The 116,203-nt window shown below is 38.8% G+C and overlaps 4 protein-coding genes across 6 annotated transcripts; 3 read left to right on the forward strand and 1 right to left on the reverse strand.

The window, feature by feature from the left end:
- The first annotated feature begins 1,734 nt into the window (after nucleotides 1-1,734).
- LOC141901800 (uncharacterized) lies at nucleotides 1,735-5,184 on the forward strand. Its single transcript, XM_074789278.1, has one exon. It carries the CDS (start codon nucleotides 1,825-1,827, stop codon nucleotides 3,619-3,621), a length of 1,797 nt encoding a protein of 598 aa, XP_074645379.1. The 5' UTR covers nucleotides 1,735-1,824; the 3' UTR covers nucleotides 3,622-5,184.
- An 11,212-nt stretch (nucleotides 5,185-16,396) lies between these two features.
- On the reverse strand, nucleotides 16,397-75,938 carry LOC141902395 (beta-hexosaminidase subunit alpha-like). Its single transcript, XM_074790099.1, has 17 exons — nucleotides 75,687-75,938; nucleotides 74,714-74,933; nucleotides 73,339-73,507; nucleotides 59,650-59,688; nucleotides 52,885-53,373; nucleotides 49,281-49,393; nucleotides 45,091-45,201; nucleotides 41,518-41,619; nucleotides 29,939-30,044; nucleotides 28,452-28,656; nucleotides 26,788-26,871; nucleotides 25,799-25,889; nucleotides 25,115-25,280; nucleotides 23,641-23,731; nucleotides 22,793-22,897; nucleotides 22,244-22,424; nucleotides 16,397-21,459 (listed from the first exon to the last, which is right to left on the reverse strand). The coding sequence occupies exons 3-17, from the start codon at nucleotides 73,421-73,423 to the stop codon at nucleotides 21,214-21,216; spliced, it is 2,214 nt and encodes a 737-aa protein (XP_074646200.1). The 5' UTR covers nucleotides 73,424-73,507; nucleotides 74,714-74,933; nucleotides 75,687-75,938; the 3' UTR covers nucleotides 16,397-21,213.
- Nucleotides 75,939-76,655: 717 nt separating this feature from the next.
- On the forward strand, nucleotides 76,656-93,878 carry LOC141902396 (sodium-coupled monocarboxylate transporter 1-like). Its single transcript, XM_074790100.1, has 14 exons — nucleotides 76,656-77,058; nucleotides 78,097-78,162; nucleotides 78,269-78,320; nucleotides 78,415-78,482; nucleotides 79,506-79,660; nucleotides 82,935-83,075; nucleotides 84,141-84,270; nucleotides 84,742-84,830; nucleotides 85,556-85,683; nucleotides 86,196-86,353; nucleotides 87,686-87,882; nucleotides 88,893-88,996; nucleotides 89,780-89,883; nucleotides 90,935-93,878. Exons 1-14 carry the CDS (start codon nucleotides 76,714-76,716, stop codon nucleotides 91,094-91,096), a joined length of 1,899 nt encoding a protein of 632 aa, XP_074646201.1. The 5' UTR covers nucleotides 76,656-76,713; the 3' UTR covers nucleotides 91,097-93,878.
- A 14,491-nt stretch (nucleotides 93,879-108,369) lies between these two features.
- Nucleotides 108,370-115,371, forward strand: LOC141902014 (MAM and LDL-receptor class A domain-containing protein 1-like). 3 transcript variants are annotated; one of them, XM_074789640.1, is made up of 17 exons: nucleotides 108,370-108,488; nucleotides 108,819-108,879; nucleotides 109,383-109,514; nucleotides 109,752-109,990; nucleotides 110,087-110,180; nucleotides 110,342-110,476; nucleotides 111,526-111,761; nucleotides 111,849-111,939; nucleotides 112,108-112,239; nucleotides 112,399-112,634; nucleotides 112,707-112,809; nucleotides 112,996-113,127; nucleotides 113,506-113,741; nucleotides 113,830-113,971; nucleotides 114,136-114,267; nucleotides 114,400-114,635; nucleotides 114,731-115,371. In XM_074789640.1, the coding sequence occupies exons 1-17, from the start codon at nucleotides 108,471-108,473 to the stop codon at nucleotides 114,848-114,850; spliced, it is 2,475 nt and encodes an 824-aa protein (XP_074645741.1). In that variant the 5' UTR covers nucleotides 108,370-108,470; the 3' UTR covers nucleotides 114,851-115,371. The 3 variants fall into 3 exon arrangements, with proteins under 3 accessions (XP_074645741.1, XP_074645742.1, XP_074645743.1); XM_074789641.1 differs by lacking the exon at nucleotides 108,819-108,879 and having other exon boundaries at nucleotides 108,389-108,488; XM_074789642.1 differs by lacking the exons at nucleotides 108,819-108,879; nucleotides 109,383-109,514 and having other exon boundaries at nucleotides 108,415-108,488.
- The last annotated feature ends 832 nt before the right edge of the window (nucleotides 115,372-116,203 follow it).

Consider the following 116,203-nt stretch of genomic DNA (forward strand, 5'->3'; position numbering starts at 1 on the left):
GTGAGTTGTATATGTGTGTATAGTAGTTATTCAAGAGGTGATGGTGTTTACCATACATTCCATATTTATTACACATCACACACGCCTGTGTGCGCGAATCAGACAGCACCAGACATCATTCAGTACTAAACGTATATATTTCATTGCTTCCTTCATTTGTTCGTTGGTTTCTTTTAGTGAGGAGACGTGCTGGCGATATATTGGAGCGTTTTCTAGTTTTAGTTTCGCACTAGATAGACTCAGGTACGCGGCGCGCGGGGACAAATTTCAGGCCAGTAAAGTTTCTGTGATCGAATGTGCATGGGTATTGATTAGGCCTATCTGATATCTGAACCACTATTCAGTTTTATTGGAACGGAATAGGGCCAACGTAATTTTTACCCTATAGAGTTTACTAATATTTATCTTGAGTTGAACCTCGGGTTTAAGTTTAAACTTGTCTATAAAATAGATCATAGGGTTATGGTTGGTAATACGTGTCCAAGCTGAGAGAATTTTAAGCTGAGGACAAAAATATCACGATTGGAAATAGGAAGAAAGGAACGTCAAAATACTTTTAGGCATCAAAATTGAACATGATGATATTTTGGCCTGTTTTTGGCCGCAAATTTTACAGATCATTCTAAATATGCTTCTAAAGAAGTTTAACGTGACATCCCTGTCGGTATGTGATCTGTTTTGCCTCCGATACACTAGATAATTTTTGATGAATTTCGGGCATCACAGTTGAGAAATCTGAGCTTTCACTCTCATCTCAGGTTTGGTATTGACAACTACATATTAAAGCCATTAACGGCTCAAATGGAAACTTAATCAACTTGTTCTTTCCTGTAGGCCCTATACTCCCTATTTTATTTTATTATTGTTTTACCTGATGAGGGTCTCTACAGAAAGTCGAAAATGTCGTGTAATTTGTTTTTAGTTCCTGAGTGAAAAATCTCATCTTAAATCCTTGAAATTTGTATAGCAGGTTTTGAATTTATACTTTGAACCATTTTGTGTATCATCAATTAAAGCGTTGAAAATCAGAATATAGTTGAGAAATAATTATGAATTATCTGTCCATATGTATTCCTTGATATTGTTATAAAATCAATATTTAGTTTTTATCTTAAGTTCTATACTTTAGTTTGATGGCAGATTTTTATCTTTTTTCCCCAAGGGGGGTGGGGTGGGGTGATATTTAGTGGGGGATTATTACCTACTCTTAGACTAGTATACCAATGGTGATTTATAAGCCCTGTGAGGGCCTGGGTGGTGTTTAACTGTACTGTTTGTTTGTGTAGAATGATAATTATAACCATATGTCACAATTATGAATTAATATACATGCATAAAACTAATTAGTGTTTGTGGTATTGGCAGGTTGTCTTATATCCACTTTTCTTTTGAATTGCGTTTTTGTTTTGTATTCGTTCAGAGTCTGAATCCAAATTTGCAATCGAAAGAAAACTTTCAGGTCTCGCTGACACTCAATTATGCCTAATATCTTAATCAAACATTTGCTCAAATCATGTTTACGTGAATTATTAACTTCCCCCCAGCCGGCAGTAAACAGGCATTGCTAAATGCCACGATGAATGAATAAAAACAATTTGTGTAGAATCGTAAAAGTTAAGCCGGTGTGCGCTCAAAATCTTCATAGGTTCAACTGATTACGGCAGTATTCGAGCTTGTAGAATCTTCGTTAATTTATGTCGAATTCTATCGTTTACTTCAGATCTGTAACGAGAAGAACCGCACGAATTCGATAAAAAAAAGAACCTCACTATTTTCAACCATTCTCAACAGTAGAGCCCGCACACACGCGCACGCACACACAAGATGGCAGACGACCCAGCGCATAAAGCTATGTTGTATTTTCTGGAGGTTTTGATGAACAACAGCGGGCCTCTATCGATCAGCCAGTTAGCCGGTCGATTCGGAGGTCGCGCGTTCAGCGCCGACATGCGTACGGCGTCGGGCGGCAACGAAGTCGGACTTCGTAAATTTCTGCTCCGATATCCGTCGCTTTTCACCGTCAATGGCAATCTCGTTTCGTTGAATGAAAGCGGCACGGCGCCCCCGACGTCGACTCCTCCAGCGTCAACTACGAATCAAACGACCGTTTCGCGCCATTCGACTGATTTATCCATCGAAACCGAGGCCGTGTTGTTCTTCCAGGGAAAACTCGCGAAGAAGGAAGAAAAGTGGGTGCAAATAAAAAGTCTCGCCGGGCACCTTTCGCAGGCTAACGCCGATATCCGCCAGTGCGTCGGGCCGCAGAACGAGTTCAAAAAGTTTCTACTTCGCCACCTGCACGTTTTCGAAGTGCAGGGAGAATTGGTGAGTTTACGCGACAGTTTTTCGAGCGCGTCGCGAAAATTCGACAAAACGGCGGCCGCCGGCGCGCCGAAGTCGCCGGCGGCGCGTCCGCGGAATCTGAAGTTCGTGACGCGGTCGCACAGTTCTCCGTTGAATCCGATCAAAACGCCGACCGGTACGCCGGCCATACCAGTCATCGCGCAAACCCCAACGCCGACCACCGGCAAACCGGCGCCGATGACGATGACGGCGAACGAATACAAGGCCGTCATGTTTCTGAAGAACATCGTCGAAACGCGCGGCGCTATCAAGCTACACAATTTGACCGGGCATTTTAGCCAGGCGCCGGATGGCGTGCGAAACACAATCGGCTGGACGAAAATGGAACTGGAAGAGTTCGTCTTGAAAAACCAGAACATATTCAGCATCGACGAAGACGAATTGGTCACCGTGAAAAAGGCGCCGAAGATGCACGTGATCATCACCGGCAGTCGGCCGCAACGGCAGTCAGTTCAAACATTGACCGCGCGCAAGGGTAAAGTGTTCCACGTCGCGAAACTCTGGGGTATCATCGACCTCGGCAAACACGAGCACGTCTTCTTCGACAAGTCGATCTACCCGAAAGAGATCGACGACTTCCAGAAGGAATTCGCTGTCGGCGAGATATTGAACTTCAACGCGGTGCTCGCGCCGAAAGAGAGCCGCGCGAAGTGGCGCGCGACGCAGGTATGGCGCGACGGCGAGACGGCGGCGTCGATGATCGACTTTACGGCGGCGCACGGTCTGGACGGAATAACGAGCCCGACGACGAGCATCGAGGAGGAGCTGCGACAACTTCTGCCGAACGACTACGACAAATTCGACGCCGAATTCCTGCAGCAGCTGAAGGATGACCCGTTCACCGACGCGGCGCCGAGCGGCACCGGATCGGTGCCCGTCTGGAACCGGAAGCTCGGCGCCGGGAAATACGGCCAGACGCCGACGACGCCGACGATCACGATGGTGCCCGAGAATTACTTCATGTACGCCTCGTCGATGGAGGATGTTCACAACATTCTCTCCGATTACGTCGCGTTGCCCGACCCGAGCGACGCCGGCGTCAGTCCGACGAAAGGTCGTCCGACTTTTATGCTCAACGAGAACGGTAACGCGTCGGACGAAGACGCCGAGGACGACGGTAACGTATGCAACGGTGACAGCGCTAGTAGAAAAATGATCAGCGTAGCTTGTCAAACGATGTCGACTGGAGAGATCTTAGCTACTCAGTTTTATCACGAAGGTTTGTTGAAGGAAACGGCCGGTATGTCGGTAGTTTAAATCAGTCTAGCAAATTCGGTAAACCTTGTTCAACTGAAAGAATATTGAATTTTTGTCTAAAATGGCTTAGACTTTAATGATACCAATAATATCATACTATCAAAAAATGAATAAGCACATCCGAACTATATTCCCTGTGCTATGTAAATGTCAATTATTATGATTATTTAAGTCATGTCTAAAGTCATTTTATTTCTATAGCCTATTTGATGTCATCATTTTGAATCCTTAGACAAGAACCATTTTTGTACGTAAGTGACAATCAAGGTTTGGAATCGGTTATTCGTCTCTGGTTCCGCAAGGTTTACCGTGGCAAGCTTTTTTTTAGGAAAGATAAGGTGGATACATATTAGATTATATTCGTTATATGATTAACTTCAGAAAAGTGGTTACGGATGAAACATTAACGTACTAGGCTTTTTACCAATGTGAAATACGAAAAAAGTGTTAACTGCTCCGCGCATGAGAATAGGGCAGATAGAAAAGATTCCATTCACATCTGGATCGGTTTATTAGAAATTTCTCTCGCTCAACGCCGTTTGAAATACTGCGTTGTTCATTGCCTGCCGAAAAATGAAAGAATCTCAAAAATTACTTCGGCAAAAATTGTAGAAAAGTCTATCCCAAAAAGTGATAAAACCGATTCATAAAGCTGATAATCGAGGAGCTAAGATCATTTTCAGACGCGTTACAAGGTCTAAAACATACATACATACATACATAAACTACTGCTGCTTTTTTAGATACGTACTTCGTGAGTACTGAAAATAGTTTTCCTCGCCTGCCAGGGTACGTCTGTTCTGGTATGCGGGAGATTTTTTCGCGTATGCCACGCGGCGTGTGAAGTGATAATGAAGCATCTTGGAAATTTCGTCATTACGTAACGCTTTATTTTTTTCATGTATAGAAATACGTCTTTCGAAGTAAAGAATAATTTCAACTGATTGAACGATCTTGCCCGAGTGGATAACTTCGTCGGGGTAAGGTTATTCAATTCCCATTCTTCTTCTCAAGAGAATGAGAGAGTTGGGTTTTTCGAAGTCAATTTTATTTTCATGCGTATAATAGGCAGTCGACGAAAGAACAGGAATTGTCTGTTCCATTTACAGGTCCCCGTCGGCGGGCCCAGGGTAGTCGGTCCTCTCATAGGGTGGAGACTAGTCGATCGGACATTCATTCAGTCAGTCCGGCTGACTGGTCAGTCAAGTCCCCTAAAGTCGGTCCGGACTAGTCTGGTCGCTCCTCGGGTTTAGGTCTGTTGCAATGGAAAGCCTAACTAATGTTTAGCATCGGTTTCACCCATATATTCCCGATTCGATCTGACTATTTAATAATTTATTTATGGTAATGAACAATCTTTCGATTGATAATCAGAAGATCACTCTCGCGCTCGGAAAAATCGATATTCAAAATTTCATTCTCATTTCACGACTAAGTTAACCGGTAATATAATGTATATACGGAAAAACTAGGATATAATTTTTACGATGACGAATTAACTTATTATCAATAGCCTACTAATTAACCGAAAATTATTGTTTATCCAACTAAATTCTCCCTATTCCGTAGATTTTATCGTTACTACTAATATTCATTAGTTAGCTTAACCTATATTTGAAAATATATTATTACTAACAAGGATTATTATTCAGTTAATACATCACTGCCTATACAGCTTTTGAGTGATATAAGTTATATAAAGGTATACGCGTGGATTATGTTTGTTTATTTTTCGCGGCGGACTGGCTGCTGTTGAACTTGATGCTACGCATTTAGTCTGGCGAAATACTTGGGACGGAATAACGCATGCTATTCCTCCGCTGCCAGGGGCTGTTTCTACGTATGCGCAGCGAAATATGGTTCGTCCGAACCGGGTCGGTCGAGTTCCGGTTCGCCTGACCAGTTTCCGCCATACGAGAGAAGCGCCCCCGTGTGTTAGATTTGGGTTGTACAAGGTCGCTTCTCATGACTGCATGAGAAGCAATGTATCTCCGTGAAACCAGGGATTGGATTCATTCTAGAAAAAACCTATTCGTCTTTTTTATATATATATCAATTAGAGGATCGTTGGCTTCGATACCAAATATGTTTTGATTCATGAAAATTTAACGAATTCAAACACTGGAATTGTGAAGTTACGAAGCTTACATTCAATGGGGACCCCGCGAGCTGTACTAGTTATCCCGCTAGATGGCGTGCTTATCGATAGGATAATTCGATACACATTTGGTGCATTGTCAATGAACTTTCGGCTAGATTTTTAGCCTCCCGCATAAATCATTAGGCAAATCACGTCTCTTGATGAATTCAGATTGATGTGAAGGGTTCATGTTTAGTGCAATTCTCGAAGAATTAGAAAAATTATCAATCGTTTTTAATTGAACCTGGAAAGATATCTGGCATAATTGTCCCAAAGTCTGAACTTGGTGGATCTTCACTTGCCATGAGCGGAATCCTTGATTGCCACACAGTCGAATGTAGGGTCCTCATTGTAAGGTTTGTAGCTATAAGGTTAGTTTTAATTCCAACCTGGTGGAGATTTTTTCAAAACGCTTCGAATCTCGATTAGCCGAGATTTGGCTGTTTAATTTTATCGGTTCAAATACTCTCTACAGCAATTCGAGAATATATATATATATATATATATATATATATATATATATATATATATATATATATATATATATATATATATATATATATATATATATATATATATATATATATATAGATATGTCGCATGCTATAGAAATACATCTGCCGTACTCGTGGAGTTGTCTGTGAAGATAGAATATAAGTCATCGCAAATACATCTGAAATTCACCCAATTGAACAGTTTTTCCGAGTCGACAAATTTCCTCGAGTAAGGCTGAGTCGTCTGTGATTCCAAATTCAATCTTTGTTTTTCCTCAGCCTGCGAGGTTCAGTTATCGAGTAAATTTAGGTACTAGATTTCAATGTTATTTTCTGTTTATGGTAGGCTTTTTAGCTGTTTTAGCAGATCGAATAAGGCATTATTCGTTCAAGCAAATCATGATCATAATGAATGAACTATTTTTTTTCCCATCTGTGAATGATATATAATTTTCTGATGACTCATTCATATCCATATGTTTCATTTTGGTTTCGAATCCATAATTGCCTCTACACTGTATAGCCTGCCTGTATAAGTTAAACTCACATGTGCATATTGTATGATTCTCTTGCTGTAGAGAAATATTAGGGGTTCGGAGATCTGTTAGCGTCTCGTGAAACCTTGAGGGCTGTCTGACCCCCTCAATCAGGTCTGCCCAATTAGGGTTCAGGCTCGGTTGTAGTAGCCTGACCCCCTGGAGGGTTGTTTGACCATCTCCTGGGGTGAGTGCAGACTGACCAATTGAAGGGCTTTTGATACCAGGGCAGGATATTAGATCATCCACTCTGGGTATTTTCCCAGGTGCGGATCTAAGATCGGCCGTTTTAAGGTCTTTTTGTTTTGATTCTAGCAGCTCGACCTTCGAGAGGCCGGTTGATCTTCTTCAACCCTAGGAGATACGACCCTTAATTCCTGTCAGTATTAGACCCCTCAAGGGCTGATTGTCACGAGCCTAGCAGATCCAGCCCTGGGGTGTTTCACCCACAGTCAAATGACAATCATTGTGCAAAAGTTCGGCAGGATTTATCCACATCAATCCTAAAGGCTGGCGTAGATCGGCTTCGTGACCGCCAACGACTCATATCGTGACCTACGCACCCTTGGGACTGCCAGCGATCATGCCAGGCTGTCATTGCTATCGTGTCTCTCCCAGTTGAAACTGACATAGGCAGCTTTAGTGACTGACAGACTTGTGGCACGCCATCGCGGACGATGGCATGGCAGTCGACCTCTAGAACCCATTTGCGACCAGTTGCGATCATGTCACATCACGAAAGCAGTCTCAAGTGATGTACGCCTAGTTTACATTAAATGAGAATTCAGGGGTGAATTAATGTGGCATGAACTGCTGTGCTGCGTATAATTTGCTGATACAAAAATGCTGGCTATAAAGCAGGATTCAGGTCGGTGCCCTTCGACACGACCGGACCAGGAGCGACTGAGGTTCACATTGCCAGTCTCGCGAAGTCCCGTTGCTTCTGGCTCGGCCGCCGTCAGTAGGGCTGCCCTGAGATTAAGATCGGTGGTTTTTTAACTAAAAACACGTGGAGTTTTCGTTCGACTCGAAAGAGTTCTCCCTGATATAAACACAGTACCGGTATCCGTACTCGCTTATATCGCTAAAAGAAAAACAACTCTCAGGAATGTTCTTCAAATCAAAATTCACAGTACCGTCAACATCTGATAGACTGTAGAGCTCGTTTAATTCGGATTTTTCAAAGCGGATTTTCACAAAAATCGGATGAAATATTTGGTCCATTTAACCCGGAACCATGTAAACTATAATTCATAATTCGGATGTTAATCAATTCGTAGAAATCTGGATAGTCGCCAGCCATCCAAATTAGATTTTCAAATGTCTTTTCGACTAGAGGACTTTGATTGAAAATTGCCGGTTGCGGTATATATGGATGAAATGTTCGGGGTAGTTTTTGTTCTAGCGTGAAATTTTATGCATACTGTGTTTGTCTGTGAGGATGACAAATGTACATCTATTGTGATAGTTGAATGAATTTCAGCGTTTCGTAGGTGGATTGAGTCACGAACGCTCCCGCGTTTTCTATGTGCATGTCCGTGTTAACTGTTCAGGCTCCTGTTCTGTAGTTGTGAGTTGGTAGAATTTTCAACGAATGATGATCGGAAGATTGGAGGTACGTCTAACTGACAATTGTGGAACTGGGTCCAGTGCTTTTATATGTGGTTAAATCATGAAAATAACCGATATGATATGAAATATTAGTGTCTTCCACGCGACTGCAATTCTTTGAACTTATGAATACGATTTTCAACTCACGTTAACCCATTTACGCTCCTAAACAGAACAAATTATCGGTTTTGAGATTGACCCATTTACACCAGAATCGAAGTGAACAGCAATTTTTTTGATGGTTCAGGAGAATTAAAATATCGCGCAGTGGTTTTCGAGAAGAGTTGCATTTAATACCACACACAACCCGAATCATGTTCAGTTATCCAGAAACATAAAAACCGTAACTCCCGGAGTCTTGACTCGAAAATGGAACTTAGTCCAGTGGAAGATTCTAATGTTTGTCCATCCGGTTTTATTCATGATTAAGTAGAAAGAGCTTCCTGTATTGCAGTGAATTAATCGAGCGTTTTTTAAAACGTCGCTTCTATCGCGGTACTAAAACAAAACGCGCGCGCGAGCGTCGCCGATTTATATAATTCGCATTCATTTCGACTTGAAACGGGTATAGTAGATTCTTTACCGAATTCTAGTCAAACGCCTCCCGTATTATTTCGGAGACATCGCGTTTAAATGGTACCGTAACTACCGGGCTTAGTTTAATGCTTACTACAAATAGAGGGCACGTCGAGAACAACCATGGCTGATTTTTGTTTTGTACGAGATGTCTCCGTCTAGTCACACGATGGGAGACGTTGAAATACTCAAAATCGTGACGGAAAAAACGACGGAAATTATTTGTAAAAAAAAACCCTGTTTCCCGGTTGATTGGAATACAATTATTCGTTATTCAAGGTTTGGTAGATTATCTTGATGGCATGATCCCAAATCAGTTGTACTTGCGTTTGCACTTGCAATCAAGATAGATATTGTATTTACTGACTACCCAGAATTGAAAACCCAGCACATCCTTAATACTCAGCAATTAAGCGATATCTCAACCTATAATTACTTTGCTAGGAAAACAAGTGTCAAAAGGAATTGGTAACTTGCGTTTGAAAATTGAACCCCAGATTTTGCAAAAATTGAACATTGGAATATTTTAATGCGATGCCAATAAAACGTTATATATTACATGTACTCATAATATCTGGAACTGAGTTTGAAAAAATCTGCAACTGTGGAAATTCTAGTTAGCTATATTCCTTTCATGTCATACGTATTTCTGTGAGTTCTGGCAGTATGGTATATCCATTTTCAAGTGTTAATATTCGAGTTTTGCTGTCAAGTACTTACCAGGTAGTTTCTACTGATGACGAATAACTGATACAGTGAACTACGCATAAGTCTGAGGATTTGGGACTGGATGATTTACTCCGACTGTGAGAAGGTCGAATTTTCAAGCTCTCGAATGTAAAATGAGGCTTAAAGAAGGAACAGCGTTCAGTCTTTATACCATGTATCGACTCGTCATTTAAGCAATTTCTTGTTAGCACGATGTAGCCTGCATTTCTCGATGGATTTCCATGAAATTTGGTTTGAGAGTTCAGACAGTTTTATCTATTCCAGACATGAATCAACAATTCTTAGGAAGTCAATTAACATTCAATCCTTTTCAGTGCTGAATATTTATACCAAAAAGTGCTGGAGATATTTTGGAAATTTTTGAAAATTCCACCCGTGTGTTGAATAATGGGCATACAGTGTATCATTAGTTACCGGTACTAATGTTCAACTGTGGTTGACAGGTGCTGCCATCTTTCAATAGGTAAAAACTAATCACGTACATCGCGATGCTGTGTACTAACAAGTCCATCACCAATTTAGATACAATGCACTGCGGTACAGACACACTGAAAGGGTTGAGCTGTTTTTCACTGTATTCTATAAAGTATGCAAATATTGTTGCGCTTCCCTTTCACTGATGGCTTACTCCAGATAGACCTACATTGTGTGGTCACATTCTAAGTGCATCCTCAATCGTTCAAACCATCGAAATACTATGCATAGGTGGGTTTCCGACTTAAAAATCTGATTTTGGGCCCAGACGTTTTATGTTAAAACGGAGAAAGATAAACAACACCCGATATTTTCCGACTTATGCGTGGTTTACTGTATATTGTAATGTATATCACTGGGTTCGGGTTCAAACTGAGAAGCAACTGTTAACGATCGTTCGGTCCAGAACGCCTCGACCTAGTCGAATCGTTCTGTCAGACCATTTGATCTTGAATTTCATTCGTGTAAATTTTGTATAAAAAAAAAGAAAAAGTAATTTTCTCTTGGGGTAAAAAGAAATATATTCGATGTTACAACAAATCATGATTATCGATGTTGATGAAAATCTTGAAATATTCCCAGGTTGTCCGGCTATCATAGTTTAATCCACATATTTATTATTGACAAACGGTTGTTTGGTTGTAATCTAATATTAGTTATTATACTTCTGCTTTGAAACAGCCAGTAAAATTTAGTGAATCGGATAGTGAAAAAGAAAATTTTAGTAGAATCTGGATTATTATTGCTGTTTGAAATTAGGTTGGATGTTTTGAAATTATTGATGAAATTTTTTTGGCGCCTTTTCAATATTTGAAAAAATGTCATTGACATGCAGTGTTTTTGAGGCGGAAATTCTATGAATGTTAACGATAATTATCTTGCCAACAAAAATTGTGGCCTTTAGGTTTTTATTTTGCTATCACTGCTGACATTTTGGTAATTGCAGTTAAACCCGCTTAATTTAGATTGGTTTAATTCGGACTTTATCTAATCAGTACTGTCCATCTATACATCAAATGTATAGATGTATCAAAATATGATGTTTAATTCAGATTTCTCATAAACCGGATGAATTTAGATCCGAATGATCCAAATTGAACGGGTTTTACTGTTAGTGGTTTTATTTAAGCCTGACTCAAATGTCGCATCGGATCCGACCCGATCGTCGCGTCGTAAGGAATCGGCAACCAGTTGCCGATTTTTCAGTCGGGAAATTTTTGCGACATAAGTCTACTTAAGATCGTTAAAATCGATTGCAGACCGTCTTTAGCAGATCGGACATGTTCTATTTCTTACAATGATCGGATCTTATGTGACCCGAGTGTACTTACGACAGATCTTCAGCTTGTAGCCAATTAACGGCGATGTACATATCACACTTAGGCATTCTGTTCAAAATGATCGTGGATTTAAGATGACCTAAGTGTAGCTAAGATCTGACAAATGAGTACTCGTGTGATGAACCATGACTGTTCTTAGACTGAATCGCAGACGATCGGATCGGATTTTAGTGCGACCTGAGTTAGGATTCGAACCGTCGATAATCGTGAAATTGGATTCAGCTTGAAATTCGATCCACACATCTGTGTGGAACTGGATTGTGTTTGCTGTGTGAGATGTGCGAGTGGATGAACGGTGCTGGCACCGGTTTTACATAAAAAACAAATAACTGCTGTATAAAAACTATAGCAATTTCATAAAAACAAAAAGGTTTTTCCATACAGAATTCTGACAGATAATTGATTATTTTATGGCGATTTGTTCAAAATGGAAAATTTCTATCGGTTGCAATTAATTTGAAACAAATACTTCCAGATATCCAAAACTAGACTCGATTTAGTAAATAGAGATTTGCAAACTAGAAAACAAATTTTGGATGATATGAGAAAGAAGCTGAATTTAGAGCAATTTTGACTTATAGCCCTGGGGTCCGTTGCATAGTCCTGGCTTAGACTTAATACCAGTCTAAGACCAACTTAGTTCTAAAGCTAATCTAACAACTTAAGACCAGTCTTATGTTTTAAGACCACTTTTGGACTTAAGTCACAACTGTGCAACTGGCCCCTGGGGTTGATTTGACTGATTCCCCATGTAACTACCTTGCAAGTTTTATGGTAAACTGCGACTGATAATAGTTGAATTAACCCTTATGGGTTAGGCCCTATGGTTCAAACTGTCCTAGGATACTTTTGATCAGTCGTTTTAAAGGAATAGATTATCCGTCGAATTCTGATTGGAGTTTTGAAAAAAATCTCACATAAAAATAACTGTCCAATTCACGTTATGTATGTTGTGTACTCTGTGTTTCATGAGAAAAGACTATAATGATAGATATTGAGACCGATTCAACAAAATCCAGGAGTTGATACAATATACGTATATCGGCAAGCTTATTTGCTTCTGAAGCCAGTTGTATTGTTCGATTTGGTTTCGTGGCCAACGTGATGAGTGATAGACCAGGGCAAAATATTCCGCAGCTGCGTGCCGATATCGTCTTTACAATTTTGACACTGGTCTTGAGTTATTAGAACGGCTTAAGAACCAAAATGGACTCAGTTCTTAAGATAAGATCAGCCGCATTTGGGTTCACGCCATGACTGTGCAGTTAGGAATTTAGGAAAAAAGTGAACCAATCATTCAAATATTCTTTCCATGAAACTCTGCCTGTCTGTCCTGGCATTAGTAAGAAAAATGATATTCGTGATTTCTCTCTTTGATTCGATGATGTCTAGGTATTTTTAGTAGTAGTAGAGTCTTGCTCTTTCGGTATTGCTTTGTCGTTTGTGTTGGCTTGAATTCTATTTTGTTACTGAACACGTGCGATGAGAGTTCATTATGGAAAAAATCGCTCAATTTCGTTCATATCAAACTTAAAAGTTAAAATCGATTTTAGCCTCGAAACATAACTTTTTGCGCATTTTGGTCAGTGATCTTTACAGGAGGTGATGATATAAGACTTATAATGGGGAGCTGCAGCGCCGAGTTTTCCCACCAGGTGGCGAGTGACGAAGACTCGGACATTCATTGTCATCGATACATTATCACATGACCTGTGTCCTGTCCTTTTGCATGGAGGATAAGGCGTTTGACTCACAACCGAGAGGTTGTCGGTTCGAATCCTAGTGAGACTATGTTATACAGGTAGGACACATATCAGTGCCAGTCGACTCACTGATTTAACAACAAAAGTCCGTACCTGGCAAAAATCTTCAACATGATGAATTTGGCCAGTAATAGGTAGAACTAGAACTAGACCTACCAGAAATATTTTAAATTCATTCTTCTACTCATAACTAACAATAATTATGATCTATTTAAGAGAAAAGTTCATTCGGTTATCATTGAAATGTTGAAGACCGAGTAACTACTAGCAACCCTGGTGGAAGGGGTGTTGCAGATTCCCCATTCAAATCCACCTCCAAATCTTGCAGCATCGCGTTTATAATTGCTTGCTTCTTCGGACAATTTTGTCGAGTGCAATGTTGTAAATAGTTTTTCTTTCGCGTGTCGTTGTTTTATTTTCTTAGCTTTCATACTTTTTCGCGACGGTATGAACGTTATTTTTTCGCATAACCAAATATATACTTGCTCATGACCGGGGTTTAAATTACTTTCACCGATTTCGACCGGCACTTTTTTCGCGATATTCTTTTCGAAATTTTCAGGGTAAACGAAATACGGTAGATTCCTCAGTCCATTCGGTCACGTTGGGGACTGTATCCTACCCTTAGGGCTTGAATGTTGATTAAGACGAAGTCTGAGTCCCACGATCAAAAAGTCAATAAGTTTGAATATCAATAGTTAAGAATTTGTTTAAAAATCCAAATTTTCAGTTCAAAAATTCGGTTTTTTAGATAATTTATTTTAATCTAACAATAACTTATCGGTTTTTTTATTGTGGTACTTAGAAATGATTTTTCATTCGCAACAAACACTTTGCGAAGATCTACACGTTATCTCGATTAACCCTTTCAGTGCTGACTAATCAATACTCGAAAGTGCTTGAGATAATTTGAAAATTTTTAAAAATACACTGCGCTGCGGTGTATTGTTAGTTACTAGTATTTCACTTTGTTTGACTGGTGCTGCCACCTTCCAATAGAGATAACAAATTACTAATAATAACATTACACCGCAATACAGTGTATAAGCAAAGTCCATCGCTGATTTATACACCGCAGTGCGGTGTAGACGCACTGATAGGGTTAAGTTAAATCAGTTCATTTTGAATGATTTCAGCTCTTTTTATTGAGCCAAATTCAACTCGCGACTGAGGGGTTTGTTTATTACCGGATTGTGATGAGGGGGTCTACCGTTCGATTTAGCAACACGTCTCTTATTTTCAAACCGGAAAGAAAACGTTTCTGGTTATGAAAAGATTTTCATAATTTTTTTGTAATAAAAAAAAAGTTAAATAAATTTGTTGATGCAGGAGGTTTTTTCAATTCCTGTGAGTTGTTATGGCCCTGGTTACATGTAGCAAGCATATTTAACCCCACCCTACATTTCTACTTTACCTACAACAAAAATACGATATATACATTATATTATACTATTTTTACCTATTATTACCGAAACTGTGATTATCGAAAATTTACAAAAAAAAATAGTTGGAGGGTTCTTTTTATTCACTGAAATCTCTCGTAGAAAATTAGTTTGATTTTTCAAGGTATTAGTATAGATGGCTACAAATGCATATATTGATTAGCATTGATAGAAATAGCTTTTGAAAAATACGTGTACATTAGAGTTTATGCATTATTTCGCTATCACGATGTTGAATTTATTCCAAATTTGGAGAATTCAATATTGAAAAGTGAGCTTTCGTCACAAGTGACATCATTGCGCAATGACGTCTGCTAAAAATCGTTCTGTCTGTGCATTACATTTTTCATTAGAAATCTGACCCGTTTTTGAACTCATTGGTTAAGAAATACAGTCCAATTTGTCAATTAGTCAAACCACTCGAAAATGGACAAATCAGAAAGTCAGATGACGCTCATTGGCTAGGTGGTTTTAGTGTGCTTAGCCAACCCAGACTTCTTGGGTTGAGCCAACTACCTTCTTAATTTTCAAATGAAAAACTAACAGATAGAATTTTGAACAGGGACAACTGCCAAGAGCACACCTTTTACAGTGCTAGATCTACTGATACGCAGTGTTTTAAGGGAGCACGACTAGTGCATAATCGTAGTGTATTTTGTATTTATTGGCTCATATTGTAGAGATTTGGTCTCTAGAAGGTAAATGTTCAAATGGTTCAATAAATCTTATTTAAGTATAGCGTTGGAGCTTGGTTAAATACTGACCGTTTTTTCCAGCTAAATTCAACTTGTTTATTTGAATTCACTTTTGTATCGAATAAACCACTGTCATTATGGCTCCCAATAAATGGTATATATTATCAATAAATATATATATATACATAATATAGTTGCTTTTTTCAAGTCTATCTATTTATTGCGGTCACCTTCATCTGTCCATCCAGCAAATTTCCTTGGACCTCCCTACTTCACTTTATTGGACAGGTGAGTAGCATGACTGATTATCTGGGCATTTCATTTGCCTTAATTAAGCCACGATCACATGGAGACGATTTGGCCTGGATCAGGCCCGAGCCAAATTTGGCCTGTTGGTAATTAGAGAGCGCGTACACATGCACTGACTTGATATTTAACAAAGTGAAGTGAGTCATTACTGGAACCAGATCACGATCATTTGACCCATGCTAAAATTTGGCTTGGCCTGGTCAATGTATCTGGACGGGCCAAACTGGCACAGCCCCATTTTGACATCAGTGTGACCAGCTGTTCCGGGCCAAAAACACTTGTATGATCGTGGCTTTAAAATGAGTGGATCTGTTTGAAACAGCTCTCGAAAATAAAACGATGTGTCTTGAAGGCAAATTCGCCCGCAGTCCTAAGCTTCCTGTGGAGTAGTTCTTCAATACAAAGAGAAAAGGATTTTATTCAAACTGGGATTTTATTCAAATTCTGCGAATTCACTTTTACAAAAGCGGACCTTTTTCAGATTTTGGCCGGTTCGCCTTAACCTCCCACGCTATGGGCCTGTTGGGGTGCTCCGAATGACGAGATAATGTGTCCTAAGTTTGACTAAAAAGAAAAAAACAAACACTTGAACTCAAATATTTCATTTGTTTATTGTATACTATTTTCATTAAATTCGTACAACGTAGTTCTTTAAAACCAAATAAATATTCATTTAAAACTAGCCAAGAATTTACATCACAATATACATATATATATATTCTCATTATAATTATTACCATGTATGTATGTACAGAAACCTATTAACAGCCAAATTATGTATCTGTTGACCTTGACCCCGCACCCATTCTACTACTACATTCAACGAATTCAACGAATGAAGGTACAGGTACCATACCTATTTCTCAGCCATGCACAATAAATAATGTTTAGACATCATTGAATTAAATGGAGGTTCTGCTATATCGTTACAATCGACATCAAGATTAGGAAAATATTAATCCGCGGTGAAAATTTTGTGACACAAGCCGCGATCACACGGCGACGATTTTGCCCAAGCCAGAGTCAAATTTGACCCACGCTTAATAAGAGAAGTGAAGCAAGGATCCTGACCATGTTACCCTAATACAGTATTGTATTTTAAGTTCCCTTCTGAATTTCGCGGACTAAATATATTTCACCGCCCATCGCTGTCATGCAGTCATTGAAAATCCTGGAAATTCAGGGAATTTGAAAATAGTTTTTGGCTATTCAAATAGTCCAAAAATTTCAAACTTTACTAGGACAGATCCAGACCCCCGTATTGACTTTACACCTGCAGTGTTAGCGTGTTTGTGAATACAGGAAGCGCACTAAATTGTCTTCAAATGCTGCCATTCCATCTTTGCAAAAAGGGCACACTAGTAGCAAATAAAGAGATTTATAACATTTTCAGAACTAATTATTGAATAACTAAGTCAGTTTTATCTCACTATTGGCCATTGACCTTTATATACATAGGGCCTATAGGTACATGTGGTTACACTACATAGTGTGTTCAAACGTTGTCGGTGAACTATGTTTTAGCGCGAAAATTTGTGCGGGTAGCCGATGGCCCTTATCAAACATATTTCCAATAGTGCACTATGAACTTTCTAAGGGGCAGGCCTCAAAAGAAGCATATCCTTAGGAAAATTCAAATTTACAAAAGGGTTCTTAGCTCAGAACAGCTGTTCGTTTGAATGAACAAATCCCTTACCTACAGGCTAGTCTGCCTTTTATGGAAATGAATAATCTAGTACTGTAGCTAGGACCGAGAAGTCAAAAGCACATGATCTCCGTACATATAACTAGGTAGCTTTTCACAGAGTGTACATACTTTATGATTGGCATATTGGGTATATGTTCAGGGTTCATTGTTGTCAGACATTTAAGCTGAAATCAAGACTTAAAAATCAATACTTTTTCACATGAAATATGAAAGCCAACAACAACAACTTTCACGCCAAAACGATTGAGCATGCATGAAGTTGTTGCGCCAGATAGTGACATTATGCGAACAGGTTAGAATCCAGCGGAAGAATGAACAAATGCCGAGAATTTATCGCGTCCTACTATCTGAGAAAATGGACCAACACAAAAATACTACTAAGCGAAGCTCAGGTCGACACAACCCGAATAGATGATTGCAAAAACAGTAATAGTATACACGCGATGGCTGATTCGATTGTCTCACGATCATAAGAGCACTCGGCTCGACGACGACTCGATCTTCACCGAGTCTAGAAGTCATGTGGCGCAACACTCGTCGCTGATTGGCTACGACGATCTGATAGGCTCGTAGAAAAGTCCTCCTACAATTCTGCGATCAATCCGTCGCGGTCGTTAGTACGCTAATGTCAAAAAGGTTCAGACTCAGCCTCGTCTGCTTACGATCTGATCGGTTCTTTAGTTGACCTGAGCCTCGCGGTTACCGGAATGCTAGAAATCCAAAACCCATTCATCCCGAAAAACGCAAAAAATACAATGTTACATTGACTTTCTCAGTATTTCAAAGGAAATCAAGACAAATACTGACCCCGACATTTTTTTAAAATGTATACAAATAAATACCGATATGGAAGACTGGCTATGAACCCAAAGTTTCTACTGATATCACTGAATATATGTGTATATCATGGGCAGATATAGGGGTGGTTTGAAGGGTCCAGACCCCTGCCCTCCCATTGAGGCTGCCCTTTTTTCAAGGCAGAGATTGCTCAAATCTATAAATTTGACACTCATCCTGTTGAAAATTTCATCTTTTAAGATGGATTTTTCAAAATCATCTAACCCTATATGGAGGGACCCCACTAGTAGGCTTATCTGAATGGGGTGCCTTCTCTGAGAATGCCTTTTCTTTTCAGTCTTCAGGACCTCAGCCTTCCAATTTTCGTAGATCCACCCCTGGGACATTGATAAAAATCATCCCATTCTGGATTACATAACAACATAGCAGAACCTACCGTACATAACAATAAAAGATACTTCATGAACAAGATCTTCATGAAAAAGAATTGGAGAACATTAATAGTCAACCCACCCTTTTTCCTTGTAATGAAAAATACATGTCGTTAGAACTATTAAAACAATCTTATTCGATACATGTATATCATATATCATTCCCATAGATTTACAGAAAAGCTCAGAATGTTTGTTTTTTTCATCTTTTTTACATGGGCTAAATCCAATTCAAGTGTACAAATCTTAAGAAACAGAAAAATGCTATTAAAAATCAAAATGTAAAACAATTTCGAATTCTGCATAATAACTAGTGGAGCCTCGTTATGATAACCTCAGTTAACAACAATTCATAAATTGATATGAACCTAGAATCTTTTTCCCGATCATTTTTTTCAATCATTTCTAACTGGATATTGAAGAAGTATCGGTTGTAACTAACAGATTTTCTGGCCCCCTGAAGTTCGTTGTAACGAGGTTCCACTAAACTGCACGAGACAAGAGGTCCACGAACGTTGCTGAAGTTCAGCAGACAGTTCAGGATTATAAGCGAGAGCCCCGAGTTGGGGGACAACATAGCTTAAGTTATCAAGCATATATTGCCTTGGTGTTTCTTAGTGAATAGAACTCTGAATTTAAAAAAAATTGGCCGAATGAAATTGAATTGGAATTTGTGCAAAGCGCCAATAGATTTGATCAATTTACACTAATTTAGTGACGTGACAATGTGGTACCTGCAGACGAGCTGTCCTGTCAGATGGCGCCACTTTAGATACCTGATGAACTTGACATTAGCAAACCTGGCGGATTATAATGGAATTTTGCTAGCCACACTAGCGTTACCAGTACCACATTGCAATTTCATTGATGATACCAGGTGGGTATGAATCATATCAAATCAATTTTTGTAATATTAGCGTCCAGATAATAATCTTGCTATCGCGAAAATTCAAACACATGGCTAATTAGCATAATATAGCATCACCAATGAGAGCAATAATGGAATTTATCGGATGGAGCAAATTATTGGGAATAAATACCGACCTTAATGTGTTTAGTACTACGTAACTGGAACGTTTCACGGAATTCTGTTCTCACCGTTTCATCTTAGAACGGTAAAGATTTAAATGGCACTAGTCGCACATCGAAAGCGTACGGTACAAAAGGCGATTTTCGATACATGCCATTTTGTGGGCAATTTATTTCTGGACCAGTGGCCAGAGCAATAAGGAAGACTGTCATTGACGACGAAGTCAAAAACAGAATGATTCACCATAACATAGCTGAACGCACTGTCCAAAAAATTAATACAAATCATCCGTTAAACTTACATCTTATTAGAAACTAAAAAAGATCATCTTAAAACCACGATAATCATTTACAAAAACATTTGGTCTACTCATTAAAAGGTGCCCTTTCACCGAACACTGTCAGTCTAATGGGCCTGTGACACCTTGACGATTTAGCCATGGTATGCCAATGCATGAAAACTTGGGCAGTTATAACAGTTTTGTTTCAAAACACGGTTTACGGAAACCAGTGCTTCCTGTTTTTCGGAGCAATACAGACTCGAATGAAGCCAGAAAAGCATTTCCATTTCATGTTTATGTCTTGCTGTGTGCTCTAGCGATGGGTAAGTTTTATTCAAGTTAAGAACTGGACGAAGCTTGCTTGTGTTGAGAAAAAGGGTTTGCACACACAGGCTTCAAGTCGAAATAATATGTCCATACAATGCCTAGAATACCCAAAACCCATTTCTAACCTACGATAACGTGCTTTAAACCTATGCGTTATCTATATCGAGCTTGTCCCCAACGCATTTCAACATATTTGACATGTGCTCTGGATGACCACAGAGCGTGTTTCTGACTGAACTGAGTTAAGATTCAAGTAATCATGGGAAAGCATGGGAAAGCATACTCCACATCGATCATTAAACCTATACTTAAATAGATAATACGACCATTCCGGTGAAAGACTAGTTCCAATTATGGTACGTAAACACTATTTTGAGTTTCGTCGACAAATCTCATAAGAGCTGGAAAACTTCACAGCCTATAACCGTTCATTTGAATAAACACTATCAATTCCAGTAAAATTCCGTTCATCGCTGATTGACCAGCTAGTAATCTGGGGCCGATTGCATAGTCATGGCTTAGAATTAAGACCAGTCTAAGACCAACTTAGTTCTATAGCCAATCTAACAATTTAAGACCACTTTTTGACTTAAGTCACGACTGTGCAACTGGCCCCTGGTCTACTGCCTAAAACAATTCCATTCATTTTAGATTAAAAACAGACTTTCCCACTATTAAAAGCGTAAACCGCCAAAATATTCAACAATTGCCATACTAAAATGCCTAAGCGCAATTTCGAACGCATCATCCTTTTTCCATCATAAACCCATAGGGTTTTAAAACGTATCCAAAACCACTATTCCTTACGTTGTTCCCAAAACCGTTCCCTCGGCTCACGTTGACGCAGTAACCAGACTTAAAACGGGTCGGAGGCTGGATCGGAATGTTGTTCTTAAAACGGAAATGCCGTTACGCTGCCGTCGTTCGGAGACTTGAATCCTCGTGAAAGAATTCAAATAAACAATAGAGAAACAAAACCGACACGACGAACATGAACGCCCTTCGCGGTCTTTGACTTCCGACTAAACCGTAGACGACGGTGAAAACGCCTCCTTGCGGCTTGCGTAGAACAATGTACAGTATAATCGAGACCGTGCCCGCTAATGTGATCAGCAAAACAATACTTGGTATAAAAGACGGACTGTAACTACGCGCCTGAAAAATAAAACAAAATCCTATTGAGTTTTTAACAAGGTCTAAATAATTTTAACATAATCGCCTCCGATTACAAGCTGTGAATCTCATATTGCCACTGTTGCTAATATGCGATATCTTGGGACCATGCAACAATACATACAACATACTGGTATCTCCTATTCTATAGCAGGCACCATTGACACTATGAGATATCTCATACTTCTGGGTCTATCACCAATGCGATGCCGGTTCGAGGTATTTCGTACTTCTGGTTACGCCAACAATAACACCGAGATATCTGATACTTCTGATTCTACCCCCATGGCCACTATGAGATATCTGATACTTCTGACTCCATCCCCACGGCCACTATGAGATATCTGATACTTCTGACTCTATCCCCATGGCCACTAAGAGATATCTCATACTTCTGACTCCATTCCCATGGCCACTATGAGACATCTCATAAAGCTGGTTTTGACACCATTGTCGCCACTTGAGAATCACTATCAATAAACTTTGTTTCGTCCTCAATGTTCATTGGTCAATTCGGGATAACTTTCAACTATTTACACTAGCCCAAAGATAACTCATAGCAGCAACAATGATATACATGTACTGTAAAAACCAGTATAAAAGTCGAGTTTTTAACCCCCGATTTTACCACTCAAATATTGACCTCGACTTATACGCCGCTAGGCCTATATGCTGGTTTTTACAGTTCATGTGATTCAATTTTGGCAGCAGCAGCAGCAGCGGAGATATGAAACAGTTTCATATATATTATTGACATTTCATTTACCTTTGCCGACGACAGAAGACGCTCTAATCTGTACGATGAATCTGAATTCATGTTACTACTAGCACTAATCGATTGGAGACAGGGTTCTTTAAGATGAACAATCTTAATCTTGCTCTCGCGTTTCTTGCCGTTACTCGGGCACTTCGTTGGACCATTTACTACACCCATTGATATCCCTCGGCTGATGTCACAAAAAAAAAATGCAAAATGATATAAAATTTTGTATCAGTTCGTATGGTATGACAGGGGCGAATCCAAGCTATATTCCATCCACTGAATTTAAGAAAAATGTGACTAACATATATTTCTAGAAGTACCTAATCAGACAAGTCCGGAATCCCTTAGATACAAGCCAAACTACTCATTTTTCTAACTTTTTAGGAGGTGGACCACAAAACCCCCTTATAATGAGCTACTCCGTCGGCAGATCATTGAGCAATAATTTCTAGGAATATATTCCAATTCAACAGCTGGATCCACCCCTGTACGATGTATTCGAAATTTATTCATTCACAGTATGAGCATCGCTGAACCTCGTTGGATACATACTTAGCCATTCTACATCTTTGTTCTTCTAACCGATAAGCGGCTGATTGGATATCCCTAACGTTCTGGTTACTCCAGAATCGTTCCGCCGCTGCTGAACCTCTCGGCCTGAAAATACAATTTGTACAATCACTTCACTCAGTAAAATGTTAAAAACAAGAGGGTTCTTTGGTTCCCAGTATTGCAACAGGATTGCCACTTTAATTCGCTTTGCTTTCTTCCCGACTATTCCCTGACATGCCTCAGTCAAATACGTAAAACACAGATGGAAACTGTTTGATTTACGCGCGAACTAGCAATCTCAACAAATATTTCCCTGTCCGGACTGATTTTTAGCTTCTTTTTACAAAATTCACTGACTAAGCCCCTGACTTTTTTAAAGAAAAGAAAATTCTTCGACTTCTCCCTGATTTCCAGGAAGTGAAAATTATAATCAAAGCACCAATTCCCTAGGCATCCATTATTGAATAGTACGATAACCCGACTCAAACGTGGTGAACGGATAAAAAGATTAAAACCCACTATCTACAGATTAAAAGAATTTGAAATCAAGAATTTATTTATTCGAAAAATCTAAAATATATAATAAACACGAGGTTACGATCTCACTCTTAACCCGTTCTCCTCTGTATATATACCCCTGTTTTTAGTCAATATCTCACACCTGACGATGATCTCTAGGGTGAGATCGAAACGTCGTGTTAATTATATATTTTAGATTGTTCGAATGAATAAATTCTTGATTTTAAATTCTTTTAATCTGTAGATAGTGGGTTTTAATCTTTTTATCCATTATTGAATTTCTCACGGTAAGATCATTGGGAATCAGTGAAGAAGACTACGTTATTTACCAGGTTCTCGATAAGAATTCGCTATCGTCTATATACTCGGCCCACATGGCGAATTCAGCTCCGAGAAATAATTTAGTGTCGATCGCCCTTCCTGAAAAAAAAAATAAATCATTTAAAATCAAATAAAACCTAAATGAAGATCAATTTTCGACACCTGAAACTGGGATCACATGAACGTTTTTGACCCAGGCTAAATTTGGCATTTAATGCATTGACGCATTTGATGAACAAATGATTTATGTGTGAATGCCCGCCCTCTCTTATTAAGAATATGCTAAATCTGATTCGGTCTGGTCCGGGCCAAATCATCCGTGTAATTGTGTGATTGTGCTTCATCTCATGTCTTGCAAAACTGATAAAACATTTTCACTGGCATTGCCGACCATATTGTATAACTACATTTCCTAAATTTACTAGCCCAACAGCCAATCAGGGAGACAAATGCACAACACGTGACATTCAAAATACAGTCCGAAATACTAGCCATCTATTTACTAGGTCATTTACACCAATCAATCAGATGAACCATTATTTCAGTGGTTATGTAAGCAAATTTGTATCCTATACGCTACCTAAACTCAGTTTCGGTAACCACCTAATTGCATGGAAAAAAATCTGGTTCCAACTGTATCCATTTAGGCATACTTTACTGTAAAATTACAAAAATTTCTAATTGCCTATTTCTCAAAATTGAAGGAGTTTCGGCATTTTGCTCAAATTAAAGGAGTGTCAAGCACCTTTAGCAGTGTGGTAGACAATGAAATGTCCTCATTATTAAAGCTTCCACTAAAATCTTACACTTCAATAAAGTTTACAGAACCCAGAGAAAAAAACCAGGTAAATAATGTAATTTTCAACCAAAATATGTCTTTATTTATTGCCTAGAAACACATCATTTTATATTCATGTTACCACGCATATAACGTCATTATGACGCTTTGTGTGGTTTGTTTATTTTGTTAATTTCCTTGTTTTTTGTGAAATAAACTCATTTTGGTTAAAAAAAAACCTTTAGGCTAAAAAAAATTGATACCTTGTTTCTCTGCTCTGCTGAGCTTAAATGTTGACCCGGCCGGCCGCCTATCTACCCTATACATTACTTTTTTTGAAATCATGATCTATTTTACCATAACAGACCTGGCCGCTATAGAAATGAACTGTTAACAAATTCTATCATATTTTACAAAAATGACCCGGCCGCTGCGGAGAAACAAGGTATCATTTTTGTTTAGCCTTAGTTGTCTGAATGAAGGAGTCAACCTGTATCATTTTCTACATACATTTATGCATAGGTAGACCATCAATAATATCCGCATAAAACTGATCAAAATCACGGGGGTTTGACTAATTCATTCGAAATCTGAGTCTGACAGTTTCACAATCTGAACTCAATTCAATAAATACAACGCCTGTGTAATCAATTGAAAATGAACTCAAAATTAAATCTAAAACCAAATTGCCTCATTTTCATTACCTTCGTTGAGCGGATCGCATAGATAAAATCTCTGCCACTCGATCCCATAACTGAAATGGTCGAGGTACCAACAAGACGAGAATATAGCTCTCATTTTCTGTTGAGTAACGCGTTCGACATCGGCTGAACTTCCCATCCATACCTGCACTATAGTATCAGGGTTCAGCTGTAAGTAAATATACCGGCATTATTATCGCATCATTTATCATAAGTTTCTTAACTAAAAAAGTACATGTGTATGATACAAAAATACAGTCTATTGTATAAAAGAAGGAGTTACGTTGAAGCATTTCCGCATTATAGAGTGTAGTCAAGTAAATGGACAAAATAACCCAACAGGAAAACGAACAATGTATGAAAATACAAGGACTAGAAAATGCATTCCAGTTCCTGTATTTTCCAATATGTGGTATTCCCTGTATATTCCAGTCATGGACGTTGATTTCATTTTCCAATTTTCCCGGGAAATCGAAGCGGGGTAACCCAGAGCCTCTAGTGATCCAGGCAGAATATTGCCGAATCCTCGCTTCCTTGCGTTGCTGGTATCCCATTGAATTCTTTTTTTAATGTTAAGTGAAAAAAGATTCGTCCGGTTCTACCGGGATATATTTTGTTCCTTCCTGGAACTTATATCTTCCCGGAATAACTTCCTGAATATTTTACGACTGTTATGATCCTACGCACCTCAACGGCTTTATCAAATACTTCCTGCCAGACGATGTTACCAGCTTTCTGAGCGCGCGACTGTCCTAACTTCAATATGATATTAATCAATCTGTCGAAAGAAAATGGAAAGCAAAATCAACACGTGTATTCGCAGCTGGTTCAATGAAATAATTGATACGTCATAAATCAATGATATTGAGAATTAAAGTCATGGCAATAAAAATACCTAGCAACGCCGAAATGTAATACATTGAGACCAAGGATCTGATTGAGATGAACTCTGGAATTTTCATATTATTTCACACCCTTACAATTAGATTCTTTCATATTATTTTACAGCAAAATACAAAAATTTGTCGCATTTTTCACATGATCTTACCCAGATTTTATTTTTCAAATTTAGGCACGATAACATACTGATCATAATGTGGACAGACAACGATGTAATTTCTGTAATCGGTATATGGTATATGGCATAAAAGGGGGATGAAAATGTTTTGATGGACATTTTTCATAAATCTACACGTATTCACAATTATTTTGCACATTTTTTGAAGCAAACATCCATTATTCACAATATTTCACACATTTCAATCTAACCCCTGAGTTTCACATACATGTGTGATAAACCCGCCAGACAATTCATATTGCAGGTATTGCTTTAACCCTCCCTCCCCAATTCCACAAATTAGGATTTCTCTAATTGGGTCACAGTGCAGTCAGTTTGAAACTTATTTCCAGGACATCAAAATTGGAGAAGTATTCACTGGGTTATGCCATTTTTTCAAATTTACCGCTTCATAATTAGCCCAAAACTGGAGAGGTTTGAAAGCTATTTTCAGGACTGAATAATTACAAAATATATCATCCAGATGAAAAGCTATATAAATCGTCAAAACAGGTTTCGTACTACAGAAAATGATATGTACACTTTTCTACTGGTTTGAATGCAATGGTATAGCGGTATAGAAATCCTGCTATGGCTGCTTTGTTGCTTTACTACTTACCTTTGCGTATAATATTGTACCATAATCTCATTATTTCCTGGACTCGTTTTCTGAATATATTTCATTATATCCGGATTCGAATACCTAGAATCAAATAGTTCCGATTAGTTGAAATTATACTATTCACAAGCTTATATTTCAACATTTACGTATTTACACAAGCGTACAGATCCACTCTTATTCTGAGAGATCTGCGCTATATACACTGAAAAGCGTTTTTCTCTAAAAGAGGGCATTCATCCTGAATCGGTGAGAATTTTCTTTGGATCCGAGTAGGAAAGACAATAACTAGCTGGTTGTCAGAAAAAGTTTCCGATTGCGTATACAAATTTTATATCTCGAACTGACGCAAAAACCCTCACACAGCAAGAAAAACCTCATTGTCCCCGGGCTAGGATTCAAACCTGATGGCATCAAGACTCGCTGTGGTACGAAACCCTGCCACACTAGTCCAAGTGCACAGCTAAATGCCTAGCTTAGCTAGTGTCAATATTAGCCAATCACAAATGCCATTTCATTTTAGCTCATTTATAATTTACGCGTTCGATCATCCACGCTTGCCAGGGGTTCGGTAACTCGCTTCCACCAGCCCCCTGGCCTCCCGAAGCGTGATTTCATTAATGGTGCTGTTGCGCATGACGTCATATATCGATTTGCCAAATACTTCCTTGTTCAGTAAAACGTTCACTGATTGGTCCATTTAATGGAAAAACCAACAGAGGCCTAATGTCGTTTGTTACAAGCGCTGTGATTGGTACGACCGGATTCTGGTCGGCTAGTAACGACTCTAACGACTCGTGAGGTCAAGGGGTTCGGCGAACAGCTTTAGCGTAGTGGGTTCGAATCCCTTGACGGGTGAAGATGGTGTTCAATTTGCCAGCAATTATACACCAAGCAATCTGATTGGCACCGCAAGTTTTCTGGTGGCAGACATGCGCATCATGTAACAGGGTTTCGTTAGGTAGCTGAGTCTAGTAATGTTAATGCCATCAGATTCGAATCCCTGCCAGGGGAGGATGGAAAAACCTCATAACAAAAGTTAGATTTTTACGTGTATTACGTATTTGATGTTTTGTGCCCATTGCGCCATGCATGTGATATCACAGCACGCGATATTTGAGTCGATACCCATTGCGCCATGCATGTGATATCACAGCACGCGATATTTGAGTTGATACCCATTGCGCCATGCATGTGATATCACAGCACGCGATATTTGAGTCGATATTTGAGTCGTCCATCAGGTGCACAAGCAGGCTAATTGAAGTTAGAAGTCACAATATGACAGCCACTTGACAGACAATGTGACTGTGAGTGAACAATACGTGTGACATCTGCTGATAATCTCTATTAGCGTATCACAGTTACTTGTTCTTGATATGCAAACAGCAATTGAAACAGTTTGTCTTGTCTCGTAGCCACAGCCATGAAACGAGCCTTTTCGTCTCACGTTTTGTGTGCTGAGGTTTAACTATTTATTTGTCTGTTTGCGGTTTTCCTATACACCTGTTTCAACTTAATTACATGAATTTTTTTTCGAAAGATACTTATGTTTTGAAAATGGCTCATATATTTAAATTGAAATGTCACTACTCTTAAGTATTGTGGGTTTTTCTTCAGCTCAAAACTCATTCAATTTTTATCAGATTTCGAAGTTGACCTACCAGCAGCCGAGCGACACTTCATCGCCGCCTAAATGAACGTAACGATCTTTGAAAACGGTTAGAATTTCACCGAACAACTTCTCCAGGAAGTTGTACGTAGTATTCTGCAGCGGGTGAATCGGCCCGTAAAATCCGTCGGGCTCGTTTCCGACATAGCACGGCGTCAGAAACTCGGGATGCCCGTAACCCCACGAATGAACGTGACCTATAAAGAGATAGATAATACACAACTGCAGACACTGATGATGGGACAGCAAGAGGATAATAGCCGCGATCACACCGAGATGATTTGGTCCGGGCCAAATTGACACGGATCGGGCTCGAGCCTAATGAAGCCCGTGCCTAATTAGAGAGCGCGTTTACACGCAAACCATTCACTCGATACTAAACAATGTTCAAACAAAGCGAAGTGGGTCATTTTCGGTACCAGTTGCAATTCAAACGCAATCATTTTTGGTCGCGCCTGATTTGGCACGGGCGAAACAGGCTCGGTCCATTTGGCACCTGTGTGAACAATTTTTCCGGCACGGGCCTAGAATGCTCGTGTGATCGCGGCTTATACGGTACCTTCCTGCAAATGTTAGAATTTGCACGATTTGTATTGTAATAGAGACTTAGAAGAGTGTAGTGTTATCTGTAAATTTGAAAGCAACTCACTAGGAGTTTGCTGTCTTGCTATCGATAAACAATATTATCTGTTTAGGGATCATTCATTTATGACATACGTACACATGAATCGGGTCAGTTCAAATGAGTACGGTATTGGGGAAGGGGTTTGGCAGGGAGGGGGTTCGGCAGGGTTTGGAGGTGATAGCACGTATATACTATGTCATATCAATGTTCTATCTATTTCTAATTCAGTGGAATCTGCTTAATGTATATACTTTTTTGTATATTAACCCTTTCAGTGCTGACTAATCAGTACCCTATAGTGCTGGAGATAATTTGAAAATTTAAAAAAAATTCGGTTCTATAGTGTGTTGAATAACAGGATACCACTGTAGTGTGTCTACACCGCAGCGCGGTGTATCGTTAGTTACTAGTATTTTACTATGTTTGACAGGTGCTGCCATTTTTCAAGAGAGATATTACTAATTACAAATAACCTTAATACACTGCAGTGCGGTGTAGTAGCAAAATCTATCACTGATTTATACACCGCACTGCCGTGTAGACGCACTGAAAGGGTTAACGAACAAATGGATTGCAAATATTGTCGGGATTAGAACAAAATCCGGATTAGATCGATCCGTATAAAGCAAGTTTGACTGTATTTCAAAACGTTTCTCTAGCGAGGGATGATGTTCAGGGTACATCCGTTATTCGCAAAACATGATACACGCGTTTTTATCGGATGTTGGATGAAACATTGGATGATTCCTACATTCAATCATACATTCGGTATCGTGAAATCCCGGAAAAGATGATGATAGAATCTACGGAATCAAATTCGCTGCATTTTCAATGCCGCCTATTCGACGACTTACCAGGTGTATCGAATTCAGGGATAACGCGAATACCCCGCAGTCGACCATATTCTATAATGTCGCTAACATCTTCTAACGTATAAACTGACTCCGCATCAAATGCACCCTGCAAGTAGATAATATACATAGGAATATATAGGATTAGCAAACGCATCTACCAGCCAATGCATTTTCTTAGGGTTAAAATCATGATTATGCGTACAAATAGTTGTAACAATCAAAAACTCCTAGAGCCAGTTTTATAGACTGATATTAACTTTAAACCCAGGGGCCAGTTGCATAGTCATGGCTTTGACTTAAGACCAGTCTAAGACCAACTTAGTTCCATAGCTAATCTAACAACTTAAGACCAGTCTTAAGATTTAAGACCACTTATGGATTTAAGTCACGACTATGCAACTGGCCCCAGGGGCTAACTGAATTCATTTTCAATTGAGTTAGCCCCTGGGTTAATACCAGTCATTAAAACTGGGTCCTAGATTATTACAAGAGATCTATTCAAGATACCCTACCCCCTTGTCCCACTGCTCCCCCAGTACTACTGTTCTCAATGGTACCCTTTTCAAGATACACGTATGTGCCCCTGTTCAGTTATCCGAAAAATGTGCCGCAACACGAAACAAATACAAATGCTAGTTGGGCTAAATAAATAATCAGCCGAGAACCCATCATCAAATTATGGCCTTCGAAGAAAAACGTCAAAACAAGAGAGAGTTTCTGCGTCTACACAGTACACTTCAGCTCAAAAGCACTTGTTACATAACCGTGCTCTCGAACAAGAAACCCTTATTGGATTTTCGTTCCTGAGTATGCAGCACTAGAAAACTAAAAAAGATTTTCAAAAAAATAAAAACATCGATTATTCAATTACGTACGAGCAAATACAGATCTATTTTGTGATACGTGTCTTCATACATCGGCGCACGCCGGGCTTTACCCTTTCCAGTGCTGTTTAATTGGTACCTTATAGTGCTTGAGATAATTTGAATATTTTGAGAAATTCCACCCTACTGTATTCAATAACTAGAATACCACTGTGGTGCGTCTACACCATGGTGTGGTGTATCGTTAGTTACAAATATTTCACTATGTTTTACAGGTGCTACCATTTTTCAAGAGAGATAATTACTAATTACATCAATACACCGCAGTGCGGTGTACTAGCAAAATCCATCACCGATTCATACACCGCACTGCGGTGTAGACACACTGAAAGGGTTAAACGAGGTCTTGGAAAAAACAGTCTTTCGAGTTAAGCAGTGAAAAAGTTATAAACGAATCATTAAATTTTACGTCGCCGATATAACCCCGGCTGCGTGACAAATTCGACGAGACGTAAGCTGTTAAAATGCCATTCGTTTTTATAAATCATCATTTCGTATCGACATGAAATTAATTGTAATGTCGAAAAGCTTTTAGCAGGAAATATACGTGACTGTCCTCAAGTGCCACACGGTGCAGGGGCGGATCTAGACGGGAGCACGCGGAGCACGTGCTCCTGTCGCAAATTCTGAGTGCCCTTTTTGAAAAAAGTGCGAAAAAAATCTTTTCCATATTAATTTCATTTTCCACATTGTTTCCATATTAATAAATTCCCATCTCTTAAAGAATTGTTGCAGAATGCCATTTTTGTGTCTCAGGTGCCTGGAAATCGCATTAAAATGGGTTGAAATTCAAAAATTTTATCCAGACCCCGCAAACGCTTCACGCCTTCGGATAGTGCCTTTTCTTATGAATTGCCCTTTTTTTAATTCTGTGCTCATGTCATAGTCTGCCTCTAGATCCGCCCCTGCAGTGTAGAACGATTTGAGGGTTGTTGACGTTGTTCCCTCCCGTGGAATTTCATCTCGCTAAGAAATACATCGTTATCACTGTAATGATCGGAAGATGAATAAGAGTTATTAAGGACCATGGGACCGGTAGGATCAACTGAGAATTTTTTTAAGTTTTGAGCACAAAAATCGATTTGTTCTTGAATTTGCAATTAAGTATAAACAGCTGATAAAGATACATGGTAATGGGTTTTCTACGGAAGCCCCTAGGTGACATACGAGAAAGTTTTTTCACAATTTCGACTTATTAAGTCAAGGCTTCCGTAGAAAACCCATTACCATAGTAGAACAGTTCTCGATAATGATGCCACTGGGAAAGCCCTTCTAGAGGGATTTCCAAGTGATGCCCTTCTGAAGGGCTTTCCCTGTGATGTCATAAAACTAGGTCAAGCATCGATTAGTAGAATAGCAATAGTTTTATTGAAATTTTGCCCATTTTCTCCCAGTACTTCGAAACGGCTTAGAGCTGATGGATGAAACTGCCCAAATCAATTCCACCATCTGTTTTCCACCGATTGACAAAATATCAGCTGTGTATATCCAGTGGTTACAATTTGTGCCACCAAGAGCTAACAGAAAGTTACTCTCAGGACCATTCTATAAGGATCAACACACTTGATCCTAAAAACGATGAAAACCATTCCTGCTTCGCGCAGAAAGATTTTAAAGGAGCGTTGCGCCCGAGCGGTCGAAGCCGTCGGTCACGGGCACCTGGGGAAATCAACCTTGAACCCACTTATATAATACCCAGGGTTCGGCACTCATTTCAATCCTACTCAGGTCGAAGACTTAAGCCGCCATCACAGAAGCACTTTGGCATGGGCTAAATTTGACTCAGGCCTGATGCGTGCCAATTTGGCCCTACCAAAAATGTCCGACCAAGCACAAGTCAAATTTTGAATCGCAACTTATTCTGGAAGTGACTCACTTGTTCACTTTAAGCATTGTTCAGTATCCAGTGAGTGGTTTGTGTACGCGCACGTGTTTATTAGGCACGGGCCAAATTTGACTCGGGCCTGATCCGTGCCAATTTGGCTTGGGCTAAATCATATCTATGCGATCGCGGCTAATGCCTCAGCCATGTCATATTCAATATAAACCCTCTATTCAATCATTCAAGTGCCACTACAGTCGATACATCCTTTCTAATTATTGGAACATCATATCATTCCACTTATATACATACGTATGTATTGCACTAATATACATATATTAATGGGAAACCTACTCCATACAGCCTATCTTCCATTAGTCTCTCCTTCATAACTTTTTTTGGCATTTCGTCGCGAAACATTAACTCATTTTCGGAAATACAGAAGACAAGCTTATGAATTCAAAACTTTTTTAGGTATCAGTCTTCCTTTTCCCGTGAGATTTCAGGGTAACTAGACATTTTTAGAGGGGGTGTGCACCCTCCCCTCGGTTCGGCCTCCCAAGTAGGAAACAACAAAGTCATGAGACATGATTTAAAAACGGTATCATGTTTCGCTTTCCCCATCACCACCTCCCCCCCCCCCCCCGACTTTTTTTCTCAAATATGCATTGTTTAAAAAGTTCCCATTATATGACCTATATATTGTATATTGGATGTTGGCGATTGCGGACGTTAACATCTGTGAGTAATAATGCGGGAGGGCACTTCAAACAGGAGGGAGAGGGAGAACATTGCAAGCCGAGAGTCTACAGTACAGCAGCTAGCGTCACACAACCGATAAAGGAATAAAAAGGTACGCATTTTTCCATTAATTAGACTCTAGATACTTCAATTATCGCGGACTACGCTGTTAAAATAAAGCTGAAGAATTCAAGTTCGATCATTTTTGATTCAAATCGGAAATATTCAAATTCGAATATATAAGTACATCATTTGCTCATACGAGAATAATCTAACGCATCATTTTAGGATGATACGAATTCATTAAACAACTCATCAACCGGACAATGGATCAACAAAATAAATACAGCCCGCCGCCAGGTAAGGGTCATTTTCGTATCGGGCTGCCTGGGTCACACGGGTGTATTTTTTGCCCAAATTGAAGCGAGCGACTGAATATCTACGGGGAAACGGGTAGCAGATGTCTGGAAGCATATACCACGTCGCTACTTGACGAGCGCACAAAATGGCGGAACAGCTGAACACGCAGCTATTTCAATATCGCTAGATGCAAATAATAAAATGATTAGGACCGGGATGAATTGGCCCAGATCAGGCCCGAGTCAAATTTGGCCCGTGTCTAATTAGACAGCGAGTTTACATGTAAATCACTTGGTACTGAACAATGCTTTTCAAAGCCAAATGAGTCACTTCCAGACCCAGTTGCAATTCACATGCAATAATTTGACCCGCACGGAAATTTGACTCCGACCTGGTCCACACATCTTTGGTCGGGCCAAATTAGGCCCAGGCTAAACAGGCACAAGCCCTATTCCAGAAGCCACGTTTACTGACCTATTTCACCTACAACACTTTCATTGACCTATTTCAGTTGAAACACTTTCATTGACCTATTTCAATAGTAACACTTTCATTGACCTATTTCAGTTAAAACACTTTCACTGACCTTTTTCAATTGCAACACTTTGACCTATTTCACCTTAAAACTTTCATTGACCTAATTCCTTTAAAACACTGTTACTGACCTATTTTACCTATAACACTTACATTGATCTATTTTGTCAGTAACACTTTCACTAACCTATTTCACCTATAACACTTTCATTTACCTATTTCAGTATAAAGAATTTCACTGATCTCACTTCACTTACAATTAAAACACATGCATTGGCCTATTCCAACTATAACACTTCATTGACCCATTTCATGTGAAACACTTTCAACGACCTATTTCAACTGAAACACTTTCACTGACAAATTTTCACAATTTATAAACACATTCAGGAGACTCATTACTCTGAATTGGACAGGCAACCAACATGAAATGTGATCAGTATTATTTTTTCCCAACAGGTGACGGTCAGTACAATGTAGCCTATAGCGGTCCACCACAGCAAACAACTGTCGTCATTCAACCGGCGACACTTTCAAACCCACCTAAAGATCACCTCGCATTATCAGTGTTTGTTTGCCTGTTTTGCTGTTGGCCCTGCGGCATCGTCGCCATCATCAAGGCTTTCGACACCAGGAACTCGATAACCAATCTAAACCAGCCCCAGGCCCAAACTGACTCCAAGCAAGCCTACAAGTGGAGCATGATATCGTTAGGATTTGGAATAGCGGGCCATGCGGTATGGATTATATTACTTATCGCATTGGCTGCTACTGGGGTCATCTACAGTTACAGATCCTAGAATACTGGCTAACACTTTAAACGCCCTGAGTATCTACACTGCTGGCTAACACTTTAAACAATAAGTCTTTAATTTCTTATACTCTACAAATGACTATATAACTTCTTACTTAGAATGCTTGTAATGTATGACTTACTAATTATGTGGATCACAGACTATGAAATCTAATCGAATGTTGAAAAAGTTTGTTGATGACCTAATGTGGTACATTTCTTGCGATGTAATTCTAATCGTAATATCATAGGCCCACCAAGTACTTGAGTACTCGATCAGGCTCGAGTCAAATTTGGCATGTGCCTAATCAGACACAGGCCAAATTTGACTCGGGCCCTCACTTAATACTTAGCAATGCTTAGTTAATGCTTAGCAAAGAAGGTGAGTCACCGAGTCACTTCCAGAACCAGTTGCAATTCACACGGGCCTGGGCCGACGTTTGTGGTCGGGCCAAACAGGCACGCACCCGTGTGATTGGTTGTTCCGGGCCAAAAACACTCAAGTCTCTCAGTCAAGGCTTTGATGAATACTACAGTAATGAAGATATATCGATGAATCAAATTTGCATGTTCACATATCAATATGTAAGAATCGATGTTTGATGGAAAATCATGCACACTGATTCAGTCTTATTTAGTAATTAAGTAGTAAATTCGACCAGATTACATAGTTTAGGATTCGATTTCAACTCCTGGACTCAGTTCCACAGTAAAGGTTTTCAATTTGATCAAAAAGAGATCTTAATACTATACTTAATACTATTGAGATAGAGATCATCAAATGGATCCAGAATTCCTGATGGATTTGGTCTTGAGTTGTTTAATACGATGTTTTGTACAAGGTGGCCACTTAGCAACCATTTACAAATCCCCTGGGCCCAGTTTTATAGACCGGTATTACCTTCAACCCGGGGGGGGGGGGGTTAACTGCATTGAAAATGAATTAACTCAGCCCCTGGGTAAAAAAGGTAATACCAGTTTATAAAACCGGCCCCCGAGTTTTCGCTGATTTTCCATGCAATTACACAAAATTCTGCGAGTTAATCAGAGAAGGTCCTAGGTTTAGAATGCTACGCTTCAATCATTTTTCATTGAATCACGTACTGACAAAGAAATGCGTGATCAATAGCATTCCCGAATTCCCCAAGTTTTCCAGTGTCTTCTTTTGTCAAATTTATCAAATTCGCAAGTTTTCTCTGATTTTGTCTCGATTTCTCTGAATCCCAGGGTTTTCCAGGTAAGAGGCCACTAACTGTTGTACGAGCATTCTTCAATATTTCACGAAATATTTCATGTAACTCAAACGCTTTATATCGTTTGGATACATATCGATGGCGTTACACGAAGTACAGCTGTATTTTTTAATGAATCGATTACTGATTGCAAACACTGATAACAACTGTGATGTATTTGCTTTGGAATTCTGCTCTCACATAACATTTACATATCGAGCGCTACAAACAATCACACGAATTTAAATCGTTCACAAACGAGGATGTGTTTTATGATTCAAATACTATTGGACTATATCGATATCCTCAACGCAACAAGAACCAAATTTTGGGCCAATTACCTTTCTCATTTGAGAATTACTTTGTGGTAGTATTTTGAGTTTCGGCTTTAAAAACTTTTTTGGCTCACCTATTTTGCCAAAAATTGTACAACAGGTCGTACATTTGGTCTCAAATGACGAAAATCTTGGGGAATTTCGGAATTTCAATTTGAATTTTAATATCTTAAACCATTCTCAGTGCCTTATTTACACCTTAACTCGATATTTTAGCGGTTAACTAACCAGATGCTATGGTGAAGGAATTTTTTTGAGCACTTGAGAATTGAGAAATTTTTTAGATGATTTTATCTGAGAATCTAGGCCACAGTACCGCTCAGAAGCTGTCCCCCGTAGTGTTGCACTAGCGCGATAGATGGCATCACAATATTGTACAGAATATAGTGCATTGGGTTTCAGCAGTGTAAAATGTGTGTCCCGTGAATGTCTAAAATTGTACAGATGGCAGTAGTGGATATAAGCCGTGATCACATGGAGACAATTTGGCTCGGATCAGGCCAGAGTAAATTTTGGCCTATGCATGATGTGAGTGTGTTCACAAATAAGTAAATCACTCATTCGATACTAAACAATGCTTAAACAAAGCGAAATGAGTCACATCGAAAAAACCATTCATTTTACACGCAATAATTTGACCCATGCTAAAATTCAGCTCAGGCCAAATTTTTCCCGGGCCCATATGGCATCTGGGTGAACAGTTGTTCCGGGCCTAATTTGGCATGGACCGAAATCGTCAATGTGATCGTGGCTATAGTTAAGTGTATGGGGCAGATCAAGTGGTTTCAGCCCATCGACAGTCTCTTAAATTTCACTGTGCTGAGTAAATATTTGAAACAGGAGTTAAATGAATATGACCTGCTGGACCCAATTCCACGGTTTGAATGTCAAAGAGTTAAAATCGGTTTATTTCTAACTCATTTCAGGATGTTCTAAAAATGTCATTCAATTAAAAAAAAAGAAATTTAATGTCATTTAATTAGTTCTAATCAATCAACAGAATTATGTAATCTAATCAATTTGTTCTGAAACGAAACCAATGGATGTTTACTTCATGCTGAAAAATTTTTATCGAAATGAACTGATACTTAAAGGACCCAAAACCGGTCATCCGAGAAGTGATAAATTGATTATTTAACCCTTTCAGTGCGGTGTATGAATCGGTGATGGATTTTGCTAGTACGCCGCACTGCGGTGTATTGATGTAATTAGTAATTAGTAATTATTTCTCTTGAAAAATGGCAGCACTAGTCAAACATAGTTAAATATTATTAACTAACAATACACCCTACCACGGTGTAGACGCACCATAGTGGTATTCCTGTTATTCAACACACACTAGGGTGGAATTTCTCAAAATATTCAAATTATCTCCAGCACTATAAGGTATCAATTAGTCAGCACTGAAAGGGTTAACCAATATAGCACTTGAATTATGAATAGCTCCTCGTCGATTGAAACAAACTATTTGTTAAACTAAAACCTAAATGATTTTATTCTGAAATAAAAAACTGAACTAAAATCTCTTAAAGTAGCTTGACTCTAGGTGGAATTGTTATTACTAAGGACACTTAATACTATGGATGAGAATGGCGCAGAGAAACCACAGGGGATGCAGTGTCAAGTCAAACTTGAACACACAACCCAGGAACTGGATCTCGAGTCAAACTTAACCGATTACTGGCCAACTGTTTGATCAACTCAATAATGTGAAACTGGATCCAATTTTCTAAATCATCCCTGATGTAAGGCCAACATTTAAATCAGTCCTTTCTTTAACCCTAACCGAAAAATGGCTAACGAATGAGCGTCCTGAAAAGGGGGTTGATGGGTGCCAATGACCCCCTTTAGGGCCATACAAAACGAAACGAAACAAAACGAAAACAGCCCATATTGAAAAAGTCAGAAAATATCTTTTTTAAAAGAATTTTTCTGGGGAATGAAAATCAGTAACTTTTAGCCAAAAAACTTACTTTCTTATGGTCAAAATGTTAATAGGTTGGGCCTGAATTAGAGCCGCTTTTTGAATAAGACGCCATATTGGTTTCTCCGACTCCACAGTTGTGCTAACTACTGCCGAAAACCGTCTTATGGAGCACTCCTAACTACGAAGCACTCCGATGTGACACCCGCGATCGAGGCAATTTACACTGATCTCAGGAATAAAGAAAATGTTAGAAAAGGTCGGAAATCCATCTAAGGTCGGAAGATTATCATCCCTGGCCATATTTTGAATGAGGATAGAATATTTTTCTTCAGCAATTTAGATTTGCGATAGTATAGTTTAGAGCACGACGACAGCTTAAATCTCTATGAAACAAGTAAAACATATACATTAATAGAGGGACAATATCGTGGCCACCTAAGTTGTTTGTGAAGTTACGAAATTCTAGTGGATTTAGCCCTTTAAAAGGGAAATTCAACCCCCTTAAAAAATCATGGGGTCGCCCATGTAAAAGCAAAATTCTCTTAACTTTGTTCCAATGCCCCAACTAGTTTTGTAAACCATTCGTAACAGCCAAGTGAGCTCAAAGCCCAACGTGAACGAAACAGGGAATCGCGGAAACAGGAGACGGAAACATGTTTCCGAGCATTTCCCCATGTCATGTGCGTCGATGAGAAATAAGAAACATGGTTTCATTCGAGAACGAAATCTCCAAAATCGAACTTGTTTGATTCAGTGTTTCTTAGTTTCTGCGTTTCCGTGCGCCTCGTTTAATGAACCTAAAACCGATCGATACAACCGACTATCAAGGTTTGACATGTTGTCACTCATATTTTTTCCTAATCATTCAAGATATAGAAAGGAATGAATTCGCTCGCTCGCTCAGAATAAACGGAAAACGCCGCATAAACTGAATATCGAATTATCTCTTTCACGGCGGCGGCGACGGCGACGAGGATAACGACGACGTCACCGCGTGTCTGGCTGCTCAGTTGTCAACTGTTGCTACGAGACAGCGCGTATGAATTATTCATCCAGACCGATACGATTAAAAATTCGCGCGTGTTTCGCCGACGAAAATATCCACGACGTCGATAACCGCGAATCGAGCTTATACAAATCAAATTAACCGCGAAGTATACGTCCCGCTCGGCGTCGGTGTCTTGCCCGATTGCGGGCGAGAATTATTTGGGGAAAAGTATCGATCCCGAAGTGAAATCGGTCTGGCAATAATAAGGGATTTTCAAAAATAGAAAAGTTTCGAAATAGAGAGTTGGTGAACAATCTTTAAGTTTCAGGGCACCTTTTTGGTGGAATATCACACCAAGAAATGTCAGGTTCCTGTTTTCAAAATTAGCTTAATAACTTTGTTTCCTCATAGAAAAAATTCTAAAATATTCGGAATTCTTTAAAAATAGCTTTAAAAACTTTATGTCTCCTAATGCCATTAATTCTTAGAATGTCATTATCTGTTCTCGTTTAGTTTTATACTAGTGTTTTATCTTTGGGTTCTATAATCAATTATGTAAAGCACAGTGAGTCCATTAAGAAAATAACATAACAGCATATTTCATCATTATTATCAATGTCATTACTATTATGGCACAATGAAAAATTATGGCACATCTAATTTTCAAGCGGTAATCAACATGGAATTTACTACACACATTCTAGCCAAACACTTCTTCTGATTTGAAATCTTCATAGTTGTAGAGGCCAATAGCTGAATGCGTTTGGGTCACATGATTTTCAAACAATATAAGTTTGTTTTCTGTTTGTCTACCACTCAGAAGATACAGTACAAACAGAAGCAGAACCGATATTGGGTCGATCGGGCCGATTTTTGACCGAATAATTTTCACCCGATATCAGATTAAGAACGTACGCACTGAGCTTTATTGACAGTGAAGGTTTAAAAAACCAACCTTATCTCTAAAGACAATAATAGGAGGCAAGGACAGATGTTCGTTAATCGATACCATCGACAACAGAAATTCCTTGAATCAGAAAATGTTCACATCAGGAAGTTCGTCATTATGCCCTAATAGCGAAAATTTCACATTTAATAGCACCACGCCAGACCCAGTTCCACAGTTCCGTGTAAAGATTTGACTGGAGAGTTAACTCTTCGGATATGAACTGATATCACTCTCGTGAGTTAACTATTATCTCACAAATGTGAAACTGGATCACCACCAGCAGCACCATTTTAAATCCTGTGACTGAGAGTTGAATTAGGCATACTTGTTGGCACTAACAATTCACTAGATTTTATAAGTAAAATAGCTCCCACCGTGAAACAAAGAAATGTCCTGAAAAAAAGTGTTCAGGAAAATGTTCGGCAAACAATGTGGTTTAACTGACTATGCATCATCAGGGGTCACTTGCACAGTCATAACTTAACTACGCCATGACTTCAATCCGATAGTGGTCTTAAGTCTGAAGTTGACTTATGTCCAAAAGAGGTTTCAAATCTTCAGTCATTTTTTGATTGGCTACAGAACTAAGTTGGTCTTAGACTGGTCATAAATCTAAGCTATGAATGGCAACTAGCTTCTATGAAATCTATTTGCTGAGCTAACTGTATGTAAATGTATTATCGGTAACAGGTAATAATCCCCATCGGTAAAAATCCCCCCAAATTTGATTTCAAATCAAAACTCAACAAGATATAGCAATATTCTTATGTTGATAAACTTCAATAGTTTTCGAAAGTTTCAAATTCTTTGTGGTGTTTTTCAGAATTTTCCTGATCTTTACATATCTTGTGGGAATTTTACCTACATTTGTATTATCTGGGGTAGTATTACTTGTTCTCAGATAAAACGTTGGGGTAGTATTACTTGTTCTCAGATAAAACATAACCAGTATTTTTGCTATATTCGACGAGTCTTTCACATTCTAGGTTCAATTCAAATCATAAAAACACTCACCTTGGCACTCAATTTCGGAAAAACTTTACTCTGGAACGGAAATGATTGATCATCTACCATGTGCCAGTGGAAGACATTGATTTTATTCAACTCCATCGCATCCTAGAAAAAAATCAATTCATTCAAAATGCAATTCATAATTCTATTGAATAATATATCAATCATATCGAAAAAATGCGTATAAACAATGATTCAAAACACAATATTGTTTTGACGATAGCGATATTGTTTATTATCATTTTGACTCTCGAAAAGTGGGTGAAAAGCTGCTGAATAACACCTCTGATGCAATACTTTCCAATTGCTGCCAGGGCTACTAGGATAATTCATAACTAGCCAATGTTCAGAATTGCAGCTACGTCTACACTTGCATCTTATACCCGGGTTACGCGTCTACATAATGCCCGAAACACGGGTTCAATGCAATTTTCTGCAAAACCTGGGTTTTAGAAACCCTTCTTGAAAAAGAACAGTTCACCCCGCATTCGCATCAGACTGCATTTTTGCTAGTGTAATGGTTAACCCGTGTTCAATGCAGCGTTCGAGCGTCACGACCTTGAACTTGGAACTATAGCCGCGATTACACAGAGATGATTTGAACGCGGGTTTTCATAAAACCCGGGTTCAGAGCTAGTATAGAGGTAGCTTAGACCAATACAGTACTTGGGTGTAGTAGTGTGCGCTAAAAATTGGGCCGAGTTTGCAGTATACAACGGACGTTGGATGGCATAGAGCATGTCTAATATTTCGCCATCTCGGTTTCGTCAGCAAATATTCCCCTAAAAAGGTATGCAGCGACGATCAGGCTAAAAGGGATAGGCTATTAGACCAGTAAGAGAAAACGCATGATTGTACACCATATCGCGATCGGCCACCCAGCCATCGGCATGCGTGACAAACAAACGTCCAATAACGTAACGAAACAGTCATCGTCGTCCCACAAATCCAGCATCAACTGGGAGTACGACATACCTCATCATGGCAATTATGACAGTAGCCAGCAGAAGTATGATATATCTAATAGTAAGCAGCGAATGCTTTAGGGTTTTATCTGTGTGGATTTTATTGTATTCTCTGGAGTTTTATTATTAATTCAGTTACGCGACCGCTCTCTGCTCTCTCTCGCAATGCTCTCTCTCGTCTAGTCTACCCTCAGTAATTAACGACAGCTGTGATTACACTGACACGATGCGCAAATAAAATCAGTCGTTATTTCCGCAAAGCTCAACCAATAAAAGATACGCGGTTTATGAGATATTAAAAGATAACATACAAAGTGACAAAAATAGAGTCCCACAAATAATATCGAGCGATGCACATCTTTTATCTACCCGGTACGATGAAAGAATAAAATATTGATAATATTGAGAAAGGAGAAACAAGGTATAACTTTTTTTAGACCATTTGGGACTTGACCCATTAGCACTCAAACCGCTCTTATCCGCCCTGCCTATTACTCCTTAAACCGCCCGAATCCGCCCTGACACTTTTTTCTAATGCTGCACAAAAACAGTTATATTGGGATTCGAACCCAATAGCTTATGATAAACTAGACACCTTAGTACTTAGGGCCCAGTTCCATAGTTATGGCTTAGTCTTAAAATTTAAGACCATTTTTGGACTTAAGTCTCAACTGAGGAACCAGCCCCAGAATACCGTACAAAAATCAACATCTTCCTATTTTGAAATTCTTGAGTATTTGGAGTAAGGACATGACAGATCTGATCACTCACTTCAAATCCAAGTCAGTTTGGAAGAATTTGGGGGGCCAAAAGGACACGATTTTCGGTGGCCCACCTCACCAAATCTAATACAATATGAAAGTATTGACTACAAATATTCACTACACAAATAACACAAACTTGTAATACATGAAAATAAACAGCAAATGAGCTATTCGGTATCGGGATAAACGTGGATTTTCCCTTGTATTTTTTGAGGAGTAATTGACACTTCATAGTTTAATTCCTGAGTGCTAATGGGTTAAATCCCAGGGGCTATTACATTCATTTTATGTCCGTTGTATATCCATCCCTCCATTCGTTCGTCCGTAGATGGAATCCAGTTATTTTGGGAAGTTTTGGAGACTCATCTATGGCTTGTCTTGATCTTTGGTTTATACATCTACCCTAGACACATCTTCAGCTCAAAAACTCGCCCAATCAAATTCAAAATGGCCGACTCGTAATTTAGAACCCGTCCAAATTTGGCAATTTGCAACGGCAATCAAAAATCGCCTGACTTGTCAAACCTGGCATTAATTCGATTCTGCATCAACATATTTCTATCATCTATCACTTTCACTAAACTTGATTTCTAGTCCAGATAATTGAAATCATTTCTCCAGGTCAAGATGTTTTTTTTTTCCGATACGATGACTTGTGAGATTAGTTTTTCCACCATAGATATATCCTTCTCACAGATGGAACATTTTGCAAAATCGTGTATTTCTTAGTTTTCAGAAGCCAATCCTTTAAGGCTGGCTTATGTCGACAAGCAACGCGACGCCTACCGACACAACTAGGTTTATCGCCAATTAGCGGCAACTAGCGGCTTACGAGAGGCCGCCAGTTGCTGCTCTATCGGTTCGAACTAAGCCGGCTTGCGACGGCAACCCGACGCCTACCGACTCCTCGCAAGCCGTATCCGGCTAGTTGCCCATGTTCTACTCCAGCCTACGGTAGGCGGATAGTTGATTTCGATTGCAGCCGACATAAGCTCATCTGTGACGCGACGGAACTGAGCGCAGGGGTTCCAGCCAATAAGAGACCGCATATACATAGTACAAATTATGACCGCTAGTTAGCGTTATTCGTAATTAGTCATAAACTTTCAAATTCAAGTATTTCGAAACGTAAACCAAACCTTCAGCAGGGCAGATGACTGGACCGAAGATCTAGAAACGAAATTGGTAGAATTATGGTGTGAGCGGCCATCTTTATATAATGTGGCTAGCACATTGTATTCAAAACAGAATCATAAAGACAAAGATCTTAAAGAAATAGCTTTTCTAATAGAAATATATTTCCCAATAATTCAAAATATTTCATATTCATTCTCAAAGCTGCAATCGGGCTCATGTCGAACGGATTTAGGAGCAACTGGCAGCCTCTTGTAGGCCGCTAGAGAGGCTGCTAGTCATGGCTTATCAGCGATAAACCCAGAGGCGTCGAGTCGCTTATCGACATAAAGCAAGCCTTACAAGAGCCACGATGATACAAGTTTTTTGGCCCAGAACAATCGTTCACACGGGTGCCAGATGGGTCCCGTGCCTATTTGGCCTGACCAAAAATGTTGGATCAGGCACGAGCCAAACAGGGTGATGGCACGAGCATGGGATAAATGATTGCGTTGGATGCATTTGAATTTCAACTGGTACATCTGCATACTTTTGAGCTAGGTTTGTAGCAGGATTTTATGGTTTTGAGACTGACATTTCCAGAAAATAATCATCGCTGGAAGTCGGAGATAATGAAATTCTAGATCTGTCCCTGTTTCAGCCAGTTTAACGTAAAAATAAATTTAAGAATTTTCAGCCAGTCCATGCAAAGCAAGATATTAGGAAATATTTACCATATGGAGAAGAAGGGTTTCTTTTCTCATGAAATGTCTTGCGGTGTCAACCAGCACTCCTCGGTGGCGCCATCTAGGGAAGTCTTTTATCACAGTTCTGTTCACATAAAACTACTCAAACGAAAAACAAAAAAGAAAATCAAATATAGCCACAAAGCAGCGATAACAGGTTTTCTTCATGGAGCTGCTCATTGTCCACAATTCCTGGGACCTTGGAAAATAATTAATAATCGAACGGGTACAGAATAATTTCCAGCCAATCAAGAATATTTAAATCTTCCATTTGCATGTGGCATGAAAATCATTTGAATCGAATCATTTGCGGTGGCAACCAGATAACAAAACATTTGAATCGCTATCTACCAATAATAAAAATCCAGGAATTTAAGATGTTTAGCCCCTATTGGACGAACAATGACAACCACAAAATTTCTATTAATTGGCATTTTCGTGTGAATATGATGAAACACTCAGGAAATTGCTGCATTTTCCAGTTCCTGTATATTCCAAACATGGATGTTCATTTCATTTCCCAACCTGTACATTCTTACATTTTCCAGTTCTTGTTTATGCCGTATCGTAATTTCAGTGGATTTTACCTACATTTTCATCATACGTTGGAATATTCTATTGCAACCATTTTCATGTTGTGCAATTTCTTATTTTGCATCCGGAATACTAGCGATAGGATTTTACGCTGAATACTTATGAAACTCATTCAAAACAAGCGAGGAGTCAAGCAAGGATCCACCAGGTGGCGTGCAACAGTTCGACAAGCGATACATCTTAATACACTCCCCGCTCAAAATAATTTACACGGTACAATCATGTTTTTGTAAGTAATACAGATGGGGAGATGGCAGGAACGAATACCTCAGGTCAATTTTTTCCCTTCGTCTGAATGTTTTGAATGTGGAATAAAAATGAATCGGATTTGATGTAATTTTGTTCATTAAAATAAAATTGGATTGGATTTGATGTTTTTGCAGAATAAAATTTAATTGAATTTGCAATTCGAGCACATGGCTAATTAATATATCTAGGTCATCCATCCTATCTGAGAAAAAGCTATTCTTCCCAAACCTTGCACAATCGGCGCTAACTGATGAAATTGATATTTTCTCTAGTGCAAATAAAAATTATTCCCAAAAACCAAATCAATGAAAGGTTTCATAGAAATCCAACTAGAAATGCAACATTTTTTAATCTTTAAAAAAACCCGTCAAGTAAAACAGTAGACGATACTGCAGGTTCACGTGAACACCTGCTGATTTCAGCAGCTGAGCCAATCATAGAGGAGACAGCTTTCTGATTGGCTTTTTAAAACTAATATTTTTGCGTTCAGAAATACATCCTGTAAATTTTATCGAGGCCCTTTTTCAAAATCAGAAGCGAGCTCATTAAACGCCGAATCATGAGTTATGAATGCAACTCGCTCTGTAAGCGCGGTATTCTGGCATATTCAGCACCACACTGTAAGTACGGTACTTCGTAAGCCCCTAAATCTCGTGTGAACATCATTATAGAGCCTTTGATTTGTCTGATTTATGGATGGGGGAAGCAATTTTTCACGGTTAGATTTGATTAAAACATGAACTAACAGTACATACTTTGGTCATCATAGGCACGCCATCTGGTGAAAAGCCATTGATTGGAATAAAAAGAGGATCAAATTTTTTTTTAATGTTGAAATTATCCTTCCACAACACAGGTGTCGAGGGTACTGTGAACATTTCCTATTCATCTTATGTAATATTAATCAGTCGATATAAGCAGATATTGAGCCTGAATACAATACTTCATCATATTGGCTTAGAAACATATATCTAACGGTTAACACGTGCAACATTTCAATTCAATCCGTTATTACGACGGCTTCTGTTTGATAAAGTTGGATTATCAGAAATTGGTATCATAAACAATAGTACTCATCTTTCAATATAAGAACAAAATTATATTATCAAGTTTCATCATCCTCATGACTGAATCTCGTTTCAAAAAGGAGATCTCTCAAGGAATCAACGAGTTCGAAGGCAAAAATAAAATGTGAATGTTTGTTTTCAGTATTTCTAGTAAGCACTTATGAGAGCAGTTTACGTAATGGCCACTGGTAGCTGGTCTCGTCAATGCAGGGTTCATGGGTTCGAATCCAGGCAGTGACCGAGTTTGTTGGCGTAACAAGCTTCCAAGGTCTATCATCTCAATTGGGAAAAAATTTTGGGGATTTTGGGGTTCATGTTAAAAATTAGAATTTAACGACACAAAGTAATGAATATCCCTCAGCCAGTGAGTGAGTCATGTAGAGAATGCAAAGTTGTAACGGGGTACATACTCTTAACCCTTTGAGTGCTGACTAATCAATACCCTAGTGCTGGAGATAATTTGAAAATTTTTAAAAATTCCACCCTAGTGTGTTGAATAACGGGAATACCACTATGGTGCGTCTACACCGCAGCGCAGTGTATCATAAGTTTCTAGTATTTCACTATGTTTGACAGGTGCTGCCATTTTTCAAGAGAGATAATTACTAATTACTAATTAAATCAATATACCGCAGTGCGGTGTACTCACAAAATCCATCACCAATTCATACACCGCACTGCGGTGTAGACACACTGAAAGGGTTAATGCTAAGTTTCATCTCACAAATAAGTTTCAATATGATTGTGGCAATGTTTTTATCCGACGAAAAATATCTGACTCCGAAAACGCTATTATCTCTGCAGAGAAAGTCTGGAAAAACTATCTAATCTAAACAAATATGCCCCAAGGACAGCAGTCAGTGGGAGTTTCTATCGTTGCGGATTTAATTCCAGACGTTTATTCGAAGAGAAAGATTAAAAAACCTTTTTTCATGGTGGCTAATTCTCATGAAAAGTAGTTGACTCCGAAATGATATCATCTGAGCAGAGATAGTTCGGTGGAGCTATCTAATTCAAAGGAAAGTAACCTAAGGACAAATGCTTAGAGGGATTTCTTTTTCATTTTGAATTCAATTCTTGATGTTTTATCCAAAGAAAAAGATAACATAAAGATAAAAACATTTTCCGTCTATGTCCCTAAGACGATTCCATCTTTTATCTTGCTAAAATACTATAGCAGTCAAAACTAATGAATTACTGCCTTTAAAAAAATTTTCCCCAGCCTACCAACTTACCCAACACATTTTGGACAAATCATCGGAAGTAAATATACATTTTATTTTGGCTTTAATCTATGAATACCATGGCCGTAATTACACTTCCACCAATTCTTGATTCTTGACGGCATCCTGGACATTTACAATCGAATATGTACTATTTCCAATTGCAAGAATGAACTAACGAATGGACAAATGAACAAATAACACCAGACATTAGCCGCTAAGAAACGAAGACGATTTGGTCCTGGGCAAATTGCCACGGATTAGGCCCCAGTCAAATTTTCAGGAGAGCGTATGCATCAAAAACAATTCACTCAAACAAAGCGAAGCGAGTCACTTCCGAAACCAGTTGCAATTCAGACGCACTTTTTGGCTTGCGCCTGGTCTGACTTTTTTGGTCATGCAATACTCAGGGATGAAAACGGCCCATATTGAAAAAGTCGGAAAATATTTTAAAAAAAAAAAAGAATTTTTTGGGGAACAAAAATCAGTAACTTTTAGCCAAAAAACTTACTTCGTCAAAATGTTAATAGTTTGGGCCTGAATTAGGAGAGCCGCTTTTTGAATGAGATGCCATATTGGTTTCTCCGATTCCACAGTTGTGCTAACAACTGATGAAAACTGTTTTAAGGAGCACTCCTAACTACAGAGTTCTCCGATGTGACGCCCGCGATTGAGGTGATTAAAGCGATTGAGGTGATTTACACTGTTCTCAGGAATAAAGAAAATGTTAGAAAAGGTTGGAAATCCGTCTAAGGTCGGAAGATTTTCATCCCTGAATACAGGCATCCCATTTGGCAAGCATGTGAACAGTTAACCTGGGCCTGAAACGCTTGTGTGATTGCAGCTCTTTTACACTAGATTTTCAAAAGTGATTGTCAAGGTTCATCCGATAGGGTGGTATCAGGCAACAGACTGATGATAGGAGCCGTCAAATTCGAATCTCGGCTGGCAGCACCGCTAGACCCAGCTACGGCATGAAGTCCTGCCAAGTTAAAAATTATTGACTCAAAAAATGGCCTGGGGAAGAAGCTAGCGTTATACTTACATTTCCATCTGTGGTGTAATATATGAGCTGACTGAACGTAGCCAAACCTCTCAACGCTCCCCACGTTTCGTTCGCCGATATGAACGCACCTTTCTCCGATATATGTAAACTATCTGTAAAATCATGGTAAATTCGAAGATGGTCATCGAACGAGAAATTATGATAGAACGGTAAAAATGAACGCCAGTTTTAACGAGAAACTATGAGGGGCAGGGGCAGGATCCAGAGTTCAATTCTGACTGCCTCACGAAAGAAAAAGAGCATCTTTTTTCATAAAGAGGCACATTATAGGCATTTTTCCCACAGTTACATTTTCCCCGAATATTTCATGGGTGATTTTCAATTTTCCCAAAATGGAAAATTGGGTCTTCGTAAAAATGAACAGATATCATCATACTTCAGTCAACATTCAAAAGGTGATTTTCTAGGAAAATTGCTAACAAAGGTGCCCTTAGCAAATGCTATCCGTGAAATAAAAAGCAATTTCCAAAATATTTCCTGGATTAGAGGTAAATATCTCAAATTCCCAAATATTTCCAAACTGCTAATATTATTTCAAAATTCCTAAGGTTTGCCAAATTTCCTGATACTGTGGGAACCACGAATAGGAATCAACCCCAATGCACAGTCAAAGTCATTTTCAACCATTTTTGTTGTTTTTACCTAAATACCTAAATACAAGGATATACAATTGAATATTCTGAACATGTTCAGGACTCTAAAGAAACAATCGTTTGAGGCAAACCTTCGGAAAATTTTGCCTGATAAAACATTTGAAAGGTTTTCAAATTCATTTCTTGGTTTTTTTTCACTGCTTTTCCAACAAGGGTACTTCAGATTTTTTGAGCACCTCCTGTGAGGCATGTGACGTGCACCCTCAATCTGCCACTGATAGGTATTTATTTTTGAGGCGGGTCCAGAAATAATTTGCCCAATACAATATTGCTATTCATAATTCCATATTGTTACGAAATTGCATCATATCTGAAATAACATTGATCATTCGGGAACTCCAGGCATCATTTCAGCAATTTTCAGTCAACCCACCAGGACCACTAGTCTTTCTCATCTTGACATACTCTAGCGCTGTTGCAAAAATAATTGCATATATTCTGAAGTGCGTACGTAGAGCTCTGGTGACACGTAAAACTACACAGCGCACACAAAGCGCGAGGCATGCTGTGTAAAATAGAGCGTCACCATGCCCCCCTATCAGGGTGAAAGACATTCTAGAATTGCTCTCGTTCAATCAATAGTTTTTATTTTTAACTGATCAATAGATTTGCATTCTATAATCGAAATGAACCTATAATTTTCACGCTGGCTGTTGGCGTATAAAGGTTATGACTCGGTTGAATAGTTCGACCTTCATGACTATTTCATTCAGAAATATACTTTTGTATTATTTGATGACTGACTATTTCGAAACAGTTCCATGTTTGTGAACCTTTTTGTACTGTACAGTAGACTCCCCGAGTACAGAGTACAGTTGGTCGACATGGGACAACGTCGATGAATACAAAACAATTTTACTTTTTTTCTTTCTTAGAGTAGGGATTCACCTGTTTTTATTTGATGGGTAGATTTTGATTTGTTTCGTCTCGGTGCCCCTTAGAAACTCGTGACACCTGTCGGTAGCGAAATAGGGGATTAGGGCAGACACTATGAAAGGCTGTGATATAATACGCTCCTATCGTAAACTATTGTAAATATAGCTGTGTTTATACTGCATTATTCAGACTGTTCTAGATTTAGTCCGTTCTAATTCAGAAGCGTTCACACTAGCGAAAAGTCGGTACTGAATTTTCGAAGTGGAATGAATCATATAAGTCCGATCCAGATTGAGATTCAAGCTTAGTACGAATTTCATTCATCGATCATTTAAAGGCTGGCTTATGTCGACAAGCAACGCGACGCCTACCGACGCAACTGAGAGCAACCGCGATCGCAGCCCAGCTTGTGAAGACAGTGCTCCGATTCGCAGCAACTTTAACGTGGCCCTTTTTCGAAATTCAGCTATATAGGGGTTGGAGAATGGATAATGCTCTAATGAATGATTTGTATGAATATATGCTCAGTTGCACAGTCAAAGAGCCTTAGCTCTGGAAACCACGTCATTTAAATTCGCTCCAGTTGTATAGTAATAGGCTCAGCCTACGGCTGGCCTAAAAACGGTCCGAAAATGTTACTTTGAGCTAGTAGTTTATTCGACGTTTCGACTATATTCTAATATTATATCATATATTAGATCCTAATTATCCTGAAGATGACTATTAGGATATAGTCGAAATGTTGAATAAACTACTAGCTCAAAGTAACATTTTCGGACTGTTTTTCGTTATTATTTTGGGATTCTCTCTACATTTATTTCGAATAATTTGATTGGATGTGGATAGAATATGCGAGCTTTCATGGGTAGTTCACTAGAAAATCCAAATTGGCACGGATCAGACTCGAGCCAAATTTCGCCCGTGCCTAATTAGAGAGCGCGTTTACACGCAAACCATTCACTCGATACTAAACAATGCTCAAACAAAGCGAAGTGGATCATTTCCGGTACTAGTTGCAATTCAAACACAATCATTTGTCTGGTGCTAAAATTTGGCTCGGGCCTGGTCCGACGTTTCTGGTCGGGCCAAATTTGGCCTGGGCCAAACAGGCTCGGGCCCATTTGGCACGCGTGTGAACAGTTGTTCCAGGCACGGGCAAAGTTTGGCGCGGGCCAAAAATGCTTGTGTGATCGCGGCTAAAGACTGTGTTAATAACTACTGTTAGACTAACAAGACATTAAAGCCTGACTCATCAAGCGGTCACTTCTAGATCCGACCCAATCGTTTGATCATAAGAATCAGCAACAAGTTTCTTACGACCACCGGATCGGATCTTGTGTGACCTGAGCGTACTGACGACTGCTCGTAAGGTAAGGTCGACGAACAGCGATGTATGTACACCAGGGCTGCCAACCGCTGAAAAGAGCTATCGGTAATAAATTGAATTTTTTTCAGTAACATTTCATCGAAATATGAAAGAAAATGTTCAAATTAAGCGGTAATCAACAGTTAGACGTTCAGTAACACCTGTGATATTTCGGTACGCATCAAACATATTAAATCAGTACTTCTTATCATAAAATAGTAACAAATACGGAAAATCGGGAACAGTTGGTAGCTCTGCAATCGCGTGACTTAAGCGTTCAGTTCAAAATGATCGTGACTTGAGTGTAGCTAAGATCTGACAAACGAGTAGAGAAGTCCGCATCAACCTCGCTAGTGTTCTTAAAACCGAATCGCAGATGATCGGTCGGATATTGGCGCGACTAGTGTTTGGCTTAAGATACTGCCATTTAACCCTCTTTGGTCCATTCAAATTTGGACCGTACCAGAAACAGACCCATTTTCGGGGACAAAAAAGTAAATTTTCAGGTACACAAAATGGAAAAAATGTCAAAACAATTTTTAGGAGGAACAGTAGAAAATTGTTTCAGGGACAGCAATAGATTTTCAATAGCATCAAAAAAAATACCAGCAGGGACAGTGAGGCGTTTTCAGGGACTGTCCCCGACAATCAGGGCGATTGGCAGCTCAGTTTCACGATTTCTACTCACATGATTCGTCCGATTCTAAAGTCGGATACGTCGTGCACGGTTTAAAAACGGCGACGTCGACCATCTGAATGACCTCGACGAGACCTTGAGTTTGCAGGTGACGATTCAACTCGACGACTGGCGCGACGCTGACCCCGAGGTCGTCGAATATCGTCGCTTTGTATCGGCGGAACGCGTCCTGCAGGATGTCGCAGTCGTGTTTCAACGCGCGAAATTTGAACAGCTTCTTCTCGACCTGGTATACCGTCGTCGACGTGGTGTAGTATTGCGGCAGAGGCCACGGACTGCCGAAGCCGACCGTCGGGCCTTTGCGCACTTTGAACTTTTCCGTCGACGACAACTTGACCACGAAATCCGAGCCGTCCCAATAGGGGACTTCTTTCGGCCGCTTCTGCATGGCCGCCATGAATTTCTCCCATTGTCGCTTTCTGGCCCACTGAGCTAAAGCCGGCTCTCCTAAATTCTTCTTATGAAATTGGCCTCCGCCGGCTGAAATATTGATAAAATAAAAATGTATGAACAACATTGATTTGATAGAAAGCAATTAAAATCATTACGTAATTAGATGATTATGATTTAATTAAACATGTAACATTATTATTATTATCATTATCATTACAATTATTATCATTTTCTCATTATTATTATCATTATCAAAAACTTCTATCGATGTCGCATAAAATTTCAGCGGATGCCTCACTGCTGCCACTAGGTCGTCACATTGGTTTGAAATGGACGTAAGAACACTTTCGAGGATGGAACAATTCGATCGGTAGCGGCGTTCACTTGATGATATCAGTTCGGTACTAAGCGTTCGCCAATTAAATTATTCAGGGTTCATTAAGCACGGAAAGTGATTCCGCATCAAAAACCTGATCGCAGATTCGGCAATTAGTAAGTCGGCGTATCATAGTACACTACACTCAACCATGGGGGGGGGAGGATGAGTGTTGTTTATTAACCCACATAGCATTTTTACTCGTTTATGACTCTTTTTTTTAAGGGGCCCACACACATTTACGCCGCGCCAATTTCGTACGTACTTAGCACAGAATATCGGGCCAAGTACACGAGCCGAAAAAAGCCAACAGAAAAGGGAGCTGTGGCAAGCGTGTATATGCACAATAAAACCATATCTACACTCTTAGCACAAATGGTTCTTCAGAAGAACCTTAAGGGGTTCTTCGGCTTGCTTCTGCATGTATGAACCACAAGTGATTCTTTATCATCCTTGTCAAACCTGTTTAAATAGGGGGGGGGGGGAAATTGATAGTCATGTAATAAATCGACAATTTTCTATTCTGAAATCGAAATCGTCAAGTTTCTTAATAATTACGCATGGGCGTTGACGATGAATGCAGCACAAAATGCACAGAGTTGCCCGCACATGGCGTTGACTTTGCGAAAAAGATCAAACATGTTAGATATTTGGCGAACGACAAAATGCGCTGGAAACATCACCGGCACACGAGCCGAATACTGCGCTGCGCACTTTGCGTCCGCGTCTAAAAAGAACACAGATACGCACGCAGATGTATTCACTTTATTTGGTGCTTACTTCCAATATGCTTGACAAACGCGAATTGCGCAGACATTAACTACATTTATAGTTGTAACGTCAAATTTGTATTTCAAACTGCCATTCGGAAGGCAAGAGAGGTAGGTTGGAAATTTATTTAGAATATATACACGAAAACGATGATAGCATGTAAATGCCATCTTGAAATCACTTTTGATATCGCGGTAACTGAAGCTTACAAAGTGCCTAATCACGCGTGAACGCAACTGGCTCTGTGTACTCTTGAAAATTTGGCACCACGCTTTGTGTCTAATTTCATGTGAATGCCGCTTATGGCCCTATAGATTGTGGTACTGTCAACCCTATTGTTATTTCCTGATTCTTATCATCGCTATCGTGTTATGCGGGTACAGTGCAATCGATTTACACGCGCGTAATTATATGTTAATATTATCAGCATCATAGGTGTTCCAGTCACAGAAATCGGACCTAAATGATTTACTTCGCTTTGTTTGAACATTGTTTAGCATCGAATGAGTGGTTTGCGTGTGAATGCGCTTTCTAGGCACAGGCCAATTTGACTCGGGCGTGGCCGGATCCGGGCCAAATTGACCTACACAGAAAAATCTTCTGAAACTTTGTCAATTTTGAACTTCACCAGGAGCTCGCAGAAACTCGGTACTACACATTAGAAAAGGTTTCAAATGTTTTTCAGCTCGCCGTTACTGTTATCTTTGCTCAGTTGTTATATAGAATTATTTGGTTTGTACGCTACTTGCTTTACGCAAAATTATACCCCTTGCGAGCGAATCTGAACATAATCGCCCAGTGGTTACAAATATGCCCCCAAATCCCCCCCCCCCCCCCCGATCGCGCTGAAAACATACGTTGCACAATGATTACATCGATGAACATAAATGGCAGTTCCAACAGTTCGGGATATGAAGGCGGCTTACAGTGTGGAATAACGTACGTACGCTAATGAATTATTCAATATATTCTGTACTCAATAATTGACCAATTTGTCAATTGCGAAAAAATATTACCAAACACAGACAGTAAATATAGCTGTTCAAATAGTGCATCGCTCAAAGCTTTATTAATGCAACAGTTTTGATTTTCTAGGGCAAGGCCATGCTCTAACTATCAGCGATTCGAACCCGGAATTGAGAGTCTCCGCGGTACGGAACCCTGCCATGCTAGCCTGAGAGGTGTACCAAGTATCGTCAATTCAGGGAGGAATTGTGTGAGCGAGAATTACTTTGTGGATGGGTCAAAATGGCTGCCAGTCAGCCATCTTCGAAGATTTTTTCAAAATCTTAACATATATATAGTTTATTTTCAAGAGAAATTATAACAGATGGTCATGCATAACATTTCATAAAAATATGAATAAAGAGTCGACAAGATGTTATAATATCTAGTGAAGGATAGCCCAATAAAAAGCAAGAATGCTTGTTTGGAGCATTGGGCCACCTTAAAACACACACAAACACACATCATTCAAGCAAGAATGCTTGTTTGGAGCATTGGGCCACCTTAAAACACACACAAACACACATTATTCATTCCCCTCGCATACAGATTCAAACAACAAATAACACAGATCAATGAAAAGGGGGATAGGTGTCATATGTAATAATTACAAGCGGATTACAATCAACAAATAAACTAGTTTTATGATTGATAGTTTTCTATGGTCAATTTTTTTAATCTAGATTTCATTGAATCGATCGTAGTTGAGAGTTTGATGTGTTGGTTTAGATTTTGCCATTTTATTGGAATTAGGCGCAGAAAGTTATTGCCGAAAGTACTCGTTTTATGTTGATCCATACGTGGTTCATTTAATCACAGGTGCATGACTATATACAGTATCAAATAGATGGGTCATCAAAATACGAGCAAAAGCCTAAGAGGAGTTGTGTACGCATAAATAACTACACACTGTCTACAGTAAACCCCTCTTCTTCATTGGGGGTATAAAAAGGTTTACATCAAAGGTTTACATCAACAAATTCAACGTTTTATTTTTCCAAAATACTTAGTATAGTATTTCGGGCAACATTCATTCATTTGAAGACGCAATGAAAAAAAAACGACAATAGTCCAGGGTTCATAGTCTTTTTCCAGTCTTTGATTTTCCATACCTCTCCTAGAGCCAAAGACAATCCTAATTTCCATAGCTTAGACTCATGATAGCCTCATCAAAAGTTTATGGAAACAAATACAAAGTCTTACGGTACTAAAACTACAAGAACCAATCATCCAGACATTAAATCTTCCAAATTTTTAATAGCATAACTTTAAATTCCATAACTTTTCCAAGCCTTTTAAAAATGAAATATAACTTTACCAAGGCCAGCATGAGCACTGAACACCTATATATTGGTTATGGTCTATAAAAATAAAATTCCCGTAAAAAAAAAACAGCTCATCCAAAAAACAGTCTACGAAACTGTTTCACTGCACCTTTTACCGGTTAGCTATCATTGTGAGAAACAGTTTAGTTGTTTCTAGGCGACCGCGCAAAAACAGGAAACAGTGAAAATTATTCTGTTTCACACGTTCTATATACTTCCCTCTCTGTCTCTCCGCTACTATTCATTGTTAAACGTATGAAATCATGGCTGCTGTAGCAGCAAGGCTTTCGATCCCCCAAAAAGTACACAAAAACAAGCTTAATTTTGGTGTAATCTCCTATATTTTTTACATCAGCTCAATATATTTCAAAGCAATTATCAGCATTGATAGAATATATTAACACTTTATATTCCACTTTGATAGGGGCAGCAGATATCTTATATGGCTGGCTGATTTTCAGAGGGGTGGCCGCCCCTTTAAAACCTGTTGTGGAGAACACTGTAGGGTGAGATCGAAACGTTGTGTCTTTTATATATTTTAGATTTAATAAATAAATTCTGGTTTTTAATTCTTTTAATCTGTAAATAGTGGGATTTTATCTTATTACTGTGGAGATAATCAGACCTGTATGCTGTGAGAGTAAATAGATCAGTATTGGTTTACATTGAATTGTTGTGAATGTCTATTGTAACATTATCAGTGAATAAAATCTTTTGTCATCTTATCTTAATCACGATCAATTTCAGTATTAAAGATGGCCGCCATGCAACTCGTGCCATCAGAGACAACGACGACAAATTGTTCGATAAATCAATTATCGTCGTCGAGTAACAGTTGTCGGAAATATCTAATTACAGTTTACAGGGAGAATAGAACGCAGCGCTGTATCTGGAGAATGGAAACCGGCAGGGCGTCTTTGAGTCCAGACATGAATCAGCTCGATCCATTAAATTCCCCTTTAATCCATTACGACAGATTAACATCCGAGTAAGTTCGCTTAGATAATCCCTGATTAATGAACAACATATCGCGGGTGAGACGAGAAAGGCTGTCTGGATGATGGCGACAGTCGCGATCAACAGTAATGCGCTCGAAAGATCCCGTTCCGACTCGCAACACGGTACGGCTCTTGAATGCGTCCCCTCTGAGAAATTCCAGCACATGGAGAATTCGAAGAAGCAATAACGGGTTTTCTGCCTTGCTGGCTTAGATAAAATAAAAGTTTCACTGAAATCAGTGTAATCAGTTATCAATCAGATGATTTTACCAAAACTAGTGGTAACTTTAAGAGTACTATGTATTTTCAATAGCAAATGTCGAGAGAAAAAAGAAAAATGTGTCATGAAAATAATAATAATAATCGGAATAACAAAAGGGTTTTCTGTTGAATGACCAGAAAACCATAATTACCCCTTTTCTGGGGTAAATTCTTTTTGGGATTAGTTCTTAAGATTACTTCTTCAGTTTGATTACAGATCAAAATTTCAGGAATAGGCCTATATTAATCATAATAATGAATACATAAATCATATCTTTTTTCATGCGGAATCGACTAAATTTCCTAGTTATCAACCTTGTTTCAAATGTGGTAGCACCGTCGAATAATGAAATTAGTATTTCTACTGAGTGTTTATAAGTATACTATGTATTCATCCCTAAGTACTTTCGCTCGTTGATTTAGAGAAGTATATTTTCGTATCATTTTAAAATTTCCGTTGTCCCTCCAGGGTTGAGTGGGTTTGAACGTAAATAGAATGGATAATCAAATCAAATAATAACCAGAGGATAAATCACCTATAAAAATGGTACCTTCGTGTACCTCAAATGTATATATGTTCTCTTTACGGGAAAAGTTTGCGCTGTAATTGACACACTAATCTATTCACCTCACATCACACAAAAACGTTCACATGGGGGCTCATTAATTCAGGCCGGATTCAACGTTTAGGAATAGTGATTACAAACTCTCTACTGGCTCTCTAATGGGTTTACAGACTATGCGATCCCAGAATAAAGCGTAGGACACACCAAAGCCGCGATCACAAGCATTTTTGGCCCGGAACAACACTGTTCACACGAGTGACATGCCTGTTTGGCCCAACCAAGAGCGTCGTACCCGGTCTGAGCCAAATTTCATTAGCACGTGAATTGCAACTGGTTCCAAATCTACCCCAAATACAAGGGGTAAAAATCCTCTGCGCACTTGAGTTCCTCGAGTGTCCTAGTGTAGAACCCTGACATAGTAGTTAGTGCCTAATGCGCTATATATGGGACGGGAAATTAAGGCCCTGCCCGTCGCACAAGAGTGCTGCATTGAGTTCGACTCATGTGCAGGTGATTTTTCTGGTGTATTTTGCTATTCCCTTAATATCTAACATGTTTGATATTTTTTCACCCAGCGCAATGTACGCTCCGGTGTGCAGGCAACTCAACGCACTTTACACCGCTTTAGTCGCTGATGCGCGCGCGCGTTATTACTCGAAGACTGATGAAAGAGGCTAGCATATCAATTTCAGTACGGAAAATTGTTTATTACGTGACTCCTAATTTCTGCATTAAATCTAGAATTACTAGATTATCATTACTACTCCCTTGATCTGGGAATTTTTTAGGCAATAGGAACAGAAGAATTCCTTTATATCCAAATAAATGAAGGACGATGAAAAGTTGCTTGTATATGCTGCACATAGTAGATATGCATCTCATAAACTGTACACACACTTGCCACAGCTCCTTTTGCTGAGCGCATTTATTTTCGGCTCTTGTACAGGGGGCCTATATTCTGCACTAAATGCGTATAAACTTTGCGCAACAGCGCAAAATGCTTACACAATATTCCCTTATGCGCGGGTGGCATGTTCGAGAAAACATAACTGGTTTCTTACCTGCTTTGTTGTCACCAGCCTCCTTTTCTAGCCTGTTATCTGAAAAAAAATTGAAATGATCATCAACAATTTATGCTCTGAGAAGTTCGTTCAAATCCAGGCGTGGCGGAGAATCTAGTCCGAATGTTCTCTCCTATGGCCTCTCAGTAGAAACCTCAAACCTGTTAACCCTTTGATTCACTCCTTCATTTATACACCGCTCTGCAGTGTTTTAAATCGGTGATGCACTAGTACACCGCATCCCGGTGTATTGATTAATTAGTTTTTATCACTATGGCAGCACCTGTCAAACAAATCGAAATATTGGTAACTAGCGATACACCGCACCATAGTGTAGACGCATTATGACGGAATGCCCATTATAGGACACACTTGGGTAGAATTTTTCCGTATTTTCAAATTATCTCCAGCACTTTCTGGAATCATTTTGTCAGCACGGAAAGGGTTAGTAATGGCCTGAATGACGTTGGGGAGACAGTATAGACAACTAAATGTGGCATGAACTATGACCATAACAGGCATTTCATTTCATAGCTATATTCCATCAACATTAATGATCTCTAAGTAAACAAAATCTAAGCACTTTTCCCATGATATTACGTACACTTCAGCAAATCTAGTTTGCCATCATGGTTTGACAGCACCGTTTTGGCATGTCACCGCCAACTAAATCAGGCCGGCATAATATTGAAGATGTTTTTCTGAATTACGTGAGCGTATTGTGGGTAAACAATGACTGATCAATAAAAACGGTTTATGAAGAATTATGAATTATTCATAATCTGAATGCAAGATCTTCACTAGCAACTAGTTGTCTCCAGTCGCTTTGTCGATGTACGCTAAGCTTTACCGAATGAACTGATGCATACTATAAGCAAATCAACTGATTGTTGATAAAATATTGGATTGAAATGTTGCACTGAAGGTATATGTGACATTGAAGTTGCAATCACATGAATTTTGGCCGTGTCCAATTAGGCCCGGAACAACAGTTCACAAGGGTGCCAAATGGGCCTGTGCCAAATTTGGCCTGACCAAATACATTGTACCAGGCCCGAGCCAAATTCTAGCACAGCAACTGGTGCCCACTTCGCTTTGTTTAGCATTGTTTATCAACAAGTGGTTTAGTATGTGAACACGCTCTCTAGTTAAGCACGGGCCAAATTTGACTCGGGCCTGATCGTCTCTGTGCGATCGCAGCTATATGGTAGAATATGTAGTAGCTTTATCCGGTAAATAAGAAAAGTAAAAACCCTCATTATATCGTACATGCAAATCATAATATGAAAGAACTTGAGGCGATAATACAGAAGGCATCCCTGGTAAGCAGTGAAGGCATAATCTGACAATTTTGACAGAGTAGTAGACGGCGACGAAGCGAGCCCTGGTAAGTAAGAGAGAAATGATCAATCTAGAGGATTAAAATAACATCTTCTTGCAGATCCGGCGATGATTGATGAAAAGATTATGATCCAATAAAGCAGGGTATGATTCGATAATCAGATCTCGCAACGTTCAAAATATAGCATAAGCCCGATAGGCTATACGGCGAAGCATGGCATATATCTTAATCACTGTATGATGGGAATCTATCTAGGGTATGGATTGAATGCATTCATTAACCTAGACTCACTGGTCAGTTTCCTCAATTGCCATCATTACGTAATAATCAATAAAATCAAACGATAATAAGCCTATTTATCTGAATGCAATATGTAATAGTCAATTGGTCCCCATAGAGACTCAGGGGATTTAGTGACTCGGATACTCTACAAGAGAACCCTCCTCCCAACGATGGGATATCTCCACTAACTAGGGGCCTAGAGACACCATGTCTCTACTATCGGACATGCATGCCCAACAATTTCAATATCCCCTAAAGACCAAAGACTGATACCCCAACGTGAAACAGAAACAATTTTCTGGTTTATTTTTCTTGCTCCGAAACAAAGAAACACAGTTTACCGGAACTCCATTCCACGAAACCAACATGTTAGTTTCAGCAAACAAGAAAATACAAAATTTATACTACAGACACACAAATGACTCCCTTTTGGAAACCCGGCTAGTTGTTTTCCTTCGTACTTGCATCGCACAAAAGAAAACTCTCCTCCCAATTACTCTGATTTCCGTGCAAATTTTCCCACATTGGAACGAACAGTCATAATTTGAAGATTCTAAAATTCTAGTAATATCTGTGTCAACAGTTATGCTTTTATGACACTTATAAATACACGAAGCAAATTTATAAGGCATTGCGGACACTTGGAAGGCACTAGACCAGCAGCAACGAGCGTGACTTGTTAGGCATTCCCGCGCACTCGACGCATTTCTTCCCAGTTAATTCTTTTTATTTGTAGCAAACCGTCCAATTTCGTTCGGCGAAGTGTTCGCATGAAGGCTCGGCGGCAAATGAAAAAGCCGAAATATATACATATATATATATATATATATATATATATATATATATATATATATATATATATATATATATATATATATATATATATTTGCTGGCGAGCGATATTTGAATGTACCCCAGGGTAGTCAATGCCATGGTAACAACAGGAAACAAATCCTTCAGACGTACCGAAATCGACGTTTCTCGTCATTTCATAATACTCGAAACGGAAATCGACCTTTTACTAGAATTGGAGTTCGACTTAATTCTCTTCCGTTGACGAAATTCCGAACGATACCCGTTAACGTCGATGACAAACGCCAAGCCGGATACGTTCGCTGCAGTTGGAAAACACTTGCAAACGCGAAATCGTTTTCATCGTATTTATGTTTCAGTTGTATGGCACTCGAAAACGAAACAAGAGGTCAGTTGAACTTAAGACTTTCGACGATGGGGAAATCAGAAGTTCAAGACGGTAAAAAAAGATGAAAATACTCCGTGGCAATTGGCAGTCTATCACTGCACCCACTTGTTTTTGGCCAGTGCCAAATTAGGCCTGGAACAACTGTTCATACAAATACAGGTGCCAAATAGACTTGTGCCGTTTGGCCCACGCTTAATTTGGCCCGACCAAAAATGTCGAGGCCCGAGCACTGGACCAAATGATAATGCTTGAATTGACACTGGTTCCGGAAATGACTCGAAATCGCTTTGTTTGATGCTTAATTTCAAGAGCAATCGAGCTGAGCTCAGATGTGATGCGGCAGAACTGAGCGAAGGAATTAGGCCTATAGCCGATCAAGGACTGCATTAGTATCTAGCTAGTCAAAAACTTTCAAATTCGAGCCTTTAATCTTGAAATTTCTAACTTTGAATTTGAATTGCACTATTCAAATTTCGAGTATTTTTAAAGGAAGATCCACCAGTGTTTATGTCGATATAAGCTGGGCTTCGATCGCAGTACCTCTCAGGCGTCGTGTCGCATGTTGACATTAAGTAAGCATTAATCCATCAAAACCTGGCACCAGCCTGCACAATTTTAACAAAAACATTTCATTGATCATAAAAATCTTTACATGTTAACAGAGGTCCCCTTTGTGACATGGTAGCATCATGCGATCGTTCAATCCTAGCAGACGCAGCTAGAAAAAACACAGAATCGTTTTCATTCGAATTAAATTTTCTGATCAGAACATTAAGTTTTCGATCGAAGCGTTTTTGTTCCAAACAACAAAATTCTGATGGAACTAAATGGTCTTTTGTTATAATGATTAATCTTTATTCGAACAAAATAATCTTCGCACTCGAACACAAAGGTTTAATCTGAACCTGGGTTTTCTTCGTATCCAATATCCATATCACGCCTTTTAGTTTGAAGCCCATCTTCCATGTTTCTGACCATGTACGGAACACAGCTTGTTTAGGTCATTTTGGAAATTTACTCGGTCTGGTAATTTACCCGGTTACTGTGTATATCATTAATAACGACAGTGAAGAGAAGAGGACTTCGGATACTACCTTGCGTAACTCCCATAGTGAGACCAACTAATTCCAAAATGAGGCGTTCCGTTGATTTGGGCCACCTGTTTTCGTTTCGGAGATAACTGCTGAGCCATTTGATCGACCCATCATTGATACTGTTTCCCAATAGCTTGTTTAGTAATGGCTGATGTTGTACCTTATCAAATATTTGTGTCGAATTCCATAAAGACTAATTAAGGCCTAACAGTCGATTTTCCAGAGTCAAATAAGACCATCTGGTCCAGTCGTCGATGGTTTCAAGTAGGTATAATTGACTGTTTGTCGACCTTCCTTTTATAAAACCGTGTTGACCGTTGAACAGGATTTTAAGACTGTGCAGAAAACCCGCTATGGCTGCTTTGCAGCTATATTTTCTCACTTTTTTTTAAATTGTCTATCTTCCTTCCGATTTTATTGTTTGGCTTTTCCGTGAGGATTTTCATGAAACTATGCATTGCAATTAGTAGGTTGTATGTGACGATATACATGAGCTTTAATACGTATTAATTGATACAGCAGGCTACAATTGTGTTTTTTTTCGAGTACACAGATAGAGATCTGAAACGAATACGTGTTTCGTATAGATGATGTTTTTTCCTTTGTATCATTGAAAATAGAATCGGATGTGATGTTTTTTGTCAAATGAAATAAAATCCCATTGGATATATATGATTGTTCTTTCGCTTAATAAAATTCTATTGAATTAGCAGTGCAAGCTCTTGCCTAATTAGCATATCGAGGTCATCCATGCCTGACGACGATTTGGGATTAAGTTATAGCCCATGACACTTGCATAATCATCAAAGATCAACTATATGTAGCAAAAAAAAACCGACTCATCCCAAAAACCGAAGCAACTAAAGATTTCACAGCAATCGAACTCAACTCGAAATACAATTTTTTCGTCATGGTATAAAACCTGAAAGTAATAATAATAATAATAATAATAATGATAATAATAATAATAATAATAATAATAATAATAATAATAATAATAATAATAATAATAATAACTAGGGGTCCAGGGACACCATGCCCACTTGGGAAATGGTTTCAAATGCTCAACAATCTAACAATTTCAATATTCAACGCCCCCTGGTGACCATTTACAAAAACCAACGACCTTGAAACTCACCAAAATCATAGAACATGTCAGCAGTTACGATTTTGTAATTGATTGTGAAAACAAAATATACCTCGTTACCAATTTAATATGGAAATACTAAGTCATTCTACTATTCAACGCCCCCTGGTGACCATATTCAAAACCCAATGACCTCGAAACTCACCACAATCATAGAACATGTCATGAACTACAACTTTGCAATTGATCATGGTAACAAAATATGCCTAGGTACCAATATAATAAGGAAATACTAAGTTATTCTACTATTCAACGCCCCCTGGTGACCATATAGAAAAACTAATGTCCTTAAAACTCACAACAATCATAGATGATGTCATGAGCTACAACTTTCCAATTGATTGTGGTTACAAAATATGCATAGGTACAAATATAATAAAGAAATGCTTAGATATTGTATTATTCAACGCCCCCTGGTGGCCATATACGAAATCCAATTACCTTGAAACTCACCGCAATCATAGAACACGTTATGAGCTACAACTTTCTAATTGATTGTGGTAGCAAAATACGCTTAGGTATCAATATAATGTGGAAAAACTTTTTCCCACTTACGAATGAGTACTGGTGACACCAAGATGGCCGCCAATTGCGTCATAATTGGCTGATGAAAAATACCTGTCTGAGGTATAAAACATCCCTTTCCAAAGAATACCCATCACAAATTGTAATGAGAAATGGCAAACCAGTAGGAAGCTACAGGACTCAGAATTCGGGCCAAAATTAACATTTTTGGGCACTAAAAAGGTCATAGGACGGCCATCTTGAGTCCGACCGACCCAATTTTTGTTATGTTGATGGGCCCTGGGGATTCACATATCCGAAAGATCAAGGTAATTGATCAAAGCGTCTTCAAAATTTCCCTCAAAAAGTTCAAAAATGTGTAAAAAGTGCTGATTTTGGCGAACAACAATGGCTGCCAGTCAGCCATCTTGATTCTGACAGGGCCAGTTTTTGGGCTGAAGATGTGTCTAGGGTAGATACACCTGTAACCCAAATATCAAGACGTTACCTTGAAGCGTCTTCAAAACTTCCCAAAATAACTGGATTCCGTCTACGGACGGACGGACGGACGACGGACGAAAAGTGAACGCAATAGCCCGCTGGGACTAAAGTCCCAAGTGGGCTAATAATAATAATAATAATAATATGTGTCTTATATAGCGCTTAATCCAGCGAGCGCTTTACAATTTCCGGTATTATTACCCCAGCCATTTAATACTCTAACAAGTGTCAGTCATCTCTCCCTGGGGAGAAGTAACACCGAGCGAACACTAGGCGCTCAGGTATCATCTATCAGGCCAGGTACCGATTTACTCCTGGATGGAGAGCAGCATCGAGGATAAGTGTCTTGTAAAACAGTAAGCCATCTATAGGCTAAATACATTAACTATGAGCTTCTTGAAAATGATATACTAAATACATGAAACATGAGCTTCTTGAAACTGATATTTTCGCGTTCGGATTTTCAGGAAAAACCGCCTGGCCTGTTATCTATTACAATCTCAGCCTCAAGATTCGCTCCCTTTGCTTAGCAACGGTTTTCTCGATGAAAATAACAGAAGACCAAATCAATAAGTAAAAAAATACAGCAAAAATACTATTGGATGAAAAGCCATCTGTGTTCATATGCTAACTATAGAAGATACCATGATTTTTCTTCGGAAACCCATCTGTCGCAGACACGACGCATCAGTCAATTGAAAAAAATTGATCCGATAGTCCTGGTAAAGTTATGATCATCGACGTCATAACTAATACACGGAGCAAAGTCAGCACTGCTTTCAATCAGTCAAACGAAATTCAGGACTTCGCTTATCGACAACAAGATGCGTGACTCAGTTGGGAAGTAAATTTCCGAAGGTTTCGAAATCCTTCAATTTTATTTAAAATTTATGATAGATTTTGGTGTGTTTCGGTATATACGTATATATGCGCATACATATATTGATGCTTATCCGACTGATGCCATGTCTCGATATTAATGTTATAGTGATGTATACAGAGCATTCGAACGGGGGCGGCAGGGGCGACCAAAGCCGCCCCACTTTTTGGCTTAACAAAAATTTTTTGGCGCCCTCTTAACCCTTTCAGTGCTGACTAATGAATACCCTATAGTGCTGGAGATAATTTGAAAATTTTGAAAAATTCCACCCTAGTGTGTTGAATAACGGGAATACCACTATAGTGCGTCTACACCGCAGCGCAGCGTATCATTAGTTACTAGTATTTCACTATGTTTGACAGGTGCTGCCATTTTTCATAAGAGATAATTACTAATTACTAATTAAATCAATACACCACAGTGCGGTATACTCGCGAAATCCATCACCGATTCATACACCGCACTGAAAGGGTTAAAACGTTAATTAAAAAGGGTTAACACCATAAAAACTTTTCATAAGCCACTACGAATGAGAGATGTTAAACAGTCACACAAAACGTCATCGAAACATGTGCATTGTAGTTTACAACCAGCAGTTAGAAGCAATGAGGACTCTACGTTCGACTGTGGCAATCGAGGATTCCACTTGTGGCAAGCGAGGATGCAGTGAGGATTCACCAGGTTCGCTAGTGTGCAATCAGACAACAACTCCCGGATTCTTCTCATATTCGATTAAAGTCTATCCATAATTTCTCAAATTCTTTGAATGGTGATCAGTAAAAACCACCTTAAATATGAACCTTAAGATCATCTGAGTTTATCAGAATGAGTGATTTGCCTAATTTCTGACGAGGGATGCTAAAAATCTAGATGAAAGTTCATTGAAAATGATATAGATTTGAACTAGGTTGTCGCGCTGTTATGCACGCCATCTAGCGGGATAGCTGGTGGCACGAAGTCCTCATTAACCCACTTTAATACTGTAACCTATGAGGCACTGCTCGTGCTGATTCAAAACAATAGGGTGCTGCAAACATGAAACAGCTGCTTCTTTCCTATCATTCATAAAGGCAGCAAATTTGATAATGACAAATTATTGCACATATATAACCCATTGATCTAGTGAGAAGTTATAACATTTACTTCATGACAGCTGACGTATTGTGGGTGATGCCTATCACTAGTCTTATAATCATATCCAAAGTGACCCTTGACCCCTAGTTACATGAAAAATCCCCAAATACACAAACCTCCATGCCACATTTCACCTATATGTATATATATATCACTACATTCTCCATTTTTCCACAAAGCGCCAATATTTTCATCGTAAGTATTTTTCTTGTTTATGCTTTTTTTCAAAAGCACGTTGTACCGCGTAGCAGCTCGTCGTTCTCTGTACTAGGTGGTTGGCTCACGACTTCTCATGCTTCTGTGAATGAGACCGTGAAATGGCCCCAAAACGCATCTCCCGCGATTGAATTCTCAAAATTCCCCCTTGTATATTTCACTCAGTACGTCTCGACTGTATCAACATGATAAAGAGTTTTATTGAATCGAATTGTCAATAGCAAGCCAGGAAGATATGAAACTGATCAGTCGAGTCAAACACCACCACACCAGCCCCCCCCCCCCCCGCACATGAGCAGCTGAATAATCCGGAGGCAAACAGTGCAGCTGATGATCGCTGCTAGTACACCAATTTTAGTGTATATATCATATCAAAAATTTATGACGACTAGTCTTTATGAATTTTTGATTATGCACAGCTCTTCGTCAATAGTGTACTACATGCCGCGTACGTAGTCTTGGTGTCTTGAATCTGGGAATAGATTACCAGGTGTTGATATTCATGGAATTATCCAATCTGGGAATAGATTACCAGGTGTTGATATTCATGGAATTATCCAATAACTCACTTTTCATCAATTCATTTCAGTAACTGCATTTCCAATGGATATACCGGGCCATTGGCAACGCACCGGATATTCGGCGTGTTTGTCATGGCGGCATTCCCGAATGTTATTTATAGCTCATGTCCGCGCTCCGATTGACAGCTAGGTCAGTTATTAAAATGAAGAACAAACAACAATACCGACTTCAAAGCTTCTTTCCAGTTCCGAAAATACGCATCTAACGAACACGAATATCTGCTTTCACATTTTAAAAAAACTGCCACACAAAACTAGCTTTTTTCCTTTAAAAAAATCAAAAACCCTGTCAAAGGCTTTTTCTAATTACTTAAGAGTACTGATTTTTTTTCAAGAAAAAAATGGAAGGGCAAAGGGAAATAAAGGACCACGGGTCCAGTAGAATCAACGGAGTACATTTTACCAGTCAAATTTCCGAATATTAAGCAAAACCAAGCGAGTCACCACTTCCGGAGCCAGGTCGCAATTCGCACCCAAAAATTATACCCGAGCTAAAATTTGGCTCGGCCCAAGCGGGCAGGTCCATTCAGCTGATAGGTTATCGCGTCTATATTCATTATCTACGTTGTGTAAAGTTTTATGCCGTATATATACCTAATAAGAGAAATGTATTTTTGCTATTAACCTATATATGACAGTACTCACAAGTAGTAAATTATCACGTAATGCACATTGTAATATGTATTTGGTGTTAATTAATAACATCAAATTTTAAAAAAACTGACATGATTTAGTACGTATATACAGATATATGTATATACACGTATTTACATGCACTATCTAAATACACTACCAACAAAATACTACCAACCAGTATAGGCCAAGTTGTTCTAATAACGTGACTGGTAGAATTGCAGGAGCAATCCAAGAACATTTGATTTGAGTGTTACAACAAAATCACTGCCATTCCATCAGAATGACATAAGAAAAAATCACCCAAAAAAATTCCACGCGACACCATTGTATTGCATGAAATTCAGAGTACGCCAATAGGGGTTATGGAATTTCTTTAAAAATAAGATAATAAGGGTTATTATGAGAAGAACAAGATTTTCAAGACGAAGGCCCGGTTGCTCAAGTATGCAAATGAATTCTTGCTTCGTTTTCATATACCAGGGAGAGTCATGCGTGTGACCAGTGCGTTACCCAATTACAGGCAAAGCCCCCATAGCGCCTGCCCTGGAAAATAACCCACTTATATAAAGATCGATAAGTAACAATGATTTTGTGGTTTCCACAGACCAACTGCTTCCACAGTTTTTGCTAATAGCATACTATCAAAGCAACAAACAACCGCAATAATCTCGTTATCGGCGTGATACCTGGCAAGGCTTTAAAAACGTAACTAATATAAGTATGTATGCTCCAGTAACATAATAAGCTCTCCTTATCAAATACGAATGATATAGGCTATGGTGGTTTTGAAAAGGAATGCCATTAATTTTCTTCGGAATCTATAGACCAGTATTCTCTGGCCACCGTATAGTTCCAATGTCTCCCGAACTAGACATTGTTTTTAGTAAGTAGTCAGAGGCTTCTGTCCGTAGCTTCTAGATGTTTCGCACGCTGATGCGTAGCTAGCTACCTGCGTGAACTTGACGCAACAGTTATTAGGGTTATTTCGTTAGTTGATAATAATTACGTGGACTCCAATAAACCCAACGGAACAACATCAGGCATCTGTGATGAACTTGTGAGATCAGTACAGCCATAGTGGCTCACTAAGTAGAGCAATTGACTAACATGTCAGTAGATCGGGAGTTCGACATTTCTGGAGTGGTTTCCACCAGCAGAGCGGAGGGGGCTCAGTGTTGGTGGTCCGGGTTATCCACCATCAAAGATCCTCTACATTACATAACACAGTTATAGATTCTAAAATGCCCCTTGGCTGATTCATCAGCAATAAAATTGATTATTTTGAAGTTCTGGGCTAATGAATGAACTGTTTCCACAGGAATTTCGCTAGTCTATCATCACACGATTGAAAAGTAAGGTATTGCCAGGTAGTGCATGTTACACTGCAGATGTTTTTCCAGATGTTTTGCAGTATAAAAATAATACATCACTGAAAGAACATTATAGTGTAGTAACTTTCACTAACAGGGAAAATTCAGGGGTGCCTTCCAATTGCAGTAGAGATAACTCGTCGCTTATCCGTTGGGACCTATGTCTTAGTCTTGTTGATGGATAATTGAGGATGGCCAGTTACTGAACATCATTTTAAATGATGAAGAACTTCTGGAGTTTTGCGATTGGGGTTTCAAAATTTGGACAGAAAACCGAGGGTGTCGGAAAAGACTCCGATGGTGGATGATCGTTTAAGCTCTCCGGCAAAAAGGAACCAAAAACTGCCTCTAAGAAAAAATCTGCCTAAAAAAATACCCTATATTCATTCTATATTCCTCTATAGCCGCGATCACACAAGCATTTTTGCCCCGGGCCAAATTTTCACACGGGTGCCAAATGGGCCCGAGTCTGTTTGGCCCGACCAAAAACGTCGGACCAGGCCCGAGCTTATTTTAGCACCAGGCAAATGATTGCGTTTGAATTGCAACTGGCACCGTAAATGATCCACTTCGCTTTGTTTAAGCATTGTTTAGTATCGAGTGAGTGGTTAGCGTGTGAACGCGCTCTCTAATTAGGCATGGGCCAAACACGGAGCCTGATCCGTGCCAATTTGGCCTGGGCCAAATCTTCTCCGTGATCGCGGCTTATAACTGACGCAAATGTACTTCTTCGCCTGATCGTGACGATTGAATTTTCCCACTAATTTATACGCCCGATTGCGAATGGGCTCACATCGCGATTGAAATATTACGACAGTTTTCCCTGCTTTAATGCAAATCAAATGAGTTGTTTTGATAAAGCGAGTCTTCCGATAAAAAATAACGCATCTAACCGGCTTAATACATAGACTGGTGGCTGCTGAGAGGCAATCTGTCCGCCCAAGAAATCTTGGGCGGTGTAACGGACTGATGAAGAGTTTGTGGCCATGGTTTGTGTAAGGGTGAGCTTCCGCACGAGGCATTTAAACCCTGGCAAGCGAGGATGACTGGTTTATAGAATTCGATCGCTGGCATAAATTATAAGCCACAAATATCAAACATGTTTGATACGAGCAATCTACCGGGCTAATGAGTAGGCCGGCAAAAACAAACATGGCAGCCCCGGATGAGGCAGAAATATGTGAAAGTGAAAATCGGTGAATTTTGTGAAATAAGTTAAAAACCCTGGGAAAATGTAGTCAAGAAACAATAGAAACTTTTAAGGGGCTAAAAACATCCTGTTGCTTCATATAGGCCTATGTAGCTAACAGGAAGCATTTCAATTTCAAAATCAACTCTTGAGTCATGTATTTCTGATTCTATAGTAAGCCATACCAGCTTGCCAATGCCCAGTTGGTACTGAATGCAATTTTCGAATTGAAGGCCTAATTCTTTTTAGTTGAAATAGGCCTAGGGATCTGCCACCTAGAATACTGCCAAAAATAGTCCTTCACAATGATTTTATGTGGGAAATAGTTAGAATAAATAAATTTTTAATAAATAAATTTTCATAGAATTGGAACTAAAGTGGAGTTTTGTTTACCACGAAAGTACCCACACAAATGTCAGGTCTTAGGAGTAGTATTCAAGCAGACAATTTTCACAACTTCTAGCATGGGTTGAAAATTTTGCTTCTCTTCCGACAATTTGGCCTTAGGCCTATATCAACTTGCATATTTTGAACGAAAATGGATGAAAAAGTGTAACCAAGAGAATCTATTGAAATCGATGCTCAAATGTTCTTATAGCCAGCATCTGGCTGATACTTAATCAATTGGAACCCCCTTATTAAATATGGGCCTGGCACACATGCTACCACGAGTTATCGAGTTACCACTGGTAATTTACAAGTTTAACACGTTCACTGCCGCTGACGAGATAAATCATCATGGTGGATGCACCGCAGTTTGCCATGACGAATCAATGTCATTTTATAGCATTATGAATGACCTGGCAGAGGCAAGAAACTAGCTAACAATTGTCTGGCAGTATTGAGAGACTAAAGCCGGGCGTAGGTCGACCTTGCGACGCGATCATCGCGTTGCGTCACAAGTGGAAGCGTAAGTCGGTTGCGATGCGATTGTCAGTGACTGTGTGCGACTAGTTGCTCCCAGTCGCAAGAGCGCGAAGGTCGGTTGCGACGGTCGCGTCGCATCGCAGAAAGTAGAACATGTGCGACTCATTGCAACTAGTCGCAGTGAGTCGCAAGTTGCGCTGGCAGTCGCAAGGTAGCGTAGGTCGGTCGGTCGTTGTGATCATCGCTGGCGGTCGCAGCGAGTCGCAAGGCCGACCTACGCACGGCTTTAGATATTATTTATGGGGGTAACTCAAGTCTGGTGCACACTTGAAATTTTTTCCAAAAAATCTTCAGAAAGCAATGAATTTTTAGCTTCTTTTCCGGCCAATATTTAGAGAGAATATAACGACTAAAATCATTCTACATTATTTTTTACAATAAAACCTTTAAATTCTCTTAGATTTTTCACACTTTTCACTGGCAATGGGGACAAGAAAAAATTGAGAATCTCTTCACCATTGCCAGTGATGAGTTATCTCGTCATGTGGTTTTTTATACTAAAATAGATCAGTGTATTGATTTATCAATGTACAAATAGTGCTGGCAGCATAGGCCTATAAATTGTATAATGTCAAAAAATAGCGTTGGCTATGGCAGCGAACGACTTAGAAGAAAATGGCCTACGCGAAAACAATCAAGGTAGAACTTAAACGAAAATATCAAATAAATTAGATGCTTTACATACCCGGCCGATTATCCATCGTAGAGATGCTCAACACAAGACATAACAACACGCATCCGATAACATAATTCACACGAGTCTTTCCCATTGTGCCGTAGACTGGAATTGAAACCGGGCTTACTGTTCTCCAAATCTATCAATCCACGTAAATATGACGTCGTCGACAAACGTCCTGAAAAGTTTACGGAAATCTGTTAATCAAGACTCGCGCATCTGTAATGAATACAGACCTACACAGTCGATACAACTTTCAACAACTGGTTAGGCTATATCAGCATGCTGAAACAGCTGTCAGCTTGAAAAAGCAATTTTTTGGTGAAGTCCCGATTGATTGTAATTTTGAAACTGATTGATGTTTTCGCTCAATCACCTAACGATCTTGCAGTATTTTGCCAGAAACTTATTAAAAAATTGAATTTGTCTACGGAATGACTGTTCTCATTTGTATTTTTCTTTAGTGTTATATTTGAATGTATATCTCTATGCATAGATAGTTCTAATTAGTTACTGTGTTATTTTCTGTTTGTTCATTTAAACAAGTAGGCCTATGTTCTGGAATTTGTAATTTTTTACACCGTGTTAAACATCTGTAAATTTTGTGTTGTCCCTCTAATACCTGTAATGGGTTTAAGTGTAAATGAAGTAAATAAATACATTGGGCTGCTAGGCTGAAAGCCTGGCGTATACGGGCAGCTTTCGAGGAGTTCTCTAGCAACAGCCCAATTTGCTTGATGTCGGACAAAAAACTTTGCTCGTCTGCAGTAACAGGAGATTTTTCGAAAGGATTGGCTTCGAGCCGCATGATACAGATCTGTTCCCCGGGAAAGAAAATCACCTCTCCGTCCCCTGACTCCAAAAATGATCTGAAATACGGTCTGGATCAGCCCAGTATCCGAGGGCGCCGGTTCCATAGACATGGCTTAGACTTAAGACCGGTGTAAGACAAACTTAGTCAGTAACCTGTCTGTGGTTTAGTTTCACGATCGGATATTTTCACAAACCACATTAGCATAAGCCCATCCGATTATAAAAAGCTTACCACCAACGATTAGGTAACTAACTAAGACAATCTTAGTTCTTCAGCCAATCTAACAACTTAAGACCAGTCTTGAAGTTTAAGACCACTTTCGGTATTAAGTCACGACTATGGAACCAGCCCCTGGACAGCAGGCTTATGCTCTCTGATGAAGCGTTTGGCGACTATTAAGGCCAACCACCAGCCATCGACCTAATCGAAATAAACTGTTGAAGCCTACAGGGCCTTGTCCTATTAGGCTATGATAAGTTTTCTTTCGATTCTGTATAAATATAACCTCTAAAATAGCTTTTTGGGGATAGGCTAATTATAACTGAAAAAGATTTTATTTTCATTGCTTACCATCAATTATGCAACAACTCTATTCGCTGACTGCGTTGTTGAAGACTGCCGCATCCATGACTAATTAATCACTTGACGTAAATCCAAATATCATTTGTTTAGATCACGACGATCCTAATCCAAGAACGAATTATCGCCGTAGGAATCCAGTGTTCGCAATCACTTTTCTCACAAGTTCATAGACAAGAGATTCAATGAACCCTATGCCTAAGGATTCTGCCTGGTAAATTTTGAAGATTTTTTTACAATGATTGTAGTATGAATGATTAATCAACTAATGTCTATTTATTAATTGATGAGACCTGTTTTTCTTGGATATTTTGCTTACTTTTTGGGGTACATACCTCATTTATGTCTTAACAGAATGCCAAAAATCGCGGACAGCAACTGAATATCCGATATATTTCCAGTTCTGTACCAATTAGATGGATTGGCAAAAAGACTCCTTAAGTCCAGTTGAATGAGAGAGAAAATCCTCCATTTTGTGAAATTTCTTGAATTTTTACATTGTCACCATGCCTACGAAATGAAGTTATTTTTCTTGTGGGGTCTCAACAACTAAATCAGGGTGGCGTAGGCATGGTAACAATGTTCAAATCAAAGAAATTTGACAAAATGGAGGATTTTCTCTCTCATTCAACTGGACTTAAGGAGTCTTTTTGCCAATCCATCTAATCGGTACAGAACTGGAATAATATCGGATATTCAGTTGTTGTCCGCGATTTTTGGCATTCTGTTAAGACATAAATGAGGTATGTGCCCCAAAAAGTAAGCAAAATATCCCAGAAAAACAGGTCTCATCAATTAATAAATAGACATTACCTAGGCCTGGGGCCTAGATACACAAGGTCAAGAGGCTAACTGGCTATTATGATAACCTGTAGCGAGTTTAGGCCCTATACTATATATACACAATTTAAGACTAGGGGCCATATATTTCAGAACCCGTTCACCAGTTCTTGTCCACAATCACCTGATCACGGACCCTCAAACGACCGGCACAAAAAAGATGAAGATAAAATCCGGGCGACAAAAGTACTGTATTACACTGCAGGCCTATCCAAACTTGACCCTAACTATCCGATAGTGCACTCATATCCTCCATATAAGCTGTACACAGGTACATGCTCAATAGTAAAACGGTATCCTCTTCAGCATCATTGAACACTCACAGCTTCTCAGTTTCATTGCACTTCGACCTAGGAAACTTACTACAACCAATACAAATTACAATTCAAACAACAATAAAACGTTTATTTTTTAGGGCCTGTGACGTCATTATGCAAAGGGAAAATATAAAACGTGAAAAAACGTATTTCTAAATTTTAGGGAAAGTGGACCAAAGATAAGGGGTAAAGCAGTTCTGCTCTGGTAGGCTGATCCCTTGCAAAATTGTATAAAAAGGAGACAAATCGTAAACGGGGCAAACTGTTACAGCCTGCGCCATCTCGTAGTGCAATACCTCGTATATTATATTATTTATTGCGACTCATCCGCCATCTATGAAAAAGACACAAAAGTAAACGGGAGAAATGAAGCTGTAATAAAATAGTTGAGACATTAGTATATTTCAAACTCTAAATAACGCTTTAAATAGTACTACAGTGTTTTTGAATTATAAATAAATGCACTCTTTGAATTGAAATGTGTATGATTTGGTAAGTAGGGTTCGAACCCTGCGTGAAGGGGATACCTGGTCGCCGGTTCGAAGCTAATTCTATGCCACCTGCAGATTAGAATCGACCGTTTTGAAAATAGAGCACCGCCAAAATATTTCTTTTCTTTTACACCTGTATTAGCTTTATCATCATCGGATGTTCACACTCATTTTTTTCAAAAATATAAATAAATTAATCTTGAAAAATGGAATCCTGTGGTGGGCACGAACTAACCATAACCTCGTGTTCTCCACATGACTGTCAAATCCAATGTCAATGTTGTTGTCGTGCGTGCACCACTAGTTTTGAGAGTGTTGCATCACATTTCACCAGCCTCCGACGATGGAAGCCGGTGTTATACGGTTCCACTGGGTGGACTATCTTATGTTCGCTTTAATGTTATCAGTCAGCGCTGCTATCGGATTATACTACGGAATTGCCGGCCGAAAAAACAATTCGACGAAAGACTTTCTGCTCGGCGGCAGGAACATGCAGATATTTCCGGTGACGCTGTCTATTTTGGCTAGTTTTATGTCGGCCGTATCGGTCCTAGGTACCCCGGCTGAAGTGTATTCGTTCGGAACTATGTATATGATGTTGTGCTTGAGTTATTTTATAGTATTCCCAGTCGCAGCTCACGTTTACATGCCGATATTCCACAACTTACAACTCACAAGTGCTCACCAGGTAAATTAGTCTGGAATCAGACGATGTGTATGTGTTTCCCTTATATATGTGAGTTAATAATCTGGGGCCAGTTGCTCAAATGATGGTTGAAGATAACCGGTGGATAAAGACCATAGTAACTATGTCGGCCTACCTTTAATTGTCACCATGTCAACTATCCACTAGTTAGCTTTAACCAACTTTTGAGAGGGCGGATCCATGCTATATTCCACCGTATTCCGGAATGTAGTTAGTAAAAAATGTAACTAACATGTATTTTTTAGAAGTACATAATCTGACAGGTCTAGGATACAAGGAAAACTGGGAGGACTCCAACTCCCCTTTTAATGAGTTTCATACGTGCAGCGCTTGCTACTTTGTTGGCAGATCATTGAGCAGTCATTTCTATGAATCAAGTCAAATTCACCCGCTGGATCCGCCCCTGCAACTGGATCCTGAATGTTGGCTGCTGGCATCGTAATACCCCCCCCCCCCCCAAATTGCTGCACAAATTGAAACTAGAGGAAGTTTGGCACTGGAGCTGTTACATAGTTGGCCTAAGGTCCATAGTCCATATTTGCTCGATTAATTAGTATTTAGAGCACCATCGGGGCAGTGTAGACCTAGTGCCTTAACTTCAAGAGCCAATGAGGCCAGACACCGGACAGAAATTAAGATACTTTCCGTCTGGCATCTGGCCTCTTAGAAAACTTCTGAAGATACTTTTTACCTCTTGCCTGGCATAGGCCTAACCCTGTCCTACCCTAACCCATAGCCTGAACCCTAAACCCTGTGGACCCTTATCTCAAACACGAAAAACTATATTTCTAAGGGCTCGAAAGAAACTTATCATTTGAAGAATATGTAGCCCTAAATTTAGCTGAGAATTTTTACAGTACGTGAAATGTAGAAATGGCCACTTTGAGAAGAGAAATTAAAGGCATTCAAATGTTTCCTTGATTGAAAACTTAAAAAGAAGTCCTGATTTCTGGCAAATAACAATCGCTACCAATTATTATTGTCTTTCATCAATAATATTTTCATTCATTTCAATTTCAGTATTTAGAAATGAGATTCAACCGGGTTATAAGAATCATGGTTTCTGCTTTGTTCATTGTACAAATGGTGAGGGTTTTTTTTGTATCAAATCGTCTCGAGTTGCTCATGACATTCCTGTCTTTTAATTCCAGCCCCATTACTTCAAGATTTAAAATGTCATTATATCTTACAGATGTTCTATATGGCTATAGTGATATATGCCCCAGCATTGGCATTCAGCCAAGGTTTGTGATTGTAACAAGATTTCGTCGCTCGTAATTTCATCTGCTGATTTGCGAAAAAGTTTGTTGTTAGTTTTTGTTTTTATTCACTTTTCAGTGACTGGCTTAAATATGGTATTGTCAGTGGTCTCTATTGGCGCTGTTTGCACATTCTACACGGCTTTGGTAAGATCTTTATATTGTTCAAATGTCTTAGTAAGTCACTATCACACGAACGCCTTGACCCAGGTCAAATTTGGCCTGTGCCAAATTTTAGCATCAATCAAATTATTCCGTGTGAATGCTAACTTGTTCTGTGAGTATGGCTGACCGCAACATCATTTAGATTGCATTTTAGTGAGGTGTGAGTGTCTTATGCGTGAATGCGCTCTCTATAATTAGATGAATATCAAATTTGACTCAGTTCCAGTTCTGGTTAGTTTTATTCGGATAAGATCATTAACCTTTGGTCGCCCTTTTGGGTCCATATTAGAGTCATTTTAGACTCAATTCATTCCTTAAAATCCCCTATAAATTAACAATTATTCTGAATTGCATTAAATTTACTGTGCCCAGAAAGCTTTGGATTTATCCTCGTATGAATAAATTAGAACATAGTCCTTACACGATAAGGAGCCATGTATAAAGTGCATATGCCATTAGGCTAGTTCATTTGAAAGATGCTGTTCAATAATCATGTAATGCGTATGTGGGTGAGGGGTTGTAAAAAGTATGTTATAGGCCTAAGAGGAGGGGGTGTCTGAGCATCTGTTACGTAACATAATTTTTTTTGAAAAACTTCGACCAATCTTCTTGTGAAACCAGGACAAGAGTGAAATTGGACCAGTTTCTAATCATGAATAATGCTTTACTGAAGCAGTTGTCAAACAGTAATAAAACTCGTCGAGAATAGAAAGCTAAGGTCGGCCTATATATTCTGTAGGCATAAAAATAATACTGATTGTAGCAAAAGTTTCGAACTGGTACTGTGATGAAGATTTTAGCAAAAAATAATGGGTGGTGTAGTAATATTTGTTACGTAATATTATTAGGGGGTCTGCCAAAATTTGTTGCAGCTTGTTACAACGGGAGGGGGTATCAAAATAACCTCCACAAAATTTTTGAACAGTCCCCGAATGCTAATTTCTTTCAGCAAGGAATAATGCAAATTTAGTTGTTTACTAAATGCGTTAATATACTTTTTTGCAGGGTGGAATGAAAGCCGTAATGTGGACGGATGTATTTCAAATGTTAGTAGTCTACGCCGGTTTGTTCGCCGTTATCATACAGGGTACTATCGTTATCGGCGGTTTCGGCGAGGTCTGGCAGCGAAATCTCGACGGCGGTCGCATTAAATTTATCGAGTAAGTTTAAATGTTCACTCGTGTGTTTCAAATCTTAATGAGTGTGATGTTCTGCCTCAGTTGGGATTTGAAACTGATGGCATCAAGACTCTGCCACGGCATTAGTTGCCCGACTGCGTTGGTACAAGCACAGCTTAGATTATGGCATAATTTGCCATTCAACAGTTACATTTCATTTAACCCTTTCAGTGCTGGCTAATTAATACCCTATAGTGCTGAAGATGATTTGAAAATTCTTAAAAATTCCACTCTAGTGTGTTGAATAACAGGAATAGCACTATAGTGCGTCTACACCCTGGCGCGGTATATCGTTAGTTACTGATATTTCACTATGTTTGACAGGTGCTGCCATCTTTCAAGAGAGATAATTAGTAATTACTAATTAAATCAATACACCACAGTGCGGTGTACTAGCAAAATCCATCACGGATTTGTACACCGCACTGCGGTGTAGACGCACTGAAAGGGTTAATCCCAGGCTTTGTGTTTATGGTTTACCTATGAAATTTGCCAATTTTACAACAGGCAATCTGATTGGCGCCACATATTTTCGTGCGGCTAATCTATGCATGTACCTGTGCACTTGGGCTAATCAGGTAAAGGTATGTACCGTGGCAAAGTCTCGATGTCATCGGATTCCAAAAGTCCCTTATTGAGGGAGGATGAGTGAGTGGTGAGTGAAAATGATGGAATGCACATAAAACTAGGATGAATGAGAAAAGATGGAGGAATCTACCTTTGATAAATATAGGAAAGAATCCCACAATAATATAATGAGAAAGATGAAGTCCCTAAAGTATGTATCCTTTCGTTCCGGAAGATAACCAACCATTAGGTTATAGTCGAAACATTGAATCAATGAATCATTAGCTTAACCCTTAGGAATCTGGATTTTATTGTCAATGCACTGAGCAGGACTGAATTAATTTTGGGTAAAACAAAGGAAACAAGTATCTAATTACCAAGCCTAACAACATCCTCATCTTAGGAGCCTTTGTTGGCAATCAATTCAACAATCTCTACGTCCATTAGAAATTTTTTAGGCATTTTTTAGCAATATAAATACTGCAACGTTGTCTATTTCCTGATTGTCAAATGGAAGAAACCGCCACGCTGTTTCCATTGGCACGCTGCCAATTCAACCCGAATTTCTCGAGAAGTTTTAATGATACGCTTTGAGTTAGTGTACCGAAATGACTTCGTTGGACTGGTCCCCAGACACATACTGCTAGTGGATACTAAATTTAAAACTTTCATGGTGCTATAGAATCGTCGCCTGTCGCAGATTTGCGAGATCAGTCCTTTCGGGGTCACTTCCGTTCTCGCGCAAATTTGCGAGAGCAGGTTCCTAAGGGTTGAAAGAAACTTTTCGGACTTCATCTTCCATGTTATATATATTAGTGTCGGATCCACAACACAGGATTTAGTGTTTCATAAATGGTTACCTTTTTAATCTTATTAAATGAAAATCTCATCACATTTAAACGGTTGAAATGGTACATTTTTGAAATACATTATCTGAACTCTTGTTTACCAGGAAGGAATTTTACCCACACCGCGACCATTCTGTTACGTTTTCTTAAATATGTCTATTGTATTTATATCATTAATAAGTAAACATCTCGTCTAACTGTGCTGGGGGTTACTCATTACCAGGTATTGTACACAAAACATCGAGGTTATCTCTTGCTATTCACCCGAAATTTATAGTTTTGTTATTTGTTTGTTCGATAAAAAGACGACGAGAAAAGCCAGCGCAAGGCCATCGGTAGGAAGTTCATTCTTTCGCTATCCAAAAATCCCATATACCTCTTATCTATACCAAATAAAACACTCCACATTTATAAGAGTTTAATGGTTTCGTTGCCCTTTGTTGTTCATAAATAGTTTAACTCTAAAAACAATTTAATGTCTTCATTCGTTTAGTGAAACTGGACTTTAGTCCTAGCTACAGCTGGTCTGGGTGGAATTATGCTTCTCCACAAGATAGGCGAGGCTGGTTTGCTTCAAGTTTGAAATGAATTTCATTTCTCGATTTCTGTAATTCTTACTATCAGATTAGCTAAATGTTTTTGTAATCCATTGTCTCGTGTATTATGTGTATGGTTTATAAATATTATCAAGCGCATAAAGCCAATTAACTTTTAGGTGGCATATATATTCAATATTTTCCGATTGAATTCACAAATCTCATGGGTTCATTATGATTTACGCATAAACATTTGATTAGAATTCAATGAATATCAGTAAACTTTGATACTTGACACACAATGGCTTGACATGATGTCCTAATAACCCTACAGAACTTCTCTCCTAGTGTTACGACTCTATTTCAGGTTTAGGCAAATGATTTATTAATTCGAGTGTAAACTCCTCAGAGTAAATTCTTTTTAGCATTTTTCCATGTTCTGCTATAAAGAAGTGTGACATAAATTTGAACTATAAAAAAATTGAGAAAAAATATTTTTGTTCCAGTTTGTCCTTAGCTCATTCGGTGATTGCTGCCAAATCTGTTTTGATGTACGCTATAATACCCAACTCTGATAGTTATCCCACTGTGGGAAGATGTGTAACACCGGAGCTACTTCAAGCCCTATCACCTATTAGGCCAGGTAGCATTTACTCCTAGGTGCATAGAGGCAATGAGGTTAGCATCTTGCCCAGGGACTCAATGGTAATGTACAGACCTGGAATTTCGCAGGCGAACACTAACTAATACATTCTCTAGAGAAAGTGAATTTAATCATAGTTATCATCATACGTTATTTCAAGAAGGGAAGGTAATCGCCAGGACCCAGTTCCACAGTCGCGAGTTAGAGTTAACTCTGAGTTAAAGTTAGTTCATTTTCAATGAGTTAACTCTGAGTCAAATCTTAACTCAGAACTGTGGAACTGGACCCAGAGCTGCTTGATGTGCTAATGTCTATCAGGTCTCTCAGGCTAGGTACCCATTTACTCCTGGTAGGATAGAGACAATGGGATTAAGTGTGTATTGCCCAGTGTCAGTACAAAATAGAACCCGTGATATATCATCCCTGCACCGGTGACGTGATATAGCTGCTACAGTTATAGGCTGGTCGTACAGCTTTTTCGGGCTCTCTGATTAAAGATAAATTGATTGAGAAAGATGTTTTTTATGAGAGAGGTGTAAAAAGGGTTATGAATTTTGACCAGGTCTATCCACGAAGCTGCAGTTTTGGAACATTACTTGGAACATGTGACACCAGCTTAATACTTACTAAATTGAATAAGATGAACGGTCTTTTTTTTGTAGTTTCGATCCCGATCCCTTGCAACGTCACACACTATTCACTCTGGTATTTGGAGGATTTTTCACGACGCTGACCGTGTACGGAGCCAATCAGACCATGTTACAAAGATATCTGAGCGTGCGAAAACTCAAAGACGCGCAGATGTAAGTCGTGAAAATTGTTGATATTCATTATATCAATTATCTCTTCATAAGTTGACCATTACACAAAATATTTGTTTAAAAGCTTAAAACACTCATGAAGATAAGGATATTACTTTAAACATCGCGCAGGCTTGAAACATTGATATGTCCATGCTCAAATCGGTAGTCTAACAGCCATGGGTTTTTTGAAGTGACTACGCTGTATTTGTTGGCTAACACAATATTTGATTTACATAATAGACATTTGAATTTTGTAAATTCCTGATTATCCTTGGTGCATTATCGTTTGGCAGGGGATTCGAACCCAGTGGCATCATACGACTCAGCAACCTGAGTAGCCCGAGTATGCAAGTACATGCGTGTGTGTGCAATCGGATCGGCCTGTTGTATTATCGCTGACGCAAATTTCACGAAAAATTATATAGCCTGGAATAACCTGGGCTAAAATCAGACGGGATTTCTGATTGGCTAATCAAATGATCATCTAAGTTGTGCGTGTACCTGCATACTCTTGGGCTAATCAGGCAGCCTTTCGTACCGTGGTTGAGTCAATCGATGTTATCAAGTTCAAATCCCTTCGGAGGGAGAATGTGTGCGAATATCCAGCACTTGTTGGCAAACATTCGTGTTCAAGAATTCTGTTGTGCCAAGTCTCCTTTATCATCATAATTTAAAATGTATAGTAACCATTAACCAGTTTAGAGTTTCAGCGCTTTCACTGGCTTGTATCAAGTGAAATAATAGCTGCAATCACACAGCGATGATTTGGCCCGGGCCAAACTGGCACGGCTCAGGCTCGAGTCAAATTTGACCCGTGCCTAATTAGAGAGCGCGTTCACATGCAAACCATTCACTCGATACTAAACAATGCTCAAACAAAGTGAAGTGGGTCATTTTCGGTACCAGTCGCAATTCTGCAATCTTTTGTCTCGTGCTAGAATTTGGCGCGGGCCTGGTCCAACGTTTTTGGTCGGGCCAAATTTTGCACCCGTGTGAACACTTGTACCAGGCAAAAAATGCTCGTGTGATCGCGGTTAGAGTTGATAACGATGACGTGTATTTCAGAGCTGTATATTCGGCGATGATAGCGACGTTCATATTTCTGGGTTTGTTGGTATTGACCGGAGTCGTGATGTACGCCTATTATTACAACTGTGATCCGATTTCTGCGGGAATCGTTCAACGCGGTGATCAGGTATGTATTACAGTTGATAAGACATTCCAGTAATATGGTGAACCATAAATGGTTGCGCAGTTGGTAGTTGGGTCGGGATGAGACTGGGTCCTGGCCTGCTCAATTTCCACCTACCAACCTTTTAATGTGGTATCATAACTTTCTGAGTCTTATATATATTATAAATTGCCCTATGATATCTTCATTTACCAAATTCTTCAGCCTTCATTATTGGGCTTTACCGTAATAGAAATTATATACTCTTTATTTCGATCGCCGTGTTAGGAAGTTTCTGCCAATTCTATCATCTTTGTTCGGGTAGAGAAGAATATTCTAGGAGTGCAAAATCGAAAAAGAGCCTTAGTTAATCAATGTACTACCATGTTACTTCGGTCGGACTAGAAATAAGATTCTGTCTCTTATATGATTTTGGAGATTTTTGTCGGTTTAGACGATATATATTGCTGAAATATGAAACATTGATTTCAATAGGTTTTACCTCATCTTGTGATGGAAATATTGAGATTTCTTCCCGGAATGCCTGGAGTTTTCATGTCTTGTGTCTTCAGTGCTGCTCTAAGGTAGGTTAAATCTGGGCTGCGAGATTGATACCATGGTGACAATAATGGGATTTAATCGTTAACCCATTTCAACAAAATTTAGATATGTTTGAAGGTCTACTAACGGTTCTCAGGGGTAAAAACGTTATTGAACAAAAGTTTTAGGGGCTTGATTTATGATTACTCTTTGAAAATACATTGAACATGCCTGTATTGTTGTATGTAAACACTGCATTAAGACTTAATGTAACCCTCTCACAATGCGACTACTTTCAGCGGCAGATCCAGGGGCTAATTTTGTAGAACTTCGTCACATCCCAATTGGGCATTTTAGTGGCCAACAAGCTATATTTGGTTGGTCACTCCACACTGGGGCTTATCAAACTGTATACCCCAGCGGTTCTATGGTGACAATTTGTGTCACTTGTAACAGGGCCTAAACATGGTCACATCCCAAACGGTATATGAAGCGTACTCATGCACTGAATTGCAACAACTTTTTGTTCATTGACAAAATGAAAAAAGGGCACTCGCGCATTTGAAGGACTTCTACAAGTCTCACAAGTTCCCCTGAATCCGCCCCTGACTTCAAAGCTCTTTAATCAAAGCAGTGTTTAGATACAGCAGCAGCTAGTTCAACCTAGACCAACCCTCTTATAACATATTACTGGCGCCTACGGGGTGTCTGTCTCCAAAAACACTGGGTGAAACATAAAACAACTTTCGCTTCATTTTCTTCTTTACAGCACGGTGTCTTCTGGCGTGAATGCGTTAGCTACAGTTTGTCTCGAGGATTTTATTCGTCCGTGTTATGAACAAATAAAAAATATCGATTTACCAGAACGGGCAGCTACTATACTCTCAAAACTACTAGGTAACTTCATTGATTCCTTGATAACTAATGTCGACTGTGAAGCCAACCCAATATACTTCATTACCATATTACCAGTGTGAAACAAAACGTCAGCTATGAGATATACCGTAGATGATAATGGGCAGAAATTGCAGTACGAGATATGTAAATCAACATCATCATCACTTGGCTGAGATTTGAACCTGTTTTGGTTGCTACAGTACAAACCCTGCCCGAACAGACCGGCGCACTAATAAGTGCACAGTATTGCTGTGATGTCATTATCAGCCAATTATAAATCATGTTTCATTTTAGCTGAAGCATTCTATATGTATACCTGTTCCAATTTTTCTAAGCGATTATACAACAGGATCTGATTGGCACCGACAATTTTTTCAGCGTCTAGGTGGTGCAACCTGATTATACAATCAGGCTTTTCAGGCAGTGGCAGAGATTCGATGTCATCAAATTTAAATCCCTCTGATAACCTCTGTTTTCTACGGCTTTAACAGTAATGATTTATCTTATTTCAGCGTTAGCGATGGGACTATTAACCCTAGGTTTAGCATTCCTCGCGTCAGTTATGCCATCGACGTTAGTGCAGATCTCTTTGAGTATATTTGGTATGGCAGGCGGACCGATACTCGGCGTTTTCACCGCCGGAATTTTGTTTCCTTTCATCAATTCGTTGGTAAGTTAAAATCGCTGAATGATAAGATACAGTCAAACTCAATCAATTCTTACTTAAAAGTGAGTTTTTGGAAAATTCTGCCCCCCTCGATGGTATATAATGGGCGTACTGCTATAGTGCATCTACACCACGGTCATTACCGTACCAATATTTCGCTATATGATGATTAATTCAATACACTGTGGTGTGGTGTATTAGCAAAGTCCTGAAGGGTTAACCCTTTCAGTGCGTCTAACTGACTTATCAATACCCTATAGTGCTGGATATAATTTGGAAATTTTCAAAAATTCCACCCTAGTGTGTTGAATAACGGGAATACCACTATAGTGCGTCTTCACCGCGGGGCGATGTATCGTTAGTTTCTAGTATTTCACTACGTTTGAACAGGGGCTGCCATTTTTCAAGCGAGATAATTACAAATTACATCTATACACCACATTGCGGTGTAGACACACTGAAAGGGTTAAGTAGTCATAGCAGGGATAGTCATTGACAACTTCCTTACTTCATTCGAAATGCAAATTTGGGACTTAAAATTTGTGACGACTATGATGTGTGAGCTGTCGGCTTATCCAATTATGACCTAACTGAGTACAACTGTATATATGTATAGCGGGACATACTTCAGTAATCATGATTTATCGACCGTTTATGGACTTAATGAAATGGAATGTTGGTTTTTCTGAAACATACTTTAGAATCAGCTTTCCATGTAGTTGAACGCTGTAGTCCAAGTCTAGCTCTTAAGATGGTGGACTATGATGCAGACTCAGGGGGATAGACGGGATTTTCTGTGGTGGAGTTGGTTTTTTGAGATAGTGGAACTGCACTGAGACAAGTAACTGACTTGTTAGAGGATTTAAAAAGTAAAAGGCCTGTAGCTTTGGATATTAATAGAATATTTTGAGGACCAAAAATGAATGGAAATCTTGAAATTTCATGTGCTCCTGCCACTATTTGAGAAATCACGATAAACAAAAGTTGCTTTGTCGCTGACTCAAGAGCTATACCATGACCAATTTCAAAGAAGGAAATTATTGCATGTTGATAATAATCTTTCGATGAGTTCAGGCTATCCTTATTAGCTCCAAGACCTCATTCAGAATATTTATGTAGAATAAATAGATGTTATGAATATAACATTTAACATTTGGGATCATTCATTTATTACATACGCATGAAATTTGACCCCCCCCCCCCCATCCCCTGTACGCAAAATCGGCCATTTTTTCATATACATTAAGCATTACAGTACGCAATTGTACTCACCCCTCCCCCTCCCTTAATGCGTATGTAATAAGTGCATGACCCCTTTAGTGATGTTATTTACAGGGAGTTGGTATTGGAATGGTAGCTGGTATTAGTGTGGCGTTCTGGTTGGGTATCGGCGCTGTAGTTACGAAACCGCCGCTTCCGGTGTTACCGTTGACAACGGATGGATGTAATTTCACGGGAATCAATGTTACCATGACGACAATCATTCAAACAGTCGATTTCACAACAATAACTCCTTCTACAGAAACCCCCAGGTAATGTTTCTTGAATAGGTTCGATTTCGTAAGAATGGCCAGGTTTGAGACTCGCCACTTCATAATGTATATGAAAATTGAATATACCTCTAGTATCAGGGATGATGATTTTCCGCCATACGGCGGATTTCCACCTTTTCAATCAATTTTTATCATTTCTCAGATCGATGCAAATCCGTTGAAAAAATGGGGGGGTGAGGATGATGGCATCTTAAAGATTGATTGGTATGACCATAAAAGCGTGTCCCGATCTATTTTTAAAATGCTATCATTTTCGTTAGCCAAGTTTTATCTATCTGTTGCCCGACCGTGTGTCTGTGGATATATTTATCTACATTATTGATTGTTTTACCGAGTGTTGCTCGCGTGTAGTGCTGAAAAACAGCTTTTGTGGCCCGTAACGTGGCGCCGCCTACATTGTTTTTCTTATGCAAAGATGATTAGCATCATGACTCGTCTTGGAGTTTGTAAACAATAAAACATCGGATGATGTTGTGTTTTTCTGAGTGAAATTTCCATATTATAACTGCTGAAAAACGATGTGAAAAATCAAAATTTTCTGGGGGAGGACCCCCCAGACCCCTTTTCATTACTTCGGCACTCGTTATTTCTAAGTTATATCGCGATTTAAATTTTTCTTCCTTTTTAATGATGACCTGTTATCATCCCTGAGTATACAAGCACCAATCTAAGTATTTTATCTTACTTATTTCAACTTACTTATTTGATTTGTTAATAATATCGACCTCTAATTGTCTTTAATCTAGGCACCCAAACGCATGTGTGTACAGCCACACTAATTTTACTACCTAAGCATTATTGTGCCGAAGTACATTTTCCATATAAATGCCAACTCTGTTGAATGAAAATCTTTTGATATATTATCAATAAAATCTTTGGAGTAAACTTGCTTGAATTGTTAAATTGATTGGCTGATCTATACCAGAAGAGAGCTTTTTTGGATTTAAAAGGAATGAAAATTTATCTCTTATACTTCTGTTCTATTTTAGTTCTGGTGGATTCAATGATATCTATAAGATCTCCTACCTATACTACAGTCCAATAGCAGTATTTGTAATAATAATTGTGGCTAGTTTAGTCAGTTGGTGTTCAGGTGAGTAGCTGATCTTACAATCCAGGCTCTCTGTCGTCTTAGAATAGACAGCTATGGAAACATTTTGAATGAAATCCTTAAGAATTTCCATTAAAAAACTCAAACAATTAGTCTAACTGGAAAACAAATATATGTATGTATCTATAGATATTTGAAAGATTTAATTGCCTCCAATAATTGAAAATGTTGCAATAGACACTGTGTTCATTTGTACCACCATGCTAATAGCTAAGCTCAGGTCGACTTACGACCCAATCAGATCGTCAGATCGAAAGGAGGCTTCAGTGATTTTTTAACCGGGAACCCTTCCCACAGAAGTTGACTTATGTCCGCGAGGGTTTGAACACAGACCGATCGTCAGCCGAATCGCAAGGGTAGAACCAGTTCTATTTTCTACTACCCGATCAGATCCTCATAGTCGATCAGCGACGTGTTTTGCATCACATGATTTAAACTCGGCGATGATCGAGTCGTAGTCGACCTGAGTGCTCTTCAGATCTTGCACAAACGAATCAGCAATCAGTGGCCACGTGTTTACTACCTCAGTTCTTACGACGATCTGATCAGGTCATAGGTCGACCTGAGTTTTTAGCTTATGACTGGAGAAGTCGAATGTTCCATGGTAAACAAGTTGCAGTATGGCGTTGATACTGGTATCATTAAGTTTTATTTACTGCAAGTAACCTAAAGACACTGAAGTTAAATTTTTACGCAAAACTGGTTACAGGCTTAAAACTGAAGACATCAAGATGTACATGTATCTTTTTTTTAAATCATTTTCAGGCTTTAATGGCGATCGTTACATTGATAGTCGACTGATCTATCCAGTTTGTGATAAGATTTGTTGTTGTCTTCCAAAACGATATCGCTGTTTACTCCAAAAACAAGTAAGTATTACGTCCTGTCTACTGTAAACGATACGCTAGATGCCAGCACAGAACCCAAGTGTCAATTGACAACAAAGGAATTCACTCTTCCTTGTTAAATAAATGCCTTCACCCAGGTTACTGGTCGGAAAATGCGTACACTGGTACCGGTACCTGAACACTACTGTCACTTTCGGGGTGATTTGATTGAAAGAGTTGATAAGTTGAATGAGGATGGTGATTTTTCAATGCATCAGTGCATCAGTGTCTCAACCTTAGGTTCCTGGCCTGATAGATGACTCCTGAGTGCTAGTAGTAGCTCAAATGTTACTTCTCCACAGAGAGATAACTGTTATAGATATAAGCCAGTGTTAATAATAAAGATTTCCCTTCTCAGGGAGGGATGAGTAGAGTCTTATGGGCTAGGGGTAGTTCAAATACCAATCTCTCTGATACACAATTAGAAATATGCTAATATCAATTTCATTTCTCATGTAATGACTGATTAGTTAGATTTATATAGACTGGGGATAGACTAATACCAACTTCACTTTTCGTGAAGAGATTACTTAACACATAGGTAATAGGTATAGGCTAGGGGTAGTTCAAATACCAATTTCAATTTTCATGGAGAGATGACTGATACACAGAATTGATTAGGCTAGGGATGGATCTAATACTAATTTCGCTTCTCATGGAGAAACAACCGATTCACAGTTAAGAGTTAATAAAGCTAGGAATAGTTCTAATGCTAACTCTTGTGCCGTCGATATAACGATACATGTTCACAGTTAGAGATATAAGCAGGCCGAATCCAGCAAACACCAGACCAGATTTTTTTTCCGAAGTATTTTGGTTGGATGTGTGGAAAATTAGAATTCGAAATTAGCGTCCCTGCAAATGCTCAGAATGCTTCTGTAGGTGGTAAAATTCTCGAATTCTCTGCTGTAGGGACCCCACATCCCCTGCAATAATTTTATAAAACGGTATTCGGGACAATAGGCTGAATCGCTCTTGACAAGTTTTAGATAGTTCGTCTTCTAAATTGCTGAATTGATTCTTGTAATTTCAGCGTGAAACAATACCTTGCATCTCATCGACGGTCGGTTTAACTAAATACAGCGAAGACGTTGCTCCAAGCGAGATGTTAGACGATTCATCGTCGAACGGAAAGTTACTTAACAAACGCGAATCACTGCAAAACGGTGACCCTGCGTCAACGACTAAAGTGTGACAAATTCAAACGTCACTGCAAGGTTGCGTTTTAGGAGTCTCAGGAGTGATATTATAATTGGATTTATGCGTTAGTGAGCTTGCGTTACTTTGCAAACTCCCTTGCAGTTTTTTCCCTACCTTTGTAGAGCGTCGGATGCATAGAGCTTTACGCGAAGCAATCCAACCCACTGATTTTTGTTAGCTGGTCCAATCAAACCTTTTGTAGTATATCATTGAATAATTGACCAGTTCTGATTGGCTAATCCGTGAACCGGGTAATCACATACCTATTCTCATGCCCCACACTCGTCCAACATATCAGGGTTTCATTCTGTGGGAGTCTAGGAATAGTCTAGGGATAGTTTTGAGGTTCCAAGACTCTGCCTTCCCATTGAAGTTGCCTGTCGTCAAAACATACAACCTATAAATTATATGCTATCAGAAGTTGCAATCTTTCTAATGTGTATCTTCAAAGATTGCTTACATTAAGAGGTACCTACCCACTTGCGGCATTTGACGTGGCTGCTTTATCTGAAAAATTCCCTTACTTTCCTTATAGATTCCTGCCTTCCAATTTTCCTAGAAACGACCCAGTTCTAGTCTTGTGATGATATCACAAGTGTTTGAATCCCTATCATGCAAGGGAGAAACTTTTACTTAAGAACAGTAGCACAGATTAGCGTTGAATCTATATACAAATGTTAAATGGACAACTTGCATTAGCATTTCTTGACCAGAAATTGTTCGTGATGACTATTTCAGAGATATAGAAATAGTAGATATGCAAATCTTTCATTATCTGCAGTGTGGTATTGTGGTGGGTTTTACGAAATTTGCCAAGCTCTGGACAGTGCAGGACATTCTGATCATTGCAAAGATATTTTGTGACTTCAGCTGTTAAGTTGCCTTTATGAGAATATTATGTGTACAATATGCATCTAAATAGGCAGCTAATGTTAATGGTTGAGCTTTATCCAAGAATTTTAGAAGGGATTTTTGCTTTATCATTTGAAATATGTGTACTTAGAAATTGTTAGTCCTTCTTGTGGGAAGATAATGAGACACGCGATGGCGCCTGGTTTGAGAGGTTAACCAAACGTTGTGTTGGGAGTTGATAAGGATTGAAGATGCTGCAGTGCTTCCTCTTTCGATGCATATCGCGAAAAAATATTCTCAGAAACATAGCTATATACGTATACGTCAAGCTCATACGATAATAACTGGTCATAATAATGCATTTAATTTAAAAATAGGTTTGTGTGATTTTAAAGGTTACATTTTTCGTAAACGTTAGTCCGATAAACTTGCATGTCAGAGGAAAACATTCGATCCAATTTGTTCCTGGTCTTCAAATAGTACCATCACAGTTACATACGGATTTTTGAAAAGCGGTAGTAGTAAATCCGAATGATTAGAGATGTATTACAGTAAAACTAATATCTGAAAGTCTAACGATCAACATTAAGCAACCAGGAACGCTGACTCCTCAAAAAAAATCTGCTAGGTAGCGCTGGTAATCTTTGTGCTTTGCCCCGCATTCTCAGCGTAAGCGTTAAACAATAGATTTTCTAGACTGGTTGGTGGTTTCTCCTTTCAATCAGCATTTTTCATGGTTCGGTCAAGTTTTTAAAGACTTAACAAAACTGTAAAGCATTATTCTCAATGGTTGCGGGGAAAATATTACATATAACAAGGAATCTACATTTTGTATTGTCTATCGCTTACGGTGAGGGTACTGGTGAATTTTGAAGAGCGCAAAGGCAAATGTATTGTGAAGTCAAGGAGTTGGCGTTCCTGTTCACATATACAGCGGAACCTCGTTACAGCGAACTGCCAGAAAATATGTTCGTTATAACCGATAGTTTATTATATCCAGTATGAAATCAATCAAATTTTCTTACTTGGGATGAAATTCTATATTTGTCATATCCGATGAATCGTTGTGTCCGAGTTCATTATAACGAGGCTCCACAGTAGTTCTATGGTCTGACACAAAGGCGTATTTCAAATTTCAGATGTAAATATTCTGCCCCTTTGCTCAATACTGTGATGACGAACTTACAATTTACCTATATCCTAACAATAGTTTTTGAAACTTAATTTGGGGAATTTCAAAATAGGAAATTCCTATCAAATCTTCTGAGCCAAGCAAATACCTAAATGAATCTACACTACAGTACTTATCAAACAGTAAGACCTATAAATGAAATCGATTTGAACTGATTTTTCATCTCCAGAAAAGGGTTAAGATCTCAAAAACTGCTTATGATCTCAACTAAAACTAGGCTTCAACGTTTCATCTGATAATGAATAAATTTTGTAGTAGGTTTTTACGTGAAAAAATTACGAGTAAATAAATGTTTTAGATTGTTAGAAGATCTAGTCTTGATTAAGTCTAAAAACGAAGTTGAAATATCGTGTGAAGAATGTTGTACATGTATGTTTAGTGTGCGTGTGTTAAATGCACTTTAATTTGTAAACTATTTGTAACGGAATCAATGCAATTTTATAAATAGGAATGTATACGTATTATACATTGTACAGTATATTGAAGATTTACAATCATAGGCTAGTATAAACCTCTCAAGGGTTCAGTTCTACAGTTCTGAGTTAAGATTTGAGTCTTGGGTTAACTCATTGATTAGAAAATGAACTAACTTTAACTCAAGAGTTTACTGTTACAACTGTGATACTGGGCCCTGGTTACCAGTGTAGATGGTGGCCAAGTAGTATGTACATGTAATATGCACGGTTAAGTAGCAAGCTGTATGTGCCTTGTTTGTGTGATAATAATGATAAATCGAATTAACATTAGTGAAATAAATTCTGTTCAGTTTTGCTCTTGAAGATTTACGAGGAAACAGCTGTCTGCTATGACACTATCGATTTTTGCACTCGCAACAGTATTTCTAGAAGGATGGCATCGAGATTGCCACGATACCGTGGCTGGCTGAGTGTAACGATGCCATCAGGTTCGAATCCCTACCGAGGTAGGGTGACTAGAACCAGGCAAGTTCCCTAGAACGATGTCAAATTCAGCTAAAAAAAGATTGGATAAAACATAATTTATAGTGCTAAATATGCTGACACCATTTTCTACGGACATCGACAACATGTGAGGAAATGTGTTTTACCATAACTAAAAGGAAAGACCATTCAAGTTCCAGTTGTGGATTTTCACTAGAATTTTTCCTTGGCCTAAAAATGTGTCATAGTTGGGAATTGGAGGGCTATGATTTCATCAGGCTCTTAGCTCGCAATGAATGCACTCGACGCTGGCATACTAGTACACACACATGACTTATTCTCTTGTAAGTCATTTATTACCGAACAGTGGTTTCCGGTGAAATTAATGGATAGGTATGGATTTACTGAACGGCAATCTGAATTAATGGTGGGGACTCATCTAATCATTTCAACAAATCGCTGAGGATTTCCTTTATATTAAATTTCAGAAAACACAAAATCCTTCAATACTTTGAGTTTCTAAGATAAAATCCCACTATTTACAGATTAAAATAATTTAAAAACCAGAATTGATTTATTCAATCTAAAATATATAAAAGACACGACATTTCGATCTCACCCTAGAGATCATCGTCAGGTGTGATATATAGACTAAAACAGGGGTATATATACAGAGGGGGACAGGTTAATTGAGTAAATATATATTCATAATTCGGTGAAGCAAACTTTGAGTTTCTGTTTGAAACTCCGTGACCACTTTTCTCCATTTCGGTTCACGGTTTACGAGGCACTTGTGTATTTCACGCTCAGGAGAAGCACTTTTCGGTCCGAAAACGTCGTTCAGCGCCAGAAAGACGTTTTCTCGTCAGATTTTTGCTGTATCGGAAAAATAACGATGTCAATATGCAAAAACGCCCAACGTTAGAAAAAGCACATTCCGGCCTGAAAACGTCGTTCAGCGCGAGAAGACGTTTTCACGTCAAAACTTTGCTATATCGAAAAAAACGACATTTTCGAATTTTATTTCTTACAAAATATGTATTACTTTCTAAGAGCAAGACGATTTAAAGCCATGTTGAAGGCCTATACATTTGGAAGATTTTCCATGAAAACTAGGATTGCGAGCAATGATTGGAAAGCCAGTTGCTATGATATCACAAAAAACGGTTACTAGGTAACTCCGTGTTTTTTGGTTGCTGGTCACTGGATGCATCCAGATCACTTTCTGCGTGGAATTCAGCACTAGTTGCTACCTCTCAGCGTAGAGATGGACACAATTCCTAGATTCCCCGATTGGGCGACGATTGATGAATCGAAAGTATTTATGGATGGTAAATATATATTCATAATTCGGTGAAGCAAACTATTATTCATACTTTAATTCAAGTTTGATGGGTTTTTCAATACACTAGACGAGTATGAAAACGATTAAATATCACCTTTTTAGATCCTGAATTTTATCTCGATGGCAAAATGTACACAGTTTACAACATTCAGACCATACCCGGTAATTAGAAAATTCAGTTTGAACCATTCAACTACTGTTCTTTTTTATATTCGGCTATTCGAGTTACCTTTTCCATTGTAGGCATTCCCGAAGACTTTTGGGTATCAGCGCCTCGTAACACTGTTCTTTTAACTAATTACCCCACGTATCCGTCAGAACAAATGAAAATTATCGGAAGGTCAATTGGATGGGATACCGGGCGTGCCATGACCAGAATCTCCAACGAATCGAACTGGTGGAAAATAGAATTGAATGAAAGCGAGCTCCCGACACCGCTGAAATTATCAGTATTTAACAAGGACGACATCGAAATCAAGTCGGAGCCTAAAGCAGTTCGCTTTATCGATTCACGACCCGGTATTCATTTTCTACAGTGGGGATATGGGTCCGTACAGGTTTTACCGTACTATCCGGAAGGTAAACATCTTTTATTTGCTCGTTATGATAAAACACTGGACCAGTTCCACAGTTGTGAGTTAGGGTTAACTCTCAGTTAAAATTAGTTCATTTTCGATTAGTTAACTCAGAGTCATACCGTAACACAGAACTGTGGAACTGGGTCCTGATTCTGTTCTACTCTTTATTGCAAAATCCTCATTCCGTTTTAGAAAAATCGGATGAGTTGAATTCGGAAGTTGATGACGAAAAAAAACTATGCAACGTCAAGGAATCACATTGCGAATCGGAACCAGAAATAATTGTAGTTCCCGAAAAAGTAGTGAATGTCGAAACGAATGAGAAAGGCTCTACTGGATTCAAAGGTAAGCATCTAATAATAACAAACCATAGAGGCAGGCTGTTGTAGGCCTGTTAGTTTGTCTTTCGATGGTATCATCTAAAATTGTTTATTTTCTTTGCAGGGAAAGTTAGAAAAATCGCCAAATTCCTCAGGAGAAGTGTCCTAAGAGCATTCGTTTGCGGCGGTGGCCGATGAATTCTTTTTTGTTTTATTTTAAATTATATCGAGACGTTTCAGTTGTCGCGAGGAGGTCTGGTTACATGTTGGAGGGATTGCTAGAACTCGTTGACGACTCGCATCAGAAGATACTGAACCGGTAATTAACCTAGCAAACCACCGAGTTTAGTAAGAGCCGAATTATTCTAAGAGGGAATTTGTAATGTCAGGGAAAAACTATTAGAGCTTAGAGATTTCAAGGTCAAAGTTTTTTTATATCATCTACTTCTACGAAAAATTATTATTGGTAAAATTTCAATAATTATTGTTTTGATACTTGAAGAATTTTAGTTGAGAAATATCTAGACGAAACGGCATCAGAGTTCTCAAGCGCATCACTCTATAATGTCGAGGTGTATCTCAGCTCCTAGTTCTGCTCTCCATTACAACATTCCCAAACGTGTACAACTCGTTAACCCCCGAGCTGGGTTCTTAATCGATGATGGTTTTCTGATTGCGAGAAGTAATCGGGTTCTATCAGTTCAATGAACCTCTGTTTCTAGTCCTCTGTAGCGGCGACTAAACGTCTCTCGTTCCAATGAACTGTGATTCGGGCCTATACCGCCAAATAAATTCATTTCTTCAAACACATGTTTTATCTTACTTATCTTATCGCAGGTGACACGATCCGTTTGTTGGTTCGATTTTTGAGGACACAAATTTTCAGAATCAACAAACACATTTGGATACAGTGGAGTGATATTTGAAGGCGCATCACGAGTAATGGATTTTTTTAGTTTTTCTCGTTCAAATATTTCAATCTTATGTTCAATTTCTTGTGAAACATCATTTAAATTTTTATTTCATATTGTTTTTTCGATGGTTTTATTTTATTATCTTTTTATGCTGAGAGTGTCTTTCTGTCTCCCATTTATAAGGAAAAAATATTATGAAGTTGAAATGTGCGGGAATCTTGACCTCTGGCCTGAAACCCTAACTTTCCCATCACGTTTCTAAATGTTTCGTTGGTTCTAAAATAATCGAAAATGTGAATGTTTATTTGTTGGGAGACTTAGATGAAATTTTTAACTTATGCAATCGAAATCGAATCTAAAGTGCAGTGTGCAATGAACGAATTTGGCCAGGAAATGTAGTTTTTTTCAATGAATGAAACACATAGAAGCAGAAGTGCGCAAATTTATTCAAGAATACCTACGACATGGCATACGTAATGAAAGTGGAAGTTTACCAGATTGGCGCACAATAGAATTATTGAGCTATTTTACAGAGATTGCGGCTTAGGGCTACAGCTGGCCTACGAGATGAACGGTAATAACGCAAGCACAACTACGGCATCTCAACTCAGTCGGTGTCAGAGATATCAAACTCGACCCGTTTCATGGTTGAACAAATCAGGGAGGTGCCTGAACAAATCTACCGTTTTTACGTATTTAGACTGGTACTTACCGGCGTCCGTACTGGGTATAATATTAAACGCGTTCACGTTGGTAGTTCTTAATCGACTAAAATCTGATATTTATTTTCTTATCAAAATTCTCGCTATAAACGATATTTTGTTTATGACCGCTACATTCAGTATGTATCCGCTGAGAACGGCGTACGTTTTCGCCGTTTTGGGAGATATCTTATATCGCATAAATGACTGGAATTTTGGCGCGATATTTATCTCACTCGCAATACCGTTTGTCTACATGTTTCAAATGACACGAAACTGGTGCACTATACTCCTCAGTCTAGAGCGATTAGTCGTAGTACTGTTTCCTATAAAATCTCGTAGATTTCCACGAAAGCTAGTGTCAAAATGGGCTTTGGTATTCATTTCATTGATAAGTATATGTGGCCATTTTGTTCACTTTATACCTGGCCGTCATCTCAAATTTGTGAACTGTCCAGTTAAATGGCCATATATTACTATCAGAGGTAGTAAATATCATTGGGGCGGCGTTCGTTTTAAGTGGCAGGCAATATTTTCAGAGCGATATCTTTTTCTGTATCTAACTGTCGTGATTCCAATTTGCGTTTTGGCTTTCATCAATGCTATTCTTATTTCGGCGATATTTTTTCGTCGGGTTACTCGACGTTCAAAGCTCGGTGTAACTGATGAATTATCTAGAAAGGAAATGAGAGTTTTAAGAATGGTTTTATCAGTAGTTTTGTTTGTTATTTGCGAAGGTTTTGGATTTTTTGACCGATTAAGCGCATTGGGTTATTTCCCAAGGCACAACTTTTCAAGACCTTTAGCCTGGGGATTTTCTATAATCGAAATTATGGGCCAAGGCTCAGTCCGGTCTACTCTTTAATGCCGTCCAGCCACATTCGCTGCAGAATGATATTAGCAAGAAAGCCCTCCGCTCTCATGCTATGTCCGAACCTGTACATTTTTTCGACCCTGTAGCGGCGACAAAAACGCCTCTCGTTCCAACGAACAATGATTCGGGCCTGTACCGTCAAATAGATTTATTTCTCCAAACACTTTCTATTGTTTTCAATGAAGCCTATTCCTTGATAATAGTTTGTCAGTGTAGTTTTCGATGATCTTCAAAGTTACCCGAACAGAATATTCAACCACCCATAGAACGATAACGACACTCAAACGTGGTGAACGGATAATAACGGATAATAAGATAAAAACCCACTATTTACAGATTAAAAGAATTTAAAAACATGAATTTATTTATTCAATCTAAAAGATATATAAGACACGACGTTACACCTGACGATGATCTCTAGGGTGAGATCGAAACGTCGTGTCTTATATATATTTTAGATTGAATAAATAAATTCTTGTTTTTAAATACTTTTAATCTGTAAATAGTGGGTTTTTATCTTATTCAACCACCCAGATGAATACACGCAGTTGTTCTCACTTGTATTTACAGCACTTATCGATCGATGCAGGACCCGAGCAAAATAGCGGCTTAAAACTGTAAAACAGTTTATTGCACGTAATATGTATCATATACACAATGAATATACAGTACGAGGATCTTACATGTAGATATTTTATGCCACGAAAAAAATAGAAATGTTTTCTGCATTTCATTTGATTCATTGCCTGCTTATCTCTTACATCCTCTCCCGTGTCATCCCCTCCTCTCCGCTAGTTCTCCCCATTCTTCCTCATTATGAAATCGGCTTTATGTTTTTTTTTTGGCTGTGATTTCTTATTCCAGTGTAGTAAGGTTTACAACTCATACGTTTAGAAATATTCTTACTGAAATCGGAAACATTAAACATTGCAAACGTGGAATTATTTAATGTAATTCATGCCTGTGTTTGGTCTGTGGCGTCAACCTAATTGTGCATCCAACCTGGTTATTTCCACGCCCGACTTAATACAATAAATAATTTACAGGGGTGGATCCAGGTGCCTCGGATGTCTCCCTTGAGGCACTAAAAATTCCTGAAATGTCCTTCTTCAAAAGCCAGAAAAAAATTCGAAATGAATTTGAAAACTTTTCAAATGTTATGTCAGGCAAAATTTCCCAAGGGTGTGCCACAAACAATTGTTTGCTTAGGGTCCTCAATGTTGTGACGTATCTTCGCGCGCGTTGAGTATCTTCTGAAAAGGGTAGATTGACAGCGAGAATAGGGTACATTATGTAAGCAGGGAGAGAGTTTTGTAAGCAGGGAGTTCTCGACACGATAGTTTTCGTCACAGCCTTGCTTTCACCCAGGGTCCAGTTCCACAGTTCCGAGTTAAGATTTAACTCATCGAACATGAACAAACTTTAACTCCGAGTTAACTCTAACTCACAACTGTGGAACTGGGTCCAGTACAGCAGAACCAAACTAATGCGCTGTCAAGAGATATACAAAACAGTGAAATACGCATTGGGCGAAAAACTTCATTACTGAAAAAGATATTTCTCTATATATAAGTTTCTGCAAATTAGATACTTGAAACAATTCTCGGCGCAAAAAAATCACGAATTTCTCAAAACACGATATACAAATTAGGGCCTACGTACTTAAGATCTTTCATAAAGTCTGCGAGGATGTAAAAACAGGGGATATCTTTTACGAGATGACGATCGTGGCGTGTAATTCATCATCTTGTTCAATGTAGTCTGAGGAAGATCATGTTCAAGGCGACAGTGGACAATTCTTCCCGGGCCACCATGCACAATCTTTAGATTGACCATGTACGTCAGCTTTGGACTATTCGTCTTGCACAACCGGTTTTTGTCATGCGAGACAAACGGTGGCGTTATTGTTACGTGATGACGGTTCTGTACATGTGAAGTTTTGCGATGAAACGGCGGATGGAATAAGCTTAAGGAACCGTGTACATTTCTTCAATTTCAAAAAGAGTTTCATTTCTTACAAATTCCTAATAGCACGGTGATTTCGAGCCATGTTGAAGGCCTATATAATTGGAAAAGGCTTTTCCGTGAAAACTGGGGCGGGTGATGTGTGCGAGCGATGATTGGACAACCAGTTGCTATGGTATCACAGAAAACGGTTACTAGGTAACTTCGTGTTTTTTGGTTGCTGGTCACTGGATGCGTCCAGATTCAGCGTAAAATTCAGCGCTAGTTGTTACCTCTTAGCTTAGAGATGGACACAATTTCAGCTAAATTCCCCGATTGGGCGACGATTGATGAGTCGAAAGTATATATGGATGGTAAATATATATTCATAATTCGGTGAAGTAAACTATTATTCATACTTTAATTCAAGTTTAATGGGTTTTTTATGCACTAGACGAGTATGAAAACGATTAAATATCACCTTTTTAGATCCGGAATTTTATCTCGATGGCAAAATGTACACAGTTTACAACATTCAGACCATACCCGGTAATTAGAAAATTCAGTTTGAACCATTCAACTACTGTTCTTTTTTATATGCGGCTATTCGAGTTACCTTTTCCATTGTAGGCATTCCGGAAGATTTTTGGGTATCAGCGCCTCGTAACACTGTTCTTTTAACTAATTACCCCACTTATCCGTCAGAACAAATGAAAATTATAGGAAGGTCAATTGGATGGGATACCGGGCGTGCCATGACCAGAATCTCCAACGAATCGAACTGGTGGAAAATAGAATTGAATGAAAGCGAGCTCCCGACACCTTTGAAATTATCAGTATTTAACAAGGACGACATCGAAATCAAGTCGGAGCCTAAAGCAGTTCGCTTAATCAATTCACGACCCGGTATTCATTTTCTACAGTGGGGATATGGGTCCGTACAGGTTTTACCGTACTATACGGAAGGTAAACATCTTTTATATGTTCGTTATGATAAAACACTGGACCAGTTCCACAGTTGTGAGTTAGTGTTAACTCTGAGTTAAAATTAGTTCATTTTCAATTAGTTAACTCAGAGTCATACCGTAACACAGAACTGTGGAACTGGGTCCTGATTCTGTTCTACTCTTTATTGCAAAATCCTCATTCCGTTTTAGAAAAATCGGATGAGTTGAATTCGGAAGTTGATGTCGAAAAAGAACTATACAAAGTAAAGGACTCACACAGCGAATCAGAAATAATTGTAGTTCCCGAAAAAGTAGTGAATGTCGAACCGAATGAGAAAGGCTCTACTGGATTCAAAGGTAAGCATCTAATAATAACGAACCACAGAGGCAGGCTTTTGTAGGCCTGTTAGTTTGTCTTTCGATGGTATCATCTAAAATTGTTTATTTTCTTTGCAGGGAAAGTTAGAAAAATCGCCAAATTCCTCAGAAGAAGTTTCCTAAGAGCGTTCGTTTGCGGCGGTGGCCGATGAATTCTTTTTTGCTTTATTTCAAAATATATCGAGACGTTTCAGTTGTCGCGAGGAGGTCTGGTTACATGTTGGAGGGATTGCTAGAACTCGTTGACGACTCGCATCAGAAGATACTGAACCGGTAATTAACCTAGCAAACCACCGAGTTTAGTAAGAGCCGAATTATTCTAAGAGGGAATTTGTAATGTGAGGGAAAAACTATTAGAGCTTAGAGATTTCAAGGTCAAAGTTTTTTATATCATCTACTTCTACGAAAAATTATTATTGGTAAAATTTCAATAATTATTGTTTTGATACTTGAAGAATTTTAGTTGAGAAATATTGACGAAACGGCATCAGAGTTCTCAGGTGCAACACTCTATAATGTCGAGGTGTATCTCAGCTCCTAGTTCTGCTCTCCATTACAACATTCCCAAACATGTACAACTCGTAAACCTCCGAGCTGGGTTTTTAATCGATGATGGTTTTCTTACTGTGAGAAGTAATCGGGTTCTATCAGTTCAATGAACCTCTGTTTCTAGTCCTCTGCAGCGGCGACTAAACGTCTCTCGTTCCAATGAACTGTGATTCGGGCCTATACCGCCAAATAAATTCATTTCTTCAAATATTTGTTTTATCCTATCTTATCCCTAGTGACGCGATCAGTTTTGTCAGTTTTTTTTTGGTTCGAATCTCGAGGATACCAATCTGATATAAATAATCTGACAATGATATGATACTATTTGAATCAGCACACGCTGCTGCACACAAACAAGTAAAACAGCTGGAATCGTCTTGATGTTGATATTTGAGAGTTCATTACTGGGTATGGCTGTATTTCAATATTCAAGTCAAATTCGTTATTCTAGTTGATGCAGATGTGCAACATTTTACTGTGGGCAGTTAGTTTATAAATACTTAACGAAATTCGGTAACGGGAAAATCTGAATAAGGAACAAGTAATGGTTCCTTGTTCCTTATTGGGAGATGAATTCTGAATAAGTAATAACCCTCTATGGAGGTCGTTAGATGTCGCCTGTCGGTTTGTTAGGAGGTAATCGATACCGGAGGATGCGCCGATACTAAGGGAGCATCTCAAAATGTCGATAGTTACTTCGATTAGAATAACTCGCGGAAGGGGGTGGGGGAGGGGTTTAGGCCTCCCGCGGATTCATCACGACTGCCGAACTATCGATTTATTGCGGTGCAATAAAGATTACATTGAAATGAATTGCAGTTTTTAATATATATATTACAAGCAGTAGATTTAACCGTCTGTTGGTATTTTAGATACATTTGATTTTTTTAGGTAGGGTGACTACAACTAGGGAAGTTCCTTGCTAGACATATGCAAAATTCAGCTAAAAGAGATTGGATAAAACATCATTTATAGTGCTAAATATGCTGACACCATTTTCTACGGACATCGACAAAATGTGAGGAAATGTGTTGTACCATAACTAAAAGGAAGACCATTCAAGTTCCAGTTGTGGATTTTCACTAGAATTTTTCCTTGGCCTAAAAATGTGTCATAGTTGGGAATCGGAGGGCTATGATTTCATCAGGCTCTTAGCTCGCAATGAATGCACTCGACGCTGGCATAATAGTACACACACATGACTTATTCTCTTGTAAGTCATTTATTACCGAACAGCGGTTAGCGGTAAAATTAATGGATAGATATGGATTTACTGAACCTGACGGCAATCTGAATTAATGGTGGGGAATCATCTCATTATTTCAACAAATCGCTGAGGATTTCCTTTATATTAAATTTCAGACACAAAATCCTTCAATGAGTTGAGTTTGTGTTTGAAGCTCCGTGACCACTTTTCTCCATTTCGGTTTACGGTTTATGAGGCACTTGTGTATTTCACGCTCAGGAAAAGCACATTCCGGCCCGAAAACGTCGTTCAGCGCCAGAAAGACATTTTCTCGTCAGATTTTTTGCTGTATCTGAAAAATAACGATGTCAATATGCAAAAACACTCAAATCGTTAGAAAAAGCACATTCCGGCCCGAAAACGTCGTTCAGCGCGAGAAAAGACGTTTTCATGTCAAATATTTGCTATATCGAAAAAAACGACATTTCCGAATTTCATTTCTTACAAAATATGTATTACTTTCTAAGAGCAAGACGATCTCAAGCCATGTTGAAGGCCTTAGGAAGTTTTTCCATGAAAACTAGGATTGCGAGCAATGATTGGACAGCCAGTTGCTATGATATCACAGAAAACGGTTACTAGGTAACTTCGTGTTTTTTGGTTGCTGGTCACTGGATTCGTCCAGATTACTTTCTGCGTGGAATTCAGCACTAGTTGCTACCTCTTAGCTTAGAGACGATGGACACAATTTCAGCTAAATTCCCCGATTGGGCGACGATTGATGAATCGAAAGTATTTATGGATGGTAAATATGTATTCATAATTCGGTGAAGCAAACTATTATTCATACTTTGATTCAAGTTTGATGGGTTTTTCAATGCACTAGACTAGTATGAAAACGATTAAATATCACCTTTTTAGATCCTGAATTTTATCTCGATGGCAAAATGTACACAGTCTACAACATTCATACCATACCCGGTAATTAGAACATTCAGTTTTCAAACCATTCAACTACTGTTTTCTTTTATATGCGGCTATTCGAGTTACCTTTTCCATTGTAGGCATTCCCGAAGACTTTTGGGTATCAGCGCCTCGTAACACTGTTCTTTTAACTTATTACCCCACGTATCCGTCAGAACAAATGAAAATTATCGGAAGGTCAATTGGATGGGATACCGGGCGTGCCATGACCAGAATCTCCAACGAATCGAACTGGTGGAAAATAGAATTGAATGAAAGCGAGCTCCCGACACCTTTGAAATTATCAGTATTTAACAAGGACGACATCGAAATCAACTCGGAGCCTAAAGCAGTTCGCTTAATCAATTCACGACCCGGTATTCATTTTCTACAGTGGGGATATGGGTCCGTACAGGTTTTACCGTACTATACGGAAGGTAAACATCTTTTATTTGTTCGTTATGATAAAACACTGGACCAGTTCCACAGTTGTGAGTTAGTGTTAACTCTGAGTTAAAATTAGTTCATTTTCAATTAGTTAACTCAGAGTCATACCGTAACACAGAACTGTGGAACTGGGTCCTGATTCTGTTCTACTCTTTATTGCAAAATCCTCATTCCGTTTTAGAAAAATCGGATGAGTTGAATTCGGAAGTTGATGTCGAAAAAGAACTATACAAAGTAAAGGACTCACACAGCGAATCAGAAATAATTGTAGTTCCCGAAAAAGTAGTGAATGTCGAACCGAATGAGAAAGGCTCTACTGGATTCAAAGGTAAGCATCTAATAATAACGAACCACAGAGGCAGGCTTTTGTAGGCCTGTTAGTTTGTCTTTCGATGGTATCATCTAAAATTGTTTATTTTCTTTGCAGGGAAAGTTAGAAAAATCGCCAAATTCCTCAGAAGAAGTTTCCTAAGAGCGTTCGTTTGCGGCGGTGGCCGATGAATTCTTTTTTGCTTTATTTCAAAATATATCGAGTAGTTTTAGTTGTCGCGAGGAGGTCTGGTTACATGTTGGAGGGATTGCTAGAACTCGTTGACGACTCGCATCAGAAGATACTGAACCGGTAATTAACCTAGCAAACCACCGAGTTTAGTAAGAGCCGAATTATTCTAAGAGGGAATTTGTAATGTGAGGGAAAAACTATTAGAGCTTAGAGATTTCAAGGTCAAAGTTTTTTATATCATCTACTTCTACGAAAAATTATTATTGGTAAAATTTCAATAATCATTGTTTTGATACTTGAAGAATTTTAATTGAGAAATATTGACGAAACGACATCAGAGTTCTCAGGTGCATCACTCTATAATGTCGAGGTGTATCTCAGCTCCTAGTTCTGCTCTCCATTACAACATTCCCAAACGTGTACAACTCGTAAACCCCCGAGCTGGGTTTCTAATCGATGATGGTTTTCTTACTGTGAGAAGTAATCGGGTTCTATCAGTTCAATGAACCTCTGTTTCTAGTCCTCTGTAGCGGCGACTAAGCGTCTCTCGTTCCAATGAACTGTGATTCGGGCCTATACCGCCAAATAAATTCATTTCTTCAAATATTTGTTTTATCTTATCTTATCCCTAGTGACGCGATCATTTTGTCAGGTTTTTTTGGTTCAAAAATTCCAGGAATCGCCAGCAAATATCTGCATTTCATTTCCTTTAAAATGCTGTATAACTTAAGTTCATCGAGCAAGGGGCTGCAGAACTATATGATATTCAATCTAAACTTATGTTTTAAAATTGAGCGCAAATTATCGCAACAATGGGGACCTCGAGGGACCGCCACAAAATGGCGCCTAGAAACTGGAAACTTCTTTATTTCGAGGATACTACCAATCTGATATAAATAATCTGACAATGATATGTTACTATTTGAATCAGCACACGCTGCTGCACACAAACAAGTAAAACAGCTGGAATCGTCTTGATGTTGATATTTGAGAGTTCATTACTGGGTATGGCTGTATTTCAATATTCAAGTCAAATTCGTTATTCTAGTTGATGCAGATGTGCAACATTTTACTGTGGGCAGTTAGTTTATAAATACTTAACGAAATTCGGTAACGGGAAAATCTGAATAAGGAACAAGTAATGGTTCCTTGTTCCTTATTGGGAGATGAATTCTGAATAAGTAACAACCCTCTGGTGAGATCGCTAGAGGTCGCCTGTCGGTTTTTTAGGAGGTAATCGATACCGGAGGATGCGCCTATACTGAGATCATAAGGGAGCATCTCAAAATTTCGATAGTTACTTCAATTAGAATAACTCGCGGAAGGGGGTGGGGAGGGGTTTAGGCCTCCCGCGGATTCATAACAACTGCCGAACTATCGATTTATTGCGGTGCAATAAAGATTACATTGAAATGAATTGCAGTTCCAAATATATACATATTACAAACAGTAGATTTAACCGTCTGTTGGTATTATAGATGCATTTGATTTTGTTTACTAAGGTTTTCCACTTGTAATTTTGCTAATTTATTTTTCAATTGAAAGTTGTTATCGAAATACATTCGTGAGAATGTCTTATCTTATTCTGTGGTCTCTCATGAGAAAATCAATAGTTCCAACTTTGGCATGTGTCTAATCAAAGGGGGGGGGTTAAAACAAATTAGGCAGTTATTATAATTGACGGAACTATTGAAATTTTGAGATGCTCCCTAACGCCGATTCGATTTATGGTGTTCAAGTGATAATAGAGACAAAAAACATTAAAAAATTGAACCGGTAACGAGAGTTGAACCGATAACGAGAAAATCTGAATAAGGTACAAGTAATGGTTCCTTGTTCCTCATTGGGAGATGAATTCTCAATAAGTAACGGAATAAGAAATAAGTGATTAACTTCACTGGGGTGTTTTACCTATGATCTGAATTGGTGTCGCTTAAAGAGCCACGATCCATGCCCATAACGAAATGGAGCGTTTCATTTTGAAATCGGAAATCGGTGCATACAGGTATAAATCGACGTTGGGTCGAATCCGTGCGAGTATATGTTTTCAGCTATTCTAAATATTTTTCATAACGTTCAACTACCCGTTTAGAAATATGATTACGAATCATTTTCGTATAATACTAAATATACTATAGTAGCAATCAGTTCCCTGGCGAACGCTCAATGTGTGGAGAATTTCGTCCCTAATCGTCCGCTACTTAAACGGCAGTTAGACAAATTACACATCCGGAATATTATGTACGCGTTTTCTATAGAACGGTTAATGTCATGTTTGTTTATTTTCATGTTCATTTACGGAGTATTAAACATTGATCGAAGTTCATCTACATGTATTATGACATTTATGTACCGTATTGTAATGTATTTCATTTGCATTCATTCGATTCTAACTGAAAAGAAGAAAAAACTAAACCTGGAGACCGAGTAACTGCTAGCCAACCTGGTGGATCCTAGCTTGGAATAAGTGGCATCCTCTAGCGTTATAGGTTCCCCTATATTTCTTCTGATATTAATTGCCTTCAGACGATTTCGTAAAGAAATAGCGTTCGAAAAATTCACCTCGCTATGATATATATGTATATATTCACTTAAACATCACCTCTGGCAATCGAGTTCGACCTCAATTCTCGCTAGAAAATTGCTATATTCGTATTAGCATTTAGCGATGATTATCATTTAGACCGGAGGCATCATTAGATCTGCACCCATCTCGTCGTGACGCTCTGACTGGTGGTGAAAATCGCATTAGGAACCGCAAACTCTAAGAGCAGAAATATGGATAATAAGATATTGGTAAGTTACCGAAACAAAAAGCCACGGCACTTCAAGGTCCTTGTTTGGCCTTGACATTCTCGTTCAGTACTTTTAACAACGACCAACTGCCATAAAGGGAAATATATTCAGATTTTTCTCAATCATTTTGATAAGTGTTGTGAAATGTTGTTAAGTTGTGAGGTTTTGAATAATTCTGTGAAATGGGCTCTCTGGTTTGTCTACAGATCTTTGACGTCGCAAAAAACCATTACAATAATGTCTATATGCATATATGTTACGAATGAAAAGAAATACTTGGATGAATGTAAAATCAGGTATAACACAAATTGTGTAATCGTAATTTTGTAGATAATCTTGTTGGCTTGGTTCGTCGGGAGTATAATGGCGATCCCTTCGAAAAGATACAATGGTAAAATATAAAAAAATATATTTTCATTTTTCCCCTATATTCGATTGTTATGTTTGGAGTGTAAATAAATCCCTTCTATTCCCGATTAGAATGAAATATTTTGCCGCTTTTATTTCTTTCGTTAGATCCAAATTGAAATCCAGCACCGGCATGCAGTTTTGTTTAGAGTGAAAGCACGCTATTACAGATGATGATGGCGTCATCAATAGTATTATATTACATTATGTACATGTATTTTGTATTTGTAAAGATTACTCTATTTATTTCAATTACGTAGGATTAAACTGTTTGAGTCATTATATCATCTACTAAATGCTTTAGTACGTTTCCAAAATCAAAACAAAAATGTCGAACACAATCAATGAATTCAAATGACGGAACGAAAAAATATCACTAGACACTTTAAGTGTACCACGTATCTACGCGATCGAAGATATGATAATCAAAGAGCGCGGAGTCCTTTTTGCTCGGTTCCTAATCAGAATGATTCTGTCCTCTATTAGGCGTATTGGATACCGATTTCGAGACGGATAACGGAATATGGAAATCGCAAAGAAAATTCAAATGGACGAGACAATCGGGCAGTACACCTACTTCTGGCACCGGTCCAAGTGGAGACCATACGACTGGAAATGGTATGAACAGTTTTTTTTATCTTAAATAGGGATTGTCCCTGTTATTTATTCGGTGTCTCTAACAAACCCATCACACCTGCTGGAAGCGAAAAAGGGGGTTAGATTTTTAAATCGGAAATCGAAGTACAGATATAGTACAGATATAGTTGTGTGATCGGCGGTCGAGTTTATAGAATTTTTTGTCTAAATCGAAGTATATAATTGGGAAATTCGGTTCAATATTTACTCTCATTTTAGGAACGTATGTGTATATGGAATCTTCTCCCCCGGCAAGACGAGGCAATCGTGCCAGGTTTGAAGCTAACATCCAATCAGCGTCTGACGCCTGCGTCATGAACTTTTACTATCACATGTACGGTTCAACGATGGGAAGATTACAAGTTAAACTCAACGGAGACGTTTTATTTTCGAAATCTGGTAATCAGGGAAATCAATGGAAACTAGGATCAGTTCCAATCGCAAAAGGAAACGCCGCGGTGCGTACTCTGTACACAGCTAAGTTTTCTTTAGATTCGTTGATATATTTAACCAACAATCTAGTAAATCTATTTTCTGTCTGTTTTTTTTTTCAGATCGAGTTTGTCGCTATCCGGGGAAGCTATCGTATGTCCGACATAGCTATTGATGACGTCACTTTTACTACAGGATGCTCAACAGTGACACCAGGTTTTTTTCTTAGTTTGAAGTTGCGACACAAGTGGTGGTCGCAATAAACAGTAGAAATTAGTGGATGGAATCACTTGTATCTATAGCAGGTCCAAACGTATGATATTGTAAAAAAAGTAGGCCTAGTCCATTTTAACTATGATTCATTTTCTATTACGTAGCACAATTGACTACCGATTTTGAGACGGATATCGGAATGTGGAACTCGCGTGGAACATTAGAATGGACAAGACAATCAGGCAATATATCATCTTCAACAGGCACCGGTCCAAGTGGAGATCATACGACTGGAAATGGTACGAATAGTTTCTAACTCGCGCAACATCATCAATACACCACGTACCTTCCTCGTAAATATGATGTTTTCTCCATAATCGAAACATTCTTAAATTCTAGAAACACATTGCTAGTTAACGCAATTGAAAGCTTTCTTTTTGACCAATGGTTACTAAAATTCTTCTAAAATATCTTTGCTATAGTTTCTAGTTTAATCATATGACCTTTCTCTTGGATTCGAAGTCCCGTATTGTCCAGTCTGGGTGTATTATGTCTGCTAGACAGTTAATTAATCTGTTAGCGAGAACTTGTGTGAATATTTTGTAATCTCTACATAATAATGTCGGTCTCCAATTTTTCAATTCTGTTTTGTCATTTTTCTTATTATGCCGGTTTGTATTGATTAAGTAAGTCTATTTGTATAAGTAAGTCTACTTGTATACACGTATCTAGTCATTTTGGAGAGTATACCAAAATATTCTATGAAATTCAATTCAGGTAGTCCGTCTATATCTGGGGATTTATTGCATTGAATAGACTCTACTGAAATTGTTGATTCGTCGATATCTATTTCAGACTCATGCTGTAGTTTCTTTGATCAGAGATTTGAGGTAAATTAGTCAGGAATAGATTTTGGGTTTCTAAATTAGTTTCTTCTTTAAGGTCTTTATAGAATATAAGCTGAATTTATTCAATATATCTTGTTGACCAGTTTTAATTCCATCGATTTGAGAGTACTGGTGTGATTCGCTTTAGCGCGTTATTTTTTATAATTTGTTATGCGTGCGTTATTCACACATTCTAGACCGAAAATTTCGACAGAAATTTCTAAAATCCCAAAATTTACATCCACCACCACCACCCCAGCAACATTCATTATAAGCCGTTTACGTATTGAATGTGTTACCCTAACAGATAAGATATCGACTACCGGCATGTATTCCCCCTATGACATCATATTTCATTTGAGAATGGTTATACTTACGAGATTGAAAGTTGAATGCAACAGGTAATCGTACAATAAAATGGTATCACGGCGATCGGTGTTCTATATTTACTCTCATTTTAGGAACGTACGTCCACGTGGAAACTTCCGGAAAACATGTGGACGATCAGGCCAAGTTTGAAGCAAATACCCTATCGATGTCTGACTCCTGCGTCATGAACTTCTATTATCACATGCATGGTTCAACGACAGGGAAATTAGAAGTGAAACTCAACGGAAACGTTTTATTTTCGCAATATGGTGATCAGGGAAATCAATGGAAACACGGATCAGTTAAGATTGTAAAAGGAAACGCCGCGGTATGTACCCTGTACACAGCTAAGCATTGTATTTAAATATTTTCAGCGACGATGTGAGAAATGTATTTTGAAAGGGTTTTTATTCAGATCCAATTTGTCGCTACTCTGGGAAGCGGCGATAAGTCCAACATAGCTGTTGATGACGTCAGATTTACTAAGGAATGCACTGCGACACCAGGTTTGTTAGTTTTAAGTTGCGAGACAAGTATACCTTATCACAATAAAAAAGTTAAAAAGTGTTAGATTCCATGTTTGAAAACGGATTCCTTTATCAAAAGAGTTCCATGATAATAATCAAGGCGTAGTCCTCGTTCATTTAATCTAGAATACATTTTCTATTACGTAGAACAATTGACTACCGATTTTGAGACAGATTTCGGAAAGTGGAACTCTCAGGGAACGTTACAATGGACCAGACGATCAGGCAGTACAACATCTTCAAACACCGGTCCACGTGGAGATCATACGACTGGAAGTGGTACCAACAGTTTATAACTCCTATCGTCCTAACTTCCATTGAAATTTGTGCATATAGGAAGTTAATGAGATTGATGGAAATAGTGGAAAATAGGTGGTCCAATTAAATGGTACAATGTATTTCGCAACGAACAGTGTTCAATATTTTCTCTCATTTCAGGAACCTATGTATATCTGGACACCTCCGGGAAAAATCCAGGTGATCGAGCCATTTTTGCAGCAAGTACACAATCAGCGTCTGACGCCTGCACCATGAAATTTTATTATCACATGTACGGTTCAACGATAGGAACATTAGAAGTATATCTCAACGGAAAAATTGCATTTTCGAAATCTGGTAATCGGAGAAATCGATGGAAAATGGGATCAGTTTATATTGCAAAAGGAAACGCCGTAGTACGTACTCAGGGGCAGCTCGGAATTTTATTCAAACTTCTAACAACAATCTAAAAAAATATTTTTTTCTAGATCCAGTTTGTCGCTACCCGGGGAAGCGCGAGGAAATCCGACATAGCTGTTGATGACGTAACTTTTACAACGGGATGCACTACGACGATAAAAGCGACACCAGGTTTGTTAGTTTTAAGTGACGACACGAAGTAGGCCGATCATCGATTGCAATAGAATAGCGAAAATAGTGGTTAGAATCTAATTCGAGTAAAAACGGACTCTTTTATCTAACGTATCCAAAGATATGATAATCAAAGTGTAAGCCTAGTCCACCATTTTGTTTGTAATTTATTTTTCTATTGCGTAGAACAATTGGCTACCGACTTCGAGACGGACAACGGAATGTGGTTCTCGCCGGGAAAATTGCAATGGAAGAGACTATCAGGCAATACACCAACTTCATACACCGGTCCAAGTGGAGATCATACGACTGGAAATGGTACGAACAGTTTTTACTTCATCGTCCATCGCCATTGATAAGGCAATCTGTGTTGTGACGATGATATAACGAGAATCCCACAATAACGACAAAAAAAATTAGGTCCAAAAATATTTCCTTGAGCTGGTAGTTTATTCGACGTTTCGACTATATGTACTAATAGTCACCTTCAGGAAAACTGAAACTACCAGCTCGAGGAAACATTCCCGGACTTAATTTCCCCGTCTTAATTGTGGGATTCTCGTTATATCGCCATCGTCCATATTACAAACCTCCTGGGAAAAAAAAAATAAAAAAAATAAAGTTGAAAATAGGTGGTCATACAATTGAATAGCATCGCGACGAGCGGTGTTGCTTGAATATTTGCTCGCATTTCAGGAAAGTATTTGTACGTGGATGCTTCCGGAAAAAATCCAGGCGATCAATCCAGGTTTGAAGCGAATACCCGATCTGCGTCAGACTACTGCATCATGAACTTTTATTATCACATGGAAGGTTTTTCGATGGGAAAATTAGAAGTTAAAATCAACGGAATCGTTTTATTTTCGAAATCTGGTAATCAGAGAGATCAATGGAAACAGGGATCCGTTAATATTGCGAAAGGGAACGCAACAGTATGTGCTCAGTACACAACTTTTTAATTGTGTCATACCTTAACGTTAACCAACAATCTAAGAAATGTATTTTGTCTGGTTATTTCAGATCCAGTTTGTCGCTACCCGTGGACGTGGTTATAGATCTGACATAGCTATTGATGACGTCACTTTTTCTACGGGATGCACCTCTCCAAACTTTGTCCCTGGGGCTGTATTTATCCCAGTCACTGGATCCATAGTTGCACCAGGTTTGTTTATTTATGTAACAAAAGCTGATTGGAAAAATAGGAACGGACTCCTTCATCAAGCGGGTTTCATGATGGGGTAGGATAGAATAGAGTAGGCCTAGATTAGGTGAAAGAGTAGGTCTAGTTCATTTTAAATCATCTGAAATTCATCTTCTATTGCATAGAACAATTGGCTACCGATTTCGAGACGAATAATGGAAAGTGGAACTCACAGGGAACGATACAATGGAGGAGACAATCAGGCAGTGCACTGCCTCCAAATACCGGACCAAGTAGAGATCATACGACTGGAAATGGTAGGAACAATTTCTAATTCATACATTATCATCATCGTCGATTATCTCCCTTAATCTATGAAAATATGAAGTTAACGAGATTGTTAAGAGAAAAACCACCGGTAGCAGCGGTTGATATTTCTATTATTTCAGGAAATTATTTGTACATGGTATCTACCTGGGAAAAAACAGGTGATCAAGCCAGATTAGAAGCAAATACCCGATCAGCGTCGGACTCCTGCGACATGAACTTCTATTATCACATGTATGGCCTTATGATGGGTAAATTAGAAGTTAAACTCAACGAAAAAGTTGCATTTTCGCAATCTGGTGATAAGGGAGATCAATGGAGAATGGGATCGGTCAAAATTGGACAAGGTAATGTCGCGGTAAGTACTCAGTGCACAGCTATAATTTTCTGAAATTGTTTTTCTTAAACGTACGATCTGAAAAAAATCTTTTTTTTGTCTGTTTTTATTTTCAGATCCAGTTCGTCGCTACCCGGGGAAGGTCTCCTATGTCTGATATAGCTATTGATGACATCACTTTTTCTCCGGGGTGCACCACGACAATTCCAGTAACCTCCCCAAACGCAGGCACTTGATCTACACCTAGCCCAGCCACTGGATCCATATTTGCATCAGGTTTTTTTTGAGTTGAAGTTGTTAAGTGGCTAAATGCTATGAAATAGATAAAGTATTGGGGATTACCTTATCACTAATCACGGACCCCTTCAAAGAGTCGGCGCTCACCCACTACTTATTGATAGGCATAGAAAAATAAATAAAGAGTATAGACTTTGCACTGTATGTTTCATTCTTTCGAGTTTCATTTTATAATGGTATGCTCTAGATGGGAGAATCTGTGGGATGAACTATTCAACGATATTAGTGAAATATTCCCCAACATTAGAAGTCTCGACAAGAGAGATAGATACTTATTTCTTCCCATCACCGAAAAATGATGGTAAATATATAGACCATGGGTTTAAGGCCTTGAATGCCTAATTCCGTATCCACCTTCTACGTGTAAATATTGAATTTGGTAACCTGCATTAATGTTAATTTCTCTCTTTCGTTATTATTCTATGTACAAATTTTATACATCATCTTTTCTATGTAAAAATTTCTCACGATCGTCTAAGATTTTATGATGAGAATAAACATTGAATTGAATTGAATTGAATTACAACACGGTGTAACCGATCTGCAACATCTATTACAGCTGTCCTTGTAACTCACCACAACTATAGAACATATCATGAGCTACGATTTTGCAAATGATTGCAGTAATATGCCTATACCATGGAAATATTCTGCTATTCAACGCCCCCTGGTGACCATACACAAAAAGGTGACCTGGACATAGAACATGTGATGACCTACAATTTTGCAATTTATTGTTGCTACAAAATATACATGTACCAAAATAAATGGACAAATTGTATTTTTGCACCTACAAAATGATCAGGACTGTAATAAGAATGCCAAATGCGAGATAAAAAGATCGCAAATCCCCTCTGATATGCCTAAGATCTCATGACAAATTTCAAACCCACCCTGGTTTTTGGGCAGAAGATGTGTCTAGGGTAGATACATGTATAAGCCAAAGATCAAGACAATCCGATGAAGTGTATTCAAAACTTCCCAAAATAACTGGATTTCATCTACGGACAGTTGAACGGACGGAGTGGGCGACGGGCGAAAAGTGAACGCAATAGCTCGCTGGGACTTAGGTCCCAAGTGGGCTAAAAATGGCGGTTTATTCGTGGGGAGACTTTCATGGATCATCTTTCGATGATTTTTCGTATTGATGAAATTCGAGAAATATACTTAAAGTGTTGATAATTGAAGACTCGGCTCGGCGGTCGTCGCCCGTTTCTATACACACGAACCCCTAAATGCAACGATTCATCGGATATAACAAATACAGAATTTCGTCCAAAGTAAAATAACTT

The sequence above is a fragment of the Tubulanus polymorphus genome, chromosome 3, assembly GCF_964204645.1.
Source record: "Tubulanus polymorphus chromosome 3, tnTubPoly1.2, whole genome shotgun sequence".
NCBI lineage: Eukaryota > Metazoa > Nemertea > Palaeonemertea > Tubulaniformes > Tubulanidae > Tubulanus > Tubulanus polymorphus.

Bases quoted from the DNA above. Each gene is read 5' to 3' on its own strand.
- LOC141901800 (XM_074789278.1), top strand. From the start codon at position 1,825: ATGGCAGACGACCCAGCGCATAAAGCTATGTTGTATTTTCTGGAGGTT.
- LOC141902395 (XM_074790099.1), bottom strand. From the start codon at position 73,423: ATGGGAAAGACTCGTGTGAATTATGTTATCGGATGCGTGTTGTTATGT. The intron at 53,374-59,649 runs GTAAGAAACCAG...TCAATATTTCAG, and splicing joins GGCTGGTGACAACAAAGCAG to CCGGCGGAGGCCAATTTCAT. The intron at 28,657-29,938 runs GTAAGTCGTCGA...ATCTCTTTATAG, and splicing joins CCCTGAATTCGATACACCTG to GTCACGTTCATTCGTGGGGT.
- LOC141902396 (XM_074790100.1), top strand. From the start codon at position 76,714: ATGGAAGCCGGTGTTATACGGTTCCACTGGGTGGACTATCTTATGTTC. The intron at 78,163-78,268 runs GTGAGGGTTTTT...TATATCTTACAG, and splicing joins CTTTGTTCATTGTACAAATG to ATGTTCTATATGGCTATAGT. The intron at 88,997-89,779 runs GTGAGTAGCTGA...AATCATTTTCAG, and splicing joins TTTAGTCAGTTGGTGTTCAG to GCTTTAATGGCGATCGTTAC.
- LOC141902014 (XM_074789640.1), top strand. The intron at 112,810-112,995 runs GTTTGTTAGTTT...TCTATTGCGTAG, and splicing joins GACGATAAAAGCGACACCAG to AACAATTGGCTACCGACTTC. The intron at 113,972-114,135 runs GTTTGTTTATTT...TCTATTGCATAG, and splicing joins TGGATCCATAGTTGCACCAG to AACAATTGGCTACCGATTTC.